General features: G+C 40.5%; 1 protein-coding gene across 1 annotated transcript; it reads left to right on the forward strand.

Annotated features, from left to right (window-relative positions):
- Positions 1–18,159: 18,159 nt before the first annotated feature.
- Positions 18,160–106,600, forward strand: LOC128664315 (uncharacterized). Its single transcript, XM_053719155.1, has 7 exons — positions 18,160–19,024; positions 19,313–19,605; positions 34,389–34,835; positions 40,239–40,311; positions 75,282–76,872; positions 85,530–85,616; positions 106,429–106,600. Exons 1-7 carry the CDS (start codon positions 18,160–18,162, stop codon positions 106,598–106,600), a joined length of 3,528 nt encoding a protein of 1,175 aa, XP_053575130.1.
- Positions 106,601–144,179: the final 37,579 nt, after the last annotated feature.

Here is a 144,179-nt window from a genome sequence, read left to right on the forward strand (position 1 = left end):
GGAGTGATTCATCCTGTTCCATTAGGAGAACAAGGGATGGGTTTTTACTCCAACCTGTTCATAATTCCCAAAAAAGAGGGAACATTCAGACCAATTTTAGATCTTAAGATTCTAAACAAGTTTCTAAGGGTTTCATCGTTCAAAATGGAAACCATTCGAACGATCCTTCCTACCATCCAGGAAGGTCAATTCTTGACCACGGTGGACTTAAAGGATGCGTACCTACGTATTCCTATCCACAAGGAACATTTTCGGTTCCTAAGGTTCGCCTTTCTGGACAAGCATTACCAGTTTGTGGCACTTCCATTCGGATTAGCCACTGCTCCAAGGATTTTCACAAAGGTACTAGGGTCCCTTCTAGCGGTGCTAAGACCAAGGGGCATTGCAGTAGTACCTTACTTGGACGACATCCTGATTCAAGTGTCGTCTCTGTCAAAAGCAGGGGCTCATACGGACATTGTCCTAGCCTTTCTCAGATCTCACAGGTGGAAAGTGAACATAGAAAAGAGTTCTCTGTCCCCGTCAACAAGAGTTCCCTTCTTGGGAACAATAATAGTTTCCTTAGAAATGAAGGTTTTTCTGACAGAGGCCAGAAAATCTAAACTTCTAAGCTCTTGTCAGGTACTTCATTCTGTTCTTCTTCCTTCCATAGCGCAGTGCATGGAAGTAATAGGTTTGATGGTTGCGGCAAGGGACATAGTTCCTTTTGCACGAATTCATCTAAGACCATTACACCTGTGCATGCTCAGACAGTGGAATGGGGATTATACAGACTTGTCTCCGACGATACAAGTAGATCAAATAACCAGAGATTCACTCCGTTGGTGGCTGACCCTGGACAACCTGTCACAGGGAATGAGCTTCCGCAGACCAGAGTAGGTCATTGTCACGACCGACGCCAGTCTGGTGGGCTGGGGCGCGGTCTGGGAACCCCTGAAAGCTCAGGGTCTATGGTCTCGGTAAGAATCTCTTCTCCCGATAAACATTCTGGAACTGAGAGCGATATTCAATGCTCTCAAGGCTTGGCCTTGACTAGCAAAGGCCAAATTCATAAGGTTTCAATCAGACATCATGACGACTGTTACATATATCAACCATCAGGGGGAAACAAGGAGTTCCCTGGCGATGGAGGAGCATCCGGGGGAGTGGGAACTCCATCTGGAAATCTTTGCCCAAATAACTCAATTATGGGGCATTCCAGACATGGTTCTGATGGCCTCTCGTCAGAACTTCAAGGTCCCTTGTTACGGGTCCAAATCCAGGGATCCCAAGGCGACTCTATTGGATACAATAGTAGCACCTTGGATCTTCAACCTAGCTTATGTATTCCCACCGTTTCCTCTCATTCCCAGGCTGGTAGCCAGGATCAATCTGGAGAGGGCTTCGGTGATCTTGATAGTTACTGTGTGGCCACGCAGGACTTGGTATGCAGACCTGGTGAATGTGTCATCGGCTCCACCATGGAAGCTACCTTTGAGACAGGACCTTCTTATTCAGGGTCCATTCGAACATCCGAATCTGGTTTTCCTCCAACTGACTGCTTGGAGTTTGAACGCTTGATTTTGTCAAAGCGTGGGTTTTCAGATTCTGTAATAGATACTCTTATTCAGGCTAGAAAGCCTGTAACTAGAAAAATTTACCATAATATATGGAAAAAATATATCTGTTGGTGTGAATCTAAAGGATTCCCATGGAACAAGATAAAAATTCCTAAGATTCTTTCCTTTCTACAAGAAGGTTTGGAGAAAGGATTTTCTGCAAGTTCTCTGAAGGGACAGATCTCTGCTTTATCTGTTTTACTTCACAAAAGGCTGGCAGCTGTGCCAGACGTTTAAGCGTTTGTTCAGGCTCTGGTTAGAATCAAGCCTGTTTACAGACCTTTGACTCTTCCCTGGAGTCTTAATCTAGTTCTTTCAGTTCTTCATGGGGTTCCGTTTGAACCCTTATATTCCGTAGATATTAAGTTATTATCTTGGAAAGTTTTGTTTTAGGTTGCAATTTCTTCCGCTAGAAGAGTTTCTGAGTTATCTGCTCTGCAGTGTTCTCCGCCCTATCTGGTCCATGCAGATAGGGTGGTTTTACGTACTGAGCCTGGTTTTCTTCCGAAGGTTGTTTCCAACAAAAATATTAACCAGGAGATAGTTGTACCTTCTTTGTGTCCGAATCCAGTTTCATAGAAGGAACGTTTGTTACACAATTTGGACGTTGTCCGTGCTCTAAAATTCTATTTAGAGGCTACTGAAGATTTTAGACAAACATCTTCTTTGTTTGTTGTTTATTCTGGTTAAAGGAGAGGTAAAAAAGCAACTTCTACCTCTCTTTCCTTTTGGTTTAAAAGCATCATCAGATTGGCTTTTGAGACTGCCGGACGGCAGCCTCCTGAAAGTATCACAGCTCACTCCACTAGGGCTGTGGCTTCCACATGGGCCTTCAAGAATGAGGTTCCTGTTGACCAAATTTTTTTAAATTATATACTTTTGCTTCTTCGGAGGCTATTTTTGGGAGAAAGGTTTTGCAAGCCGTGGTGCCTTCCGTTTGGGTGACCTGATTTGCTCCCTCCCTTCATCAGTGTCCTAAAGCTTTGGTATTGGTTCCCACAAGTAAGGATGACGCCGTGGACCGGACACACCTATGTTGGAGAAAACAGAATTTATGCTTACCTGATAAATTACTTTCTCCAACGGTGTGTCCGGTCCACGGCCCGCCCTGGTTTTTTAATCAGGTCTGATGAATTATTTTCTCTAACTACAGTCACCACGTTACCATATGGTTTCTCCTATATATATTTCCTCCTGTCCGTCGGTCGAATGACTGGGGTAGGCGGAGCCTAGGAGGGACTATATGGCCAGCTTTGCTGGGCTCTTTGCCATTTCCTGTTGGGGAGGAGAATATCCCACAAGTAAGGATGACGCCGTGGACCGGACACACCGTTGGAGAAAGTAATTTATCAGGTAAGCATAAATTCTGTTTTCTTGTGAATCTCCTTTTCTGATTTTTCATCAGGATAAGGCGGTTTTGCGGACTTCATCTAAATTTTTACCTAAAGTTGTAAATTCTAACAACATTAGTAGAGAAATTGTTGTCCCTTCCTTGTGTCCTAATCCTAAGAATTATTTGGAGAGATCCTTACATTCTTTGGATGTGGTGAGAGCTTTGAAATATTATGTTGAAGCTACTAAAGATTTCAGGAAGACTTCTAGTCTATTTGTTATATTTTCTGGTCCTAGGAAAGGTCAGAAGGCATCTGCTATTTCCTTGGCTTCTTGGTTAAAGCTTTTGATTCTTCAAGCTTATTTGGAGTCGGGTCAGGCCCCGCCTTGGAGAATTACAGCTCATTCTACTAGATCAGTCTCCACTTTGTGGGTTTTTAAGAATGAAGCTTCAGTTGATCAGATTTGCAAAGCAGCAACTTGGTCCTCTTTGATACATTTACTAAATTCTACCATTTCGATGTATTTGCTTCTTCAGAAGCAGTTTTTGGTAGAAAAGTTCTTCATGCAGCTGTTTCAGTTTGATTCTTCTGCTGATGTTTTAAGTTTTTCTTTTAATTATGAGAATAACTTATATTTTGGGTTGTGGATTATTTTTTCAGCGAGAAATGGCTGTTGTTTATTTTTATCCCTCCCTTTCTAGTGACTCTTGAGTGGAGTTCCACATCTTGGGTATTGATATCGCATACATCACTAGCTCATGGACTCTTGCCAATTACATGAAAGAAAACATAATTTATGTAAGAATTTACCTGATAAATTTATTTCTTTCATATTGGCAAGAGTCCATGAGGCCCACCCCTTTTTTTATATATATATAATTTTTATTGAATATTTTCGTCAGTTACAGAAAAAAGAAATAACATCCATATTATACTGTATGCAGTACCTGTACGGCATCATAACACTATCAGAATGTAGTAACAGAAATGAATCAGGACGAAAGAAAAATATAACAAAAAGAAAGAAAGGATGAACAAGGTGTTGCCATGCCGGTGCAAAATATATAGAGCAGGGTATGGGGGGGGGGGGGGAGGGTGTTAAATGCTACTGTCTGAGTGGATTTATTGTTTCCCAGTAGAATTTAACATCTTGATAATAATTAAGTCTATTATTTTTTAAATAATAATACTCTTCTAATTGTATAAGCTTCTGTGTACAAGCCCTCCAAGAGTCAACTGTAGGAGTTATATTGGTTTTCCAATTTCTAGCCAGTAGCGAAATCTGAAGAAGATGTGTTCTTAGTTTACAAGTATGTTTAGGTGCATCATTAAATAGTACTATCAAAGGGGTGAGTTGGAATGATGTGCCAAATAGGGGGGAAAGTATTTGCTGTAAGGTAGTCCAAAAGGGCTGTAATTTGGGGCAAGACCACCAAATATGCGTCATATCGCCTACAGCACCGCAGCCCCTCCAGCACATGGGGGAAGATTCCGGAAAGATGCACTTCAATCTGGCAGGTGTGAGGTACCATCTAGATATAATTTTATAGTTCATCTCTAGAATTTGGGTTGATGTAGATGATTTGTGAGTGCGAAGATATAATCGGTCCCCGTTCTCTAAAGGAATATCTAAAGCAAGTTCTCTAGCCCAGTTCTGGGTAGACTTGGGTAATTGTGTATACAGGCAGTTGTCTATTATTCTCTTGGAAATTGCTAGCGTTCCCTTTAGAGCATTCCCATGCCTACATAAAGATTCAAAGTGGGTGAGGGGGCGTAGAAGAGATTGTTTGTGTGGGGAAGTAGCTACAAGGTGTCGCAATTGAGAGTATTTGAGTCAGTGTGTGAAGGTACCGTTTAGTATATTTGATAGTTCCCTAGCGGGCTTTGGGGCTCCTAACTTCAGAAACTCGCATACTGGAGAGGATAGTCCCAAGTCAGTAAGTCGGGAGTTCCCAGACAAGGCATGTATGCTCCCTAACAGTTCTGTGTTCTGAAATATCGGGGACAAATATTGTCCCACGTGTGAAAAATGTGTCTATATAAGGGCGAGGACTTTGCTAATTCTGGTCTATAAGATATCGGCAGCCAGCACAGGAGGCCATTTCGAGGAGTCTTAAGTAGATGTGTATCTAGAGATAGCCACGCTTTGTCATGGTGCCCTACGTGCCAGTCCAAAATGTGCTGTAATGTACTTGCTTGATAATATCTCTCTATACACGGAACACCCAGCCCGCCACAATGTTTTGGGCGGTAGAGGGTTCTTTTCGCTACTCTGGGTTTCCTGCCACCCCATATAAAATTACTGAGAGTGGATTGCAGTTGTGTTCTATAGGTGTGCGACAAATTGATTGCGACTGTTTGTAGTACATAAAGAGTGAACCCTCATCTTGGGTGTCTGCATGTAGTGACAGCATGGCCTGAATTGGTTTAAAAAATTATTTCATGGCCTGGTTTGTCGATCTTAGCTCCGTGCTGTATAACGGCTCTGCTCTCGGTCCTCTAACAGGTTCTGATACTGGAGGCATTGTAAAGGTTTTCCCCTCGACAATAATGTAGAATTTGTGAGCATAAGTCCCCTTTTAAAGCTGTTTGCTGCTTTGTACTATACGGAGCTCACTCCAACACGTCTGCCATGTTGGGCTGCTGACTCCGCCACCCCGAGGCCCACCCATTTTTATGGTGGTTATGATTTTTTTTCTATAAAGCACAATTATTTCCAAATTCCTTTGTTGATGCTTTTTACTCCTTTCTTTATCACCCCACTTCTTGGCTATTTATTAAACTGAATTGTGGGTGTGGTGAGGGGTTTATTTATAGGCATTTTGAGGTTTGGGAAACTTTGCCCCTCCTGGTAGGATTGTATATCCCATACGTCACTAGCTCATGGACTCTTGTCAATATGAAAGAAATGAATTTATCAGGTAAATTCTTACATAATTTGTTTTCTGATGAGGTGGATGGCCCTTCTAAGAAAAATAGGGTTTTACAGTTGCCTAAGAAGTCTGAGTCAGTAGACTCAGATTCTTGTTCTGAAGGTGAATTATTAGACGAACAGTATTCAAATTCTGAACAGGAATTTCAATCTTTTCCTATCCTATTTAAACTGGAGAATTTACTAACTTTGTGTGCGTGAGATTCTGGTAAACTTAGGTGTAAAAGAATCTCCAGCATCTGAAACTACTTCAGAGAAACAACTGGATATTTTATTTAAAACCGTTATGAAGCCACTGAGGTTTTCCAAGTTCATGAGTCTCTCTCTCTCTCTCTCTCTCTCTTAGGGCCTATTTATGAAAGGCCTGTCAGACCTGATCCGACATTGTGGATCATGTCTGACAGACCTCACTGAATGCGGAGAGCAATACGCTCGCCGCATTCAGCATTGCACCAGCAGCTCTTGTGAACTGCTGGTGCAACGCCGCCCCCTGCAGATTCACGGCCAATCGGCCACTAGCAGGGGGGTGTCAATCAACCCAATTGTATTCGATCGAGTTGATTTACGGCGATGTCTATCCGCCTCCTCAGAGCAGGCAGACAGGTTATGGAGCAGTGGTCTTTAGACCGCTGCTCCATAACTTGTGTTTCTGGCGAGTCTGAAGGCTCGCCAGAAACAGGGGCCTTCAAGCTCCATACGGAGCTTGATAAATGGGCCCCTTAGACTGTATCTAAGGAATGGGATAAACCAGGGATCCCTTGTGTTCCTTCTCTAAAATTCAAGAAAAAAATGTTCCTTTTGTTTCATGTTTCCAAAAACCCTGTAAAAGCAAAAGTTTTTCTTCAATGTGTCCAATATCTGAAGCACATGGGGGTGATTATGCCAGTCCCAAAAAAGGAATAAGGTCTGGGTTACTATTCAAACCTTTTTATTGTGCCACAAAAGAAAGGTTATTTTCAGACCCATTCTGAACTTTCTCAACATAGGATCCTGTTGCAATCATCATTTGGGCCCATCTGGGGTAACTCAGTTCTAAGTAATAGCAATAATATGCATGCTACACTGTATAATGAAGATAGATAGAAGGACCTGGAACCTGAACTAATAAAATGTTCCCCTGCATTAGGATTGTACACATTCTGCACACACCTTTTTATAGACTGGCTGACTGCACCTGTTGCACCAATGCTAGTTCTGCACCTGATTCTGGATTTAAAATCTCTGACAATATTTTATGAGTCTCTTCCTTAAAAATTGAGACAATTTGCATTGTTCCACCATAGATCTGTAGGATGCGTATCTACACATCCCCATTCACAGATCACTTAAAATTCCTCAGCTTTGACTTTTGGGACAAACATTATCAGTTTGCGGCTCTTCTATTTGTGGTAACGACTCCAATGATCTTTACCAAGGTTCTAGGAGCTCTGTTATCAACCTTAAGAGCCAAAGGGATCTCAGTTGCCCCGTTTCTGGATATTCTAATCCAAGCTCATTCTGACTCTTTAGCTCATAAACATACAGTCAGTAATTCAACTCTTGAGGAGTCATGGATGGAACATCAATTTGTCAATGTTTGCAGTATAAGGGGTTATGGGTTACCTCCTTGAAGGGTTAAATTTCTGCTCTTTCCATTCTGTATCAAAAAGGCTGTCATGGATTCCAGATATTCAGACGTTTTTTCAAGTTGTAGTTAGAATTTGACCATTAATTCCAGCAGTATTTCCTCCATGGAATCTCAATTTGGTTCTGAGAGCTATGCAGGTTCATCCTTTTGAACCTATACACAAGGTTGATGTTCAGCTCTTACTCGCAAGCTATAAGGGGTTTATTACCTGTGTTTGCCATGTTGTGTTATTTTGCTGGTATTACAAGTTGAAAGTAAATGCGATCACTTGAGCACAATTGAAGTTAACATGCTTTGGGTTAGCGTGTCCTCAGAGCACTGGTTAACAATTTCACAAAATAAAAGTGCCACAGAACACATCAAGAATATGTTACAAAGTACAGTTACACTCATAATAACACCATCTAATAAAAATTATTTAAAAAAAATATTGCACAATAAAGTTACAAGGGCTCAAAGATATGAGGTCTCAGGTGTTAGATAACAAAAGCAGGCAAAAGGCTTTAACATAGATACATACATATACTTGTCTAAAGATGTATATGTATGTAAAGATATATGACTATAAATGTGTACATATGTATTTAAGCTTAGGAGAAAAAGGCAATCCATTTAAAAAATGAATAAATAAAAGTAGTTCTTTATTTCTTCCACGTAGATAAAAAAGAGAGCAATGATAGGATACAGCAAACCTGGTACCACACATGCACAGGCGTAGCACTGATGGGCTTACGCATTTTGAATACAAATCCATAGTCACAGTCTGCAATGCTAAACCCCACACTTGTTTAAAAACCTTATCTAAGAACATGATAGGTTAAAACTGAAACCCGCCCTCATGACTGGAACCAACAGTAAGCTCCAAAATATCCATGACAATACAGAGTAGTGTAACGTAATAACTTTGTAAGGTACAAAAGCAACTAAATTACTAATATCTAATACAGTTGCGAAATTACACAATTCAACAATGGAAGGACAAAGTAAGGGATGTTATAGAAACAGAGACAAAATCCAGAGCGTTACACATGAATATACAGCGGTCAAAAAGCTAATAGTAAAACTATACTATCCAAGTCCATATCTGGAGCACAGATATACTGAAGCCCAACACAATTATAAAACAACTGTGTTGCACATTATCATCCTATTTGCGCAAAAGGATACAAACCCATATCTTAGATAAAATGCTAATAAAGGTAATTTGCTGATAATAGAGGTACAGAACTCCGGGAAAGTTAACCTTAATCTGATGATATTTCAATACTGGATGATGCAAAGCTCAGTAAATCATAACAAGGTGAATAAATGAATATAAACTAATTCAATACAATAAAATGGAAATTGTTACCCTCCGCAGTACCCAGCTTAGTTTGATGCTAAATCCTTATGGTATAAAAATAATGACAAAAGTACAATAAATGCCCATGAGAAAATGTAAAAGCATTAAAGAGACCCTAGTGTTAAAACAACATGGGAACAATATAACCACTGAAAATGAACTCTATATTTCATGCTGTACCAAAGCATTACTCCCAGTGGTTCATAACATATTGGGGCCTATTTATTAAAGGTCTGTTGGACATGATCCGACAGTGCGGATCAGATCCGACAGACCTCGCTGAATGGGGAGAGCAATAAGATCTCTGCATTCAGCATTGCACCAGCAGCTCTTTAACTAGGTAGTTAATAAATAGTGAAAAACTATTTAATAAAATAATCTACCTAGTTAAAATAAATACAAACTTACCAGTAAAATAAATATAAAACATAAGATAACTACAATATAACGAATATTTATATTGTAGCTATCTTATATTTTACTTTACAGGTAAGTATTTAGATTTAAAATAGGAATAATGTATCTAGTAATAATAATATTTAATTGTAGTTATTATAATAATTTTAAAGTTATTGGGTGTTAGGGTTAGGGTTACGTTAGGGTTAGGGTTAGACTTAGGGTTAGGTTTAGGGGTTAATAACTTTAGTAAAGTAGCGACGATGTTAGGGACGGCAGATTAGGGGTTAATAACAGTAATCTAGGTAGCGACGATGTTAGTGATGGCAGATTAGGGGTTAATAAGTGTAATGTAGGTGGTGATGATATTAGGGGAAGCAGATTAGGGGTTAATAATTATAGGTAAGTGGCGACTATGTTAGCGACAGCAGATTAGGGGTTAATAATAATAGGTGAGTGGCGGCGATGTTGGGGGTGGCAGATTAGGGGTTAATAACTGTGATGTAGGTGGCGGCGATGTTAGGGGCAACAGATTAGGGGTGTTTAGACTCGGGGTTTATGTTAGGGTGTTAGGTGTAAATGTAGATTCATGTTTCCCCATAGACTTTAATGGTGCTGCGTTACGGAGCTTTACGCTCCGTTTTTGCAGGTGTTAGGCTTTTTTTTAGCCGTCTCTCCCCATTAAATTATATGTTGAAATCGTGCACGAGCACGTAGAAACAGCTCACCACTGACTTAAGCAGCGTTGGTATTGGAGTCGGTATGGAGCACAATTTTGCTCTACACTCACTCTTGCCCTAATAACGCCGGGTTTATGAAAACCTGTAATACCAGCGCTGTAGGTAAGTGAGCGGTGAGAATAATGTGCAAGTAAGCAACGCATCCCTCATAACGCAAAACTCGTAATCTGGGTGATAGTTAGATGTACAATTAATGCAGGCACCAATGTTATACCTTTTGTTGGTCACTGTACTTAGAAAGTTTTTAGCAACCGTCACGTACTCACATGGTTTACATTTGTGGTGCCCGCATTTGTACATACCAGCATGTTTCAGCCATGAACCACTGGGATTCTGTTCAGGTTTCAATAGAGTAGGGGCCAAAAAAGAACCAAGAGTCGGACTCTGTATGAGCATCTCAAACCTTTTTTTTCTAGTAGTTCATTGATTCAATATTGTCATTGATGGACAGTATAGAAAAGTGCTTGCGTACAATTTGGCAAATGAAAGGATACTGTGCACTATGCGCCATAACAAAAGTGACACCATCAAAAGGATTCCTATCTGATGTCCTGGTTTCTAAAAGGCTCTCCCTAGATTTCATACTAACTGCACCTTTAGCTTTCTTAATAGCTTATATGCAATATTTTCTAGCCCTGAGGCGTTTTTTCCAGGTCTCTGGACTGTGTGTGAAAGTCTGAGGGATCCGAACAATTTCTCTTCAGTCTTGTATATTCCGCTTTGGCAATAGCAAAAGGGACATGCTTCGGGTGATAGCTATTGCCAAACATAAGGGAATTTCCTGAGATGGGTTTTCTATAGACTGTGGACTCGATATATATATTTCGGATTCCACTCAAAAGTAAATCTAAGACCAATACTGTTTGTATTGAGATACTCAATGAAGGATAGAACACTATCATCATCGCCTGTCCAAATAAACAGCAAATCATTGATGTACCTCTTATACAAAGAAATGTACTGTCTATAGGGATTACTATCTCCAAAGATGTGGTAAAACTCCCACCAAAGGAGCAAGTTGGCAATTAAGGGAGCAAACTTAGCGCCTTTGGCAGTACCACATCTCTGGAGATAGTAAACCCCCTCAAACAAATTGTGGGTTAATAGGAAACCAACTATCCTGATGACATACATTTCGAAATTGTCTGAATATACAGTAAAGTGGTCAAGGAAAAAACAAATGGCTTCCATCCCTTTATCATGAGGGATGCTGGAATATAAAGACACAGCGTCAACTGTGAGCCATTTTGCATTAGTTGTCCACCTTAACTAATTTACCACATTAAGGACATGTTTTGTACCCCTAAGGTACGAGGGGAGAGACATGACCATGGGCTGAAGAACTAGGTCCATCCATTCTGACAAATTGTCTAACAGTGAATCCACCCCACTAGCAGTAGGGCGTCCTTGTACATTTTCCAAAGACTTATGAGTCTTTGGGAAATGTTGGAACAGATTAGTCTTGGGATGTTCCACAAACAGAAACTCAGCTGTTGCCAAGTCTAAACTCCCCTGTTCCAAACCATCATCCAAAATGTGTTTAAGTTCTGCCTGAAATAGAGGGTTTGAATCTTCCTTTAGGATCATATAGTCCTCTGGTTTCTGGAGCTGTCTCAAACTCTCAGCAACATATTGGGCACGGTCCATTACAACAACCATGCCCCCATTGTCCGCTTTTCTGACAACCACATCTGTGTTATCGTTGAGATCTAAAAGAGCTTTCTTCTCTAAAACTGTAAGGTTTTGTTTGGTCTTAGGTTTACTTTCTTTAAAAGCAACTAGATCTTTCTCAATTCTGTTGTAAAAAGTTTCAATTATATTTAGTCTGAATAGGGTAAAATTTTGATTTCTTCTTTAAACTTGGGCCTCTGCTTTTCTCACTAAACTCATTTAAAGCTTCTAATTGAATCTGCTGTAATGTGATAATATCACAATTGTATTCAAAGCTGGTTGTCAGTTGGGCAAGCAGGGTCCAAAAGATTATCAGAAGTATGAGAAGTGACATAAATAACAGAGGTGTCAGAAAATAATTTTTGAGAGTAATGTACCAATTTATTAATGTCTACAAGAGCCTGAAAGACGCTAAAATCATTGGAGGGAGAAAAACTCAAGCCAAGACTTAAAACTTTGTATTGCTCATTACTAAGACTATGTGATGAATGATTGATTACATTGTCAAAAGTATTTATTTGTATTTTGTTTGAGGTCTCGGCTCCCTCAATTGGTACCTCTCCTGACTGGGGTATATAGTGGTGTGGCTGGTTCCTCCTAGTTCTGGACCCCCCGCCCCCTTGTTGTATGCCGGTCCTGTGGAAAAACCTGATTAAGGGCAGTAAGATCAGTTATGTAATCATTAGAACTGGAAAAAGCCTGTGATGTAGACTCAGTATTGGGGGTATATTTAGGTCTCACTACTTGTGCTCCTATACTAGCGTTATATTGGGGTACTATATTCAGTGTTCCGATCTGGGGAGCCTGGGGACCTGTAGTATTATCTCCTGTGGAGGGTTGTATGACTGCTCTGTATTGTGCATTATCAGTGCATTTCTCATCACTAGAGCAATCTGTGTCACTACCCGAGAAAGTGTCGTTCTTAGATGTATTCACTTTATTCTTATTATTTCTATTCCTGTAACTCTCTCTTCTTTACAGACATATACACACATAAAAACACATACATACATATGTACACACACACACATATATATATATATATATATATATATATACACACACACACGCATACACACACACACACACACACATATATATATATATACACACACACACGCATACACACACACATATATATATATATATATATATACACACACACACACACACACACACATATATATATATATATATATATATATATATATACACACACACACACGCATACACACACATATATATATATATATATATATATATATATAAGTAGAGTAAAGAATGCGCAAAATACCTCTTCAGACCGGTGTAGAGTAAAATCCAAATTTTTATTGATTCATGTTAAAAGAATTGACAAACCGTAGCATGGAGTGTAGGTAAATAAAATCACATCAGTGTAGACAGGAACGTAGCATACATGTTTCGTGCCTGCGCACTTGATCACTGCATAGGTAATTACCTGTGCACACCTCCTTTTTAAAGGGACAAACTCCCTTAATGTCTTAAAGAGACAGTACCTGCATATATATCGGTGTAATATATTATCTATCAGTAAACTAATGGCCTAAATATTAATGAATACATTTAGTCTACTTATTTAATTTTGTTTAATTTAATTTTATTTCTTATATGTATCTCCACTGAATTTATTAATTTAGATCAATAGGGAAAAAAAAAATAAAAAATAATGATTATTAGATTTTAAGGAAAAAACAGAACAGAAATATATACCTCAAAAAGCTGCTATGTGTCATGGAACATTAATATAGGAGTAAACAGAAAAACTATTTATTCAGATAATATTAGGAGAAAAAAAAAATATGTTGATTCATGTAAATGTGTCTAAATCTCTCCTAATGTTGAGGCCATATGGGACGCTAGTTTTAAGAACAAACATCCAATATATTTCTCTCTTGTTTAGTTTGTTCTCTCTACTCCCCCCTCTTTTCCAAACAGGAACGTGATCTATTCCCTGAATGGTAAGTTTTAACTTATCTGAATTATGACATTCCCTACAGTGTCTCGCTACTGGGGTATCAGAATCCGTTTCTTCCAGTGATCTAAGGTGTTGTAAAAATCTATCCTTCAAGGAGCGTTTCGTTTTCCCAGTGTATTGTTTCCCACATTGTTGGCAAGTTAATAAATATACAACGTGTGTACTAGAGCAATTTATAGAATATTTGATATTATGTTCTTGATCTGTGGAATGGGATTTAAATTTAGGTCCCTCTACGACATGACTACATGTCTTACAGATTGGGCGTCTACATTTATAAAAACCTGTCTTTTTAGGTAACCATGTTTGTTTGGATTTTTGTGGGAGATCAGAAGGAGACAAAGTATTCCCCAAAGTTTTACCTCGTCTAGTGACATATTCACACCCTTGATGTAGTATTTGTTTTATTATTGGATCTGTATCCAATATATGTAAAGAATCTTTAATAATCCTACATATTTTGTGATAGTCATTACTGTATGTTGTTATGAATTTCGGTTTATTCATTAGTTTGGTCTTTCTGTTTTGATGTTTATATTTAAGAAGATTATCTCTTGGTGTTAAATCTACCTCATGTTTTATTTTCTTCAAAAGATCTGCCTTATAACCTCGTTCAATTAATCGTGTAGTAATGATTTGTGCCTGTTCTTGATACAATTCCTCAGTAGAACAGTTCCTTTTGGCTCTAATGTATTCCCCTTTTGGGATTCCTTTGATTACATGTCTAGGGTGACATGAGTTGTACTCTAATGTCGTGTTTCCTGATGTCGCTTTCCTATATAGTGTGGTATTTATCTCTCCAGTGACATTGTCACCTGTAATTTCTAAATCCAGAAATGTAATACTCATTGAATTTACTTCTCCTGTGAATGAAATACCACATTCATTGTGATTTAGGAATTTTAGAAACTGTTCTGCCTCTTCATCAGTGCCATCAAAAATAAAAAACAGATCGTCTATGTAACGATAATACTGAATGATCTTATCCTTGAAGGGATTACCATCCGCAAAGACGTGGGACAGCTCCCACCATGCCATAAAAAGATTGGCATAGGAAGGGGCAAATTTTGCCCCCATGGCCGTCCCACGTCTTTGCAGATAGAAATCCCTCCCGAAGATAAAAAAATTATGTGTCAAAAGGTATTCAATACCCATAAGAAGAAAGTGTTTCACTATGGGCTCAAATTTCCCAAAAAGGTCAAACATGTTATCCATAGCCATCATACCCTTTATATGTGAAATAGAAGTGTACAAAGAGGACACATCCACTGCACAAAATTTATAAGTTGCTTTCCATTTTGTTTGTTTTAATTTGTTTAATAAAGCAGTAGTGTCTTGGATGTAGCTGGGTAACTGTTTGACCAAAGGCTGCAAAAATGTGTCAATTAGTTCTGACAGAGGTTCGTTAAGGGAATCTATTCCCGCAATAATGGGACGCCCAGGGGGACTGTCCATGCTTTTATGTATTTTTGGGAACATATGAAATATTGGTGTGACAGGATGTTGTGGAATTAAGTTTTCACTTATTTCTATGTCTACAATATTGTTGTGCTTTAACACTTGTATGATTTTAAATAATTCCTTCCTATAGGATGAAGTAGGATTTTCTTTTAGTTTAATATATACTTCATTGTCAGATAGTTGTCTTATTGCCTCTGTTACATAATCATCGGTGTTAAGCACAACAACATTGCCCCCCTTATCAGATGGCCTTATTGTGATATTGGCATTATTCTCCAATTGCTGTAATGCTAATCTTTCTTTATGCGTTAAATTAAATGAGATATAATGTCGTTTTTTGGTGACTTTTTCATGTAATGTCCTCAACTTATCTTCAACAGTTTTTTGAAATACCTCTATCGCTTTTGTTCTAGTGTGTACCGGGTAAAAATAATTTCTCTTTTTATATTTTGAAAAACTAGGTTTACTTAAACTCTGACTGATAGAGGAATCTATACTGTTATCACATGACATTTGCTGTAGATCCACAACAGTACACCAATCCTGAAAGGACATAGTATTAGTAACAGTATCATCAGGGTTATCATGTGTATTAGTGTCTGAGTCTTGTGCCGTCAAGTCTCTGGTATCAAAGAAATGCTTACGCAATGTGATCTTGCGAACAAATTGATTAACATCAATTATGGTTTCAAATAAATTAAATTGACTTGTCGGCACAAAGCTAAGACCTTTAGACAGTAATCTAAGCTCAGATTCATTAAGAGAGTATTTTGACAAATTGATGACACTATTGTTATGATTCATGCATATTTCTGATCTTTCTGTCCTTGTGATCTTGTTAAGTATGTTGTCTGTGCCTTTTGCTTCTTCTTGGTGCGAGCCTGGTACTGTTTGTGACCTCCTGCTTTTATAGCCTCTGCCCCTTGTCCCTCTGTGGGTTTTTTTCTTGCTGGTTTTCTTGGGGGCACTTCGTTTTTTGACTGTGTAATTATGGCCTCTCTTGTTTCCTCTGGTTCTAGGTCTTGTAGAACTGCTGGAATATCTGGTTCATTGTCTGATGAATCTACTTCGTATTCTGTGTCAGAGAAAGTTACTGTTTTGCCCAATTTTGGATAAGATCTATGTTTCTTTATCCTATTGTAACTCCCAATTTTTTGAGTAGAATTGTCATGTGTCCATTTGTATACCTGATTGGCCTCATAATCTCTCCTGTCTCGCACCATTTTGCGAGACTTGAATAGCCATAATTCTTTCTTAAATTCGTACATATTCGTTTTAAACTGTATATCATAGCTGTTGAATTTTTCATCCCCTTGAACTGCTTTTAGTTTACCTTGTATATCCTTCATTTCTTTGATTAGATCTGTTCTTTGTCTTTCCTTATATTCTATAAGCAAGTTCATGAGTGCAAATGAACACATATCCAATATTCTATTCCATTTATTAATGAAATCCATATCATTGACATTAAAGGAAGGAAATTTCTTAATACGTAATCCCCTAGGGATACGTTTGTCTTTTAGATACATAGAGAATGATTTAATGTCCAACTCTAATTTAATATCCCTTTTTCTGAGGGCATCGATTTCAAAAAATAGGTTGTCAATAGTTAAAATCAAATCATCTAAAGTATCATTTTCTCCCTCCTTAAAGTCACTTAACACATAAGAGTTTTCTTCTGTTTCTTCCATATTGTACACCAATAAGTATGCAGAAAGTACTGTGCTACGGTTATGTCGAATGCAATATAAAGTAATACTCACCTCCTCTTCAGCCGTTTAGTTCGATATCCGTATGAGCGCTATTATTTTCAGTTGGGACAGCTATATATATTTCTCTCGTGGTGTAACTATTTTTCAGTTAACAGCTTGTATGAGTGAACCTTATATTTGTAATCCACTGTTGCATACTTATTGGTGTACAATATGGAAGAAACAGAAGAAAACTCTTATGTGTTAAGTGACTTTTAAGGAGGGAGAAAATGATACTTTAGATGATTTGATTTTAACTATTGACAACCTATTTTTTGAAATCGATGCCCTCAGAAAAAGGGATATTAAATTAGAGTTGGACATTAAATAATTCTCTATGTATCTAAAAGACAAGCGTATCCCTAGGGGATTACGTATTAAGAAATTTCCTTCCTTTAATGTCAATGATATGGATTTCATTAATAAATGGAATAGAATATTGGATATGTGTTCATTTGCACTCATGAACTTGCTTATAGAATATAAGGAAAGACAAAGAACTGATCTAATCAAAGAAATGAAGGATATACAAGGTAAACTAAAAGCAGTTCAAGGGGATGAAAAATTCAACAGCTATGATATACAGTTTAAAACGAATATGTACGAATTTAAGAAAGAATTATGGCTATTCAAGTCTCGCAAAATGGTGCGAGACAGGAGAGATTATGAGGCCAATCAGGTATACAAATGGACACATGACAATTCTACTCAAAAAATTGGGAGTTACAATAGGATAAAGAAACATAGATCTTATCCAAAATTGGGCAAAACAGTAACTTTCTCTGACACAGAATACGAAGTAGATTCATCAGACAATGAACCAGATATTCCAGCAGTTCTACAAGACCTAGAACCAGAGGAAACAAGAGAGGCCATAATTACACAGTCAAAAAACGAAGTGCCCCCAAGAAAACCAGCAAGAAAAAAACCCACAGAGGGACAAGGGGCAGAGGCTATAAAAGCAGGAGGTCACAAACAGTACCAGGCTCGCACCAAGAAGAAGCAAAAGGCACAGACAACATACTTAACAAGATCACAAGGACAGAAAGATCAGAAATATGCATGAATCATAACAATAGTGTCATCAATTTGTCAAAATACTCTCTTAATGAATCTGAGCTTAGATTACTGTCTAAAGGTCTTAGCTTTGTGCCGACAAGTCAATTTAATTTATTTGAAACCATAATTGATGTTAATCAATTTGTTCGCAAGATCACATTGCGTAAGCATTTCTTTGATACCAGAGACTTGACGGCACAAGACTCAGACACTAATGCACATGATAACCCTGATGATACTGTTACTAATAATATGTCCTTTCAGGATTGGTGTACTGTTGTGGATCTACAGCAAATGTCATGTGATAACAGTATAGATTCCTCTATCAGTCAGGGTTTAAGTAAACCTAGTTTTTCAAAATATAAAAAGAGAAATTATTTTTACCCGGTACACACTAGAACAAAAGCGATAGAGGTATTTCAAAAAACTGTTGAAGATAAGTTGAGGACATTACATGAAAAAGTCACCAAAAAACGACATTATATCTCATTTAATTTAACGCATAAAGAAAGATTAGCATTACAGAAATTGGAGAATAATGCCAATATCACAATAAGGCCATCTGATAAGGGGGGCAATGTTGTTGTGCTTAACACCGATGATTATGTAACAGAGGCAATAAGACAACTATCTGACAATGAAGTATATATTAAACTAAAAGAAAATCCTACTTCATCCTATAGGAAGGAATTATTTAAAATCATACAAGTGTTAAAGCACAACAATATTGTAGACATAGAAATAAGTGAAAACTTAATTCCACAACATCCTGTCACACCAATATTTCATATGTTCCCAAAAATACATAAAAGCATGGACAGTCCCCCTGGGCGTCCCATTATTGCGGGAATAGATTCCCTTAACGAACCTCTGTCAAAACTAATTGACACATTTTTGCAGCCTTTGGTCAAACAGTTACCCAGCTACATCCAAGACACTACTGCTTTATTAAACAAATTAAAACAAACAAAATGGAAAGCAACTTATAAATTTTGTGCAGTGGATGTGTCCTCTTTGTACACTTCTATTTCACATATAAAGGGTATGATGGCTATGGATAACATGTTTGACCTTTTTGGGAAATTTGAGCCCATAGTGAAACACTTTCTTCTTATGGGTATTGAATACCTTTTGACACATAATTTTTTTATGTTCGGGAGGGATTTCTATCTGCAAAGACGTGGGACGGCTATGGGGGCAAAATTTGCCCCTTCCTATGCCAATCTTTTTATGGCATGGTGGGAGCTGTCCCACGTCTTTGCGGATGGTAATCCCTTCAAGGATAAGATCATTCAGTATTATCGTTACATAGACGATCTGTTTTTTATTTTTGATGGCACTGATGAAGAGGCAGAACAGTTTCTAAAATTCCTAAATCACAATGAATGTGGTATTTCATTCACAGGAGAAGTAAATTCAATGAGTATTAAATTTCTGGATTTAGAAATTACAGGTGACAATGTCACTGGAGAGATAAATACCACACTATATAGGAAAGCGACATCAGGAAACACGACATTAGAGTACAACTCATGTCACCCTAGACATGTAATCAAAGGAATCCCAAAAGGGGAATACATTAGAGCCAAAAGGAACTGTTCTACTGAGGAATTGTATCAAGAACAGGCACAAATCATTACTACACGATTAATTGAACGAGGTTATAAGGCAGATCTTTTGAAGAAAATAAAACATGAGGTAGATTTAACACCAAGAGATAATCTTCTTAAATATAAACATCAAAACAGAAAGACCAAACTAATGAATAAACCGAAATTCATAACAACATACAGTAATGACTATCACAAAATATGTAGGATTATTAAAGATTCTTTACATATATTGGATACAGATCCAATAATAAAACAAATACTACATCAAGGGTGTGAATATGTCACTAGACGAGGTAAAACTTTGGGGAATACTTTGTCTCCTTCTGATCTCCCACAAAAATCCAAACAAACATGGTTACCTAAAAAGACAGGTTTTTATAAATGTAGACGCCCAATCTGTAAGACATGTAGTCATGTCGTAGAGGGACCTAAATTTAAATCCCATTCCACAGATCAAGAACATAATATCAAATATTCTATAAATTGCTCTAGTACACACGTTGTATATTTATTAACTTGCCAACAATGTGGGAAACAATACACTGGGAAAACGAAACGCTCCTGGAAGGATAGATTTTTACAACACCTTAGATCACTGGAAGAAACGGATTCTGATACCCCAGTAGCGAGACACTGTAGGGAATGTCATAATTCAGATAAGTTAAAACTTACCATTCAGGGAATAGATCACGTTCCTGTTTGGAAAAGAGGGGGGAGTAGAGATAACAAACTAAACAAGAGAGAAATATATTGGATGTTTGTTCTTAAAACTACCGTCCCATATGGCCTCAACATTAGGAGAGATTTAGACACATTTACATGAATCAACATATTTTTTTTTTCTCCTAATATTATCTGAATAAATAGTTTTTCTGTTTACTCCTATATTAATGTTCCATGACACATAGCAGCTTTTTGAGGTATATATTTCTGTTCTGTTTTTTCCTTAAAATCTAATAATCATTATTTTTTTTATTTTTTTCCCTATTGATCTAAATTAATAAATTCAGTGGAGATACATATAAGAAATAAAATTAAATTAAACAAAATTAAATAAGTAGACTAAATTTATTCATTAATATTTAGGCCATTAGTTTACTGATAGATAATATATTACACCAATATATATGCAGGTACTGTCTCTTTAAGACATTAAGGGAGTTTGTCCCTTTAAAAAGGAGGTGTGCACAGGTAATTACCTATGCAGTGATCAAGTGCGCAGGCACGAAACATGTATGCTACGTTCCTGTCTACACTGATGTGATTTTATTTACCTACACTCCGTGCTACGGTTTGTCAATTCTTTTAACATGAATCAATAAAAATTTGGATTTTACTCTACACCGGTCTGAAGAGGTATTTTGCGCATTCTTTACTCTACTTTTGTATTCACTATTATGGTATCCAGCAAATACCTGAGAATGCAGCATCTACACTGACCGGATATACTCACACTCCATTGTGCCGTACCTACTGAGGTCAGAATCTGGAGCGGAAGTACGCATAGACGCCGCGGAACAAGGTGAGAGAGGATCAGTGGCGCTTTCTTTGAAACTTTGTATCTATATATATATATATATATATATATATATATATATATATACACACACACACACACACACATATATTATATATATATATACACACCAGTGTCTTACAGATTGGGCGTCACTTCATTAACAAAACTGATTCCATCAGACATGAAATCAGCTCTCAACACAATTCCATTCTCTCCCCCCCTCAAATACTCTCACTCAACCACAACCCTCATAACCTGAAAATTAGTTCATTCTCCCCTGTTACTGAGGACGAAGTTTCAGCACTTATACTGCGCTCTCACCTCACTACCTGTCCCCTTGACCCTATCCCCTCACAGCTGCTCCCCTCTCTCTCTGCTACCCTTACCCCTATACTAACACACATTTTCAACCTCTCCCTCAGCACTGGTACATTTCCCTCATCAATGAAACATGCACTGGTCACACCTAACCTCAAAAAACCTTTCCTTGATCCTACCTCCCCATCCAACTACCGCCCAATTTCCCTCCTCCCTCTTGCTTCAAAGCTTCTCGAAAAGCTAGTATATGCACGCCTATCCCATTTCCTTACGTTAAACTCCCTTCTTGACCCGCTGCAATCTGGATTTCGTCCCTATCACTCCACAGAGACAGCTATTGTTAAAGTCACCAATGACCTACTTACAGCTAAATCAAAAGGCCACTTCTCTCTGCTTATCCTCCTTGATCTGTCCGCAGCCTTTGACACTGTCGACCACCCTCTTTTGCTCCAAACCCTCCAATCCTTCGGTATCTGTGACACAGCCCTTTCGTGGCTCTCCTCCTACCTGTCAAACCGTACCTTCAGTGTAGCCTTCTCTGGGGCCTCCTCTGCCCCGTCATCACTTTCTGTCGGAGTACCGCAAGGCTCTGTCCTCGGCCCCCTTCTCTTCTCAATCTATACGTCATCACTAGGTTCCCTTATTAAGTCCCACGGTTTCCAATATCATTTGTATGCCGATGACACCCAAATCTACTTCTCTGCACCAGAACTATCTCCTTCCTTGCTAACCCGTATCACTAACTGTCTTTCTCACATCTCTTCCTGGATGTCCTCTCACTACCTCAAGCTAAATCTCTCCAAAACTGAACTCCTCATTTTCCCCCCTTCTTCCAAAATCTCCACCCCCAATATCTCTATAACTGTCGACAACTCCATCATTCAACCTACCCCGCATGCCCGATGTCTCGGGGTCACATTTGACTCAGATCTTTCCTTCACTCCTCACATTCAGTCCTTGGCTACAGCCTGCCGCTTCCACCTTAAAAACATCTCTAAAATTAGACACTTCCTTACACAAGACACAACTAAGATTTTAATCCACTCTCTCATTCTTTCCCGCCTTGATTACTGCAACTCTGTCCTCTCTGGTCTCCCCACCTGCCGCCTAGCTCCTTTACAATCCATAATGAATGCCTCTGCCAGACTCATCTTCCTTACACGTCGCTCTTCATCTGCTGCGCCTCTCTGCCATTCCCTTCACTGGCTTCCTCTTGCCTCTAGGATCAAACACAAAACTCTCACTCTTACATACAAAGCCCTCAACTGCACTGCTCCCCCCTACATCTCAGACCTTGTCTCCAGATACTCTCCCTCCCGTCCCCTTCGCTCTGCTCATGACCTCCTACTCTCCTCCTCTCTTGTCACCTCATCACACTCCCGTTTACAGGACTTCTCCAGACTGGCTCCCATCTTGTGGAACTCTCTGCCTCGCTCCACAAGACTCTCTTCTAGTTTTAAAAGCTTCAAGTGCTCCTTAAAGACTCTACTGTTCAGGGACGCATACAACCTACGCTAACCTTTCCTAATACCAGTTCCTCTCCTCCAATGCAATCCCCTGAACCCTCTTAGCATGTAAGCCTAAAAGTCCAGCTGTTTGTAGATCACCTTCTTAAGAGCTGACTACAACAGTGCAACTCTTGGCAGGGCCCTCTACCCTATAATTGTTTTGTTGTACTCCCCCTTTGTTTATAGCGCTGCGGAATCTGTTGGCGCTCTACAAATAACCGATAATAATAATAATAATAATAATACACACACACACATATATATATATATATATATATATATATATATATATACACACACACACATATATATATATATATATATATATACACACACACACACACACATACATATATATATATATATATATATATATATATACACACACACATACATATATATATATATATACACACACACACACACATATATATATATATATATATATATATATATATATACACACACACATATATATATATATATATATATATATATACACACACACACACATATATATATATATACACACACACACACATATATATATATATATATATACACACACACACACACACACATATATATATATATATATATATATATACATATACATATACACACACACACACACACACACATATATATATATATATATATATATATATATATATATATATATAATATTTAAATGCATTGGAGCCCTTTGGAGTTAAGTAAATGAAAACATGTAAAATCATATTTATTCAATATTCATATTTATTTAACTGTTATAGTGTGTATTTGCTGTAAATATTTCACATTCCAATGTTCTGCACTTATGTATTTATAAATAGATATTCCTATACAGTATATATATATATATCTGTATATATCTATACCTATATATATTATCACTTATATATAGGTATAGATATGCATTGTACCAAAAACCATTAGATATATGTAGAAATATGTATTTATGAATAAATAGAACATAGTCTTGCATGTGAAGAACATTGGAATGTGACATTTTCATATTTTCATGTTGGGTTAGCACACAAGTTTGCGTATGAGTAGGGAGTTTTTCCACCTTTCTAGCTTCATTGACTTTTGTGGAGGAAAAGGTTATCGCGCACAGATACAATCAGAATGATTGCAGTCAGCCACCTAAGAGGTGGCGGACAAGTTAAGGAGCAGTGGTCTTACGTCTGGTGCTTCTTAACTTAAGTTTCCGGGGAGCCGGAAACTACGGGGGGTAGATTGCAGCATCCGCTGCTTGGTAAATAGACCCAAAAAGCTTACTTTTAGCGCAGTTAACGCTCGAGCAGGAGCATTAAATAGCGCTCCACTTGTAATCTGGCCCTTACTGCATCTAACAACTATATATGTTGGTTTATGTGTAGCCAAAGAATTAAAATCAAAATGTCTTTCATAAGAGGTGATGGACGTATTGGGGTCAATTCCAAACTTTCTGAAAATCTCGCTCAATTTAGAAAGAAACAAAAAGTTCATTCATATATATATATTTTTTTTTTTAACTAAAATAATCACAGTTAAGGTTGATAACTTCCACGATATTTAATCTACATTCCCACAGCCACAAATTTAAAACACCACTCAAGGGGGGAGGCGCCGCTGCTGGCTGCCACACTTTCCTCAGGCTCCTGACCTCTTCTGGATTTATCTTAATTTTAACCTTCTTACATTCAAAATTCATCATAATTATTTCAAGGACCAATACCGACTCCACATAACGCACAAATAGACTCATAAAAATTGAACGGATGACATTACTAAAGTGAGATACTCAACAGATGGAAATATACTCCCACCGGACCATCTTATTACCAGAAAGAGATACCTTCAGCTGAACACCACAAACAAGGTACACTTAAACAAAAAAAAAAAAAAAAAAAAAAAAAAAAAAAAAGACTCAACCCATGCACAAATTGGGTTTTGGATTTCATCATCCATTTAGCAATGCTCAGATTTTATTTCTAAACACAAGAAAAACTAATTGATTAAGTCTATTTTACTAAAATATATTGGTTTTAAAACCCCTGCATGCTTTCTTATCTATTATCTACAATGCAGCCTGAAGTTCAAAATCTCACACCTCACTCTGGCCTGAATCCTATAGAGCAGGGCAATGTAACCAGCCCCCACTGCTAACATTCCTACAAATACTAGAAGCTATTTTAACCCCTTCACTGCAGAGGGAATGACTACCCATACGCCCTCACATCTGCACTCCTTAAGACCCCAAAAAGTGGTTGCAGCACTCAGTCCCTCACTAGTGGCTACCCTAAAATCACTCAGCATTTTCAAAGGGACCGACAGGGGCTGTCGTGGAGGAAAATCAAAATTTAAAGTTCTATATCCTGACACTATCACAGCTGCCCCACCACCCTGTCCACCCGCAAGCCCAATTGAAGTGATCCAACCTAAAAGCCACAAAAACCGCACTATCAAATCAAGAAAATCTCTTTGTGTGATCCCTATTAGAAGACACATTGTCTCCAAAGTACAGAGCAAAAACTCAGAATCCCAAGACTGTCCTATCAGATCAATCCTATGCAATGCCAGCTCAATAAAGAACAAAACAGCTATTATTTCCGACCTTATTGAAACATGCGAATTAGCATGCATCACAGAATCATGGTTAGATGAAAATGCAGGGCCTATTCTAGAGGCAGCTATTCAAGACAATTATACAGTGTTCCACCGCCCGAGACAAGATCGCAAGGGAGGTGGAGTTATGATCTGTGCAAAATCATCCTTAAATCCCAGACCAATATCAGTCCACAAAACCCAATCTTTTGAATGTGTAGCTGCCAGCCTCTAAATAGAGAGAGGATTCCGAATACTGCTCATATACAGACCCCCAGGAGATGGGAAGAGATTTCTTCAGGAACTCCCAGACCTTTTGGCTGGCTTAATCCTTGAACACCCCAGGTGGCTTATATTAGGAGACTTCAACACTTGGATTGACAACACCCTATCCCTGCTTGGGCAGGATCTCCTCAGCTTGATGAGTATACTCGGCATTACACAAATCATCACCACTCCCACCCACAGAAAAGGTCATACACCACCCTGTCCACCCGCAAGCCCAATTGAAGTGATCCAACCTAAAAGCCACAAAAACCGCACTATCAAATCAAGAAAATCTCTTTGTGTGATCCCTATTAGAAGACACATTGTCTCCAAAGTACAGAGCAAAAACTCAGAATCCCAAGACTGTCCTATCAGATCAATCCTATGCAATGCCAGATCAATAAAGAACAAAACAGCTATTATTTCCGACCTTATTGAAACATGCGAATTAGCATGCATCACAGAATCATGGTTAGATGAAAATGCAGGGCCTATTCTAGAGGCAGCTATTCCAGACAATTATACAGTGTTCCACCGCCCGAGACAAGATCGCAAGGGAGGTGGATTTATGATCTGTGCAAAATCATCCTTAAATCCCAGACCAATATCAGTCCACAAAACCCAATCTTTTGAATGTGTAGCTGCCAGCCTCTCAATAGAGAGAGGATTCCGAATACTGCTCATATACAGACCCCCAGGAGATGGGAAGAGATTTCTTCAGGAACTCCCAGACCTTTTGGCTGGCTTAATCCTTGAACACCCCAGATGGCTTATATTAGGAGACTTCAACACTTGGATTGACAACACCCTATCCCTGCTTGGGCAGGATCTCCTCAGCTTGATGAGTACACTCGGCTTTACACAAATCATCACCACTCCCACCCACAGAAAAGGTCATACACTTGATCTAGTGTTTCAGTCTGGACTAGAAGTGTCACCAGTAACTGTAAACCCAGTTACCTGGTCAGACCACCACTCCATTCACTTCTCCATTGTATCACAATCAACCAGACACCAGCCTCAGAACCTGGTCAAACACCGCTCATTAAAAGGGGTTACACCACTGGATGTAGCATCACATATGGATCTAAGTGAACTAATGGGCACCTGCGAAGACCCCAGCTCCTTAGTCCGACTCTACAACAAAACCATGAGAGACACCCTAGAAAGCATTGCACCATCTCGCATACGCACTGTCCAAACCCACAACAATGCACCGTGGTTTGATAGCTCCATCAGAGAAATGAAAAGAACAGGACGTAAGCTCGAGAGAAAGTGGCGCAGAACACATGATCCAGAGGATAAAGCCGCTCTTACCAAACATCTAAATAAATATCAATCCAAGATAACTCAGAAAAAATCTTCATTTTTATCACGCGAAATTGCACTCTCACACAATAGACCCAGGCAACTGTTTCGCACAGTAGAAAGGCTCTGCAAACCAGCATGCATGCTTAGCCCCACCAACTTTTCTCAGGATAAATGTGAAGCATTTGCGAACTTCTTCAGAGACAAGATTTCCTCAATCCGAACCGCTATCACAGCAGGCCAAACAGTTACACACCAGAACCACTACAATGGAATGCCAGACTGCTCCAGTTTATGGTCCACTTTTACAAATGTGGATATAAAAGAAGTTAAAAACACCATACAAAAGTTGCACCCTACTACGTGTGACTTAGACCCTGCTCCAACTCAGCTCATATCTGGATGCATTGAAACACTCGCCCCAGTCCTCACAAAAATAGTGCAGTGTTCACTAAAAACAGGAGACTTTCCAGATCCTTTAAAAGAAGATGTGGTAAAACCACTCCTAAAGAAACCTTTATTAGACCCAGACTGCATGACTAATTACATACCAGTATCCAACTTCCCATTTCTGGGGAAAATAATTGAAAAAGTAGTGGCAACTCAACTGGAAGCCCATCTATCACGCCTAAACATATTTGATCCTTTCCAGTCAGGCTTCAGATGCCGCCACAGCACTGAAACAGCGCTAGTCCGAGTGCTAAATGATCTCCTCATGGCAAGAGACAAAGGTGATTACTCCATTCTAATCTTCCTGGATCTCTCAGCTGCATTTGACACCATTGACCATAGGATTCTAATAGAGCGCTTGCAGTACATCTGTGGTCTAAAAGGCACAGTCCTTAACTGGTTTAAATCCTTCCTCGCTGGTAGATCACAGAGAGTAATATCAGGATCAAGCTCATCAGCACCAACAGAACTGGCCTGCGGAGTTCCACAAGGATCTATCCTGTCTCCCATGCTATTCGCAGTTTACTTACTACCACTGAGGGACATCATTAACCGACATGGCCTAAGGTATCATTGTTACGCTGATGACACACAACTCTACTTCTCCTTTGCTCCAGATACTACAAACCCAGCATTCCGCATAAACAGTTGCTTAACAGATCTCATAGAATGGATGAATGCTAGCTGTCTCAAAGTGAACCCGGACAAAACAGAGTTACTCTTGGTGAGGGGACCCTGGGCATCAAAAATATCCCACGATCACCCAACTGGCCTGGAGCTTGGAGGCTCTGAACTCGTTAGTTCAGCAAAGGTACAAAACCTCGGAGTGCTGATTGACGCTGGATTATCTTTTAAACAGCAGATTTCCTCCGTAATAAAATCTGCCTACTTTCATCTGAAAAACATAGCCAGGATACAACACTTAATTCCACCGGATGATATGCCAACATTAATCCATGCATTTGTATCCTCTAGGCTAGATTACTGCAATGCACTTTACTTGGGCCTCCCAAAAAAAGAACTCCATCGCCTTCAGACTGTACAAAATGCAGCAGCAAGACTATTGACCAATCAAAATCGCCCCTGCCACATAAAACCTGTTCTTCACTCCCTGCATTGGCTTCCAATTAAATGGCGAACATATTTTAAAATTGGCCTGCTGACCTTCAAAGCCTTAAACAACCAAGGCCCACAGTACCTGAAAGAGCTCTTGACACCCTACATCCCATCCCGTTCACTTAGGTCAGCCAACAAATCCCTCCTCTCAGTGCCAAGAATAAGGACAAACTCTGCCATGCTGCCCCTACTTTCTGGAACTCTTTACCATGCGCAATCAGAGAGGCACCGTCCTTACAGACTTTTAAAAAAAAAAGCTAAAGACCCACCTCTTCCATCAGTCATTCAGTCCGCTTAGCTGACCTTCAGAAACTCCTAACTTTTATGTCTTATGTTGGTACAGTATATTTGTAAAGTGCTTTGAGTATCACAGGGAGAAAAGCGCTATATAAATCGCAAATTATTATATTATTATTATAATACAGTAGAATTGTATAATTAGCATATGCATAATAAAAAGACAATGCAATAGCATTTACTCTGAGGGGCATATTTATAAAAGTGCGAGCGGACATGATACAATGTAGCGTATCATGTCCGCTGCACATCAATAAATGCCGACAGCATACGCTGTCAGCATTTATCATTGCACAAGCAGTCCATCAGAACTGCTTGTGCAATACCGCTTCCTGCAGATTCACAGCGGGTTGATTTCTTTCCGCTGCTTCAGAGCAGACGGACAAGTTATGTAGCAGCGGTCTTTAGAACGCTGTTTCATAATTTCTGTTTCCGGTGAGCCTGAAGGCTCGCGGGAAACAAGGGGCATCAAGCTCCATTCAGAACTTGAAAATTTGGCCTCTGAATCTCAACTAAGCAGTAGATTTTTTTCTGACAAATGTATTTTTTTCCCCCATTTGCTGTCCCTCTGTATCATGTGACAGCCATCAGCCAATAACAGGCTAGTATATGTGTACCCTATGAGCACGCTTAGTAGGAACTGGTGTCTCAAAGTGTGTATATAAAAAGAGTGTGCAAAATTTGATAATAGAAGTAAATTGGAAAATCTCGTTGAAACCGCTTGCTCTATCTAAATCATGAAAGTATAATTTTGACTTTAGTGTCACTTTAACAGCCAACAACGTTGGTGCTGAGTGGGAGGGAATGTGGGAGGCAGGTGGATTAGGGTGGGAGTGGTGGGATTCCCTTTCATACAGACAAAAGTGTAGGGCAGGAAGAGAGGGCGGGATGGAGCCCTTCATTACAGAAATTGTTTGGATGGTGAACCCTAAGTTACAGAAAAAATCTGATCTTAGTGGGGGAAGGGGAGAACCTGCACTACAGAAAAATAATTATTATTTATTAAATGATAAAAATAAATGATAATGTGTTACTAGAAGGGTGACTGCCAGTAACATATATATTGGGGGGAGAGAGGAGGGTAAGAGAGCTGTTGTAGGGGGATCAGGGAATTGGGAGGGTGAGGAGGGACCCCTACACTACAGAAATAACAAAATATATATTTAAAAAACAAAAAAGAAACCATAACCTGCAGTTTGCCTACCATTACCCAAGATGGTGGTAACCATTTTGTGTGTGTGGGGGGGTGTTTGGGAGGGATCATAGGGTAGGAGGAGTCAGGTGGGAGGATATTCTTTACACTGCAGCTGATATTAACCTTAAATGCTAACTGATTAACCCCTTCACTGCCGGGAATTACAAAAGTGTGGTGAGCAGCTGCAATTAGCCATCTCTAAACAAAGGGGACCCCAAATAAGTTTTTACAACCATTTGCCTTATGGTTGCAGTAGTTGTGTGTAAATAATTTCAATGATAAACCGAAAGCTTGAGGAAAAGTTAATGCTTTTATAAAATATAATCTTTCCAAACTTCACTGTACAGAATAAGGTTTGCTTTTGCTGAATATCTATTACTATCAGAATATGGAGACAAAAGGTTCTAAATATTGTAAATCTCGTTAATTCATAACATTATATGTTGGTACTTTTTTTTTTTTTTTAAACGGCGTAACCATCTTAGTTGAAAATTAACAAGATTAGATGATAACCTGTTAAATCCAAATTGTGAAAACCTGATTGCTGATAGAAATTCAGTTTAAGGAGATGAAAATGCTGTAACTTACATATGTGCAAGATATCACGTATGTGTAATAAACACAAATCTATATGTAAATATATATCCTGCCTACTAGAGTCTACAATTATGATGAATATAGGTTTAATGAATCTAGACCTTATATTCATATCTACGTAGAAAATGTCATCAGTGGATATATCTAATGTGCAAGATAATACTATTATTCTTAATCATCTTGAAATACAAATAAACATGTAAGTAAGATTGGAATCAACTCTATTGTCTTTCGTATATTACTTACAACATATGCAAGTCAGCAATAATACTTATATTAACAATGATAAGAATTTCTCTTAAATTATTTTGTCATTATCAAACATTTTTTTCTTATTTGTTATTTTATTTGATCTATTTGTTTGATTATTTTGCTTTGACTCAATTGTTTTTATAATTTTTTTCAGATGACATAGAAGTGAGGGGTTCAAAAAAACGAGCCTTACGGGTGGCTGTCCTGACAACCTCTGTGTTAATGGTTATAGGATTATTTTTATTAATGCTGCAGAGAACTAAGAGTAAACTAGATGAAGGTAAGAGCACATAACAATGCAATTGAGCTGGTTGTTCGTTCCTGTGAGTGCACTTCTCTTTGTGTGTATATATTTCACACACACACACATATATATATATATATATATATATACAGGTAGCCCTCAGTTTACGCCGGGGTTAGGTTCCAGAAGGAATGGTTGTAAATCGAAACCGTTGTAAATTGAAACCCAGTTTATAATGTAAGTCAATGGGAAGTGAGGGAGATAGGTTCCAGGCCCCTCTCAAAATTGTCATAAGTAACACCTAATACATTATTTTAAAAGCTTTGAAATGAAGACTTTAAATGCTAGATAGCATTATAAACCTAATAAAATAATCACACAACACAGAATATATAATTAAACTAAGTTAAATGAACAAAAACATTTGCTAAACAGCATTATAAACCTAATAAAATAATCACACAACACAGACTTCACTTGCATTTTTCTGCAAACAGTTCTTTCTATGCATTCCAATCTGGACTGAGTTATAGACAGGAAGATCTTGTTCCTTTGAAATCTGCTCGATAGCTCAGGTCTGGTTAAACTGATTAATTTCAGCTTGCTTGGCTTTGCTGCAACACAAGTGGACAGCTCCACCTACTGGCTATTTTAATAAATGAACTGCTTCTCAATGCTTTTCAATAGCAGTCACATGACTGGAAAAAAAGGTTGTTATTCTGAAACGGTGTAAATTGAACCGTTGTAAAATGAGGGCCACCTGTATATATATATATACTGTATATATACACATATATAATGTCATATGGTAGGCCTAGTTATGACGTCAAACCCTAGCTTGTAAATGTTTTGCTTGTGGGACTCAGTTCCTTATTAGCCCACCCGGCTTTGGAAGTGAAAGAAGGGGGGCTCACTTACCACATTTGCACTGCTGACTCCGGGTGAGATCATTCCTAGGGCGGATACATCCCATGTATACGCTATTCATGAAATAGGGGCAGACAATCAACCTTGAGTGCCAGTTCATCATTTAACTGTTGAATTACATCTGATACTTTGCATGCATCTGAAACACTTGGCTCACTGCATGAATGCTTCTCTAACTGTATATTATTCACTGCTTTGGATATCACTGCTTTTTTGCATGGCAAAGCCTCTGAGAGCTATATAGCTAGAAATAGATGTGTGACATTTTTGAATGGATATCAACACTTTGCTAAAATTAAATGAACTGCATTAAATGTTATTAAACCGAGTCTTGACACATACAGAGGGGAGACTTTATTCATAAGCTCATTAGCTTCTTGCTTGCACATAACTGTAAAAACTTCTGGAATCTCCTGTCATGCGGACTGATGTTTTGATTTTAGTCTGACGGGGGATGCCCGGTCTAGGTGGTTGTAACATTTGCAGCTTATATATATATATACTGTATATATATATATATATATCCTATATAATAAAAGGCCAGGTATGTTTGTCAGATGCAGTCATGCGCAGTAGAGACTGTGCAAGGACAAACATACCTGGCCTTTAGGGGCGTGACCGGTGAGAGAGCTGCAATGGGGGCATGACCGGGCGTGATGAGGGGCATGGCCGGATGGGGCGCCGCAATGGGGGGCGTGGTCGGGTGGGCGTGGCCAGACTGAAGTGCCATATCGCTGCCATTACAAGTTTCTGAAAAGCCGCCTTGTGTGTGCAATATGGTGGCAATAAGCTCCATACCGCACAAAATCCAAGGGCTGAGAATATGTGCTCGTACACGCTTTCCCCATAGTCATCAATGGGGAGAGAGTATTAGAAAACCTGCGATTGCAGAATGAAAAGCTCCGTAACGCAACCCCATTGATGACGATGGGGAAAAAAGTTACTTTTAAACCTAACACCCTGACATAAAGCCCAAGTCTAAACACCACAAATCTGCTGCCCTTGACATCGCCACCACTAACAAAAAATATTAACCCCTATTTTGCCGCTCCCTGACATCGCCGCCACTATAATAAAGTTATTAACCCCTATTCCCCAACATCGCCAACACTATAATAAAGCTATTAACCCCTATTCTGACGCTCCCCGACATCACCACCACTAAATAAAGTTATTAACCCCTAAACCACTGGCCTCCCACATCACTGTCACTAAATAAACCTATTAATCCCTAAACTGCCAGCCCCCCACATCACAAAAAACTAAATTAAACTATTAACCCCTAAACCTAACAACCAAATAAAAATTACAATATCCCTATCTTACAATAGATAATAACTTACCTGTAAAATTAAAAAACCTAAGTTTAAACTAACAATTAACCTAACTTAACTATTATAATAAAATTAAAAAAACTACCAATTAAAAAAGCAAAATTACACATTAAAAAAAAACTAACACTACTAAAACATGTAAGTCTAAAATTACAAAAAAAATAAAAAAAATACTAAATTACGAAAAATAACAAACAAAATTATCTAAAATAAAAACAATTACACCTAATCTAATAGCCCTATAAAAATAAAAAAGTCCCCCCCAAATAAAAAACCCTAGAATACAATAAACTACCAATAGCCCTTAAAAGGGCCTTTTGTAGGGCATTGCCCTAAAGAAACCAGCTCTTTTACCTGTAAAAAATACAAAGACCCCCAACAGTAAAACCCACCACCCAACCAACCCCCCAAAATAATAAACCTAACTAACAAAAACCTAAGCTACCCATTGCCCTGAAAAGGGCATTTGTATGGGCATTGCCCTTTAAAGGGCATTTAGCTCTTTTACACTGCCCTTAAAATGGAATTCAGCTCTTTTACATAAAGCCCAAACCCTAATCTAAAAAAAATACCCACCCAAAAAGATTTAAAAAAGAAACTAACACTAACTCCCAAAGATCTGCTCACAGTTTCTGAAGTCCAGATGGCTTCTTCTATCTTCATCCCGGCGGCGTCTTCTATCTTCATCCCGGCGGCCCGGAGTGTCCTCTTCATACGGTCACCGCCATACACTATATCCTCAATTCAAGGGTGCCTTTTCAAAATGGTGTCCCTTGCATTCCTATTGGCTGATTTAATTTTTTTAAAATTCAAATTAGCCAATAGAATGAGAGCTACTATGAATCCCCAGCGAGAAAATAAATTTTACACATTCTCTGAACGCGACTATCTACATTAGGTATCCCTGAAAGCGGCCATTTTCTAGACCACGTAACTATCTGAAGGCAGTGGAGCTGGTAATCATTACTGACTTTCCTATATACAGAGGCAGGGATTCTACAACTCTGAGCATGGAGGTGACTAAGGCTGATGTATTCAAGCTGCTGTCAGAATTTGAACAGTCCATATGCGAGAGAATTGATGGCTTTGTGTCTAAGCTAAGAGACACGCGCATGGAGATGGCCCGACTTGCCACAGGGGCGTCTACCGGGCCCAACGATCAGAGGAAAGAAGTTCAGCCGAGCGAACAAGCAAATGAGGATGAGGTTATCGATGAAGCGCAACATAGTTATTCGGAGTCCACATCACCTGCCTCCGCATACACCGTGGGAGGTGCGGCCGATATCTGGCAAGAGGCCGGCGGATCACTCTCGGTGGCTGCTGTGATCACAGAACTCTCCGAGGATCACATCTCCAGACAGCCAATCTCTCCAGCTCAAATAAGGTTTGGGGTGAGTCTAAATAACACTTGGCTCCCCCTCAAGCAGTTGCCACCAAGGACCACTCAATATCTCCCGCATAAAGCTGGTGGCTGAGGACCGCAGGGAAGAGCGACTCCCCCATAGACCGCCCATTCATGAACAGTCCATTACTGCCAGACTGCACATGCAGGTCTGGACAACTACCCTTCTATGTGACAACTTTTCCCGCATGCAAACGGGATAGGCAGGATACACGGGTGGGAAAGAGACTTTGGGCATGCTAAACCCACCTGGATAGTCTTACATCTTGAGGTCCCCCTGTGCTCTATTGTCCCATACCATACACAACCTGATATTGTACCTTTTCTTTGTACCTGTGTACACAAATGTATATACTCCTATATGGATGAGTTCACATTATGGCCGTTTTAGTAAGCACTGGTACTCCACCTACCAAACCTGATATTGTACTTTTTCCTTGTCCCTGAGTGCACAAATATGAATTCTCTTATCTGGATGAGCTCATAATATGGTCGTTTAACAAGCATATGTACCTAACTTATCTCTTGGCACAGTGTAAAGTATATTTTTATTCTGTTTGTGCTTAAAACTAGTTGTTTAAGAATTTAACTAAGGGAACTTCTGGGATCTACTTTGATTCATATAGTATGCTACTTCTTCTGATTCTTATAATACACCTGCCATGTACTGCTACTGTTTTAACCCTATGTCCCTAGTAGTAAACTTAGTAGACATTGCCCTCACTAGATGGGAGGTTAATATTGTCACTCGCTTTAAAATTATAGCAGTCCCCTTCTGATAATATATGTTGTGCTGTGGAGACCATTTACGCCAAATATAAATTAGGTTACATGGCTTATCCAAGGAAGGGGACTTTATCACCAGCCCTGAATCCCCCCCCCCCCTCACTGTGTGGTAAGGGATAAATGGCTTACCCTCCACACTCCCCATTTGACAGAGTTATGTAGTCTCTGTCCTATTCGTAGAGCCTTTGCTTTGGTTTGTACCCGCATGTGTATAAGAATGGCTCTCCGGATCTTATTATTGAAAGTTCTATTATGACTATTATTCCATGTACTGAAGTCTGCAAACTGTCCATCCCTATACTTTTTGTATACATATCAGTCTCTGTATGCACTTAATGTATGCGATAGATTCGTTGGTAAGATGATTAGGGGTTAGAGGGCCTAAGGTAACCTACATACGTGTTTCCTGCGTTGGGGCGACTGACAATCAATAGAGCCATTGGTTAATCTTAACTATAAGCTGGATATATATTATTACATTTGGGTGAAATATTTTCTCGTTTTTCAGTATAAAGTAACTAAACGTGACTGTGTTTGATTGTATTCCTCTACCTCTTAGTATTCAGACTTATTGGTGAAGCCGTTTCTGCAGATTTATTTTTCTGATATAATGCTTAGTATGAGAATATTTAATGTTGTTATGTTTAAGTTTATCATCTCCTTCAATTTTACTACTAGTTCTCAGGACCTACCCATGGTCCTAGCAGACATATGAAGGAACTTGCAAGTGCAGACCTTGACTGGGCCTGTGCTACTCAAAAACCTTCTGATTAGCAAATTAAATTTATTGGGGTCCATAAGTGGCCTCAGGTGTCTTTGAGGGTAAAAAGAGGGCACTTTTAGGTTTGCTCCCCAATCCCTATGCATTTGAATTATGTTTCAACTTGGGTACACTATGCAACTGTTGTGATAAGGGATCTATCCCTATATATGTTCTTATGTACTTCTTGTGTATATGATTTGTTTTTGCATTTACTGCGCGTCATAAGTTTGCTTGAGCAAACCGTTTGATATCTTTGTAATTGTTTTTTTTTTTCCCCTCAATAAAAAAAAACATATTTAAAAAAAAAAAAAAAGAAAAAAAAAGTAGTTGGGACTCGGGTAAGAGGCAGGCCCCCTTATGCAAGCGCCAAGCCTGGCAGGGTGGGCAAGGAATATCTAGTGGGGGGGGGTAATTGCCCCCCCTGTAGGGATGCCTATGTTCCCACCTTTTTGCTCTTTTACTGTAAAGTTGTTGGTGGTGGCGAAGGGGTGATGTAGCATGGCTGGATTAAGTCTCTCCAGTATCCCTATCTGAAGACCCAAAATATTATAGGAACTAAATATATAGGGGTCAATTTATTATTGTGTGAACAGACATGATATGATGTAGCGTATCATGTCTGCCGCATATTGATAAATGTAGACGGTATACGCTGTCATCATTTGCATTGCACCAGCAGTTCTTGTGAACTGCTGGTGCAATACCGCCCCCTGCAGATTTGGGGCCAATCGGCCGCTAGCAGGGGGTGTCAATCAACCCGATCGTATTCGATCGGGCTGATTGCTGTCCGCCACCTCAGATGTGGCGAATGAGTTAAGGAGCAGCGGTCATAGGACCGGTGCTTCTTAACTTCCACTTCAGGCGGAACTGAAGCGGAGTGGGTTAGAAGCAGCATACTCTGCTTCATAAATCGACCCCATAGAATGGTAGTTAATTATCTAGTTCATCAAATTACTCCTTAGTGCACATTCGTAGAGACACTTGCCCATACTTAGCAAGTCATAAAATGCAATCTGGGCAAATCTAATTTATAAAATAGCCAGTTACTAATGTATGGCATTGCATGTTGTGTGTTTAGTAGCTTTTTCATTCAATATATTGTTATTATTATCATTGTTGCATATAAAGTGTCTTAAAATAAAAATACTTTCTCTCTTTCTAGAAGAAAAAAGGCTCTGCAGTGAAGAGAACTATTTTTCAGGTAAAATAAACTGTGTTAACTTCTATGCATTATAGAAAAATAATTCCATATGTAACCTAAATGAATTTATCATTTTTGTTTGCAGGATTTCACTTAAACCAATAACCTAATTCTACTAAATAACCAAAATCATCAAATGTAGCTATGTTTCATTTAAAATGTGTCACAGAGATAAGGTATGGGTGAAGCATAAGTGGTTGCATATTATTATGCTGACAGATGTGAGAACATAGCTTTGTTCTACAAAATACCACGTCCTGGTAACTATCCAGGCAGATATTTTGTTAAAGGAACACTGAATCCAATTTATTTCCTAAGAGATGAAGAGTCCACGACTTCATCAATTACTAGTGGGTCTATTACTCCTGGCCAGCAGGAGGAGGCAAAGAGCACCACAGCAAAGCTGTTAAGTGTCACTCCCCTATCCATAATCCCTAGTCATTCTCTTTGCCTTTGTCAATGGAGAAAATTAAGTTTTGGTGTCTGAAGGAAATTGGATTTCTTTCGCTTCAAGCAAGATTTTTGGGTCTAGCTGTAGTCCACCTGAATCTCTGCAGTAGAGTAGTGGTGGCTTTAAAGCAGTTAGGAACTTGTGAGGTGGGCCTTGCTGCATTTCCTAACATATTGCTGCCCTAGTATAGAAAGCCAGAGTAGGTTTACTCTGTTCTTTCTTTTTCTACAGGTCTCTGTAAGGAGTATGTGTCCTTTCATGCCTTGAAAGCTGTCTCCCTGCTGGACAGCTAGATTGCAGGTAAGTGCATTTTGTCTTCTGGGTACTGGAGACTTGCACTTAAAGGAATTGTATCTACATATTTCATTGGAACATGTGGTATCCTTTGTAAAGATATTTATGGGCAGGCTGCAGGCACTGATTTATGTGATTTGAGACCTAAGGGTTAATTCTTTATTTTGGTGTTAAAGCATTCCCTTTTTATGTTTATTATGGCTCATGTGTTATGGAAAGGTCCGGTACATACACAAACTAACAGTAGTGTTTTTTTGTTTTTTCAAATTGTCTTAATCCTTTGTTTTTGGGAACAAAGTATGGTATAGTGAGTAACTCTACTGTTTTTTTAACCTGGTATCTCAGGTTTAATTTTTAGTGTGTTAAATTTACAGGTTTAACTTATATTACCCTGTATATCAAAATGTAGATTCTTCTTTATTATCTATATGATTTTTTTTTCATCTAGTAGCACCAATTGTTTCACCTATGCAATTTTGTGCTAATTGTTTAGCTAGAATGCTACAGTGTAAATATAAATGATTGCCCCATGAGTCTGGTGTCTCTCAGGGGCAGGGTCGGGCTGGGTCCAAAAAAAGGTCCGGGTATTTTAGGGCAAAGAGGTCCATTCACCCCCCCCTTGCTCACCATTTCTTATTTAACCGTATAATACTTAACATTTCCAATACACTATAATCACTGTATTTTGTCAATTGAAAAAATATAAAAAAAACACAATAAAATAAAAAAGTGCTATTTTTTCATGAAATACAAGTGCATTGTTAAAAGATTCCATCTGAATCAGCCAAACCTTAATATAGATTTTAAAGAGTATGAAAGCCAAAAGTAAACTTTTACGATTCAGATACAGCATGTCTTTTCAAGACACTTTTTTTTTAAACTAACTTCTATTATCATGTTTACTTTGTTCTTTTGGTATCCTTTGTTAAAAACATATGTACATGTCCTCAACTATCATCTCCTTCAATTTTACTACTAGTTCTCAGGACCTACCCATGGTCCTAGCAGACATATGAAGGAACTTGCAAGTGCAGACCTTGACTGGGCCTGTGCTACTCAAAAACCTTCTGATTAGCAAATTAAATTTATTGGGGTCCATAAGTGGCCTCAGGTGTCTTTGAGGGTAAAAAGAGGGCACTTTTAGGTTTGCTCCCCAATCCCTATGCATTTGAATTATGTTTCAACTTGGGTACACTATGCAACTGTTGTGATAAGGGATCTATCCCTATATATGTTCTTATGTACTTCTTGTGTATATGATTTGTTTTTGCATTTACTGCGCGTCATAAGTTTGCTTGAGCAAACCGTTTGATATCTTTGTAATTGTTTTTTTTTTCCCCTCAATAAAAAAAAACATATTTAAAAAAAAAAAAGTAGTTGGGACTCGGGTAAGAGGCAGGCCCCCTTATGCAAGCGCCAAGCCTGGCAGGGTGGGCAAGGAATATCTAGTGGGGGGGTAATTGCCCCCCCTGTAGGGATGCCTATGTTCCCATCTTTTTGCTCTTTTACTGTAAAGTTGTTGGTGGTGGCGAAGGGGTGATCGGGCTGATTGCTGTCCGCCACCTCAGATGTGGCGAATGAGTTAAGGAGCAGCGGTCATAGGACCGGTGCTTCTTAACTTCCACTTCAGGCGGAACTGAAGCGGAGTGGGTTAGAAGCAGCATACTCTGCTTCATAAATCGACCCCATAGAATGGTAGTTAATTATCTAGTTCATCAAATTACTCCTTAGTGCACATTCGTAGAGACACTTGCCCATACTTAGCAAGTCATAAAATGCAATCTGGGCAAATCTAATTTATAAAATAGCCAGTTACTAATGTATGGCATTGCATGTTGTGTGTTTAGTAGCTTTTTCATTCAATATATTGTTATTATTATCATTGTTGCATATAAAGTGTCTTAAAATAAAAATACTTTCTCTCTTTCTAGAAGAAAAAAGGCTCTGCAGTGAAGAGAACTATTTTTCAGGTAAAATAAACTGTGTTAACTTCTATGCATTATAGAAAAATAATTCCATATGTAACCTAAATGAATTTATCATTTTTGTTTGCAGGATTTCACTTAAACCAATAACCTAATTCTACTAAATAACCAAAATCATCAAATGTAGCTATGTTTCATTTAAAATGTGTCACAGAGATAAGGTATGGGTGAAGCATAAGTGGTTGCATATTATTATGCTGACAGATGTGAGAACATAGCTTTGTTCTACAAAATACCACGTCCTGGTAACTATCCAGGCAGATATTTTGTTAAAGGAACACTGAATCCAATTTATTTCCTAAGAGATGAAGAGTCCACGACTTCATCAATTACTAGTGGGTCTATTACTCCTGGCCAGCAGGAGGAGGCAAAGAGCACCACAGCAAAGCTGTTAAGTGTCACTCCCCTATCCATAATCCCTAGTCATTCTCTTTGCCTTTGTCAATGGAGAAAATTAAGTTTTGGTGTCTGAAGGAAATTGGATTTCTTTCGCTTCAAGCAAGATTTTTGGGTCTAGCTGTAGTCCACCTGAATCTCTGCAGTAGAGTAGTGGTGGCTTTAAAGCAGTTAGGAACTTGTGAGGTGGGCCTTGCTGCATTTCCTAACATATTGCTGCCCTAGTATAGAAAGCCAGAGTAGGTTTACTCTGTTCTTTCTTTTTCTACAGGTCTCTGTAAGGAGTATGTGTCCTTTCATGCCTTGAAAGCTGTCTCCCTGCTGGACAGCTAGATTGCAGGTAAGTGCATTTTGTCTTCTGGGTACTGGAGACTTGCACTTAAAGGAATTGTATCTACATATTTCATTGGAACATGTGGTATCCTTTGTAAAGATATTTATGGGCAGGCTGCAGGCACTGATTTATGTGATTTGAGACCTAAGGGTTAATTCTTTATTTTGGTGTTAAAGCATTCCCTTTTTATGTTTATTATGGCTCATGTGTTATGGAAAGGTCCGGTACATACACAAACTAACAGTAGTGTTTTTTTGTTTTTTCAAATTGTCTTAATCCTTTGTTTTTGGGAACAAAGTATGGTATAGTGAGTAACTCTACTGTTTTTTTAACCTGGTATCTCAAGTTTAATTTTTAGTGTGTTAAATTTACAGGTTTAACTTATATTACCCTGTATATCAAAATGTAGATTCTTCTTTATTATCTATATGATTTTTTTTTCCTCTAGTAGCACCAATTGTTTCACCTATGCAATTTTGTGCTAATTGTTTAGCTAGAATGCTACAGTGTAAATATAAATGATTGCCCCATGAGTCTGGTGTCTCTCAGGGGCAGGGTCGGGCTGGGTCCAAAAAAAGGTCCGGGTATTTTAGGGCAAAGAGGTCCATTCACCCCCCCCTTGCTCACCATTTCTTATTTAACCGTATAATACTTAACATTTCCAATACACTATAATCACTGTATTTTGTCAATTGAAAAAATATAAAAAAAACACAATAAAATAAAAAAGTGCTATTTTTTCATGAAATACAAGTGCATTGTTAAAAGATTCCATCTGAATCAGCCAAACCTTAATATAGATTTTAAAGAGTATGAAAGCCAAAAGTAAACTTTTACGATTCAGATACAGCATGTCTTTTCAAGACACTTTTTTTTTAAACTAACTTCTATTATCATGTTTACTTTGTTCTTTTGGTATCCTTTGTTAAAAACATATGTACATGTCCTCAACAGGAATGCACTACTGGGAGCTAGCTGGTGATAGGTGGTTACACACATGTGTACTTATCATTAACTTACTAGATGTGTTCAGCTAGCTTCCAGTAGTGCAAAGCCAGGCGATGTTTCTGCACCACGTGACACGGCACATGAAATGTCCCGCTTGGCCTACGACTGCAGCTCACTTGTGGCATCATGTGACCCGTGTCATGTGTGTGTACAAATCTGCAGATGGGGTATCCCATACTCTGTCCCACATGAGTGTACAGGTATGTATTATTGTACAGCCGCACACAGCACTGCACACAGCGGTGCAGTGCTGTGTGCGGCTGTGCAATATGTTACTGCAGGGGTCAAGTCCTACATAAAAACGTGTGAAAACTCACCAAGACTTCCACCCCCTCATAAATAAATATTGTTTAATACATACACATACACACACACATATATATACACACACATACACACACACATACATATATACACACATAGACACACACACACATACATATATACACACATAGACACACACACACACATACATATATACACACATAGACACGCACACATATGCACACATACATACATACATATATACACACATAGACACACACATACAACGCACACATATGCACACACACACACACATATACACACATAGACACATGCACACATATGCACACACACACACACACATATATACATACATAGACACACATACATGCACGCACACACATATACACACACATAGACACACATGCACACACACACACACATACATATATACACGCATATGCACACACACACGCACATACATACATATATACACACATAGACACACACAACACATACAATGCACACATATGCACACACATATATACACACATAGACACATGCACACACACATATATATATACACACATAGACATACATGCACACACATACATATATACACACATAGACACACATGCACACATATGCACACACACATACATATATACACACATAGACACACACACACACACACACATATATATATACAAACACAGTCACATGCACATATATATATATATATACATATATATGTGTGTGCATATGTGTGTATATATGTGTGCGTATATATGTATATGTGTGCATATATATGTGTGTGTGTATATATATATATATATATACACACACACATATACATTTATACGCACACATATATACACACATATGCACACACGCACAAACATATATACACACATATGCACAAGCACACATACATATATACACACATACACGCACACCTATAAGCACACATATATATACACACATACACCCACACCTATAAGCACACATATATATACACACATACACACACATGCACACATATGCACACACACACATACATATATACACACATAGATATACACACACACACATACATATATATATATATATATATATATATATATACACATAGAGACACACCTCGTATCTAAGCCTCTGCAGACAGCCTCCTTATCTAAGTGCTTTTGACAGACATGCAGTGTAGTCAATCAGTGACGACTACTAAATAACTTCACAGGAGTGAGCACAATGTTTTCTATGACACACATGAACTAACTGTGAAAAACTTTCAAAATGCGCTGAGCTAAGAGGCGGTTTTCAATGGTTTAGAAATCAGTTTGAGCCTAGCTAGGTTTAGCTTTTCAAAAATACAACCAAGGTAACGAAGCAAATTTGATGATTAAAGTAAATTGGAAAGTTGTTTAAAACTGCATGCCCTATCTGAATCATGAACGTTTAGTTTTGACTTTACTGTCCCTTTAAGTCACCTGGCCACCTGCTGAGTCTGCTCACAGCATCACCGCAGCTCTCCTCACTGGCACTGCTTACTGGATCGGGAATCCTGGATGGACCCAGCTGCAGCATCTCTCCCCTCCGAGGAAGAAAGCACTCAGCGCTGTGCCACTGACACTCTGACAGCCTCTTTGTGTCACGTCGTGGACACAGCACGCAGCATGCTGGCATCAGTGAGTGTAGTGCAGCGGCGTGCTGGGCCCGGGCATGTCATGTCACTCACAGTGCTAGGTTAGCCTCCTCCTTCCTCAGTCAGTCAGTCAGTAGTCACGTGAGACAGTCACCGATGGAAACAGTGCGCCTATGCGATAATACAGCTGATTTGGAATGGGGATTATTATGACTGGCGTCGCTGAACCTGAACTTTAGAATGAGACGAATCAGAATTCAGCAATGTGCAAATTGCATTGCAAAGAACATATGCAATACTAGTAATTATACTATACAAACTTTACCAAACATTTATTAAATATATTTAAAAAATATATATTTTCAGTTCTTTTTTTAAAAAAAATTGTATGCGGTGGCGGTGGTGAGCGAGGCTAAACTATCTTGCGGCCTACCGGGCATTTATCCGGTATGCCCTATGGCCAGTCTGGGCCTGCTCAGGGGGATGCTGTCCAGACAATGCCACAGCTTGTCCCTCAGATGTCCCAAGTCTCAATGGCATCACATACAGAGCCCTGCGGTTCCTCTAAGCCTCCTGACAGAGTTTATTTGTCTGCAGAAATTGCTGCTCAGGTATCTTTAGTGGTATCTGCGGCATTATCTGCTATTTCTATGTTAAGGGGAAATGCAAAAGGAAAATTGAAGATTAAGATTGTAAGGTTTCTGCTCCGCCGTCTGCTACACAGGTTGCTTTCCCTCATAAGTCTGATGAGGAGGATACGTCAGTAGCCTCTTAAGGTGAGATCTCAGTTTCGGACACTATAATTCCTTTATCTGATACTGAAGAAGTATACTTCAGATTTAAGCTTGAACACCTTCTTATACTGTTTTAGGAGGCATTGGCTACTTTGGAAGACTCTGATACTTCTGTTGTAGTCAACCCTAAGAAATCTCACTGATGTCTTTATTAACTCTTTATTAACTCATATATTTATATTGAAATCACTTCAATAGGTAATCAAGTTTTAATGACTGGGATTGGTTTGTTGGCCACCAAGATTTTTTGTAGAGATTAAAAAAAAAAAAAAAAAAAAAAAAAAAAAAAGGATAAATCACAGAAATTCAAATGTACAATATGTAAAACGTGTCGCCATCTTCTTACATTATTAAAAATTAAGCAAATTTGAGCTAAAAGGTGAGATTTCTAGTTTATTGCAATTGAGTAAACTTTGTAATTTAGTAGATTAATTATTTATAATACAAGAACTGTTAAAAAATCATATTCTAGAAGATGATAATATTATGGCCTTTTTTTGAATGGAAACAAATTTCCCGCATTCTTCTTCTTAAATTCTGATGTAAATTCCTCCAACCTGGAAAATTGATTTTTTTTCAAGCAATGGTTGGGACAAAAATGAACAAAAATTATAATTTCCATTTAAAGAGGAGGAGAGTCCACGGCTTCATTCATTACTAGTGGGAATTAAGAACCTGGCCACCAGGAGGAGGCAAAGACTTAAATACCTCCCCCACTCCCCTCACCCCCCCCCCAGTCATTCTTTGCCATAATCATTAAATAAACATGTCTAGTATAACCATCATGCCTATGTACAAATAGTATTTATATTGTTTACCAGTTATGAGGATTAATTTAGATTACAATAAATTAATCTCGCACTTGTAAATTAGTATTTCCCACACTGTATAAAACAGTTTATTCCATATAACTGTACTATAAATTTAAGAGGTTTGAAAAGGCCATTGTTTGTGTAAATTTCAGTTGCATAGTCTCTTTCAATCCTGATATCACGTATTTAGCATCTGAAAACACGTTTTCCGAAGCTTTTCAAGTGAAAACTTGTTCATGGCTGTGGGCTTTTATCAGCCAAATACATTTTGCACTGTGATCACCCAAAAACATGTTTCTTGCATTGGTGGTAATTGAAATCTTATTTTCAGGGGCCATTATTGTAGACATTGGGATTTCGGCTTTAACCACCATTGTTTGGATTTTAACAAAGGTTTCACTGCTTATAATTCAAACTCGGCCTCATTTAGAATAGTTAAGCAATGACTGCCTTTAATGTGTATATGTTGGGTATTCATGAGGTCACGATTGGCCAAGAATAAAGTAAAATTTGCATATCTCATTGGCTTACACATTAATCAATCAACTGACAAGGATAATGCTAATCTTGATTGAATAGTGTAAATTTGAACTCTTTGAGCTTTTCATACCTGCGAAAATTTGAATTTTTTTTTTGTTGAGATCATATTTGTTAATTTTACCAATTCAGATAAATTCAAAGAATAACACAAAGTTAGATTCTTCTGAATCCGAATGTACATGAATAATTCATACCCTACTTCCTTCTTATTATGAGGAGAGTCTACGGCATCATTCCTTACTGTTGAGAAATACTGAACCTGGCCACCAGGAGGAGGCAGAGACACCCCAGCCAAAGTCTTAAATACTCCCCCTACTTCCCTCATATCCCAGTCATTATTTGCCTTTTGTCACAGGAGGTTGGCAGAGAAGTGTCAGTAGATTCGGAGTAGTTCCTTATGAAGGGCATCTACCCTCTCAGTGAGTGCATTGATGGAAGTTAGAGTCTGGAGATGCAGGGAGAGTCTTTCTGCGAACCCATTCAGACTTGTATTAACAGCTCCTAAGCAATCAGTGTTGACGAGTTTCACTGACTGCTTTCATCACTCAAGTCCATTTCAGCTGCAATGCTACAAGACTGTCAAACTTGAGAGGCTATGTTCCTGTTCCACGGCATATATTCCGGTATGATAGTTTCAGTTTTTATATACATATGATAACACAAGAAGACAGGGTCACAGTGGGCTCCTTTTATCTGTGTGGAATCAAGGGTTAATATGTCCGGAGTGGGATTATTGAACAGGGGGGTAATTAATCACATCATTTTATTACTATGATTATGCTGCAACATGTGTGAGATGAGGCTCAGGCAGATGTTGGAATGTACAGGTTTTACTTTCGTTTTGGTAGGCTGCGCAGCCTGGGAAGGCTTGGCGCACTTTTTAATATAGCAGGGGCGGTCCTGCATTGCGCCATGTGACCAGGTGTGGTCACACTGTTTTCCTCTTTCCTGACCGTATGATTTACAGGAGACAAAGAGTTTTTTCTCTGTTGGGCCTGGGTCATGGGAGTTGGTAAGTGCCCCAGCCATTTGGGGTATAAAGGTGCCGTTTTATCTTATTATTAACAGTCTGATTTATAAGCATACGCTATGGAGGTTTCTGATGCATTAGAGGGTACTCCCTCTTTATACCTGTCTATATTGTGAGGAGGGCCCGGTATACCCACCTGCTCAATTATGTTCCACATGCCTTGATAATGTAATTATATAAAAAAATGTTAATATGTTTAGTATCACTGAGTCATCCATCTCTGAGGAATCTCTGGCCCGTGAGGTGCTTACCCTACAGTCATCTCCCAATACACATGCAGCTTCCCGCAGCACTCCTAATCCTCCATCTGGAGTGGCCCTTTTACCGTCAGATTTTGCAGCAGTTGCAGTTACAAACGACAGTGTCTGCGGCCTTTAGTGCTTTACCTCACCATGCTAAATGAAAGGTCAAATATTGCTATCCTTCCCAGGGGTCATCTGTAGCTTGTTGGATTTATCTGATACTAGATTATCCGCTGATGAGAATGCCTCTGATACTTCAGAGGATGCTCTTTCTGGGTCGGAATCTGTTGCCTCTAGGCCTCCAGCTGCGGAGGAACCAGACTTTAGTTTGATTTAGGATTGAAGATTTTTTTCACTTTCTGCTAAAGGAAGTTTTGGCTAATTTAGAGGTCCCAGAGCCTAAATTGTGCGAGGAACCTTTAATTCCTAAATTAGATAAGGTCTACGAGGACAGGGTTGTCCCACAGACTTTCCCCGTTTCCGTAAAGATGGCAAACATTATTAAGAATGAATGGGAAAGACTTGGTTCTTCATTTTACCCTTCTTCCTTTAAGAAATTATTCCCGGTTCAGGACTCTCAATTGGAGTTGTAGGGTTCCATCCCCAAGGTGGATGGCGCTATCTCCATGCTTGCTAAGCGCACTACAATCCCGCTTAAGAATAGTTTATCGTTTAAAGAGCCCATGGATAAGAAGATTGAAACTCTTTTAGAAAGATGTTTCAACATACAGGATATTTATTTCAACTGGCAGCGGAGGTTGCTGGAGCAGCTTCCTACTAGTGCGACTCCTTATCTGAGTTGATCGAGGTGGAGGGTCCCTCTACGTGATCCAGGAAAGAATTAAGGCCTTAAGGGTGACTAGTTCTTTTATTTGTGATGCAAATATGCAAATTATTCCCTTGAACGCTAAGGCTTCAGGATGTTCTGTTCAAGCCCATAGGGCACTCTGGCTGAAGTCCTGGTCTTCGGACATGACTTCGAAGTCAAGACTTCTTTCCCTCCCATTAAAGGGAAAGATTCTATTTGGTCCAGGCCTGGACTCAATTTTCTCCATGGTTACTGGAGGCAAATGTACCTTTTTACTGCACGATAAGAAGAACACGCCTAAAGGACAAGGTCCTAATTTTCGTTCCTTTCTTTCAGATAAATCCCAACGTCAGCAGCCCTCTACAAAGCCTGAGCAATCCAAGGGGACTTGGAAGCTGGCTCAGTTCTGGAATAAATCCAAACAAAACAAAAAGCCCAATGAGACAGTCGGCATGAAGGGGTGGCCCCCGATCCGGCTCTGGATCTTGTAGGGGGCCGACTGTTGCTCTTTTCGGATGCTTGGTTTGGAAATGTGCAAGACCCGTGGGTCTTAGAGGCAATAGTTTATGGATACAGGATAGGTTTCAAGACTCATCCACCCAGGGGCAGATTCCTCTTGTCAAACCTGTCTTCAAGGCCAGAAAAGAGAGAACATTTTCTGGGGTGCGTGAGGGATCTCTCCTCCCTGGGAGTCATTGTTCCAGTACCTCTTGCAGAAAGAGGTCTGGGATACTACTCAAACATTTTTGTGGTCCCAAAGAAGGAAGGAACTTTCCACCAGATTCTGGACCTAAAGTGCTTAAGCATATTGTTATCTCTCCCCTCATTCAAAATGGAGACAATAAGGTCTATCCTTCCCTTAGTTCAGGAAGGGCAGTTCGTGACCACAATAGATCTGAAGGATGCTTACCTTCACATTCCAATACACACAAGGAACACTTCAAGTTCCTAAGGTTTGCATTCCTGGACAAGCACTTTCAGTTTATTGCACTTCCGTTTGGTCTAGCTACTGCTCCAAGAGTCTTTATGAAGATTCTATGGGTTCTGCTTGCAGTGGCCAGAACCAGAGGTATAGCAGTAGTGCCATATTTGGACAATATTCTGGTTCAAGCATCATCCTGTCGTCTGGCAGAGGACCATTTGAAAGATCTTCTATTTCTTCTTCAATCTCATGGATGAAAGATAAACTTAGAAAATAGATCTTTTATTCCCAGTACCCGGGTGGAATTCCTGGGTACTATAATAGACTCCATATCCATGAGGATATTCCTTACAGACCAGAGACAATACAAGCTAACTTCCGCTTGTCTTGCCCTCCAGACCTCTTTCAGGCCATCTGTGGCTCGGTGTATGGTGGTGATTGGCCTCATGGTGTCCAGCATATACATCATTGCTTTTGCCAGATTCCATCTCAGACCACTTCAGCAGTGCATGCTGAGACAGTGAAATGGCAAACATTCGGATCTGTCTCAACAGGTTTCTCTGGACAACTGGTTGAGAGAATCACTCTCTTGGTGGCTCTGTCCAGATCACCTGTCCCAAGGGACATCCTTCTTGAGACCATTAGGGAGATTGTGACTACGGATGCAAGTCTATCAGGATGGGGAGCTGTTTAGGGTGCCAGGAAGGCACAGGGCCTGTGCACTCAAGAGGAATCCCTCCTCCCGATCAACATTTTGGGACTTTGAGCGGTCTTCAATGCTCTGAAGGCTTGACCTCTTCTGGGTTCATCCCAGTTTATCAGATTCCAATCAGACTACATAACTTTGGTGGCTTACATCAACCATCAGGGGGGAACAAGGAGCTCCCTAGCAATGAGGGAAGTATCTCGGATTCTGGAATGGGCGGAGGCCCACAACTGCTCGCTGTCAGCAATCCACATTCTGGGTGTGGACAACTGGGAAACAGATTTCCTCAGCAGAAAATCCTTTCATCCGGGAGAATGGTCTCTCCATCCCTAGGTGTTTGCGGAGATTTGCAACAGATGGGGACGCCGGAGATAGAACTCATGACATCCCGGCTCAATTCCAAGCTACCCAGATATGGGTCAAGGTCCAGTGATCCTTAGGCGGAGCTAACAGTTGCATTAGCATTGCCTTGGAGGTTCAACCTAATTTACATTTTTCCACCGTTACCACTTCTCCCTTGTGTAGTGGCAGGGGAGAACTTCAGTAATACTGATTGCTCCATCATGGCCATGAAGAATGTGGTTCGTGGACCTGATGGGGATGTCCTCATATCCTCCATGGAGGTTACCTTGTCGCAGGTATCTGCTGGAGCAGGGTCCTTTTGTTCATCAAAATCTAGATTCTCTGAAGCTGACTGCGTGGAGATTGAACACTTAGTCTTAGCCAAGAGAGGTTTCTCTGAGAGGGTTATTGGCACTCTCATTCAGGCTCATAAGCCTGTTATTTGTCGCATCTACCATAAGGTATGGAGAGCTTACTTGTTCTTTGTCGCATCTACCATAAGGTATGGAGAGCTTACTTGTTCTGATATGAGGAGCGTGGTTTCACCTGGCATAATGTCAAGGTTGCCAGGATTCTTTCCTTTCTCCAGGAGGATCTGGAGAAGGACCTTTCTACCAGTTCTCTGAGGGGACATATTTTGTCCCTTTCTGTTTTGCTGCACAAGAGGCTTGCAGAGCTTCCTGACGTGCAATCCTTCGTTAAGGCTCTGATCAGGATCAGACCTGTGTTTAGATCTAACGCTCCACCTTGGAGTTTGAATCTTGTTCTTAAGTTTTTGCAAGGGCTCCGTGTGAGCCTATGCATTCGATTGACATTAAATTGTTGTCTTTGAAGGTTCTTTTTCTATTGGCTATTGGGTCAGCACGCCGAGTTTCTGAAATGGCTGCCTTACAATGTGAGCCTCCCTATCTAGTGTTGCACACTGATATGGCTGTCCTACATACCCGCTTGGGTTTTCTTCCTAAGGTTGTGTCTGATCGTAACATCCTTGTGCCCTAATCCTTCTTCTCCGAAGGAACATTTATTTCATAATCTATATGTTGTTCTAGCTAGTTTTATCTTCAAGCTTCTTAGGATTTTAGACAAACTTCTTTCTTGTTTATTATATACTCTGGGAAGCGTAAGGGTCTGAAGGCCTCCTTGACTTCCTTATCTTTTTGGTTGAGGACACTTAGCTTCTACCCGACATCATTCAGTGTTCTCTAGAGCTTAGGTAAAGTTTTCCCAACAGTAACGTATGATGCCGTGGACTCTCCTCATATTAAGAAGGAAAACATAAATTATGCTTACCTGATAATTTAATTTCCTTCTGTATGAGGAGAGTCCACGACTCCTGTCTGTATACTCCGATGGGCAGACCAAAATTTTGTTTTTCTCTTCCGGCACCATTTATACCCTGATATTTATTTTACTGTTCCTTGTTCCCTTGGCAGAATGACTGGGATATGAGGGAAGTAGGGGGAATATTTAAGCCTTTGGGTGGGGTGTCTTTGTTTCCCCCTGGTGACCAGGTTCAGTAGTTCACAACAGTAAGGAATAATGCCATGGACTCTCCTCATACAGAAGGAAATGAAATTATCAGGTTAGCATAATTTATGTTTTTCCTATGTCTGCAGGGCACCAATCCACAACCACATTATGATAAAAGCAATTACATCTGTAGTGTGCTTATACAATTATGGAGTTGCTGTACATTGTAGTGCCCCAGGTTTCTCCTTTTGTGTTCACTTGTCAGTTACTTACCTGACCTCGATCCAGTGACTGGCCAGTGCCAGTGGCTGCTGCTTTCCTTAAGCATGTGCGCTGCAAACTGCCATAATTTAAAGGGGCCATACCTAATTTCAGGAACTTCCACCTAAATGGCCACAGGTGTGGGAGTTCCTATATAAATCACTAAAACCATCACTCTGGGCTGACTTATTGAGTAGTTTATCTTGTACTTACCTGTTCTCAGTTCTCCTTGTATACTGTGTTGCAACAAGCTTGTACTTACCTTGTCCTGACACTACTTACCTGAATGCTGATACACTTACTCACCACCTGCACCTGCTGGGTTTTCCTGTGCCTGCTGAGCCTCCCGTACTTGCTGTACCAGTGTCAGATTATCTGAATCCTGCTGTGCCAGCTGCACCTATCTTGTATCCTGTACACCCTCACCCCCAGTACCTGCTGGACTTTGCTCTTGCTTTACCTCTTGGTACCTAGTGGCTGGACTTATCTCATGGTTCCCAAACTTTGGCCTGACATTGGACTCTGCTCTTGTGTATTCCTTGGTACCTTGTTACTGGATTTATATTCTGGTCCAGTAGCGGACCTACTCAACAGAGGGCCCTGGTGCAAACATTTTTATGTGGTTCTCCAAGGGTAACTCAGTACCAAGTAGAAAAAAATATGTGTTTTTCTCTTTATAATGATTTTGAGGATAGATAGACGGGCTTGAAACCTGCACTTATAAAAGGCTCCCCTGTATTAGGATTGTACACTTTGTGTACATGTCTATGCACATGGCTGGCTGATATGGGTCCCCCACACCTTGGGCCCTGGTGCCACTGCACCTGCTGCATCAATGGTAGTTCTGCAACTGTCTGGTATCTGACCTTTGGACAATTCTCAGTTTCAGATTTTTTAGTTTTATTTACTCCCTTGAATTGACTTTTTGTTTCTTGTGTATCTATTCCTGGACTTGAGTTCTACTCATATAAACCCTAACATAACTGCTGTCATGTTCCCTCCACAGGTTGCTTTATAATATTGCTAAAAAAAAACTGCTCACCATATAGAGCTTAAAGGGACATAATTAGCTTGGTACTCTTGGTATCTTTTGCTGAAAAGAATACCTAGGTAGGCTCATGAGCTGGAAGCTAGCTGCTAATTGGTGGCTGCACATATATATTTATTGTCATTGGCTTACTGATATGTTCATTTGACTCCCAGTAGTGCATTTCTGCAACTTCAATAAAGGATACCAAAATAATTTAAAAAATTGATGATAGAGGTAAATTGGAAAGTTTAAATAAAAATATATGTTCTATCTGAATAATAAAAAAAAAAAATCTGGGGCGCGATCCGATATAGATCGTAGTTTGCGGCGCAAGTGAGGGAACCCCCGCCGCCCGTAGTTTCAGCCTGCAACTCGAGCTATCCAATATACCCCGCCGTCAGATGCTAAAGTGCCGTAAGTCGGATAAACCAGCGATGTCCAGAAATCTGCGTAAGTACAAATTTCTGGAGTCGCCAGTGACTTACGGCACTTTAGAAACTGCCGCCGCCAACAAAACCTGACTAAGTTATAAAATCTCCCGAACTGTCTAACACGCCTCCCAAACATAGCCTGACACGTATACCCCTCTATCCGCTATCCCCCCTCACTCTCCTAATAATAAAAAATGTATTAACCCCTTAACCGCCGCTCCCAGACCCCGCCGCACCTAATAAAGATATTAACCCCTAAACCGCCGCTCCCGGCCCCCCGCCGCCACCTACATTAACTACTCCCTAATGTGAGCCCCTACACCGCCGCCACCTACATTAACTACCCCCTAATGTGAGCCCCTTACACCGCTGCCAGCTGTATTAAACTACCCCCTAATGTGAGCTCCTACCCCGCCGCCAGCTATATTAAACTACCCCCAATGTGAGCTCCTACCCCGCCGCCAGCTATATTAAACTACCCCCAATTTGAGCTCCTACCCCGCTGCCAGCTATATTAAACTACCCCCTAATGTGAGCTCCTACCCCGCCGCCAGCTATATTAAACTACCCCCTAATGTGAGCTCCTACCCCGCCGCCAGCTATATTAAAATTATTAACCCCTAATCTAATCCCCCTACCCCGCCTCCACCTATATTAAATTAATTAACCCCTAATCTAATCCCCCTATACCGCTGCCACCTATATTAAATTAATTAACCCCTAATCTAATCCCCCTATACCACCGCCACCTATATTAAATTAATTAACCCCTAATCTAAATCCCCCTATACCGCCGCCACCTATAATAAATGTATTACCCCCTAATCTAATCCCCCTACACCGCTGCAACCTATATTAAATAGATTAACCCCTAATCTGACCCCCCTACACCGCTGCCACCTATATTAACTATATTAACCCTAATATAATTAGGGTTAATATAGTTAATATAGTTATTATATTATATATATATTAACTATATTAACCCTAATTATATTAGTGTTAATATAGTTAATATAGTTATTATATTATATATATATTAAGTATAATAACCCTATCTAACTCTAACACCCCTAACTAAATTCTTATTAAAATAAATCTAATTAATATTAATAATTAAAATATTCCTATTTAAATCTAAATACTTACCTATAAAATAAACCGTAAGATAGCTACAATGTAATTAATAATTACATTGTAGCTATTTTAGGGTTTATATTTATTTTACAGGTAACTTGGTATTTATTTTAACTAGGTACAATAGCTATTAAATAGTTAATAACTATTTAATAGCTACCTTGTTAAAATAATGAACAATTTACCTGTAAAATAAATCCTAATCTAAGTTACAAATACACCTACACTATCAATAAATTAAACTACAAATATCTAAACTAAAATACAATTAAATACACTAAACTAAATTACAAAAAAAACAAACACTAAATTACAAAAAATAAAAAAAGATTACAAGAATTTTAAGCTAATTACACCTATTCTAAGCCCCCAAATAAAATAACAAAGCCCCCCAAAATAAAAAAATTTTCCCTACCCTAAACTAAATTACAAAAGTTAACAGCTCTATTACGAGCCCTTAAAAGGGCTTTTTGCGGGGCATGCCCCAAAGTATTCAGTTCTTTTGCCTGTAAAAAAAAAACACAATACCACCCCCCAACATTACAACCCACCACCCACATACCCCTACTCTAAACCCATCCAAAGCCCCCTTAAAAAACCTAACACTAAGCCCCAGAAGATCTCCCTACCTTGAGTCGTCTTCACTCGGGCCGAACTCTTCATCCAATCCGGGCGATGTCTTCATCCAAGCGGCAAAGAAGAAGTCTTCCATCCTGTGATGTCTTCATCCAAGTGGCAAAGAAGATGTCTTCCATCCGGCGATGTCTTCATCCAAGCGGCAAAGAAGAAGTCTTCCATCCGGCGATGTCTTCATCAGAGTGGCAAAGAAGTCTTCCATCCGGCGATGTCTTCATCCAAGCGGCAAAGAAGAGGTCCTCCATCGGGGCGAAGTTTTCCTCCAAGCGGCATCTTCAATCTTCTTTCTTCGGACCTCCGACGCGGAACATCCAGCTGGCCCGACGACTGACAGACGAATTAAGTTTCCTTTAAATGACGTCATCCAAGATGGCGTCCCTCGAATTCCGATTGGCTGATAGGATTCTATCAGCCAATTGGAATTAAGATAAGAAAATCTGATTGGCTGATTATATAATATAATAACTATATTAACTATATTAACCCTAATATAATTAGGGTTAATATAGTTATTATAGGTGGCAGCGGTGTAGGGGGTTAATCTATTTAATATAGGTGGAGGCGGTGTAGGGGGATTATTAGGGGGTAATACATTTATTATAGGTTGCGGTGGTATAGGGGGATTTAGATTATAGGCAAAAGAGCTGATTACTTTGTGACAATGCCCCGCCAAAAGCCCTTTTAAGGGCTGCTAAAAGAGCTGATTACTTTGGGGCAAAGCCCTGCAAAAAGCCCTTTTAAGGGCTGGCAATAGAGCTGTTTAGCTGTTTACTTTGGGGCAATTCCATGCAAAAAGCCCTTTTCAGGGCTATTTGTAGGGTAAGACTTAGGTTTAGTGGTAGGGAAAGTTTAGTATTTTAGGGGTTAATTAATTTAATATAGGTGACGGCAGGGTAGGGGGATTAGATTAGGTGTTAATTAATTTAATATAGGTTGCGGCGGTATAGGGGGATTAGATTAGGGGTTAATTAATTTAATATAGCTGGCGGCGGGGTAGGGGGATTAGATTAGGGGTTAATAATTTTAATATAGCTGGCGGCGGGGTAGGAGCTCACATTAGGTGTTAGTTTAATATAGCTGGCGGCAGGGTAGGAGCTCACATTAGGGGGTAGTTTAATATAGCTGGCGGCGGGGTAGGAGCTCACATTAGGGGGTAGTTTAATATAGCTGGCGGCGGGATAGGAGCTCACATTAGGGGGTAGTTTAATATAGCTGGCGGCGGGGTAGGAGCTCACATTAGGGGGTAGTTTAATATAGCTGACGGCGGGGTAGGAGCTCACATTAGGGGGTAGTTTAATATAGCCGGCGGCGGGGTAGGAGCTCACATTAGGTGTTAGTTTAATATAGCTGGCGGCGGGGTAGGAGCTCACATTAGGGGGTAGTTTAATACAGCTGGCGGCGGTGTAAGGGGCTCACATTAGGGGGTAGTTAATGTAGGTGGCGGCGGTGTAGGGGCTCACATTAGGGGGTAGGTAATGTAGATGGCGGCGGTGTAGGGGCTCACATTAGAGGGTTATACATTTAATGTAGGTGGCGGCGGTTTAGGGGTTAAATACTTTATTAGGGATTGCTGCGCGGGATCGCGGTTGACAGGTAGATAGACATTGCGCATGCGTTAGGTGTTAGGTTTTATTTAGCAGTTCACGGTTGACAGGTAGATAGACATTGCGCATGCGTTAGGTGTTAGGTTTTATTTTGCAGGTAGTTTAGGGAATTATGGGGCTCCAATAGACAGCGTAAGGCTTACTACGCCTGCAATTTGTCACAAGGTGAAAATGGAGTAGGATTTCTCCATTTTCGCCACGTAAGTCCTTACGCTGTATATTGGATACCAAACTGCGCTGGTTTGGTATACCTGCCTATGGGCCAAAAAACTACGGCCGAAGGCAGAAATATACAAGCATAACTTCTAGGCTACGCCGTATATGTGATACCAAACCAGCGCAAAATTTGTCGTCGCCGGCTTTTGCGGGCGATGCTGCATATCGGATCGGGCCCCTGGGTTTCATGTGTACTTTCATCCATATAATAGTGTCAGGGTGCCAGGAATCAGACTGAGACGAGAAGTGCAAAAATAATCACACCTTTATTAATAGCAAAAAATAATCAAAAGTCCACAAGTCAAATAACAAGCCAGGAGTCAAAACTAGAGCTGGTAGTCAGACAAGCCGAGTCAGGAGCCAAAGCGAGATGTGATGTGATAAAGTGAAGGCGCCTAAAAATAGTGCACACATATAAAGTGCATACAAATATGTGTATATCTCAGTGTCCTTGATATGCTCTTCAACAAAGGACAAGGAATGTGCGTGAATTAAATTTCACAACAGTGCTGAATATATAAAAAATATATAATATAAAAATATATATACGAAATAGAAAATTATAATATGAATGCAGTATAGCGTAATATACAGTGCCAAAAATATATATATAGTGTAATGTGTCCTTCTGATGGAGAACACAAATACAATGTAGCTCCAGCAGCAAATACTATGATCCTAAGACCAAATAACTATCGATGCAAGTGATATTGTGAGCATACAATAGTAACAAATGATATTTGAGGACACACAATGGTGATATATTGCAATACAGGATACATACAATAATAAAGTACCCGGGTACTAAAGTATATACGAATAGTTCTTATACACAGTTCATGTGATGGAGATTTTCCTCCGGGTGTCCACTATATAGTGGGTATGCGGCAGCTGACACTCCTTCCAAGGCTGATGGCACCAGCGACGATCTACAGATAGAAGGGAGACAAAAGGAGGCGCCACAATAGTGTGAGATCGTAGGTTAAAGGGACCCCCACAAAACGATACAGGATCACTTACTAGATTTAAAGCACTTGAGAAGTGCCACAGGTGCAGGCTGAACTATTCAAAGCTGTCCAGCGAGCTTATCCTCACGGTCCAAAGGCCAAAGGGTTAACTTCAGATTCTCCCACACGTACTGGGATCAAAGATGAGCCAAAAAATAGTTGTGGATTTCCACTCAGGGAAAAAAATCCAGCTCAAATAGGGCTAAGAGTTAGTGCGAAAGTCAGAACGACTTATAAAAGCAATAATAAAACAAGCGTGATGACAGATAGGTAAAAATATAACCAAAAAGTTTATTCAAACCTAATAAACTACGCGTTTCCCGGTCACAACAACCGTTTCATCAGGTGTAAAAAGCTAACAGTCATCACCCTGTTGATGACTGTTAGCTTTTTACACCTGATGAAACGGTTGTTGTGACCGGGAAACGCGTAGTGTATTAGGTTTAAATAAACTTTTTTGGTTATATTTTTACCTATCTGTCATCACGCTTGTTTTATTATTGCTTTTATAAGTCGTTCTGACTTTCGCACTAACTCTTAGCCCTATTTGAGCTGGATTTTTTTCCCTGAGTGGAAATCCACAACTATTTTTTGGCTCATCTTTGATCCCAGTACGTGTGGGGGAATCTGAAGTTAACCCTTTGGCCTTTGGACCGTGAGGATAAGCTCGCTGGACAGCTTTGAATAGTTCAGCCTGCACCTGTGGCACTTCTCAAGTGCTTTAAATCTAGTAAGTGATCCTGTATCGTTTTGTGGGGGTCCCTTTAACCTACGATCTCACACTATTGTGGCGCCTCCTTTTGTCTCCCTTCTATCTGTAGGAGCCAAAGCGAGTAGTCAGACGAGCCGGAATCAGGAACAAGGAGAACAGCAGAGTCAGGAACAAGCCAGGGATCAGGAACCAGGAGGGACGTCAGACATCCAGGTAATACACAGGAGCTCTCACAAACAGGTATGAGACAACGCAAGGGCAAAGCATACTGAACAAAGGCCCTTTAAATAATAAGTGATGACATCACAATTCTGAGACTGCATCCTGTCTCACGTGGATGATGTAAACCAGTCTGGCCATAAAAGGAAGTACAGGAAGTGAGCAGCATCTCCCAGAATGCACCAAAGTCAGCAAGAGAGGTGAGTAAAATGGCTTCCAGCAGCACATGGCAAACAAGTCAGGAAAAAACCCTGACAGTACCCTCCCCTCAACGACCCCTCCCCCGTAGGAAGACAAAAGGCTTATTGGGGAAACGGGCATGGAAGGTACGGAGGAGGTCGGGAGCATGAACATCAGAGGAGGGAACCCATGAACGCTCCTCTGGACCGTAGCCCCTCCAATTAACCAAATACTGTACGCGGCCCCTGGACATACGAGAGTCAATAATGCTGCTGACCTCATACTCCTCATGGTTGTCAACAATGATAGGACGGGGACGAGGCAACACAGTGGTAAACCGTATTACAAACCAATAATTTCAAGAAGGAGACATGAAAAACATTGGAGATGTGCATTGCAGGAGGAAGGTCAAGAGCGTAGGCCACAGGATTGACCCGTCGGAGTATTCGAAAAGGACCAACATAACGGGGAGCCAGTTTATTGGAAGGCACACGAAGGTTCAAGTTGCGGGAGGACAGCCAAACTCTCTCACCAACCTGGTAGGAAGGTGCAGGCAGACGCCTATGATCAGCCTGGAACTTTTGGCGCTGCATAGAACGATGAAGGCAGCAGCAAATACTATGATCCTAAGACCAAATAACTATCGATGCAAGTGATATTGTGAGCATACAATAGTAACAAATGATATTTGAGGACACACAATGGTGATATATTGCAATACAGGATACATACAATAATAAAGTACCCGGGTACTAAAGTATATACGAATAGTTCTTATACACAGTTCATGTGATGGAGATTTTCCTCCGGGTGTCCACTATATAGTGGGTATGCGGCAGCTGACACTCCTTCCAAGGCTGATGGCACCAGCGACGATCTACAGATAGAAGGGAGACAAAAGGAGGCGCCACAATAGTGTGAGATCGTAGGTTAAAGGGACCGCCACAAAACGATACAGGATCACTTACTAGATTTAAAGCACTTGAGAAGTGCCACAGGTGCAGGCTGAACTATTCAAAGCTGTCCAGCGAGCTTATCCTCACGGTCCAAAGGCCAAAGGGTTAACTTCAGATTCCCCCACACGTACTGGGATCAAAGATGAGCCAAAAAATAGTTGTGGATTTCCACTCAGGGAAAAAAATCCAGCTCAAATAGGGCTAAGAGTTAGTGCGAAAGTCAGAACGACTTATAAAAGCAATAATAAAACAAGCGTGATGACAGATAGGTAAAAATATAACCAAAAAGTTTATTCAAACCTAATACACTACGCGTTTCCCGGTAACAACAACCGTTTCATCAGGTGTAAAAAGCTAACAGTCATCACCCTGTTGATGACTGTTAGCTTTTTACACCTGATGAAACGGTTGTTGTGACCGGGAAACGCGTAGTGTATTAGGTTTAAATAAACTTTTTTGGTTATATTTTTACCTATCTGTCATCACGCTTGTTTTATTATTGCTTTTATAAGTCGTTCTGACTTTCGCACTAACTCTTAGCCCTATTTGAGCTGGATTTTTTTCCCTGAGTGGAAATCCACAACTATTTTTTGGCTCATCTTTGATCCCAGTACGTGTGGGGGAATCTGAAGTTAACCCTTTGGCCTTTGGACCGTGAGGATAAGCTCGCTGGACAGCTTTGAATAGTTCAGCCTGCACCTGTGGCACTTCTCAAGTGCTTTAAATCTAGTAAGTGATCCTGTATCGTTTTGTGGGGGTCCCTTTAACCTACGATCTCACACTATTGTGGCGCCTCCTTTTGTCTCCCTTCTATCTGTAGGAGCCAAAGCGAGTAGTCAGACGAGCCGGAATCAGGAACAAGGAGAACAGCAGAGTCAGGAACAAGCCAGGGATCAGGAACCAGGAGGGACGTCAGACATCCAGGTAATACACAGGAGCTCTCACAAACAGGTATGAGACAACGCAAGGGCAAAGCATACTGAACAAAGGCCCTTTAAATAATAAGTGATGACATCACAATTCTGAGACTGCATCCTGTCTCACGTGGATGATGTAAACCAGTCTGGCCATAAAAGGAAGTACAGGAAGTGAGCAGCATCTCCCAGAATGCACCAAAGTCAGCAAGAGAGGTGAGTAAAATGGCTTCCAGCAGCACATGGCAAACAAGTCAGGAAAAAACCCTGACAGTACCCTCCCCTCAACGACCCCTCCCCCGTAGGAAGACAAAAGGCTTATTGGGGAAACGGGCATGGAAGGTACGGAGGAGGTCGGGAGCATGAACATCAGAGGAGGGAACCCATGAACGCTCCTCTGGACCGTAGCCCCTCCAATTAACCAAATACTGTACGCGGCCCCTGGACATACGAGAGTCAATAATGCTGCTGACCTCATACTCCTCATGGTTGTCAACAATGATAGGACGGGGACGAGGCAACACAGTGGTAAACCGTATTACAAACCAATAATTTCAAGAAGGAGACATGAAAAACATTGGAGATGTGCATTGCAGGAGGAAGGTCAAGAGCGTAGGCCACAGGATTGACCCGTCGGAGTATTCGAAAAGGACCAACATAACGGGGAGCCAGTTTATTGGAAGGCACACGAAGGTTCAAGTTGCGGGAGGACAGCCAAACTCTCTCACCAACCTGGTAGGAAGGTGCAGGCAGACGCCTATGATCAGCCTGGAACTTTTGGCGCTGCATAGAACGATGAAGGCAATCCTGAATCTGCACCCACGTGGAACGGAGTTGCCGGAGATGCTCCTCCAAAGCCGGAATACCCTGAGACATGAATGAATCGGGCAACAAGGATGGTTGAAACCCATAATTCGCCATGAACGGGGATAACTTGGAGGAAGCATTAATAGCACTATTACGAGCAAACTCTGCCCAAGGTAACAGTTCAGACCAATTATTGTGGTGATCTGAGACATAGCAACGGAGGAACTGTTGCAGAGCTTGATTAGACTGTTCCGCAGCCCCATTGGATTGAGGGTGATATGCAGAGGAGAAGGAGATATGGATCCCCATTTGAGCACAAAAGGAACGCCAAAATCTGGAGACAAACTGGCTACCCCAGTCCGACACTATCTCCTTGGTTAACCCATGTAAATGGAAGACCTCACGGGCAAAAATTGAAGCAAGCTCCTGAGCAGTAGGCAACTTCTTCAAGGGAATGCAATGTGACATTTTAGAAAAACGGTCAACCACCATAAGGATAACAGTATTGCCATTGGAAACAGGGAGCTCGACAATGAAGTCCATGGAAAGATGTTTCCAAGGACACTCACCATTAGCAATAGGTTGAAGAAGACCCACAGGAAGTCGTCGAGGAGTTTTATTCTGTGCACAAACTGAGCAGGAGGCAACATATGCAGCAACATCAGACCTGGCCACCAGAATTGTCGAGTGACAGACCAAATAATTTGGTTCTTGCCTGGGTGACCTGCAGCTTTAGGATAGTGGTAAATGTGCAAAAGTTTAGTTTGAAGATTCTCAGGAACAAAACACTTACCACTAGGTTTCTCAGGAGGTGCATTGGTTTGTGCAGCCAGGATCTCCTCCCCCAAGGGAGAAGTCAAATTAGTACGTATGGTAGCCAAAATATGGTCAGGAAGTATAACTGTAGTAGGTATAGACTCCTCCTTGAACAGAGGTGAAAATTGTCGAGAGAGGGCATCAGCCCTAACATTCTTACTACCAGGCAGGTAATTAAACATAATTAAACCGAGACAAAAATAGCGCCCATCTGGCCTGTCAGGGCGACAAACGTTTTGCTTCTTAGATAAGTTAAATTCTTGTGGTCAGTAAGAATGAGCACTGGCACGCTAGTACCCTCGAGAAGATGCCTCCATTCTTTGAGGGCCAAAATTATGGCCAGTAATTCCCTGTCGCCAATTTCATAATTGCACTCCGCTGGAGACAATTTCTTAGAGAAGAAACCACACAGATGCAAGGAACAGTCAGGTGTAGGACGTTGAGACAAGAGAGCACCTACTCCAGTCTCAGACGCATCGACTTCAAAAACAAAAGGCAGGACAGGGTTAGGATGAGCCAGAACTGGAGCAGCAGCAAAGGCAGTCTTAAGACTATCAAAGGCCTTAATGGCAGTAGGTGACCAATGGAGTGGATCATTCTCTTTACGGGTCATGTCTGTGATAGGTTTGACCAAGGAAGAAAAGTTTTTAATAAACTTTCTATAGTAATTGGCGAACCCCAAAAAATGTTGAATAGACCGAAGACCAACTGGGCGAGGCCACTGCAGAACTGCAGATAACTCCATGGGTAACCCTGCAACGGAGATAACATAACCTAGGAAGGTTACTTGAGTCTGATGGAACTCACATTTCTCAAGTTTACAAAACAGGCAGTTCTCACGTAGTCTCTGAAGAACCCGTGTAACATCAGAACAATGAGCCTCAAGTGTGGGTGAGTGTATGAGGATGTCGTCTAAGTACACCACAACACACTGTTGCAACATATCTCGTAGGACATCATTAATAAATTCCTGTAAAACAGCAGGAGCATTACATAGGCCAAAGGGCATTACAAGATACTCATAATGCCCGCTACTGGTGTTAAATGCTGTTTTCCATTCGTGGCCCTCCTTGATCCTAACGAGATTGTACGCTCCTCTCAAATCAAGCTTAGTAAAGACCGTAGCTGCCTTGAGGTGGTCAAAGAGTTCCGTAATGAGCGGAATAGGGTAAGCATTCTTAATGGTAAGATGATTAAGACCCCTATAATCGATGCATGGTCTTAACTCGCCACCCTTTTTCTTCACAAAGAAGAAGCCAGCCCCTGCAGGAGAGCAGGATTTGCAGATGATCCCCCGCGACAGAGCATCGGAAACATACTCCTCCATAGCACAATTCTCTGCAACAGACAGAGGGTAAACCCGGCCCTGAGGAGGAATGGCTCTGGGTTGCAGGTCTATGGCACAATCGTAAGACCGGTGAGGAGGCAACGTACCGGCACGCACCTTGTCAAAAACGTCTAGGAACTCTCGGTACTCCTCTGGCAATTGAGATACTGAAGAAGTGCACAAGACTTTAACTGGTTTCTGAAGACAAGTGGAAATACATTGCGGAGACCACAACAAAATTTCGGACCTGCGACAGTCGAGACTGGGATTGTGCTTTTGGAGCCAGGGATAACCCAGAACAACCGGAAAATGCGGAGAGTTTATCACCTGGAACTGGAGGGTTTCAAAATGGAGAGCCCCAACAGCCATGGACAACGGAGAGGTTTCGTGAGTAACAAGTGCGGGCTGAAGGGGCCTGCCATCAATGGCCTCAATAGCAAGTGGAACGGACCGAGGCAAAACAGGAATGGAGTGCTTCGATACAAAAGCACTGTCAATGAAATAGCCCGCAGCACCGGAGTCAACAAGAGCCTGGGTTACTATGGAGGAGTCCACCCAGGAAAGGACAACCGTAACCAAAGGTTTCTCCTTTAGCGGTTCTGCTGACAAGGATAAACCACCCAAGGTCTGCCCCCGACAGGACCTTAGGTGTGAACGTTTCCCGGCTGTGTAGGACAAGACTTCAAAAGGTGGCCCTGTAACCCACAATAGAGGCAGAGCCCCTCCCTCGTCCTAAAGGCCCTCTCCGCCGCGGAGAGATGTGTAAATCCCAACTGCATCGGCTCAGCAGTACCTGGTGACTCAGGACCAGGAGGCATGGGAGGAGAGGGAGGCATGGGTGGGAACGAACAAGTAGGAGACAACGGTACAGGAGGCTTCCGCAAGCGCTCCTTGAAAGAAGGCCTCTCACTTAGTCTGATGTCAATTAGGATAAAAAAAGACACCAATGCCTCGAGATCTTCTGGTAAATCTCTGACAGCAACTTCGTCTTTAATCGCATCAGAGAGCCCATGAAAGAAGGCGGCAACAAGGGCGTCATTGTTCCAACCTACCTCTGCTGCAAGCGTACGGAACTCAATAGCATACTGAGCAACATATCTTGTACCTTGCTGAATGGACATGAGTCGTTTAGCAGCAGAGAAGGAGAGAGCTGGAACATCAAATACCCTTCGAAAAGAGGCCACAAATTCAGGGTAATTTGAAATCACAGGTTTATTAGTCTCCCACAAGGGATTAGCCCAGGCAAGAGCTGTGTCAGAGAGTAACGAGATGAGAAATCCCACCTTAGCTCTGTCAGAGGGAAACGCCTGAGGTAACATCTCAAAGTAAATGCCCACCTGGTTCAAAAACCCTCTGCACTGATTAGTATCGCCTCCATACCGCTGAGGTAGAGGTGCAGAACCGGACATGCTCCTGGTAGGCATAGGTGCAGCAGTGGAAACAGGAGCAGCCATAACTTGCGGGACACTTTGGTCCAAATGTGCAGTGCGAGTCAGCAGAGTTTGCAGGGCTAGTGCAAATTGATCCAAGCGGTGATCCTGTTCATCCATCCTGGAAATTATGGCAGGTAAATGTGGATTATTAGCACCATCAGGATTCATGGCCCTTGCGTAATGTCAGGGTGCCAGGAATCAGACTGAGACGAGAAGTGCAAAAATAATCACACCTTTATTAATAGCAAAAAATAATAAAAAGTCCACAAGTCAAATAACAAGCCAGGAGTCAGACTACTACTACTAGAGCTGGTAGTCAGACAAGCCGAGTCAGGAGCCAAAGCGAGTAGTCAGACGAGCCAGAATCAGGAACAAGGAGAACAGCAGAGTCAGAAACAAGCCAAGGATCAGGAACCAGGAAGGACGTCAGACAGCCCGGTAATACACAGGAGCTCTCACAAACAGGTCTGAGACAATGCAAGGGCAAAGCATACTGAACAAAGGCCCTTTAAATAATAAGTGATGACATCACAATTCTGAGACTGCATCCTGTCTCACATGGATGATGTAAACCAGTCTGGCCATAAAAGGAAGTACAGGAAGTGAGCAGCATCTCCCAGAATGCACCAAAGTCAGCAAGAGAGGTGAGTAAAATGGCTGCCAGCAGCACATGGCAAACAAGTCAGGAAAAAACCCTGACAAATAGTTAAGAAATCCTCACTCCCAGAGCTACAAAATTAAGGTGAGTATGTTTCAGCACTTTTATTAAAAATTACAAATTGTGGGGGAGGAGCCTATAGCTGAAGCAAGCAAGATGCATCTGCGGGAAGCTTCAGGCTCTAATCTAATTTTTTGGGGCTTATCTCAATTACTATCGACTATACTAGTGTATATACACCAAATTCCCCTGAGAGGATTGGAGGAATCTGGGGGCTTCCAGAAAGTTTGCAGAGATCCTATGTTCCATAGTTGAACTGTGCAGAGATCGCCATATACTGTAAGGCTGTAATCTGCGTTGTTAGGGCTGCTGTACAATACCCCGCCCCCCCCCCCCCCCAGGTAACTGGGTTAAGGAGCAGATAGTTAATGCTTCTTTATGTTACACACTTTTGTGTGGTGTCATATATTACAATCAAGATATTTTACTTCCCCTTCAGAAGTCTAACTACTGCCATGGAGATGGCTGCCTATATCCTAGCTGAAATAAATACCTTACTAGATGGCTATCAAGCTTCACATGTGAAGACTTTAGAGGACACATTTACCTATTTGAAGAAAACTTTCTAGGCTCAATCCCACATTGCAGAGCAGTCTAGAAAATAGCAATAAGAAGTTGATTCCCCACAAGCCTGTGAGGTTAGGATTGTTGGATCCTTATCATGTCCAGAAACATTCTTACAAAACCCATGTTCTTCTCAGGATCCCACAGTTAGATAACTATGCTGATCAATGCTCTTCAGTGTCTGTTACCCCTGTGATCCTAATGATGCCTTTTGAGTGTGGGATGCATAGTGCATTGGTGGAGATTGCAATGTCTTCATGGCCTTTTCGTGCCACAGAGTGCCAAGTTTAAACCTTAACAGGGGCTTCTGGGATGGGCCGCCCCACTTCGGCACTATTAGGATTCATAGCTGATTTTAAGCTGCCACTCAGGTCTGAATCTATTAATACCTCTATGGACTCACTATGCAGAACTAGCACCGCGTCATTGCAAACTAGCGTGGGGTAATTTCTGAATTTTAGTGACTGGATGTAATAAAGATGCTTGAGTTCATTTGTTGCCTTAGATTTTGGTCCTGGTCTAACTACCACCAGTGACTCTATTATGACGGCCAGATCTGAAGCAATTCAGTGAGTTAACTGTTTATTTCATTTTGTCTTTATGGTGAGACACTTCTAAATAAAAAGCTTGAAGTGAAGGTTTATTTGTATACATGTCTGCGTTGCTCAAAACCCATGAATGGTACTGCTGTGGGGACTCAAAGTGGTATTCTCCTACCTGAGATCTACAGCACTTTACAGATGTTATAGCTATACATGTACTATGGGTGATCTATTTCTGTATTATATTCTAACAGACGTGCTGACCTACTAACCTGTAGTTGTGAACCAGAGTCATAAACCTGCATAATGATTATGTTTTTCCTATATTATAAAGATGCAGTTTATATGTTTTTTAAGGACGCTGACACCCAATATTGGTTGGAAAGGCGACATCTCCACATTTATTTATAAAACATATAAACATTGTTACCATAAATATTTAAATAACTGTAAACAAAATACCAACATAGCCCAGGTGGTGCTTGCCCACTACATATACCTAAATTGAGCTAATTCCTCAAAAATATTCAACTTCCACTGGACATTCAGGAGGTACACCCTATTTTCAACATCAGCTAATACCACCCATCAAGCACCCCCCGTCCCAAACTGCTGCAACAACTCCCTAAAACTAGGAAGGGAGGGAATCAGCTTCTCACACTTTAATTTCCAAAGAGGTCTCACTTCCTGTCTTCCCCTCCATTTATAACCTCCTACTCCCACTCCCTCTAACCTTCCTCTTGCTACTGCCTCATGAGGGTCAAAAGCCCTCCCCTATGCATTCTCATGGTCTGGGCTAACTTTAACTTTACCAGATCATATCTGTCTCAAGGAAAACCCTATCTTTCTGGCTATGATTTTAAAGCATTAAAACACTTGTATTTCATTCCAGTTTGTGGAAGTCAATATATGTGAACCCATAACATTTTCTTAGGTAAAAATATGAACCCTTTTTAGTTTGGGAAATTGGTTTTGTTTTCTATGAAGACATCAGCTCTAAATGTTCCCCTGATCCCTATTGTCCTGTTATGTGTTAGAGATTCTCTTATATGTATATCATGTCACACTAATGTTTGAGTAGATGCTTAGATATGGATAAGACCCATCCTCTACCTTGTAGTCTATGATTTTTGTTTTATATGCTTATATACTCATATATCTTTAGGCTACTACAGTACGTAATTGTGTCATATAAAACACCGGCCCATACAGCCATCTCTGTTTGGTAATCTGAATTAAGCAGTGTTAATGACGCTATAGCTGCATCTGGTCTCTCCCTAACTAGTGGATCTCTGTAAAAGCCACATTGAATAATTATTTCCCTTCAAGTCCCTGGTTTACTACTTCTACGAATAACCGGACTCCTTTCTCTCTCATCTGACAAACGCTACTACCGGATTCAACTACTTTTGTTCTGTCCTTACACTAGCCAGCTCCTTCCAACAAGCAAGTTCCTTTTTGTGGTCAAACACAGCCGCATTGGCTGGTGTCAGATATAAAGCAGCCTCTAATCAGGATCCCCTTCAGACACATCTCCTGGTTTCTGCCACTTAAAGGGACAGTCTAGGCCAAAATAAACTTTCATGATTCAGATAGAGCATGTAATTTTAAACAATTTTCCAATTTACTTTTATCACCAATTTTGCTTTGTTCTCTTGGTATTCTTAGTTGAAAGCTTAACCTAGGAGGTTCATATGCTAATTTCTTAGACCTTGAAGGCCACCTCTTTTCAGAATGCATTTTAACAGTTTTTCACCACTAGAGGGTGTTAGTTCACATATTTCATATAGATAACACTGTGCTCGTGCACGTGAAGTTATCTGGGAGCAGACACTGATTGGCTAAACTGCAAGTCTGTCAAAAGAACTAAAATAAAGGGGCTGTTTGCAGAGGCTTAGATACAGGATAATCACAGAGGTTAAAAATATATTATTATAACTGTGTTGGTTATGCAATACTGGGGAATGGGTAATAAAGGGATTATCTATCTTTTAAAACAATAAAAATTCTGGTGTAGACGGTCCCTTTAACTTTCATTTCCCCTATTTGATTTATATTCAGATGTACATTGATTAACTTATAGAAACAGGGAATTGAATATATCCCAGCATGATATGAATTAATCCTACTACCTAATATTCCTGTTGACCAGTATGAGTTGTAGTGACTTATAAGTTTGTTAGTTAGATGTCTTATTTGTAAGAAGGCAAAAAAATATTTTTTGTGTAATTGAAATTGAGATGCAATATTTTGGAAGGAGTTAACCTTCAAATTTGATGTTAATAATTATTTTATATATATTAGGCCTTTACTCTTCCAGTTTCTAAAAGTCACATACAAGGTTCCTGGTGAAAATCCAGGATTTCCTAGGATCGTTAAGAATTCAGTACAGAATGGATTAATATTTATTTCCGTTCAATATTTTTGCCAGGGTAGAACAATATTTTTAAAAGTTAAAAAGTTACTGACATTATTTGGAAGCTTTGTCTTGGGACAATGTAAAATGGCTTTTAATGTGAAAGGGGCTATCAACTTAATCTCACATTGTAAAAAATGTGACCTATTCTTGTTCTGTTATCCAATCTATTGCAATTTTTAATAATGCTGTTAAATTATAATATTGAATATTAGGGAAGGCTAAACCTCCAGCTTCATTAGATTGCATCAGTTTACTTAATGAGATCTGTGCTTTCTTCCCATTCCAGATACATTTGGAGCATATTTGATTAAACCTAATTACAACTATTTGATTGCCCTTTTAAGGGCAATGCACACTCAAATGCCCCTTTAGGGGCAATGGGTAGATTAGATTTTTTTATAGTTAGGTCTTTTTTTTTATTTTGGGGGTTTTTACTGTTAGGGGGTAACTTGTATATTTTAAGTAAAAGAGCTGATCACTTTTGGGCAATGCCCTACAAAAGGCCCTTTTAAGGGCTATTGTTAGTTTAGTGTTAGCTAAGTTTTTTTTTTATTTTGGGGTGGCTTTTTTCTTTTTATTGGGGTATTAGATTAGGTTTCATTTTTTTATTTTGGATAATTTCATTTATTTTTTTCTGCAATCTTACATTTTTTTATTTTTATGTAATCTTAGGGTTTTTTATTTTCATGTAAATATAGGATTTTTTATTTTGTGTAATTTTAACATATTTTTAAGGTAGTTGTGATGACCAGGGTTAATCAACCCTGCGCCAGTCACTTGTTTGGCCCAGAAAGGGTTAACTGTCACTGTCTACTTTCACTAATCTGTCACAATCCAACCACTCCAGGCAAGCCTGTGACAGGGTGCAAGGGTTAACAACACTCCAGGCAAGCCTGTGACAGGGTGCAAGGGTTAACAACACTCTCTAGTCTGTACTAGACTTAGAAAAATAAAAAACTAATCTAAAACTATCTATAAACTGCTGCCACCCTTTAGGATTTATTTATGGGAAATCTTAAGGAAAAACCCCAGACTAACAACTTAACTCCCAAAATACAATTTAGCAAAAAATATCCTAAAAGTATTAATACTACCAGTCTCTTTCAGTAACGTGGTTCAAATATTAGACAAAGGCAAAAACTTAATAATTGAATGATTTATTATGCAAAAAATTAATACAATGCATTATTAATAAAAAGATGTTAACAAATAGAATTATACACAAAACAGTTTTAAAATAAAAAGGAGAAATAACAGAAACCTTACACTTTACTAGCTTTGGTATCTGCCCCAGGGAGATGGGTCAGAAAGATGGTCACTCACGCTGCTGCAGCCTCCCAAGTACAATGAACAACTTTAAATGTTAAAACAAAAAATGTTTACCTCTTTCCATGAGATCAGATTGCTTGAGCCAACCTTCTTACAGGGGTCTAGGGAAATATCCGCCCCTCTCTTTTACGACCGGTCATAAAGCTCAGCACCTTTGGCTGAAATCATAGAACACTTTACAACTTCTGATACGCATATTCAGCGCATTCACCTAAATAAGCAACTTCCCAGGGACATCCTGAGAATTAGTTTGGTACCAAATATCATATGGGTGTCATATGTCCCTCATCTAGTGTCATAACATGGTTAAAAGCATATCTTTAATTGTACTAGTGTCCTCTTATTGAACTTATTATCAAAGGAAAATCACACACACAGCACATAAACACAGCAACACATTTCTTCTTGAAAAACAAATGTTTTTAGCTCACAGGCTAAATAATATTAACCCCTTAGCATCTAAATCATGAGGTATTCATTGCACCTCCCTTAAATAAGAGATGCAAAGGGATGTGTTACACCAGCCACTCCAGCTGCGTATCAAAGGGGACACTCCCCCTGGTGTGAAAGACCATCTGCGTTACCATGCATACTGCCCTTTTTATGTTGTATGGTAAACTCATGTTGTTGTAGAGCTAGGCTCCACCTGTGGAGTTTACCATTTGAGCCAGCTGCCCTATGTAACCAGTGTAAGGGGTTGTGGTCAGTAATCACTATACACTGGCGTCCATACAGATAATGCTGTAGCTTTTGCAAGGCCCAAACTATAGCAAGGCACTCTTTCTCCACAGTTGCATATGCCACTTCTCATGGAAGTAATTTCCTGCTGAGGTACACAATTGGGTGCTCCTCAACTTCCTTATCCACCTGACTCAGAACAGCCCCTAGAAGTAGGGGTGGTGTGTAGTGGACAGCGCCAAAAAATTATGGAGGTACTGGCTCAACTTCTTAAAGGTCCAGCCACCAACTTCATTAAAATACCTTTATTTTCTGGGTCCCAATATACAACGTTTCAAGCCTGCATTAGGCTCTTAGTCATGTACATCTTAATTATACAGGTTCCTGCTTTTTATACCTTCACCTGTTAATTATTCACCTGCTATTCATTAACCCATTCTATAGAAAACACAACTATTGCAATTGCAACAGTGACATCTTGTGGTTGTAACATGTAGTACATCAATGCTTTATCCATGATGTCTTTATATGTTTTCCAATAGAATAGGTGGACAACATCTGTATACCATTAAAACATAAAAACCTATATACAATATAAAAGAGGAGCATAAAATCCAAACATCTACAATGCCAAAACAGTCTGCAGAGTACATTTGCACCAGTGTCCTCTCACTTCCTCTCTGCAGGTCACAATATTAGTCAGCTTAGATTCCTAGTCATAGACCAGGTAATGAAACCAAGGGGGGGGGGGGGTGATAGAGAGCATCTCCTAAAAATTAGGGAGATGTTCTGGATTTATAAACTAGATTGCCTAATCCCCAAGGGTCTTAACAAAGATTTTGACTGGAGTCTGTTTTATTAATCGTTTTTGATATTACATATGGATAGGTCAGGAGAATACATTTGTTCATATATATACATAAAGAACTCTGGATAGCAGGTTGTTTTACTATGTGAGAGTAAAGAAAGAAGAAAAAAAGTTTTCTCTTTAAAGCAGGGCTCTCTTAATAATATACATTCTGTTTAAAAACAAATTCTTTAATTATGTAAATGTACTCTGATGATGTCTTTTTTTGTTTTCAATAGAATAGGTGGACAGCATCTGTATACCATTAAAACATAAAACATAAAAACCTATATACAATATAAAAGAAGAGCATAAAATCTAAACATCTACAATGCCAAAACAGTCTGCAGAGTACATTTACATAATTAAAGAATTTGTTTTTAAACAGAATGTATATTATTAAGAGAGCCCTGCTTTAAAGAGAAAACTTTTTTTCTTCTTTCTTTACTCTCACATAGTAAAACAACCTGCTATCCAGAGTTCTTTATGTATATATATGAACAAATGTATTCTCCTGACCTATCCATATGTAATATCAAAAACGATTAATAAAACAGACTCCAGTCAAAATCTTTGTTAAGACCCTTGGGGATTAGGCAATCTAGTTTATAAATCCAGAACATCTCCCTAATTTTTAGGAGATGCTCTCTATCACCCCCCCCCCCTCCTTGGTTTCATTATCTGGTCTATGACTAGGAATCTAAGCTGACTAATATTGTGACCTGCAGAGAGGAAGTGAGAGGACACTGGTGCAAATGTACTCTGCAGACTGTTTTGGCATTGTAGATGTTTGAATTTTATGCTCCTCTTTTATATTGTATATAGGTTTTTATGTTTTAATGGTATACAGATGTTGTCCACCTATTCTATTGGAAAACATAAAAAGACATCATGGATAAAGAATTGATGTACTATATGTTACAACCACAAGATGTCACTGTTGCAATTGCAATAGTTGAGTTTTCTATAGAATGGGTTAATGAATAGCAGGTGAATAATTAACAGGTGAAGGTATAAAAAGCAGGAACCTGTATAATTAAGATGTACATGACTAAGAGCCTAATGCAGGCTTGAAACGTTGTATATTGGGACCCAGAATAAGAAAATAAAGGTCTTTTAATGAAGTTGGTGGCTGGAGTTTTTTGAAATTTGTGGATGCTACAGAGACTTGGCAAGTCTGTTACTCCGTGCCCCACTAAAGAAGACAAAGGTGTGCTGTTTCCATCATTTGAATTGATCAACTTCTAAAAGGAACGGCCGCCCAATACGGTCGTTCTTGGTCAAAGTAGAGTTGGAGAATATAGAAGGAGCGCCTTCTATATCCTTCTATAATCCCCAACTCTACTCAGAACAGCCCCTAGCCCATAGTTAGAAGCATCCTTTTGCACTATGAATCTCCTGTTGAAGTTAGAGGCCTATAGCACAGGGGAATCAGTAACTGCAATTTTCAATGAAGTTACTGCTGGAGGAAGCTTGGGGAGGAGAGAGGACTGGGCGGGAGCGAGCGAGACTGCTATGCTACGGGGGAAAAAAGTGTCAGTGAGTGGGAAGGAGGGGGAGGTGTGTGAATGAGGAAGAGGGGAATCCTATGTGAGATCCGATGTGGGAAAGGGATTTAGGAGGAGGGGTAGGTGTAATGAGGGGGGCAGCTAAACTACAGAAAAAAAATATAAAAAAACAAAACAAAAAACAACTTATAAATATTGCAAACTGGGTACTGACAGACACCTGCCAGTACCTAAAATGGCCACTAATAGGTAGAGGGGAGGGTTAGAGAGCTGTTTGGGGGGGATCAGGGAGGTTGGGCGGTAAGGGGGGAACCTACACTGCAGAAAATATATATAATAAAAACAAATATTTAAAAAAAAAAGCCTTTTATTTTCATACTGGCAGACTTTTATGGGGTGGGGGAGGGAAGAGAGCAATTTGAGAGGGATTAGGGAAGGAACGGGGATGGGATGTGTCAGGTGGGATTGTAAAAATTAACCCTACAAGCAACCTATTTAATCTCTTCACTGCTGGGCATAATACAAACGTGGTATGCAGCTGCATTTAGCGGCCTTCTAATTACCAAAAAGCAATGCTAAAGCCACAAATATGTCTGCTATTTCTGAACAAAGGGGATCCCAGAGAAGCATTTACAACCATTTGTGTCATGATTGCACAAGCTGTTTGTAAATAATTTCAGTGAGAATCCTAAAGTTTGTGAAAAATGTAACATTTTTTTTTTAATTTGATCGCATTTGGCGGTGAAATGGTGGCATGAAATATACCAAAATGGGCCTAGATCAATACTTTGGGTTGTCTACTAAATATATATATATAGTTTTGATAGGTAAATATAAAAAAAAGACTAATTGGGGTAGATTTATCATAGTGCGAGCAGACATGATAAGATGTATATGCTGTTGGCATTTATCATTGCACCAGCAGTTCTTTTGATGGTGCAATGCTGCCCCCTGCAGATTTGCGGCCAATCGGCCACTAGCAGGGGGTGTCAATTTACCCAACCGTATTTGATAGGGTTGATTTCTGCATACGCTGTCGGAATTTATCATTACACCAGCCGCTAGCAGGGGGTGTCAATAAACCCGATCATACGTGAACGGGCTGATTGCAGACAAGAGCAGCGGTCTTAGGACCGCTGCTTCTTAACGTCCGCTTCAGTCAGAACTGAAGCAGAGTGGGTCGGAAGCAGCATTCGCTGCTTCATATATCGACCCCCATGTGTTTAGCATCAATAATCTACAGTTGATCACTGCTAATGAGTGACTATTTACTTCTTGCTATTCATTACAGAATGCTTTAATATTAAACTAAAAAGTTAATATATTATTTATGTCTTTTCATTTTGTTTTCCAGTAGTCATTGCCAAGGAGAAAAATATCATTTGGAATGGAATGAATTTGCCAAATGACCACTACGTAGCAAGACGACTGCGTATTGCAAAAGGAAGTAACTTCTGTATAAGTGGCAGTAAACAAAAATACTGTTTTGATGAGCAGAATACAATAAAATCAGAAGAGCTGTTTACCCCTAGGAATAAAAACCTGAGATCACACAGAATGCTTCTTGTGGGAGGTGCTGGGGTAGGAAAGACTTGTCTGTGCAAATGGCTTCTAAAGAAATGGGCAAGTGGAGGAGAACTCTCATATACATGTGTTTTGTATTTATCCCTTAAGCAGTGTGACAAGAAACAAATCAGTGTGAAAGATCTGTTAGATCAGAAGTGTAAGGCAGCATCTGCAATTCTACAAAATAACCCACGTGATTTGCTGCTTATACTGGATGATATTGATGGTCTGTACTGTGATGAGGATAAAACGTCAGACTCAGCTGATGACATCAATACATCATTGGAGTTAAAGTCACTGGTGACAAAAATTATCACCAAACGTTTTCTCCCTGACACAGATGTGCTGATTGTGTCCTGTGTGGAGTCAATGAGTAAACTACAAAAACATTGTTCATTGTCATTTATCATACAAGACTTCAGTGATGAAGAGACTATGAACTACTGTAACACAATCGCAGCAAAACACAAGGAAGCAGAATATATAATTGAAAAGATAAAACAAACTGAACTGTCATATTTCACAAAAATGCCTCTTCAAATGTGCATTGTAATTAATTTCCTGAATAGCCAATACAGTAAAAAAAATAATTTAAATACATTTTACACTGCCAGTGGAGTGTTAATATATCAGTTGCAACAATGTTTAAAAAAGATTAAAAAAAAACAATTTACTGAAGTTGAATTAAAAAAAATATCTGAATTATGTTTTGATAACCTTATTAGAAGTGAGAAAATCAAAGGGAATTTATATGAAAATGTTCTCATTAAAACCTGGCATAGCAACATGTCCATTTCCGATCGGTGCAATAAATGCATTGAGTACCAGCATGAATTATTAAGGGACATGTTAGCTGCTGTACACTGCTCCTGGGAAATCCAATCAGGAGAGGATGTTAAAGAGTTTCTGAACACCTGGATATGTGGGTACGGTGCTAATGGGAATACAATCAACAAACTCTTACAGCCTCTTGTGGATGAACACCATGCAAGGTTCAATAACTTCACCAGGTTCCTCATGGGACTTTTGCATTACCCTGATTATGACAGTCTGGTCAATAACTGCCCTATGATGAAGAACAATATCAGAGAGAGTCTTGTGGACTGGTTCAGATCTAAAATTAATTTGGAAAACCAGGATCTGCTTAAACTCTTCCACTGCTTATTTGAGCTTCATGATGAGCAAGTTACAAGCACAGTATCAGATAGGTTAAAAACTATAAACTTGTGCAACATCCCACTGAGTGCCTTAGACATACAAGCCCTGAAGTACTGCTTGGAAAACTCCATCTTGGAGGAAACTGACCTGCGACTGTGTGGGCTGAGAGATGAAGATGTAGCTCAATTACAAAACATAATGAAGAACACCAAATGTATCAGGTAAGTTAGGAATAACTCTGTAAACTATTAGTGTAGAATAATTATATACATTTAGACGCCTACAACAGTGATGCTTTTTATTAGTGAGGTATATATAGACAGATATCAGCAACATTTGACAGTGCAGTGGATTGGCTTCCCAGGGGTGTGGACACACTCTAGACATCCGAGACACATAAAGTTATGGCTCTGGATAGTTATATGTCTAGAAACACCTCAAATCTTTTTTGTCCATTGTTCAGGGCTGTTAAAATAGAAAACTAAAAATTAATGCAATAATAAAAAATAAAACAAATGGTAGACAATTTTATATACTTGTTATATAGTTATTTAATTTAATGCATTTAAGTAAACTAATGTAACTGATAGAACTTGTCCCCTCAAACAATAAACCCTACTAGTGTCTTGGTTCTAGAACTTAAGGTCGCCACAGTGCTAACGCTATATTGCTAAGAGTGGTACGGTCGTCATTTCATTTCAGTCCATCAGATGAACTATGTTTAAAGATTGTATAGCCACTGGGATGATTTTCGATTACTAAGCATACAGATGATCATATTTAGTTTGTATACAAGTCTCAAAGTATAACAGTGCAATTTTAACAGTATTTTTGTTTTAATTCAATTTAACATTGCATTGTAATGTGAACTGAACATGCACAACTTTAACATTAAAATTTTTCTAAAGTGTTGAAAATGAGTTTTCAACTTGCTGAAGTTGTTGAATTTGAATTTGAAAAATATAGCTTTTGGGAAAAGCCCTTTAACCCCTTTGTCGACCGAGGACGTGCCAGGCACGTCTATCAGGTAATCTGAGCGCTGGAAGCGGTGTTGAGGCATCCTGCAATATTGTTCCTGACTGCCGGGCCCTGTTTTGACCTCTCCCAAGGAGCAATCACTTCCGGTTTTGCTCCACATTGAGCCGAGCAGTCAAGCAGAGCATCGGAAGCCATCGGCCAAGCTTCTGATTCTCTGACTGTGTGCTGAGTGCCTCGGCGGGTCGAGGCACTCAGTAAGTTATATTTTTAAATAAAAAAAATAAAAAAACATTTTTTATATAAAAAGCCCCATATAACCCCCCCCCCATGTAGCATCAAAGTTGGCACTGCCCAGTGCATCATGGGGCTTCTGGGGGTCTCCCTAGCCTGCCTCATCATAGGGCTAGGGTCATCCAATCTAAGTTTGTCCCTATAATTAAATTTATAATAATAAAAAATACAATTTGTCTGATCATGTCAATATTTGTAAATATTGCCTCTGACCAGTGTGGATCTCCCTCCCTCTCCTCACTTTTTTTTAGTGAGAGAGAGAGAGAGAGAGAGATCTGTGTTTAGGGAGAGATATTTATCTAGTAGAATATTTGTTAAAAATTGTGAGACCCAAAGGTTCTTTTTAGAGCCATTAACCCCTAGCTTGCCAGTGATCACTATAAATCATTGGCTCTTGCACAGCAGCCCTTTTTTGCTCTGTGCATTTTTTTAGGGGTTCATTAGGGGTTTTTAGTATTTTTTTGTGAGACCCAAAGGCTCTTTTCAGAGCCATTCAGCTAGTATTAGTTCATTTAAATTTAAATTGTGTGTTCATTTTTTTTAGTAATTTCTTTTGTGTGACAGATCACTAAATAAATCATGTCACAGTGGAAATATAGTGGTGAGGAGGGGTATTCCATCCTTGCATCAGAGTCAGGCACTTCTATGACCGTAATTGTGACCCTGCCAGGTGCTTAGCTACATCACTAGATACAGTGTCAAACTGATAATGAAGTATCTGTGGCTGCTAGCCCCCCCTGCCAGAAGGAGACGTGTTGCTCCAGCTGGCATTGCAGCTGAGGAGTGGGTAGCGCCTCATCGCCAGAGACCAGATATCCCACCCGTCACTGCAAATCCTGGCATCAATGTGGATGTCACAGGATTTAACCCCCAACACTTTATAGTGGTATTTCTGGACGATGATATATTGGGGAACATTGTCGCCCAAACTAATGTATATGCCCATCAGTTCCGTGCTGCAAAGCCTGACTCTTTTTTGGCAAAGCAGCAATGGGCCTCATCAATATGCCAGAATTAAAAAAATTCTGGGCATTGACTATGTTGATGGACATCATAAAGAAACCCTCCATCCGCTCCTACTGGAGCAGTAGCCCCATCTGTTCTACCCCCATTTTCTCCCAGTGTATGTCAAGGAAGAGGTATGAAATTATTCTACATGTCATGCACTTCAGCTGCAACAGCCTCCTTTTGTTCAAGCTACTGTATTGTTTTAATTCAGTAGCTTGTGGTACAATTAGAAAGAACTGCACAGGTGCAACTTGTACGCACCCGGCTACAAAGGTGGGAGACCTCAGCTCTGGGCCAAGAGGAGCTGTTGGCAGTTAAGTACAGAGACAAGAAGGATGTGTACCTTCTTTCTACCATCCACAACAAGAGGACTGTGGAGGTCTCTGTTCGTGGCAGAGCTGAGAGCACAAGGAAGACAGTGTGCATCAAGGCTTATAACCTGCATATTGGTGGGGTTGATCTGGAAGATCAGCTGCTGCAGCCCTACCTAATTATGCGGAAGACAAGGGCCTGATACATAAAGGTTGCAATTTACTTAATGCAGATTGCAACCCACAATGCTTTTTTGTTGTTCAAAAAAGCAAACCCCGAAATGAAACTGACTGTTTTACAGTTTCAGCTCCAGTTCATTGCAAGATTTTGTACCAAGATGCACCGGCTCCCCAGGCAGATATGGGAGAGAGCAACAAAGCAGAATCCTCAAAAAAAATGCAGAGTCTATACCAAGAGGGGGCAGGACACCACCTTTTACTGCCCTGATTGCCCTGGACAGCCTGGATTCTGCATTGGGGACCACTTCAAGCGGTATCACACAATGGTCCAATTTTATTTATTTTTTACATTTGCCATTGTGTTTGTTTGTTTTTGGTGGGGGTGTTATGGTCACGTTTACTGTTACTAAGTTTTTTTGTTTGTTTGTTTTTTACTTTTACTGTGCCAGATTTTTACATTTCACTGTTCTATTTTTTATAAGTTCTAAAATTGGTGCTGTATTTTACCAAAATCCCTGTCAAACCTATGCATGGGGGGCATGGGTGTAATCAGGGGGTCTTGCAGAAAACAACCTGTGTGTGTAAAAATTAAAAATTACCACCACATACTTTCTCCAATTTTGTTGGCTAAAAGAGTTGCATCAAGAGCATCAAAACACTCCATATACAATACATTGGGGTGTCAACTTTTCAAATATATGCACGTTCATGGCAATCAAATACATTGGGTTATTTAAAAAGGCCCCCAAAAAGAAGTTTGGCATTGCACCCCCCAAACAAGCCAGCAAACCTATGCATAGGTGGTATCACTATACTCAGGAGATGTTGCTGAACACATATTGGGGTGTTCTTTGGCAGTAACACATAACAGGAACCGAGAATGCCATGCCTAAAGTATGTGTGTGAAAAATAACACAAAAAAAAAATACTAGCTAAAAGTTTGACAAAGACTGGTGGTTGAATAAGTACATGTTAAGTGTTAAGCTTTTAAAATACCCTAGGGTGTCTACTTTTCAAAAATATGTGGTTTGATGGTTGTAAATTACATTGGCAGGCTTCAAAAATGTCCCAAATAGGAATGCACCCCCTAAAAAACAGAATTTATGCTTACCTGATAAATTACTTTCTCCAACGGTGTGTCCGGTCCACGGCGTCATCCTTACTTGTGGGATATTCTCTTCCCCAACAGGAAATGGCAAAGAGCCCAGCAAAGCTGGTCACATGATCCCTCCTAGGCTCCGCCTACCCCAGTCATTCGACCGACGTAAAGGAGGAATATGCATAGGAGAAATCATATGATATCGTGGTGACTGTAGTTAGAGAAAATAATTCATCAGACCTGATTAAAAAACCAGGGCGGGCCGTGGACCGGACACACCGTTGGAGAAAGTAATTTATCAGGTAAGCATAAATTCTGTTTTCTCCAACATAGGTGTGTCCGGTCCACGGCGTCATCCTTACTTGTGGGAACCAATACCAAAGCTTTAGGACACGGATGATGGGAGGGAGCAAATCAGGTCACCTAGATGGAAGGCACCACGGCTTGCAAAACCTTTCTCCGAAGAAGCAAAAGTATCAAATTTGTAAAATTTGGTAAAAGTGTGCAGTGAAGACCAAGTCGCTGCCTTACATATCTGATCAACAGAAGCCTCGTTCTTGAAGGCCCATGTGGAAGCCACAGCCCTAGTGGAGTGAGCTGTGATTCTTTCAGGAGGCTGCCGTCCGGCAGTCTCATAAGCCAATCGGATGATGCTTTTAAGCCAAAAAGAGAGAGAGGTAGAAGTTGCTTTTTGACCTCTCCTTTTACCAGAATAAACAACAAACAAAGAAGATGTTTGTCTGAAATCCTTTGTAGCCTCTAAATAGAATTTTAGAGCACGAACTACATCCAAATTGTGCAACAAACGTTCCTTCTTTGAAACTGGATTCGGACACAAAGAAGGCACAACTATCTCCTGGTTAATATTTTTGTTAGAAACAACTTTCGGAAGAAAACCAGGTTTAGTACGCAAAACCACCTTATCTGCATGGAACACCAGATAAGGAGGAGAGCACTGCAGAGCAGATAACTCTGAAACTCTTCTAGCAGAAGAAATTGCAACCAAAAACAAAACTTTCCAAGATAGTAACTTAATATCTACGGAATGTAAGGGTTCAAACGGAACCCCTTGAAGAACTGAAAGAACTAAATTGAGACTCCAAGGAGGAGTCAAAGGTTTGTAAACAGGCTTGATTCTAACCAGAGCCTGAACAAAAGCTTGAACATCTGGCACAGCCGCCAGCTTTTTGTGAAGTAAAACAGATAAATCAGAAATCTGTCCCTTCAAAGAACTTGCAGATAATCCTTTCTCCAAACCCTCTTGTAGAAAGGATAGAATCTTAGGAATTTTTATCTTGTTCCATGGGAATCCTTTAGATTCACACCAACAGATATATTTTTTCCATATTTTATGGTAAATTTTCCTAGTTACAGGCTTTCTAGCCTGAATAAGAGTATCAATGACAGAATCTGAAAACCCACGCTTTGATAAAATCAAGCGTTCAATCTCCAAGCAGTCAGCTGGAGTGAAGCCAGATTCGGATGTTCGAATGGACCTTGAACAAGAAGGTCCTGTCTCAAAGGTAGCTTCCATGGTGGAGCCGATGACATATTCACCAGGTCTGCATACCAAGTTCTGCGTGGCCACGCAGGAGCTATCAAGATCACCAAAGCCCTCTCCTGATTGATCCTGGCTACCAGCCTGGGAATGAGAGGAAACGGTGGGAATACATAAGCTAGGTTGAAGGTCCAAGGTGCTACTAGTGCATCTACTAGAGTCGCCTTGGGATCCCTGGATCTGGACCCGTAGCAAGGAACCTTGAAGTTCTGACGAGACGCCATCAGATCCATGTCTGGAATGCCCCATAATTGAGTTATTTGGGCAAAGATTTCCGGATGGAGTTCCCACTCCCCCGGATGGAAAGTCTGACGACTCAGAAAATCCGCTTCCCAATTTTCCACTCCTGGGATGTGGATTGCAGACAAGTGGCAGGAGTGATTCTCCGCCCATTGGATTATTTTGGTCACTTCTTCCATCGCCAGGGAACTCCTTGTTCCCCCCTGATGGTTGATATATGCAACAGTCGTCATGTTTTCTGATTGAAACCTTATGAATTTGGCCTTTGCTAGTTGAGGCCAAGCTTTGAGAGCATTGAATATCGCTCTCAGTTCCAGAATGTTTATCGGGAGAAGAGATTCTTCCCGAGACCATAGACCCTGAGCTTTCAGGGGTTCCCAGACCGCGCCCCAGCCCACCAGACTGGCGTCGGTCGTGACAATGACCCACTCTGGTCTGCGGAAGCTCATTCCCTGTGACAGGTTGTCCAGGGTCAGCCACCAACGGAGTGAATGCCTGTCTTTTTATTTGGTTTGAAGACAATTGAGACCTGTGGAACCTTCCCCTTGGGGGCAGTTCCTTGAATTCCAGGAGGTAACCTTGAGAAACTATTTCCAGCGCCCAAGGATCCTGAACATCTCTTGCCCAAGCCTGAGCAAAGAGAGAGAGTCTGCCCCCCACCAGATCCGGTCCCGGATCGGGGGCCAACACTTCATGCTGTTTTAGTAGCAGTGGCAGGTTTCTTGGCCTGCTTACCCTTGTTCCAGCCTTGCATCGGTCTCCAGGCTGGTTTGGTTTGAGAACTATTACCCTCTTGCTTAGGGGGTGTAGAATTTGAGGCTGGTCCGTTTCTGCGAAAGGGACGAAAATTTGGCTTATTTTTAGCCTTAAAAGACCTATCCTGAGGAAGGGCGTGGCCCTTTCCCCCAGTGATGTCTGAAATAATCTCTTTCAAGTCAGGGCCAAACAGCGTTTTACCCTTGAAAGGGATGTTAAGCAATTTGTTCTTGGAGGACACATCTGCTGACCAAGACTTTAGCCAAAGCATCTAGCTAATTGCAAAGTGGCGTCTAAGATAAAAGAGTTAGCCAATTTAAGTGCTTTAACTCTGTCCATAACCTCCTCATACGAAGATTCTTTATTGAGCGACTTTTCTAGTTCTTCGAACCAGAAACACGCTGCTGTAGTGACAGGAACAATGCATGAAATTGGTTGTAGAAGGTAACCTTGCTGAACAAACATCTTTTTAAGCAAACCCTCTAATTTTTTATCCATAGGATCTTTGAAAGCACAACTATCTTCTATAGGGATAGTAGTGCGTTTGTTTAGAGTAGAAACCGCCCCCTCGACCTTGGGGACTGTCTGCCATAAGTCCTTTCTGGGGTCGACCATAGGAAATAATTTCTTAAATATAGGGGGAGGAACAAAAGGTATGCCGGGCCTTTCCCATTCCTTATTTACAATGTCCGCCACCCGCTTGGGTATAGGAAAAGCATCGGGGGGCACCGGGACCTCTAGGAACTTGTCCATTTTACATAATTTCTCTGGAATGACCAAATTGTCACAATCATCCAGAGTAGATAACACCTCCTTAAGCAGAGCTCGGAGATGTTCTAACTTAAATTTAAATGTAATAACATCAGGTTCAGCTTGTTGAGAAATTTTTCCTGAATCTGAAATTTCTCCCTCAGACAAAACCTCCCTCCTGGCCCCTTCAGATTGGTGTGAGGGTATATCAGAACCATTATCATCAGCGTCCTCATGCTCTTCAGTATCTAAAACAGAGCAATTGCGCTTTCTCTGATAAGTGGGCATTTTGGACAAAATGTTTTTAATAGAATTATCCATTACAGCCGTTAATTGTTGCATAGTAAGAAGTATTGGCGCACTAGATGTACTAGGGACCTCTTGTGTGGGCAAGACTGGTGTAGACACAGAAGGGGATGATGCAGTACCATGCTTACTCCCCTCACTTGAGGAATCATCTTGGGCAACATCATTATCAGTGGCATCATTGTCCCTACTTTGTTTGGACACTATGTCACATTCATCACATATATTTAAATGGGGAGGAACCTTGGCTTTCAAACATACAGAACATCGTCTATCTGATGGTTCAGACATGTTAACAGGCATAAACTTGATAACAAAGCCCAAAAAAATGTTTTAAAATAAAACCGTTACTGTCACTTTAAATTTTAAACTGAACACACTTTATTACTGAATATGTGAAAAAGTATGAAGGAATTGTTCAAAATTCACCAAAATTTCACCACAGTGTCTTAAAGCCTTAAAAGTATTGCACACCAAACTTTAACTCTTAAAATAACGGAACCGGAGCCGTTTTTACATTTAATCCCTATACAGTCCCTGGTATCTGCTTTGCTGAGACCCAACCAAGCCCAGAGGGGAATACGATACCAAATGACGCCTTCAATAAGCTTTTTCAGTGGTTCTTAGCTCCTCACACATGCATCTGCATGCCTTGCAAGTCTTGTTAGAAATGTGTCATACCTCAAGCAGCAAAGTCTGCCCACTGTTTCCCCCAACTGAAGTTACTTCATCTCAACAGTCCTGTGTGGAAACAGCCATCGATTTTAGTAACGGTTGCTAAAATCATCTTCCTCTTACAAACAGAAATCTTCATCTCTTTTCTGTTTCAGAGTAAATAGTACATACCAGCACTATTTTAAAATAACAAACTCTTGATTGAAGAATAAAAACTACATTTAAACACCAAAAAACTCTAAGCCATCTCCGTGGAGATGTTGCCTGTGCAACGGCAAAGAGAATGACTGGGGTAGGCGGAGCCTAGGAGGGATCATGTGACCAGCTTTGCTGGGCTCTTTGCCATTTCCTGTTGGGGAAGAGAATATCCCACAAGTAAGGATGACGCCGTGGACCGGACACACCTATGTTGGAGAAATAAGGCCTTTTAGCCCCCAGAGACCCCAACACACCTATACATGGGTGGTATCACTGTACTCAGGAGATGTTGCTGAACACATATTGGGATGTTCTTTGGCAGAAACCGACTGACTAGGATAGTCGTGTTGAATTTTCTCCATGAAAGGTGTAGGGGCTAAACAAATTTGAAAACCAATATGTAACTGAGTTATTTTGAGCTTCACAAATAGACTGGAATGGGTTTGAGTTAGAAAACCCCACAATAAATCATCTGAAATCTGTGCCTTGTTTTTTTCATATGTTTGCTAAAGAACACATCTTTTATAGGATCGGTGGCAACCATCTGACGGAAATATCTGGACTTATACTGAGCAAAGTCCTGATGGATTCAAACTGTGTCATTGAAAAGTTAGCGTAAGTAGTATAGCTAAAACAGTTGTGTTGTATTTCTATGTTAAACAAAAGGTTCTGACCTAGATTACAAGTGGAGTGCACCCTTGATATCAACATTGAAATAAATGTTTAAAAGTGTTTTAATGTGATATGGTAATAGGTATACAACAAAGTGTTTGAATGGGAAGGGCTCAAATGTGTATACAGTATGGGCTAGGTCTACGGAAACAAAAGATGCAGCAGGCATAAGACCGCTGCTCCTTAACTAGTCTGCCACATCTTAGGTGGCGGAAAGCAATCATCCTGATCAGATGCAATGGGGATGATTGACACCCCTGCAAGCGGCCGATTGGCCACGAATGTGCAGGGGGCGGGGTTGCACAAGCATTTCACAAGAAATGCTTATGCAATGATAAATGCTGACAGTGTATCCTGTCGTCATTTAGCAATGTCGGGTGGACATGATCTGCTGTAGCGGATCTTGTCCGTTCGACTTTTAATAAATCTACCCCTTTGTGTGTATGTATATGCGTATGTTAGGGCTGGGCAATATGGGGAAAAAATGAATATTGCGATTTTGCCATGAAATATCGTGATTGCGTATTAATCGCAATTTCAAAAAACAAAACTGTTAAACATACATTTCTCAATAAAAAATGCATTAAACAGTACAGCATCTTATTAATAAATAAATGTGTGCTCACAATAAGTTTCTTGCTCCCAACTTGGACCATATGGAGACCGCCAGATCACCGCCACACCAAGGCCTCTTGTTTCCGCTGCTCCTGCCACTACATTGCGCCACTCATCTCAACATTTCCAAATTGGAAAGAGGGACACCCCAACACAATCCCCCCAGGCAAAAGTATTATGTATTGGGCAGGAGCAGGGATGGGAAATTGCTTAAATACATAAAAATGTCAACATAATGCTAGTCTAGTAGTGTTAGCTGTAGCCCCATATAATATTGAGAATATAGATTGGCAGTAAAGAATGACTTACTTTATCATTAAATAGATACTTGTGGAGACTTGTATACCCAATGGTGAGCTGCCTGCTGCTCTATGATGTAAACTTTACTGTTGCTAATAATATATGTAAGTGAAGAAATCACAAACAAATGGTAGATTGGTGATTGGAGATTACTCTGATATGCAGGAGTTACACATGAATAGCGGGTAAAATAACTCAGTGGGAAAAACAGACAAAGTAATAATTTAGCCAAACAAAATAGCATTGCAGAAGTCAGCTACGATATTGAGGGATTCTCAAAGAATTTCAGAAACTTAATGTGTGCACCTGATATGAAGGGGTAATTATTACTTACAAGTGCTGACTGCTGAACATAAATCAGCCAGAAGGTTTCATAGAGGCAATTTGTATGAATAATATTAATACGGTGCTAGCAAACTTGAATATAACAGTGTGCAGAACATTGAACATAAAATTAGTCAGCACAAACTAAGTCCAGCTTAACCCTACCTTGAAAGTGTCTTAATTACAGTTAGAGATTTGAACAGAGGACAGCGGCCTATTTAGGTTTTGCGCTGCCCTAGGCACTCAAATTTCCCACCCAGCAAGTTTTAGGCCTGTTTTGACAATAATATTTTTTTGGTCATGATGTAACATTACTTTTTTTTTATTTGAGACACAAAAGAGGGTAAATTCCTTACCTGGAGGGAGTCGAAAGAAACACTAATAAAAATGTATTTAAAAAAATAGTGATAAAAAGGCAGGAGGAAAGTGCCTTAGACTCAAAAGCGGAAAAAAGACCACTGACAAAAGATAACTACCAATCCCTCAGAGGTGGGAAAAATGGAATCCAATCTAATGATAGTAAAACTGGGATACAAGAGAGCCTGTGACAATAAGATGGGGATAGACTTTGCTCCTATTACAGCAAAATGGGACGATGATAAGAGAGCTTCCTTTTCTTCTGTTAAGTGTGATCAGTCCACGGGTCATCATTACTTCTGGGATATTACTCCTCCCCAACAGGAAGTGCAAGAGGATTCACCCAGCAGAGCTGCATATAGCTCCTCCCCTCTACGTCACCCCCAGTCATTCTCTTGCACCCAACGACTAGATAGGATGTGTGAGAGGACTATGGTAATTTTATTTAGTTTTATTTCTTCAATCAAAAGTTTGTTATTTTTTAATAGCACCGGAGTGTGTTATTCCTTCTCTGGTAGAGTTTGAAGAAGAGAGAGTTTTTACTATGATTTTAGCCGGAGTTGTTAAGATCATATTGCTGTTTCTCGGCCATCTGAGGAGAGGTAAACTTCAGATCAGGGGACAGCGGGCAGTTTAATCTGCAAAGAGGTATGTAGCAGTTTTTATTTTCTGACAATGGAATTGATGAGAAAATCCTGCCATACCGACATAATATCATGTATGTATATTTTACATTGTGTATTTAAGACTTTAGCCTAATTGCAAAGCAACAGGCTTTTTAATAACTCTTAATTTATGTTAAACGTTTTTGCTGGAATGTAAAATCGTTTTCATTTTCTGAGGTACTGGGTGAATAAAATGTTTGGGCACTATTTTTCCACTTGGCAGTTGCTTAATCTAATTATGACAGTTGCTGATCTCTCTCACTGTTGTGTGTGAGGGGGAGGGACCTTTTTTTGGCGCTTTTGCTACGCATCAAAAATTTCAGTCAGAAGCTCATTGTTTTTTCCTGCATGTTCCGGTTTATCTCTACAGAACTCAGGGGTCTTCAAAGCTTGTTTGAGGGAAGTAATCTAACAGAGCTGTGAGATTGTAGTTGACTGTGATAAAAAACGTTTATTCTTTAACTTTTTTATGCCATCAGGGTTAGTTATTCTTTGCTAATGGGAACAAGCCTTTGCTAAATTGTGTTTGTTTTACAAAGTTTATTGATTTCAACTGTTATATATCTTTCAGTGCTTCTTAAGCACTGTACGTTTTTTCATTGTATTTTACTTGATTAATATTTCCAAGTTGCAAGTTTATTGCTAGTGTGTTAAACATGTCTGATTCAGAGGATGAGACCTGTACTATTTGTGCTAACGCCAAAGTGGAGCCCAATAGAAATCTATGTACTAACTGTATTGATGCTACTTTAAATAAAAGTCAATCTGTACAAATTGAACAAATTTCACCAAACAACGAGGGGAGAGTTATGCCGACTAACTCGCCTCACGTGACAGTACCTGCATCTCCCGCTCGGGAGGTGCGCGATATGGTGGCGCCCAGTACATCTGGGCGGCCATTACAAATAACATTACAAGATATGGCTACTGTTATGACTGAGGTTTTGGCTAAATTACCAGAACTAAGAGGCAAGCGTGATCACTCTGGGGTGAGAACAGAGTGCGCTGATAATGCTAGGGCCATGTCAGATACTGCGTCACAACTTGCAGAACATGAGGACGGAGAGCTTCATTCTGCGGCTGACGTTTCTGATCCAAACAGATTGGATTCAGATATTTCAAATTTTAAATTTAAGCTGGAAAACCTCTGTGTATTACTAGGGGAGGTGTTAGCGGCCCTGAATGATTGTAACACAGTTGCAATACCAGAGAAATTGTGTAGGTTGGATAAATATTTTGCTGTACCAACAAGTACTGACGTTTTTCCTATACCTAAGAGACTAACTGAAATTATTACTAAGGAGTGGGATAGACCCGGTGTGCCGTTCTCACCCCCTCCGATATTTAGAAAGATGTTTCCAATAGACACCACCACACGGGACTTATGGCAAACGGTCCCTAAGGTGGAGGGAGCAGTTTCTACTTTAGCTAAGCGTACCACTATCCCGGTAGAGGATAGCTGTGCCTTTTCAGACCCAATGGATAAAAAGTTAGAGGGTTACCTTAAGAAAATGTTTGTTCAACAAGGTTTTATATTGCAACCCCTTGCATGCATTGCGCCGATCTCGGCTGCAGCAGCATTCTGGATTGAGTCTCTAGAAGAGAACCTTAGTTCAGCTACGCTGGACGACATTTCGGACAGGCTTAGAATACTTAAGCTAGCTAATTCATTTATTTCGGAAGCCGTAGTACATTTAACTAAACTTACGGCTAAGAATTCCGGATTCGCCATCCAGGCGCGCAGAGCACTGTGGCTAAAATCCTGATCAGCTGATGTAACTTCTAAGTCCAAATTACTTAATATACCTTTCAAGGGGCAGACCTTATTTGGGCCCGGTTTGAAAGAAATTATCGCTGACATTACAGGAGGTAAGGGCCACGCCCTACCTCAAGACAAAGCCAAACCTAAGGCTAGACAGTCTAATTTTCGTTCCTTTCGGAATTTCAAAGCAGGAGCAGCATCAACTTCCACTGCTCCAAAACAAGAAGGATCTGGTGCTCGCTACAGACAAGGCTGGAGACCTAACCAGTCCTGGAACAAGGGCAAGCAGGCCAGGAAACCTGCTGCTGCCCCTAAAACAGCATGAATTGAGGGCCCCCGATCCGGCATCGGATCTAGTGGGGGGCAGACTTTCTCTCTTCGCCCAGGCTTGGGCAAGAGATGTCCAGGATCCCTGGGCGCTAGAGATAATATCTCAGGGATACCTTCTGGACTTCAAATACTCTCCTCCAAGAGAGAGATTTCATCTGTCAAGGTTGTCAACAAACCAAACAAAGAAAGAAGCGTTTCTACGCTGCATACAAGAACTATTGTTAATGGGAGTAATCCATCCAGTTCCACGGTCGGAACATGGACAAGGGTTTTACTCAAATCTGTTTGTGGTTCCCAAAAAAGAGGGAACTTTCAGACCAATCCTGGATTTAAAGATCCTAAACAAATTCCTAGGAGTTCCATCTTTCAAAATGGAGACTATTCGAACAATTTTACCCATGATCCAATAAGGTCAGTACATGACCACAGTGGATTTAAAGGATGCTTATCTTCACATACCGATTCACAAAGATCATTACCGGTATCTAAGGTTTGCCTTTCTAGACAGGCATTACCAGTTTGTAGCTCTTCCATTCGGATTGGCTACAGCTCCAAGAATCTTCACAAAGGTTCTAGGTGCTCTTCTGGCGGTACTAAGACCGCGGGGAATTTCGGTAGCCCCGTACCTAGACGACATTCTGATACAAGCTTCAAGCTTTCAAACTGCCAAGTCTCATACAGAGTTAGTACTGGCTTTTCTAAGGTCACATGGATGGAAGGTGAACGAAAAGAAAAGTTCACTCGTTCCACTCACAAGAGTTCCCTTCCTGGGGACTCTTATAGATTCTGTAGAAATGAAGATTTACCTGACAGAGGACAGGTTAACAAGACTTCAAAGTGCTTGCCGCACCCTTCATTCCATTCAACACCCGTCAGTGGCTCAATGCATGGAGGTGATCGGCTTAATGGTAGCGGCAATGGACATAGTGCCATTTGCTCGCTTACACCTCAGACCACTGCAACTATGCATGCTAAGTCAGTGGAATGGGGATTACTCAGACTTGTCCCCTTCTCTGAATCTGGATCAAGAGACCAGAAATTCTCTTCTATGGTGGCTTTCTCGGCCACATCTGTCCAGGGGGATGCCATTCAGCAGACCAGACTGGACAATTGTAACAACAGACGCCAGCCTTCTAGGTTGGGGTGCCGTCTGGAATTCTCTGAAGGCTCAGGGACAATGGAGTCAGGAGGAGAGTCTCCTGCCAATAAACATTCTGGAATTGAGAGCAGTTCTCAATGCCCTCCTGGCTTGGCCCCAGTTGACAACTCGGGGGTTCATCAGGTTTCAGTCGGACAACATCACGACTGTAGCTTACATCAACCATCAGGGAGGGACAAGAAGCTCCCTAGCAATGATGGAAGTATCAAAGATAATTCGCTGGGCAGAGTCTCACTCTTGCCACCTGTCAGCAATCCACATCCCGGGAGTGGAGAACTGGGAGGCGGATTTCTTAAGTCGTCAGACTTTTCATCCGGGGGAGTGGGAACTTCATCCGGAGGTCTTTGCCCAAATACTTCGACGTTGGGGCAAACCAGAGATAGATCTCATGGCGTCTCGACAGAACGCCAAGCTTCCTCGTTACGGGTCCAGATCCAGGGATCCAGGAGCAGTCCTAATAGATGCCCTGACAGCACCTTGGGACTTCAGGATGGCTTATGTGTTTCCACCCTTCCCGATGCTTCCTCGATTGATTGCCAGAATCAAACAGGAGAGAGCTTCAGTGATTCTAATAGCACCTGCATGGCCACGCAGGACTTGGTATGCAGACCTGGTGGACATGTCATCCTGTCCACCTTGGTCTCTACCTCTGAGACAGGACCTCCTGATACAGGGTCCTTTCAAACATCAAAATCTAACTTCTCTGAAGCTGACTGCTTGGAAATTGAACGTTTGATTTTATCAAGACGTGGGTTTTCTGAGTCAGTTATTGACACCTTAATACAGGCTAGGAAGCCTGTTACCAGAAAGATTTACCATAAAATATGGCGTAAATACCTATATTGGTGTGAATCCAAAGGTTACTCTTGGAGTAAGGTTAGGATTCCTAGGATATTGTCTTTTCTACAAGAAGGTTTAGAAAAGGGTTTATCTGCTAGTTCATTAAAGGGACAGATCTCAGCTCTGTCTATTCTGTTACACAAACGTCTGTCAGAAGCGCCAGACGTTCAGGCTTTTTGTCAGGCTTTGGCGAGGATTAAGCCTGTGTTTAAAACTGTTGCTCCGCCATGGAGTTTAAACCTTGTTCTTAACGTTTTACAGGGCGTTCCGTTTGAACCCCTCCATTCCATTGATATAAAGTTGTTATCTTGGAAAGTTCTATTTTTAATGGCTATTTCCTCGGCTCGAAGAGTCTCTGAGTTATCAGCCTTACATTGTGATTCTCCTTATTTGATTTTTCATTCGGATAAGGTAGTTCTGCGTACTAAACCTGGGTTCTTACCTAAGGTAGTCACTAACAGGAATATCAATCAAGAGATTGTTGTTCCTTCTTTGTGTCCAAATCCTTCTTCGAAGAAGGAACGTCTACTACACAATCTGGTCGTAGTTCGTGCCCTAAAATTTTACTTACAGGCAACTAAGGAATTTCGACAAACGTCTTCTCTGTTTGTCATGTACTCTGGTCAGAGAAGAGGTCAAAAGGCTTCTGCTACCTCTCTTTCCTTTTGGCTTCGTAGTATAATACGTTTAGCTTATGAGACTGCTGGACAGCAGCCTCCTGAAAGAATTACAGCCCATTCTACTAGAGCTGTGGCTTCCACTTGGGCCTTCAAGAATGAGGCCTCTGTTGAACAGATTTGCAAGGCTGCAACTTGGTCTTCGCTCCATACTTTTTCCAAATTTTCCAAATTTGACACTTTTGCTTCCTCGGAGGCTTTTTTTGGGAGAAAGGTTCTTCAGGCAGTGGTTCCTTCTGTATAAAGAGCCTGCCTATCCCTCCCGTCATCCGTGTACTTTTGCTTTGGTATTGGTATCCCAGAAGTAATGATGACCCGTGGACTGATCACACTTAACAGAAGAAAACATAATTTATGCTTACCTGATAAATTCCTTTCTTCTGTAGTGTGATCAGTCCACGGCCCGCCCTGTTTTTATGGCAGGTAATTATTTTTTAAATTATACTCCAGTCACCACTACACCCTTGGTTTCCCCTTTCTCGTTGGTCCTTGGTCGAATGACTGGGGGTGACGTAGAGGGGAGGAGCTATATGCAGCTCTGCTGGGTGAATCCTCTTGCACTTCCTGTTGGGGAGGAGTAATATCCCAGAAGTAATGATGACCCGTGGACTGATCACACTACAGAAGAAAGGAATTTATCAGGTAAGCATAAATTATGTTTTTTTGACAGGTTAGTGAAAATGGTCGTATCTACTATGACAGGAAAGAAAGAAAAGGAGTTCACACTTCTGTGACAGGGAAGGAGAGAATGCCTCCTTCTTAACATAAAAAAAGAGAAAGGGGATCTTTCTACAATAATACCAAGGGGGAAATAGGCTGCAACAATGTTGCCAACAAGCAAAATATGGGGCCCAACCTTGACAGGCAGCAGAAGGAGACTCTCATATGGCATAGAGGGAAAAAGGGGTCTCACACAATTGAGTGGGGAAGCCGCTTCACCTAAACAGCGAGAAATTTAATTAAAGAAAATGTTGTGCTGTCTTACCCCAGATGTCTGGCTCCACCATGTTTCATGCTGCCATTCCTAGGTCTGATTCACCACATCCAGCTGCACATGCAGGCACTTCGGGCATGCCATATTGATACTCCAATACCCGCTAAAGGAGCAAGGTATGCTAGCTGCTGAATGACAACGCCTCATCTTGTGACTTTCGAGGATCGGAGGACACATGACCATCCTCCATATTAGTGGTGGAACGATCAAGAGTTTTTTCCTCCATACCCACATATGCAAAATACAGGACACTCCAGATTACACAAGAGCATCCCTAACTCGTTTGTAGTGTGCAGAATGATTCACATTGCAAGTATTATTAAAGCTTAAAGCTCAGCAAAATAACTACGATCACTAGAGACCTGCCTACCAGCTGACTGATACCCATCAAGTGCCCCCAAATCTGCCGCCCTAGCCGATTCCTCTTCAGTCAGATATCAGGATAAGCACTTCAGGTTTTTAAAAGGTGTGTATATATATATATATATATATATATATATATATACTAGTCCTAAAGCCTGTGTACACGGGCCATTTTTTTCAGTACAGCAGTTCCACCCTTTGCTCTCCCTCTATCCCTCCTCTCTTTTGCTCTCTCTCTCCCCCCTCTCTTTTGCTCTCTCTCTCCCCTCTCTTTTGCTCTCTCTCCCCCCCCTCTCTTCTGCTCTCTCTCCCCCCTCTATTTTGCTCTTTCCCCCTCTTTTGCTCACTCTCCCCCCCTCTTTTGCTCACTCTCCCCACTCTTTTGCTCTCCCCCCTCTTTTGCTCTCTCTCCCCTTTCTTTTGCTCTCTCTTTTCCCCTCTCTTTTGCTCTCTCTCCCCTCTCTTTTGCGTTCCCCCCTCTCTTTTGAGCTCTCTCACCTCTCTTTTGCTCTCTCCCTCTCTTTTGGTCTATCTCCCCCTTTCTTTTGCTCTTCCACCCCCTCTCTTTTGCTGTCTCTCTCCCTCTCTTTAGCTCTCTCTATCCCCCGTCTTTTGATCTCTCTATGCCCCCTCTTTTGAGCTCTATCACGTCCTCACGGCCCCGCCCAGCACCCACCCACATCACACCCGCGCCCGCAAACCTCCCTGTCGGCCCCGTCCCGTCCTGTCACACTCGGTCAGCCCCAGATTCCAGGGTCAGTCTCAGTCTGTTGTATTTCTAAATAGATAGAATATATGTCTATACCTCTATATAAGTATATATATATATCTCAAACCATTGCACTCCCTTGCTTTGCAAATCCGCAGGTGCTCAGTCCATAGAAATAGACACACTGTATAGTAAACCAGGCACTCTTGCTTAATTTGAATAAATTCTTTATTATCCGGTACAATCCGGTATTCCTGTTTCGGTCCTCACATTGGAACTTTGTCAAGGGTACAAATCTGACAAAACAGTACACAGGTAATCACAAAAAGTTCTACTTACATATTTACGTCACACATGGAAACACAGAGCAAATCATCAAACAGGAAGTGATGTCATACCTGATCTGGGTCCGGCTATCACATACTACCCCTTCATTAACCAAAGACTTTAAGGCTCCCAGGCCAAACAACAAGCCAATCAGAGCAGCAAGGCGTAACTATCGCCCTGACAACCAGCAAGCAGAAAAAAGTGAACACTACCTGCAGCAAAATAAAAATATACTTGCAACTAAAAAAATTAAAAAATGAAAACATTATTTTTTTTACCAAAAGATAAATCTAGAGCCGGATCAGAGAGTGACAGACACTTACAAATCTATTACAAAAGTCTAAACCTAAACATAATATAAATGGAAGTGGCACAAGCATTGAAAAAATTATTTACTCAGTATTATGCTCCTAAGCATACATATTTAATCTCACTTCAAATACAGCAAAACGTAGTGAAAAAGTGGATCTCTTTCTCTCAGAGAGAAAACATGATAATTTTACTTGTTTATTTAACCCCCACGGGGCCATTGTTTGTAGGCAATATATCCACTCCACCTCCCTACAGAGTAACTGTTTTTTAGTGTCGCCCCCTCTTGGATGGCATTTAATCTGATCTATGGGCATACACCTCAGGTCAGCCACACCATGGTTAGCTTCCAAAAAATGTAAGGCAACCGGGTGGTCACTTTTTGAATTTTTTAAGGCCTGTCTGATTGTAGATTTATGATTTGCAATTCTGTCCATTAGGGGGCGCTCCGTTTCACCAACATACCTTTACCAACAGGTCCTTAAGGTTTCTGCCCCTTTTGAAACCCACAAGTGGGCGTTGACCTAACTTTTTATTGACTAATGGGTCACTCTGTAGTAGGTGCCAATTCTTGTGAATTGCCTTTTTCATATTTAAAGACTGTAGATTGTATCTAGGTGAGAAAACACATGAGGGAAGTCCATCATTGGTAGAGCAGATCAGTGCAAGACTGATATTAGTGTACACCTGTATAGCACTCACATTCCTGCGTATGTGTTAGAAGTGATAGATAATCTGAGACTGGCAGGGTGGAGTACTAGAGAAGATAAATTAAAATTAAACCTTTAATAGAAATCATTAAAATAATATATACACAAACAAACAAGACATTTAAAATTAGTATCTACTACTAGAGTCCGATTCACTATTTATAACACTATCTCTGGTGTGACGGGGATGGTGAGTAAGCTGCGTTGTGGGTATAGACAGATTACCAGTAAAAGGTTATTATATCAAAGGTACCTAGATATAAGATTGCCATTAAGGGTGGCTCCTGTTGTTTATATGGTAGGGATACCAGGCTTGTGCTAGACTGGTCGCTTTCTTGCCAATGTTATGACTTGTGATTTTTATAATTCATTTGGTTAAAATAACCATTCTTTGAGGTTGGCAATATTACTGAGTCAAAAACTCTTATTGGGTACAGGACTTGCCTTGATATTGTGTGAATATTCAAATTTCTTGCCTCTTGCAGTATTACATTTCTTATAACATTAGTATATTTGTTTGCATTTCAATTATAACGTGCCTGTCACAATCCTGTATATATATTGAATGGGTAGATTACCATTCTAGATAAATCGTTATAGTGGATATGGTGTTTCTTCTAATGTTTTACTGACTCACAGCTTCTATGCTTATATTCTATGGCACTGCTGATATTAGAAAGTAACGTTTATATTTGAAATTTCCACGTTCAAATTCTATAGTTATGTTCTATAGTTTATAGTAATTATTAAAATGTTATAAACCTGGTATCAATATAGATCGTTTACCTTTTTGGGATGCATATAACAACAATCTGTCTCCTTGAGACTGCTAAATTTATATGAATTAGAGCTCTAGTTGAATACTCAACAAATTTTTTGAGTTTCATGGGAAATATATTTGCTGTTACTAACTGTTTGAGGGTTCTAATAAGTCATGGAACTTATTCAATCGTTATATGTGTAAACACAATTAAGCATATATTCCAGTTTTTTAATTTCAACAGTACTCGAATTCTCTTTTGCGATATTACTATAGTATAAGGTCTTTACTGGAAATTATTAGTTAAATGCTTTTAGGTATCCCTATAGTTGTATATACATATTCTCTTATAACATTAATTCAGGGGTTTTTTAAAACATAAATTGTTTAGATTTTCTCTATAGATATTACTGCAGTATTGAATTTATACTGGTAATTATTTGTCTGCCCCTTTTAGATATTGTAGCTTGGATCTTGTCAGTAAGGTTCTTACTTGAGTTATATTTGTTTTGCAATTACCAGCCTATACCGTCACAGGACTGGGTAATGTTTGGAGGGTATCAGCCTATAACTTTTGATTGCTCTTAAGGTTATATAAATTAGATTACCGGCCTATACCTTTATAAAACAGATAAAGTTATTGTTACCGGTCTACACCTTACATTGGCTGGTTACTTTCACCTGTTCAAGGTTGTTTCGGTTTTGTATAAAGTTACAGGCTTGTACTTTAGTATGCTATTGGATGCTCTCGTTACCGGCCTATACCTTTATATAAAGCTACTGGATTATACCTTAAATGCGCTATCAGATGCTTTGGTTACCGGCCTATACCTTAGTGTAAAGTTACTGGCTTATACCTTAATACGCTATTGGATGCTATCGTTACCGGCCTATACCTTTGTATAGCAATGCTGGCTTATACCTTAATACGCTATTAGATGCTATCGTTACCGGCCTATACCTTGCATCAATGGAGTGCTGTAACGTATTCTAGGTTGTTCCACATAACTTGCTGCGCTCAAAAATACTGGCAGTATGTGTAATTGTTAAGTTACTCCTAAATTGTATTAGCGGGTTAGTTGTTTGCAATACCGGTCTATACCTTGGACTGTCTTAGGTAATGGCAGTTATAACCCTGTATATTTTAAGGTAGCTGATAGCGCTATCTTAATTTCTATACAAGCTTACCGGCCTATACCTTTTTTTTAAAAAATAAGTATGAGCTTACTCAGCCCGTCCACAATAGTATGAAAACATTATACTCAATTATGCATGTGGAAGAGGCAAGATGCCATAACTATGCATTGGCTGGTTATAAATAATGAAATAAAGATACTTCCACAACAGACATTAATCTAATAGTGGATAAGTTAAAATAACATAAAGCAACAATCCCCTTATGTATGGACTTATGTATATAACTGCCAATCTGGTAATTTTTGACCAACAGGTCCTTAAGGTTTCTGCCCCTTTTGAAACCCACAAGTGGGCGTTGACCTAACTTTTTATTGACTAATGGGTCACTCTGTAGTAGGTGCCAATTCTTGTGAATTGCCTTTTTCATATTTAAAGACTGTAGATTGTATCTAGGTGAGAAAACACATGAGGGAAGTCCATCATTGGGATTAGTGCCACAGGGTTCTTGTGTAATAATAACTTTAGCCCTATTGAGACACGCCTGCTGGTACCCTCTAGCCAAAAATGTATCCATCATTTCTCTTTCTCTTAATTCTCTTACTACAGGGTCTGAAACAATTATTTTAACTTTTCTCCTGCACCACTTTGAAAACATAGTAGGTCAACCAAAAGGGGCGGCAGCAAACACAAGACTAAGAACTGCCAACAGAAGGGGGAACAAAAGGTAGTATACAATTTAAGTAGGCATATTTTAACCAAAGCTGAGGAGTTCTTATTGGCTAAAGCTTTATTCCAGCCTATAAACCTAGTGCCTTAGAGATAGATATTGAATTATATAAAATGCAGAGGTTAATTAGTATCAAAGAAAAATTTGGGCATACCTTACATAATTTAAGTCCTAAATTTAAGTTGAAAAGTACTATGGATTTCATCAGTACTAACCCCAGTGTTGTCACATTTGGTTAAACAGAGTGCTAAAGATTTTGATAAAATATGTTATTTGAATTTAAGCAAAGATGAAGCAAGGCCCTTCGTGACCTACAGAATAATACTGACATTGTAATTAGGGGGGCAGACAAGGGAGGAGGGATTATGGTTCTTGATTATGACAAATATAGGAATGAGGTGTAATCACAATTACAGGATATAAATGTTTATGAGAAATTGTTGGTTGACCCCACATTAACTATTCAGAAAGAGGCGTGCAAACTCATTGGTGAGGGGTTAAATGTAGGATACTTTGATGAAGACACAGCATCATTTCTTACACAAAAACATCCTATTAGACCTATCCTTTACTGTATTCTGAAAGTACATAAGGATCCTGTTAATCCCCCAGGTCGGCCCATCATCTCTAGGCTAGGGGTTCAATAATGCAGCCTCTAGCTCAATATATAGACCATTATATTCAGCCCTGTGGATACTGTTGTAAAGGATACTGGTCATTTTTTGAGACTGTTAAATGAGGTATCTTTAGACACTTTTCAGGATATTATATTAGTTACGCTAGATGTGTCTAGCTTATATACCAATATCCCCATTGAAGAGGGAATTAAGATAGTGGTTGATTTGGTTACCTTAAGTGAGAAATATGATGGACCTGATGTTATCTATATGCAGAAACTACTAAGATTTATTGTTAACAACAATTATTTTAAATTTGAGAAAGATTATTATATGCAACTAATGGGAACCGCAATGGGTTCAAATGTAGCGCCTTCATTCGCTAATATGTTTATGTATGATTATGAGAAGAGACTCATCCTGAGTGATCCACTATATTCACAGTTCATTGGGATGTACTGTAGGTACATTGATGATTTGTTCCTAATATGGACAGGAGATATGCAGAGTCTGACTGACTTTATTAATAAGCTGAATAAGATTGATTCAAAGATTTGCTTCACTATGGCCTAGATTTGGAGTTTGGCGGTAAAAGGGCTGTTAACGCTCCGCGGGCTTTTTTCTGGCCGCACCATAAAATTAACTCTGGTATCGAGAGTTCAAACAAATGCTGCGTTAGGCTCCAAAAAAGGAGCGTAGAGCATTTTGACCGCAAATGCAACTCTCGATACCAGAGTTGCTTACGGACGCGGCCAGCCTCAAAAACGTGCTCGTGCACGATTCTCCCATAGGAAACAATGGGACTGTTTGAGCTGAAAAAAAAACCTAACACCTGCAAAAAAGCAGCGTTCAGCTCCTAACGCAGCCCCATTGTTTCCTATGGGTAAACACTTCCTACGTCTGCACCTAACACTCTAACATGTACCCCGAGTCTAAACACCCCTAACCTTACACTTATTAACCCCTAATCTGCCGCCCCCGCTATCGCTGACCCCTGCATTTTTTTTTTAACCCCTAATCTGCCGCTCCGTAAACCGCCGCAACCTACGTTATCCCTATGTACCCCTAATCTGCTGCCCCTAACACCGCCGACCCCTATATTATATTTATTAACCCCTAATCTGCCCCCCACAACGTCGCCGACACCTGCCTACACTTATTAACCCCTAATCTGCCGAGCGGACCTGAGCGCTACTATAATAAAGTTATTAACCCCTAATCCGCCTCACTAACCCTATCATAAATAGTATTAACCCCTAATCTGCCCTCCCTAACATCGCCGACACCTAACTTCAATTATTAACCCCTAATCTGACGACCGGAGCTCACCGCTATTCTAATAAATGGATTAACCCCTAAAGCTAAGTCTAACCCTAACACTAACACCCCCCTAACTTAAATATAATTTACATCTAACGAAATAAATTAACTCTTATTAAATAAATGATTCCTATTTAAAGCTAAATACTTACCTGTAAAATAAATCCTAATATAGCTACAATATAAATTATAATTATATTATAGCTATTTTAGGATTAATATTTATTTTACAGGCAACTTTGTAATTATTTTAACCAGGTACAATAGCTATTAAATAGTTACCTAGTTAAAATAATAACAAATTTACCTGTAAAATAAATCCTAACCTAAGATATAATTAAACCTAACACTACCCTATCAATAAATTAATTAAATAAAATACCTACAATTACCTACAATTAACCTAACACTACACTATCAATAAATTAATTAAACACAATTCCTACAAATAAATACAATTAAATAAACTAGCTAAAGTACAAAAAATAAAAAAGAACTAAGTTACAAAAAATAAAAAAATATTTACAAACATAAGAAAAATATTACAACAATTTTAAACTAATTACACCTACTCTAAGCCCCCTAATAAAATAACAAAGCCCCCCAAAATAAAAAATTCCCTACCCTATTCTAAATTAAAAAAGTTACAAGCTCTTTTACCTTACCAGCCCTGAACAGGGCCCTTTGCGGGGCATGCCCCAAGAATTTCAGCTCTTTTGCCTGTAAAAGAATAAATACAATACCCCCCCCCCCAACATTACAACCCACCACCCACATACCCCTAATCTAACCCAAACCCCCCTTAAATAAACCTAACACTAAGCCCCTGAAGATCTTCCTACCTTGTCTTCACCATCCAGGTATCACCGATCCGTCCTGGCTCCAACATCTTCATCCAACCCAAGCGGGGGTTGGCGATCCATCATCCGGTGCTGAAGAGGTCCAGAAGAGGCTCCAAAGTCTTCCTCCTATCCGGCAAGAAGAGGACATCCGGACCGGCAAACATCTTCTCCAAGCGGCATCTTCGATCTTCTTCCATCCGGTGCGGAGCGGGTCCATCTTGAAGCAGGCGACGCGGATCCATCCTCTTCTTCCGTTGTCTCCCGACTAATGACGGTTCCTTTAAGGGACGTCATCCAAGATGGCGTCCCTCGAATTCCGATTGGCTGATAGGATTCTATCAGCCAATCGGAATTAAGGTAGGAATTTTCTGATTGGCTGATGGAATCAGCCAATCAGAATCAAGTTCAATCCGATTGGCTGATCCAATCAGCCAATCAGATTGAGCTCGCATTCTATTGGCTGTTCCGATCAGCCAATAGAATGCGAGCTCAATCTGATTGGCTGATTGGATCAGCCAATCGGATTGAACTTGATTCTGATTGGCTGATTCCATCAGCCAATCAGAAAATTCCTACCTTAATTCCGATTGGCTGATAGAATCCTATCAGCCAATCGGAATTCGAGGGACGCCATCTTGGATGACGTCCCTTAAAGGAACCGTCATTAGTCGGGAGACAACGGAAGAAGAGGATGGATCCGCGTCGCCTGCTTCAAGATGGACCCGCTCCGCACCGGATGGAAGAAGATCGAAGATGCCGCTTGGAGAAGATGTTTGCCGGTCCGGATGTCCTCTTCTTGCCGGATAGGAGGAAGACTTTGGAGCCTTTTCTGGACCTCTTCAGCACCGGATGATGGATCGCCAACCCCCGCTTGGGTTGGATGAAGATGTTGGAGCCAGGACGGATCGGTGAACCTGGTATGGTGAAGACAAGGTAGGAAGATCTTCAGGGGCTTAGTGTTAGGTTTATTTAAGGGGGGTTTGGGTTAGATTAGGGGTATGTGGGTGGTGGGTTGTAATGTTGGGGGGGGGGGTATTGTATTTATTATTTTACAGGCAAAAGAGCTGAAATTCTTGGGGCATGCCCCGCAAAGGGCCCTGTTCAGGGCTGGTAAGGTAAAAGAGCTTGTAACTTTTTTAATTTAGAATAGGGTAGGGAATTTTTTATTTTGGGGGGCTTTGTTATTTTATTAGGGGGCTTAGAGTAGGTGTAATTAGTTTAAAATTGTTGTAATATTTTTCTTATGTTTGTAAATATTTTTTTATTTTTTGTAACTTAGTTCTTTTTTATTTTTTGTACTTTAGCTAGTTTATTTAATTGTATTTATTTGTAGCAATTGTGTTTAATTAATTTATTGATAGTGTAGTGTTAGGTTAATTGTAGGTAATTGTAGGTGGTTTATTTAATTATTTTATTGATAGGGTAGTGTTAGGTTTAATTATATCTTAGGTTAGGATTTATTTTACAGGTAAATTTGTTATTATTTTAACTAGGTAACTATTAAATAGTTCTTAACTATTTAATAGCTATTGTACCTGGTTAAAATAATTACAAAGTTGCCTGTAAAATAAATATTAATCCTAAAATAGCTATAATATAATTATAATTTATATTGTAGCTATATTAGGATTTATTTTACAGGTAAGTATTTAGCTTTAAATAGGAATAATTTATTTAATAAGAGTTAATTAATTTCGTTAGATTAAAATTATATTTAACTTAGGGGGGTGTTAGTGTTAGGGTTAGACTTAGCTTTAGGGGTTAATCAATTTATTAGAATAGCGGTGAGCTCCGCTCGGAAGATTAGGGGTTAATAATTGAAGTTAGGTGTCGGCGATGTTAGGGAGGGCAGATTAGGGGGTTAATACTATTTATTATAGGGTTAGTGAGGCGGGTTAGGGGTTAATAACTTTATTATAGTAGCGCTCAGGTCCGCTCGGCAGATTAGGGGTTAATAAGTGTAGGCAGGTGTCGGCGACGTTGAGGGGGGCAGATTGGGGGTTAATAAAAATAATATAGGGGTCGGCGGTGTTAGGGGTAGCAGATTAGGGGTACATAGGGATAACGTAGGTGGCGGCGCTTTGCGGTCGGAAGATTAGGGGTTAATTATTTTAAGTAGCTGGCGGCGACGTTGTGGGGGGCAGGTTAGGGGTTAATAAATGTAATACAGGGGTCGGCGGGGTTAGGGGCAGCAGATTAGGGGTACATAAGTATAACGTAGGTGGCGGTCGGCAGATTAGGGGTTAAAAATTTTAATCGAGTGGCGGCGATGTGGGGGGAGCTCGGTTTAGGGGTACATAGGTAGTTTATGGGTGTTAGTGTACTTTAGGGTACAGTAGTTAAGAGCTTTATGAACCGGCGTTAGCCAGAAAGCTCTTAACTCCTGCTATTTTCAGGCGGCTGGAATTTTGTCGTTAGAGCTCTAACGCTCACTTCAGAAACGACTCTAAATACCGGCGTTAGAAAGATCCCATTAAAACGATAGGATACGCAAATGGCGTAGGGGGATCTGCGGTATGGAAAAGTCGCGGCTGAAAAGTGAGCGTTAGACCCTTTAATCACTGACTCCAAATACCAGCGGGCGGCCAAAACCAGCGTTAGGAGCCTCTAACGCTGGTTTTGACGGCTACCGCCGAACTCCAAATCTAGGCCTATGAATAAAAGTTATTCTCATCTAAATTACTTAGATGTTATGATTATCAAACAGAATGACAGCTTAGTCGCATACTTATATTCTAAGGAGACAGATAGAAACACTCTGTTACTGGCATCCAGTTTCCATCCCAGGGGACTAGTTAACAGTATGCCTATTAGCCAGCTACATAGGGTTAAAATAATTGTTTCAGACCCTGTAGTAAGAGAATTAAGAGACAGAGAAATGATGGATACATTTTTGGCTAGAGGGTACCAGCAGGCGTGTCTCAATAGGGCTAAGGTTATTATTACACAAGAACCCTGTGGCACTAATCCCAATGATGGACCTCCCTCATGTGTTTTCTCACCTAGATACAATCTACAGTCTTTAAATATGAAAAAGGCAATTCACAAGAAATGGCACCTACTACAGAGTGACCCATTACTCAATAAAAAGTTAGGTCAACGCCCACTTGTGGGTTTCAAAAGCGGCAGAAACCTTAAGGACCTGTTGGTCAAGAGTGACCGGATTGGCAGTTATATACATAAGTACTGGGATACTAAAGTTGGTTGAAATAGGTCTGACGTATGTGTCACTTGCAATAGTTTGTTTTTAGGGGAATCATTTGGACACCCACGTACTGGGAAGATGATGCACTTAAAGCACATGTTAACTTGTTCATCTGAAATGGTTGTATATATAATTAAGTGCTCATGTGGGTTATGGTATGTTGGTAAAACGGAGCACCCCCTAAAGGACAGATTTACAAATCATAAATCTACAATCAGACAGGCCTTAAAAAATAAAAAAGTGACCACCCGGTTGCCTTACATTTTTTGGAAGCTAACCATGGTGTGGCTGACCTGAGGTGTATGCCCATAGATCAGATTAAATGCCATCCAAGATGGGGCGACACTAAAAAACAGTTACTCTGTAGGGAGGTGGAGTGGATATATCGCCTACAAACAATGGCCCCGTGGGGGTTAAATAAACAAGTAAAATTATCATGTTTTCTCTCTGAGAGAAAGAGATCCACTGTTACACTACATTTTGCTGTATTTGAAGTGAGATTAAATATGTATGCTTAGGAGCATAATACTGAGTAAATAATTTTTTCAATGCTTGTGCCACTTCCATTTATATTATGTTAAGGTTTAGACTTTTGTAATGGATTTTTCCTCCGTAAGTGTCTGTCACTCTCTGATCCGGCTCTAGATACATCTTTTGGTAAAAATAATGTTTTCATTTTTTAATTTTTTTAGTTGCAAGTATATTTTTATTTTGCTGCAGGTAGGGTTCACTTTTTTCTGCTTGCTGGTTGTCAGGGCGATAGTTATGCCTTGCTGCTCTGATTGGCTTGTTGTTTGGCCTGGGAGCCTTAAAGTCTTTGGTTAATGAAGGGGTAGTATGTGATAGCCGGACCCGGATCAGGTATGACATCACTTCCTGTTTGATGATTTGTTCTGTGTTTCCATGTGTGACGTAAATATGTAAGTAGAACTTCATGTGATTACCTGTGTACTGTTTTGACAGATTTGTACCCTTGACAAAGTTCCAATGTGAGGACCGAAACGTTGGGAATACCGGATAATAAAGAATTTATTCGAATAAAGCAAGAGTGCCTGGTCTACTATACAGTGTGTCTATATATATATTGTCTGATGAAGGGGAGCTGTCAAGCTGAAACATGACATAAATAAAAGCAGTTTTTTGCTATATTCAAGACCAGTGAGTGCTGTCTTCTATCTCCTATATCCTAACCTGCATTCAGCACCCTGGCACCAGGAAACCTGTTTGTGAGAGTGCACCTTTCTCTCTCTCTCTATCTCTCTCTCTTTCTCTCTCTATATATATATATATAAATAATATATTTATATATATATATATACTGTATATATATATATGAGAATATATATCTATGCTTCACGTGCAGAGAAAAATGTTAACACTAAAACAGTGAGAACTTTTACTAGAAGCATTTTTACCAACATATGTATATTGCAAATGTGTTTCTATTCAAATTGGAATTCATCTATTTGCATTTAAATGTTTACCAGAATGTCCATTTAAGTGTATGCACTACACAATAAACCAGCATTTTGTGTGTTCCATTATAAGTAAGGTCTTTTGGAACAATACTTCAGGTAGTGGGGTTACACTTTAGTTGACAGCAGTGATCATTTCAAATACATTATTTTGTTTTGACTGTTGTGGATATTTTTATAACATTTCTAATCCAACAGCATTTGAGTAAAATGAATCTCTGTTTCCTACAGATTGGGGAACAATACGTTGGGGACATCTGGAGTAGAAGCCCTATTGGAAGCTTTGGAACACAACACGACCCTGCAACATTTGTATCTATATTTCAATGGAATTGGGGGAAATAGCATCAAACAAATGTTGATGAGTTTGGAAAAGAACAATACACTGAAGGAACTAGTGTAAGTTAGGTTTAACTTTGCATTATACAGACCATATATTATAGGGAACCTAAATGTCAAATTGGGTAATTAATAGGAATATAACAAAAGTGATGTATTTATCAGACACATGATGACAGGTATATACTGTGCTTTATGCTGGTGATCTGTAAATACAGCTATGATGTAATGAACCACAAAAATGCATCACTAACTATATTTATTGAAGTGAAATGAAATAGCATTATTACAGTCTCTAATGTGTTATAGCGTTATTTTCTTCATAAATGGAAAGAGTCCACAGCTGCATTCATTACTTGTGGGAAATAAGAACCTGGCCACCAGGAGGAGGCAAAGACACCCCAGCCAAAGGCTTAAATACTCCTCCCACTCCCTCATCCCCAAGTCATTCCATGCCTTTCCTCCCTGGAGGTTGGCAGTGAAGCGTCAGAAGTTTTCTTTTTTTAAAAAGTACTTTTATTTTATTTTAAAATAAAGTGTGTCTCTTATGGAGGGCACTACTCTTTGCAATGGGACGGGAATTGTTAGTAGTCCTGTCAGTCTCTCAGTGAGGGCCTGGGCGAATGTTGGAGTCCGGAGATGCAGTGGGAGTTCTCTCTGCAACACCATCCCGACTAATATCAACAGCTCCTTTAGCACTTGCCGAATCTCGCTTCGCTACCTGCTGTCTTCTCTCAAGTCCATGGCGGAGGCGATGCTACTATTCATCACACTTGAAGGGCCGTGTTCCTGTTCCACGGTGTAGATTCCGGTAAGATCGTTTCATTTACCTTTTATGATTGCACAGTAACGCATTTGCTGGTGAACTTACAGGTATAATTCAGGGTCTCAGTGGGACTCCTTTAGTATCTTGGAATCAAGGTTAATATCTCCTGAGGGGGATTATTGAACAGGGGGGGGGGTTTAATCATGTTTTTGTTATGTGATTCAACCTGCTTATGTGTAATGTTTTTCTGGGTCTTCGCTTGGAACATATATGCCTTTCAAAGTGACGCAACCTTACGGTTGGGCGTGCTTTTTTTGGACTGTACGGTTCACCTTGTGACCGGGTGTTTTACATCTGGGGCTCCCATTTCCGCATTCCTGTTTGTGTGGTGTCTGAGTAATTAGTCCGCTGCTGTCTGGTTCTCAGGAGGTGGTGAGTGCCCCAGCCATTGTGGGTGTCAGGTGCCATTTAATTTGTTTGTATAGTCCACTTTTGGGTATCCAGCTATGGAGGATACTGATTTTGAATCTGTTCAACTTTCTGGTTTAGATTCTTCGTCCTGTGACGAGTGTGAATCGGACTCTTGGACCCAGGTCCATCAGTTATGTTCCTCAGGCCGTCCTAGAGCGCCTTGTTCCTCGGGCTCGGGGATTCAAGGGAATGCTGAGCCTTCCGCCTCGGGGGGCCCTGTCCTCTGGGAGGCGAGTTCCCTACTGCTCCCTTCGAGTACTACACATGCGAGTAACCCAGGTTATGTCTTTCCCTCCTCGGAAGGGAGTATGTTTCCCCTGGAGGTGGTGGCACGATTTCGCTTCTACATACTTTTGGCGCTGGCTTGCCTACAAAGTCCGGATGTTTATTCACGATTGTGTTCGTGCACGATTGTCCCATGTCTCTCTGCCTTGGGAGGACATATGCAGCTCCCTGCGGGAGTAATTTTTCCAGAGTGCTGTGATTTTCGTTACAGGCCGGCTCGCCTTAGTGTCTTACTCAGACACGTTTTCGAGTTGCTGGGGGACCCTATCCTTCTTGGCTATGGGACTCAGCTCTTTCTTCGAATGACACAACCTTGTTAGACATGGGGGGGATGGCGTGATCTCCTCTAAGTCTTGTTATTGAGATCCTTCCCAGTTTGTTGAAGAACAGGTTTTCTGTTAGGCTGGTCCTTGTTTTAAATATCAAGTGTTATATTGTAGACACTTTGATTTTTATATTTGCCATTAAATTGTGGTTTTATTACTTCATCCTGAGAGTCTGAGCTTATTTCGGTCCTGTTGGACAAAGGAGTTACCAGCAATCTGGCAGTAACAGTGAGCTGGGACACTGTGAGATCCCAGTCTGCCTGATTTAGCACAACTGTGCTGCTTCATTTGTGAGTACCATTTCAACTACTACATTACCTGTTTGCTCATACTATATCACACTAGGAGGCGCCTTTGTTTTTGTGATTTATTTCACAGAGAATATTTGTATCCAGATCCTGTTTAACTGGCAAAGCAGCAGACTCCAACATTGGGTGTGATTTACAGATCATCTGCTTCCTTTTGGGATTACCATCATACAGAGATTGACTTTTATAATTATTGAAGAAAAGTGTGGTTGTCTTGATTATTATACTTTTGTGTTTTTTTGGACTTTTTTGTTTATTATTCCTTTTTTTTGTAAATATTATTTTACAGATATTTATTTAATTTTTTGTAATATTTTATTTTAGAATATTTTTTAATTATCTTTTACATTCAAAAAATAATATATATATATATATATATATATTTATTTAGATTTAGATTTTGGGAATGACCCTTCCCTTTTTTTAAATTTTTTACCCTTTTGGGTTCCTTTGTGCCCCACTAGAGTCAACACAGTGCTAGTGTGTTGCAGATTGTTTTCAGCTTTTTGGTCCTGCGGGCTTTCTGTTCATTTTTTCGGCATTAACCTTTGGGTTGCCTGTTGTTTTATTTTTATCCGGTAGGATGATTTTTGTTTTTCTTATAATAGTTCTTGTGGGAACTTTTTTCTGGGATCGATGCTCGTTGTTTTGCTTCTAAGGAAGTTGTTTGAGTGTTATTTTCTTCCTCTCTCTGAGAGTAGAATTAATCTGCTTGGCAATTGTAACCCTGTTGCGGGCTGGCCCTGCTTGGATTCAGTTCTTCTGTCACGCGACTTTTTCAGACACGTGGCGTTTATCGGCCTTGCTGGTCTGGTGGGGGCGCCGATTTCTCACAATAATTTTTGTATTATTTTGCTTCTAGTTAAGCATTTACCAGGACTCTTGAGTCCAAGTGGTTCTTGGGAGTGTTTCAGTCTTTTTATAGCCATCTCTCGGGTGACTGGGTCAGTGAAATTGCTGCGTCACTCTCAGTTGTTCCCGCTTTTTGGGAGCTGAAGTATTCCTTCCATGTGGTGTGAAGGATAGAAAGCCCTAGTGCCTTCCGCTGGTCAGGGTGGTTTTTGCCTTTTGGAGGCTTTGGGATTTGTCCTTCTAGGATTTGTTCCATTGGGGGTCTCTGTTTTTGTGACCTTTTTTGGACTATATCTGTTTCTCCTTGGGGACAGGTCACCTTCGGGGATCTGGATTCCCTTCAGGAGTTGTTTTGTTCCTCTTAAGGACATCTGACAGTGTAGTCTTGCGACTCCGTTTCGGGGATCTTCCTGGTGTTGGAAATGATCTATTTCTGTCTAGGTTCTAGAGGTCCTAATGACCTTCCTTATGCGGTTTAGAGATTGCTACTCAAGTGGCACCCACAACCATGTGTTTCTGCCCTCTGGTTTCTCCCTGTGAAGTGTAGAGTCCTGCAGTTGTTCTGTGGGTGGCTTGTCATCACTGTCCGCTTATTTCTGGGGTTCGTGACTAGCTAGAAGGCTAGATCAGAATGCTATACTCTGAAGGTGCTCGGCATTGTGGTAACCCTACGGGTTATAGTTTCAATCCACGGTGAGGCGAGCTCAATCTTCCTTCCTTTGGGTAGTTTTACGATGTGGCGCTTGATTCCCTGAAAGGGGGATTATCCACATTGTTCAAGCACATTCGTGTTCATGTCGCTTGTTCACCTGTTTACTCTAGCATCTTTATACGTCCTTGGGAGTCCTTTGCTACTTTTAGAGCATTGGTCCTCTGTGAGGGGGGCCTCTTCCCTTTGATTGGGACTTGCAGAGCTTTTTGCTCTTGTTCCTGGGGGGTCTGTCGGATTCACATACGAGGGATTCCTGTTCCTGGAAGATCGTTTAGTTTAAACTTTTGTGGGACCCAGGTTGCTTATCCTGATTCTTCCGGTTGTTGAGGAGTTGTTATCTGCTTCTTCCTTTGGACCCTGCTGTGGAACGTTACCGGTTGTAAGATCCTAGGACTGGCCTGGGAGTTCCAGTGTTCCGGGTTACTTGGACTTCATCCTTTTTCTGGTTGTTTCTTTTGGCCAGCCTTTCTAAGAGCTGGGGTTCTTGGGGCTTGTCTGGTGTGGTAGATGCGGTTCCCTGGGGTCAGCCACCTCTTGTCCCTTTGGTACATTTTAGTTTAATTTAAAACAAAAATTATTGTTTTTTCCTTTTTTTCTTTTTTACATAAATAAGGTTTTTTTTATGATATTGAGAATATGATTCATTTTCAGTATATATACATCCTGATATGTCATGAATTTAAATATGTTAATAATTCGATTATAGAAAGTGGTTTGTTGTATTCATTAAGTTTAAGAGTGTCACTTTAAATAGCAGTCTCCTAGCACATAACCTACTATTGACATATAACAGTGCTTTTTAGAATTTGATTGGTTAAATATAAGAGGGTGTGTTTTCTCTGCCTCTTTAAATTGCGCTGTATTATGGGCAATAGTTCATGGTGGTCACTGATGAAGTATAACATATGAAACGCGTTTGACCTGCCTCATTGCCTGTTTGTAACTCTATTTGCCTGGTTTGAATACAGAGAATACAGACGATTTATCTCTACCTTTTTTGAGCCTCTGCATCTTTATTTTGTCTCCTGTCTGATATCTGCCAATACCGTGTGCAGTGGATGTTGCTACACACACCTCTTGTCCCTTGTCTGTGGCAATTCCTGCCTAACAGCGGGACGGTTGCAGTTGCACAGTTTTATTTCTGGTGCCTGATAGGCGCGCTGGCCCAGTTGTTGTTTTTTAAAGAGGGACTCTTACGTAATCACCAGTGGAGCAACCTTGTTTCTCCCGGTTTCTTCCATGAAATTCCTCTCATTTCAGAGGTGTAGTCCTTTGTGGGAGCTCTCCGGTGTTTGGGAGGTTGAACCGGATGTTTTTCTTCAGTTCGTACATTGGTCGACTTCTTCAGTTGTCTTTCCTAACTGGGCTTTTGGCCCTACATTGAGACTTTAGTTGGTTGGCTCACAAGTTTTCTTTGGATCTTGTGCCTTCTCGAGTGTCTCTAGATTGAAGTAGCTGTGTCTACTCTTCCGCCTTTTGAGGGTCAGTCTCAGGTTACCTTGTTCCCCTACTTCAGATCTGCTGTTGCTAGGGCTAGTCTGGCTGGGGGAACGATCTGAAATCTGTTGTTTGTCCGCAGGTCTTTAGGAGGCCAGTGGACTTTTGGATAGTTTGGCGCCTTGGATTGCCTGGTGTGTGCCCTCTGTCTGGGAGGGTGGGCAATTTGGTATTTGCCTTTTTGGCAGTTTTCTCTTTTGGACGTCTCAGATTTTTTACAGAGGACGGTGAGTTTCTGGACTCAGGCATTTTTTCTCGGGTTTCCTACCGTATCTTAATTACTCAGAGTTCTGCTGTCGAGGACTTGGTTTTCAGCTGTCCTTTTCGATGCTTCTGTACAATGTTTAGGAGATGTTTCCTCTCCTTGCTGTTGCCTAGTGTTTCCTTGTGGTTCTTCCTGGGCTGGGCATCATTTACTTTAGTTCTCGGGATCCTTAAGGGTTCCGGGGTATTGGCATCTCTTCTTTGTTTACAGGAGATTGTTCCTTTAGAGGATATTTATACCTTTTGGGTATCCTGTTGGCTCCCCTTATCCTCTTTTTTTTGGGGGGGGATTTGGGTGTTTGTACTAGTACAAGGAGTGTGGGACTGCCTACGGGGCGACGGTCCTTTTGGAGGAGTGTTAGTTCAGTGAGTCTGCTTGAGATCTCTGGTTGGGCTTTCGGACTGTCTGTGAGTCTGTGTCCTTGGGGTCCTTTTTTCACTCTAATTTTTCTGCCCAGCTCTGACGAAGCGGGGTTGAGATGGGTGGTGTTTTTCTGGTTTGGTGCCCTCAGAATAGGCCGCCTATTGTACCCTCCCGTTTTGGCATTCATTGTCCTCTATAGCTTGGGTATGGTTTTCCCAAAAGTATTGGATGCAGCTGTGGACTCTTTCCATTTATGAAGAAAAACTTAAATTATGCTTACATGATCATTTTCTTTTCTTCAGATGGAAAGAGTCCACAGCTCCCCACCCTTCTTTTATGTGGGGCGTCTTATTCTTTATTCTTCTGACACCCTGATATTTCTTCTACTGTTCCTTGCTCCTCAGCAAAATGACTGGGGATGAGGGAAGTGGGAGGAATATTTAAGCCTTTGGCTGGTGTGTCTTTGCCTCCTCCTGGTGATCAGGTTCTTATTTCCCAAAAGTAATGAATGCAGCTGTGGACTCTTTTCTTCTGAAGAAAAGAAAATTATCAGGTAAACATAATTTAAATTATTGTTGCAATATTGTTTGCATATTGCTAAGCATTAGGCTTAAACACATAGCTAAAATCAGCTCTAGGGTGGTAATACACTACTGGGAGCTAGCTGAACAGATCATGTAAGTGAATGACAAGAGGCATATGTGCATAATCACCGATCACTTGCCATGTTCAGCTCTGGAGCAGAAGTAGATTGTCATTGCTAAGCTGACTTTAAGTATCAATTTGTTTAACACAGGGATCAAGTACAATCTATCGGCATTTTGTTCCTGAAATGGATTTTCCTCTCAAATTGATTGTTGAGTTTCTCGACTGAGCACAATACAAAATAGATGGTTTGTTAAAAGCCGCAGTTGTGAACACTTTTTTTAACAGAAAAGTTCACAAAAAGGCCTATTCATGTGTTAACTATGTTTTCTAAATAGAAGCTGAGCAGTCACACAAAACTGACAGATACAATATCCCATTCATACTCTTAAGTGTACAGTAAAGTGCTTCTGAAATAAACCCATTGCTTAATGTGGAAGGGGATTACTACATGTTTAAGATTACCTATTGTAATCCGAATCCATCCTCACCACTAATTAACCATCTTGTTGGCCTTATTGTTTAACCCCTATATTGTCACTTTTAATATTTGACAAGTTTTGTGTTTTACAATATTTATTTTAATTGTATATGAAAGCACTGTTTCTGGTTTGGCCTGATCTTATATAAAATCTAAATACTGGGTATTAAAAGTACTTAATCAGTAAATCGGAAACCTGCTGTACTGCAACATTGTATCTGCACGCAAAATATTCAGATAAAATAGTGCCTGTGAGCGGGTTTTTATAGTGACCCATCCTCAGCTGATAGATTGTGATCAACTCCATAGTGACTGCTATAATAACTTGTTCTTACATATTAGTGCATTTTCTTTTAGCATTTGTATGTCCTTTTACAAATATACAGTTCAGGACTGGACTGGCCATCTGGGACACAATGTAAATTCACACTAGGCCCACAAGTTTAAATAACCAATAACAAGCACAGGGGGGTTGCACAGTTAGCAGGTCTTCTAATTCCTCTCATTGAAGTTGTAGCAGTTAAAAAATGTGCCCTCCTCTGATCTCAGTCGGTAACGGTCAGTCATGTGATTGATTACTGAGTACAGCGCAATAGGGAGGGGGAACTACAGGAAGATAAAGATCTGTATTACTGTGATATGTAAAGCAGGGGAAAAAACATTTTTTCAGCTGCAGGTTTTAACTTCTTTTTAAACAAGGATTACCCAGCCGATACAACATGTTGCTAGCACAATTTCTCCCAGGCTACAAAACATTTTTCACTTTAAAGGGACAGTCTACACCAGAATTGTTATTGTTTAAAAAGATAGATAATACCTTTATTACCCATTCCCTATTTTTGCACAACCAACACAGTTATATAAATACACTTTTTACCTCTGTGATTACCTTGTATCTAAGCCTCTGCAAACTGCCTCTTTATTTCAGTTCTTTTGACAGACATCCATTTTAGCCAATCAGAAATGGCTCACCTGAACATTTTTTTTAATATATATTATTGTTGTATCGTTGTACCACTTATATTGATTGACATTTTTACTGATCATTTTAGTATATATTAACCATATTGTTGGTCAGCATGCACATTTTGGTTGGGTCTTTTAGCGCCTCCTATAGGAGCTGGCAGTATAGAGGTGCTCTTTGCACATAAGCTATCACAGCTAGACTCCAGTTTGTCATTTCTTCTATAAGGTACGACGAGTCCACGGATTCATCCTTTACTTGTGGGATATTATCCTCCTGCTAACAGGAAGTGGCAAAGAGCACCACAGCAGAGCTGTCTATATAGCTCCTCCCTTAGCTCCACCCCCCAGTCATTCTCTTTGCCTACTCTAAGTACTAGGAAGGGTAAAGTGAAAGAGGTGATAAAATATTAGTTTTTACTTTCTTCAGGAGGCTCTCCTCCCGATAAATATTCTAGAACTGAGAGCAATATTCAACGTGCTTCAGGCGTGGCCTCAGCTGGCTTCGGCCAGATTCATAAGATTCCAGTCGGACAATATCACGACTGTAGCATATATCAATCATCAGGGGGGAACAAAGAGTTCTCTAGCGATGATAGAGGTTACCAAAATAATTCGATGGGCAGAGACTCACTCTTGCCATCTATCAGCAATCTATATCCCAGGAGTGGAGAACTGGGAAGCGGATTTTCTAAGTCGTCAGACTTTTCATCCAGGGGAGTGGGAACTCCATCCGGAGGTGTTTGCACAATTGATTCAGCAATGGGGCACACCAGAATTGGATCTGATGGCGTCTCCACCAAACTTCCTTGTTACGGGTCCAGGTCAAGGGATCCTCAGGCAGTACTGATAGATGCTCTAGCAGTACCCTGGTCGTTCAACCTGGCTTATGTGTTTCCACCATTTCCTCTCCTTCCTCGTTTGATTGCCAGAATCAAACAGGAGAGAGCTTCTGTGATTTTGATAGCACCTGCGTGGACACCCAGGACTTGGTATGCAGACCTGGTGGACATGTCATCTCTTCCACCATGGACTCTGCAACTGAGACAGGACCTTCTGATTCAAGGTCCGTTCCAGCATCCAAATCTAGTTTCTCTGCGGCTGACTGCTTGGAGATTGAACGCCTGATTTTATCCAAGCGGGGTTTCTCTGAGTCGGTCATAGATACCTTGATTCAGGCTTGAAAGCCTGTCACTAGGAAAATTTATCATAAGATATGGCGTAAATATCTTTATTGGTGCAAATCCAAAGGCTACTCATGCAGTAAGATCAGGATTCCTAGGATTTTGTCCTTTCTCCAAGAAGCATTGGAGAAGGGGCTATCAGCTAGTTCCTTAAAGGGACAGATATCTGCTTTATCAATTCTACTGCACAAGCGTCTGGCAGATGTTCCAGACGTTCAGTCATTCTGTCAGGCTTTAGTTAGAATCAAGCCTGTGTTTAAACCTGTTGCTCCGCCATAGAGTTTGAATTTAGTTCTTAAAGTTCTTCAATGGGTTCCGTTTGAACCTATGCATTCCATAGATATTAAGCTTCTATCTTGGAAAGTTCTGTTTTTAGTTGCTATCTCTTCGGCTCAAAGAGTTTCTGAACTATCTGCATTGCAATGCGACTCGCCTTATCTTGTTTTCCATGCTGATAAGGTGGTTTTGCGTACCAAACCTGGGTTCCTTCCTAAGGTTGTTACTAATAGGAATATCAATTAGGAAATTGCTGTTCCTTCTCTGTGTCCTAATCTTTCCTCTAAGAAGGAGCGTCTGTTGCACAACTTGGACGTGGTTCGTGCTTTGTAGTTTTACTTGCAAGCAACCAAAGATTTCCGTCAAACATCTTCTTTGTTTGTTGTTTATTCTGGAAAACGTAGAGGTCAAAAGTCTACGGCTACCTCTCTTTCTTTTTGGCTGAAAAGCATCATCCGTTTGGCATACGAGACTGCTGGACAGCAGCCTCCTGAAAGGATTACAGCTCACTCTACTAGAGCGGTGGCTTCCACATGGGCTTTTAAAAATGATGCTTCTGTTGAACAGATTTGTAAGGCTGCGACTTGGTCTTCTCTTCATACCTTTTCCAAATTTGATACTTTTGCTTCTTCGGAGGCTATTTTTGGGAGAAAAGTTCTTCAAGCAGTGGTGCCTTCTGTTTAACCATCTGTCTTGTCCCTCCAGTTCATCCGTGTCCTGTAGCTTTGGTATTGTATCCCACAAGTAAAGGATGAATCCGTGGACTCGTCGTACCTTATAGAAGAAAAGTAAAGTTATGCTTACCTGATAAATTAATTTCTTCTATGGTACGACGAGTCCACGGCCCGCCCTGTCATTTTAAGACAGATTATATTTTTTTATTTTAAGCTTCAGTCACCTCTGCACCTTTTAGTTTCTCCTTTTTCTTCCTGTACCTTCGGTTGAATGACAGGGAGGGGGGGGGGGGGGGCGGTGGCGCGAAGGGAGGAGCTATATAGACAGCTCTGCTGTGGTGCTCTTTGCCACTTCCTGTTAGCAGGAGGATAATATCCCACAAGTAAAGGATGAATCCGTGGACTCGTCGTACCATAGAAGAAATTAATTTATCAGGTAAGCATAAATTTACTTTTCCCATTATGTATCAGTATGGCCCTTCCTCTATCCTTCTTGATAAATGGAATCTGTGTGGGACATTGGGCTGCCAGTGGGTCTCCTGAAGAAACACCAAATCTGGATTGTGGAACTTGAGAGTGCGGGCTAGCTGGCTATGCTTAAAGGGGGAGTTGAGGCCTTTAGTGTTATGGGTAAGGATTCTAAGCTTAATCGTTCTCGTATCTTGTTCTAGAGTGTCAAGTCGGGAAGAAGGGGGGGTCTAGCTGGAGCCATGATGATTAGAACTGTTTCGATATGTTTGCTCGATACGAATAACTAAAGGAACTCAATGTTAGCGTGTGACGTCACTCAATAGTAGCCAATCAGGTCTTAGGCATAATCGGCCAATTTGGTTGGTCCGATATGCAACTAAGCTAGATACGGGTACTAGGAGAGCAGGGAACTAAATTACACACAATAAATAAAAAGGAGAAATCTCAGTTGATAATGTGAAATAATCTACTGGAAAGGAAATAATATAAAACAAACATTATACCTGATGGAATAAGAAATAGATACAAAAATAAAGTAGATAGATAAAAAAAGGATGACAATGTGAAAGCGTTATGATCCTTAAATCATATCGATGATATGGACGGCCAATGAAGGGGCCGATATAAGGGGGCACGTTGGAAAATGACATCTGATTATCCTAACAAAATATAGTGTGTGCACTAGTGAAATAAGGAACTGTAATAAAAGCAATATGCTGAATGGAAAGAAAATAAGTGATGTATAATGAACACGCAAAAAAGATATGGATATTACAAAAAATGGGAGTGTCTTAAATCACTGTTGTGAATGTAGTGTAAGAAAAACAGTAGTATACACTACCAAAAAAACAGAACTGGGACATCCAAATGTCAAAAATGACAACTATAATATTAATTAAGGGATGTAAATAAACATGAGAAACTAAATAGGATTAAAGTGGTAGTCTATATTGGGATATAATGATAGTACTAATAATAAAGTAACGGTAAGACATAATAGTGATGATGAAATGTGACTATGAAATGATAATCAGGGTAATAACAAATATAAATATAGTAAAAAAAAAAAAAACATAATTTATGCTTACCTGATAAATTTATTTCTCTTGTAGTGTATCCAGTCCACGGATCATCCATTACTTATGGGATATTAACTCCTCCCCAACAGGAAGTGCAAGAGGATTCACCCAGCAGAGCTGCTATATAGCTCCTCCCCTAACTGCCATTACCAGTCATTCGACCGAAAACATGCAGAGAAAGGAAACCATAGGGTGCAGTGGTGACTGTAGTTTAATGGAAAAATTACCTGCCTTAAAGTGACAGGGCGGGCTGTGGACTGGATACACTACAAGAGAAATAAATTTATCAGGTAAGCATAAATTATGTTTTCTCTTGTTAAGTGTATCCAGTCCACGGATCACCCATTACTTATGGGATACCAATACCAAAGCTAAAGTACACGGATGACGGGAGGGACAGGCAGGCTCTTTATACGGAAGGAACCACTGCCTGAAGAACCTTTCTCCCAAAAACAGCCTCCGAAGAAGCAAAAGTGTCAAATTTGTAAAATTTGGAAAAAGTATGAAGAGAAGACCAAGTTGCAGCCTTGCAAATCTGTTCAACAGAAGCCTCATTCTTAAAGGCCCAAGTGGAAGCCACAACTCTAGTAGAATGTGCTGTAATTCTTTCAGGAGGCTGCTGTCCAGCAGTCTCATAGGCTAACCGTATTATGCTACGAAGCCAAAAGGAGAGAGAGGTAGCCGAAGCTTTTTGACCTCTCCTCTGACCAGAATAAACGACAAACAGGGAAGACGTTTGTCGAAAATCCTTAGTTGCCTGTAGATAAAATTTCAGGGCACGGACTACATCTAGATTGTGTAGCAGACGTTCCTTTTTCGAAGAAGGATTAGGACCCCAAGATGGAACCACAATCTCTTGATTGATATTCCTGTTAGTGACCACCTTAGGTAGGAACCCAGGTTTAGTACGCAGAACTACCTTGTCTGAATGAAAAATCAGATAAGGAGAATCACAATGTAAGGCAGATAACTCAGAGACTCTTCGAGCCGAGGAAATCGCCATTAAAAACAGAACTTTCCAAGATAACAACTTGATATCAATGGAATGAAGGGGTTCAAACGGAACCCCCTGTAAAACATTAAGAACTAAGTTCAAACTCCATGTGGAGCAACAGTTTTAAACACAGGCTTGATCCTAGCTAAGCCTGACAAAAAGCTTGAACGTCCGGGAACTTCTGACAGACGTTTGTTGTAAAGGAATGGACAGAGCTGAAATCTGTCCCTTTAAGGAACTAGCGGATAAACCCTTTTCTAAACCTTCTTGTAGAAAAGACAATATCCTCGGAATCCTAACCTTACTCCATGAGTAACTCTTGGATTCGCACCAATATAAGTATTTGCGCCATATCTTATGGTAAATCTTTCTGGTAACAGGCTTCCTAGCCTGTATTAAGGTATCAATAACTGACTCAGAAAAACCACGTTTTGATAAAATCAAGCGTTCAATTTCCAAGCAGTCAGCTTCAGAGAAATTAGATTTTGATGTTTGAAGGGACCCTGGATCAGAAGGTCCTGTTTCAGAGGTAGCGGACCAAGGTGGACAGGATGACATGTCCACTAGATCTGCATACCAAGTCCTGCGTGGCCATGCAGGCGCTATTAGAATCACTGATGCTCTCTCCTGTTTGATTCTGGCAATCAATCGAGGAAGCATCGGGAAGGGTGGAAACACATAAGCCATCCCGAAGTTCCAAGGTGCTGTCAAAGCATCTATCAGAACCGCTCCCGGATCCCTGGATCTGGACCCGTAACGAGGAAGCTTGGCGTTCTGTCGAGACGCCATGAGATCTATCTCTGGTTTGCCCCAACGTCGAAGTATTTGGGCAAAGACCTCCGGATGAAGTTCCCACTCCCCCGGATGAAAAGTCTGACGACTTAAGAAATCTGCCTCCCAGTTCTCCACTCCCGGGATGTGGATTGCTGACAGGTGGCAAGAGTGAGACTCTGCCCAGCGAATTATTTTTGATACTTCCATCATTGCTAGGGAGCTTCTTGTCCCTCCCTGATGGTTGATGTAAGCTACAGTCGTGATGTTGTCCGACTGAAACCTGATGAACCCCCGAGTTGTTAACTGGGGCCAAGCCAGAAGGGCATTGAGAACTGCTCTCAATTCCAGAATGTTTATTGGTAGGAGACTCTCCTCCTGATTCCATTGTCCCTGAGCCTTCAGAGAATTCCAGACAGCGCCCCAACCTAGTAGGCTGGCGTCTGTTGTTACAATTGTCCAGTCCGGCCTGCTGAATGGCATCCCCCTGGACAGATGTGGCCGAGAAAGCCACCATAGAAGAGAATTTCTGGTCTCTTGATCCAGATTCAGAGTAGGGGACCAAGTCTGAGTAATCCCCATTCCACTGACTTAGCATGCACAATTGCAGCGGTCTGAGATGTAGGCGTGCAAAGGGTACTATGTCCATTGCTGCTCACCATTAAGCCGATCACCTCCATGCATTGAGCTACTGACGGGTGTTGAATGGAATGAAGGACACGGCATGCATTTTGAAGCTTTGTTAACCTGTCCTTCTGTCAGGTAAATCTTCATTTCTACAGAATCTATAAGAGTCCCCAAGAAGGGAACTCTTGTGAGTGGAAAGAGAGAACTCTTCTTTTCGTTCACCTTCCATCCATGCGACCTAGAAATGCCAGTACAAACTCTGTATGAGACTTGGCAGTTTGAAAGCTTGAAGCTTGTATCAGAATGTCGTCTAGGTACGGAGCTACCGCAATTCCTCGCGGTCTTAGTACGCCAGAAGAGCACCCAGGAACCTTTGTGAAGATTCTCGGAGCCGTAGCCAATCCGAATGGAAGAGCTACAAACTGGTAATGCCTGTCTAGAAAGGCAAACCTTAGATACCGGTAATGATCTTTGTGAATCGGTATGTGAAGGTAAGCATCCTTTAAATCCACTGTGGTCATGTACTGACCCTTTTGGATCATGGGTAAAATTGTCCGAATAGTCTCCATTTTGAACGATGAACTCTTAGGAATTTGTTTTAGGATCTTTAAATCCAGGATTGGCCTGAAAGTCCCTCTTTTTTGGGAACCACAAACAGATTTGAGGTAAAACCCTTGTCCCTGTTCCGACCCGTGGAACTGGATGGATTACTCCCATTAATAAAAGCTCTTGGTACGCAGCGTAGAAACGCCTCTTTCTTTATTTGGTTTGTTGACAACCTTGACAGATGAAATCTCTCTCTTGGGGGAGAGTATTTGAAGTCCAGAAGGTATCCCTGAGATATTATCTCTAGCGCCCAGGGATCCTGGACATCTCTTGCCCAAGCCTGGGCGAAGAGAGAAAGTCTGCCCCCCCACTAGATCCGTTCCCGGATCGGGGGCCCTCAATTCATGCTGTTTTACGGGCACCAGCAGGTTTCCTTGGGCCTGCTTGCCCTTTGTTCCAGGACTGGTTAGGTCTCCAGCCTTGTCCTGTAGCGAGCAATAGATCCTTCTTGTTTTGGAGCAGAGGAAGTTGATGCTCGCTCCTGCTTTGAAATTCCGAAAGGAACGAAAATTAGATTGTCTAGCCTTCAGGGTTTGGCTCTGTCTTGAGGCAGGGCATGGCCTTTACCCTCCTGTAATGTCAGCGATAATTTCTTTCAATCCGGGCCCGAATAAGGTCTGCCCTTTGAAAGGTATATTAAGAAATTTAGACTTAGAAGTAACGTCAGCTGACAGGATTTTAGCCACAGAGCTCTGCGCGCCTGAATGGCGAATCCGGAATTCTTAGCCGTAAGCTTAGTTAAATGTACTACGCATCTGAAATAAATGAGTTAGCTAACTTAAGAGCTTTAAGCCTGTGTGTAATCTCATCTAATGGAGCTGATTCAAGTGTCCCTTCCAGAGACTCAAACCAAAATGCTGCTGCAGCCGTGACAGGCGCAATGCATGTAAGGGGTTGCAATATAAAACCTTGTTGAACAAACATTTTCTTAAGGTAACCCTCTAACTTTTTATCCATTGGATCTGAAAAGGCACAGCTATCCTCCACCGGGATAGTGGTACGCTTAGCTAAAGTAGAAACTGCTCCCTCCACCTTAGGGATCGTTTGCCATAAGTCCCGTGTGGTGGTGTCTATTGGAAACATCTTTCTAAATATCGGAGGGGGTGAGAACGGCACACCGGGTCTATCCCACTCCTTAGTAACAATTTCAGTAAGTCTCTTAGGTATAGGAAAAACGTCAGTACTCTACGGTACCGCAAAATATTTATCCAACCTACACATTTTTTCTGGTATTGCAACTGTGTTACAATCATTCAGAGCCGCTAACACCTCCCCTAGTAATACACGGAGGTTTTCCAGCTTAAATTTAAAATTTGAAATATCTGAATCCAATCTGTTTGGATCAGAACCGTCAGCCGCAGAATGAAGCTCTCCGTCCTCATGTTCTGCAAGTTGTGACGCAGTATCTGACATGGCCCTAACATTATCAGCGCACTCTGTTCTCACCCCAGAGTGATCACGCTTACCTCTTAGTTCTGGTAATTTAGCCAAAACTTCAGTCATAACAGTAGCCATATCCTGTAATGTGATTTGTAATGGCCGCCCAGATGTACTCGGCGCCACAATATCACGCACCCCCCGAGCGGGAGATGCAGGTACTGACACGTGAGGCGAGTTAGTCGGCATAACTCTCCCCTCGTTGTTTGGTGAAATGTGTTCAATTTGTACAGATTGACTTTTATTAAAGTAGCATCAATACAGTTAGTACATAAATTTCTATTGGGCTCCACTTTGGCATTAGCACATATAGCACAGATGTCTTCCTCTGAATCAGACATGTTTAACACACTAGCAAATAAACTAGCAACTTGGAAATACTTTTCAAGTAATTTACTATAATATGAAAACGTACTGTGCCTATAAGAAGCACAGAAAGAGTTATGACAGTTGAAAGTTAATAAACTGAAAGGTTATAGCATCAAATCTTTGTAAAAAACACAATTTTAGCAAAGGCTTGTTCCCATTAGCGAAGGATAACTAACCCTGATAGCAGAAAAAAAGGTTACAGAAATAAACGTTTTTTATCACAGTCAACTACAATCTCACAGCTCTGCTGTGAATGATTACCTCCCTCAAAACAAGTTTTGAAGACCCCTGAGTTCTGTAGAGATGAACCGGATCATGCAGGAAATACAATGAGCTTCTGACTGAATTTTTTTAACCTCCCCCTCACACACAACAGTGAGAGAGATCAGTAAACTGTCATAAATTAAATAAAACAACTGCCAAGTGGAAAAAATAATGCCCAAAACATTTTATTCACCCAGTACCTCAGAAAATGAAACGATTTTACATGCCAGCAAAAAACGTTTAACATAAATTAAGTGTTATTAAAGAGCCTGTTGCCAGTCCCTGCAAATTAGGCTAAAGTCTTATGCACACAGTATAATTCCAGTGAAGTGCCATTCCCCAGAATACTGAAGTGTAAAATATACATACATGACAGCCTGATACCAGATGCTGCTACTGCATTTAAGGCTGAGTTTACATTATATCGGTATGGCAGAATTTTCTCATCAATTCCATTGTCAGAAAATAATAAGCTGCTACATACCTCTTTGCAGATTAATCTGCCCGCTGTCCCCTGATCTGAAGTTTACCTCTCCTCAGATGGCCGAGAAACAGCAATATGATCTTAACTACGCCGGCTAAAATCATAGTAAAAACTCAGGTAGATTCTTCTTCAAATTCTACCAGAGAAGGAATAACACACTCCGGTGCTATTATAAAATAACAAACTTTTGATTGAAGGTATAAAACTAAATATAATCACCATAGTCCTCTCACACATCCTATCTAGTCGTTGGGTGCAAGAGAATGACTAGTAATGGCAGTTAGGGGAGGAGCTATATAGCAGCTCTGCTGGGTGAATCCTCTTGCACTTCCTGTTGGGGAGGAGTTAATATCCCACAAGTAATGGATGATCCGTGGACTGGATACACTTAACAAGAGAAATTGGATGTCATACAAAGTGTGTGGATATCTGATGATGAGTGATTAAGGATATTACTTAAAATATATAAAATCCAATTAGAGCTAGGTGTAGGGGATGGATTTGGGTCTACTAATATAGCAAATGAATATAGTGTGAACTACCCCCCTATGTCCTAAGTGAATAAAGAGTACATAAATGTGTCAAATGCACAATAAGATAATCTATAGTGATATAGTGACAATGAGGCTGAAGAGAATCCAGATTACAACGTAATAAAATTAAAAACTGTAATATACCAATACTAGAATAATGGATATATAAAAATGATAATAATAATGCCCTAAAATATAAAAAAGGGGACAGTATGAAACCTCTAGGAACCTTAAGGACTGGATGGTGATGAACCTGAAAACTAGAATACACCTAAAATATAATATGTATACTAATGGCTACTGATAATAACATAAAGGAGAGATAGACTGATCTCAAACAAAAGCTGCTGAATCTATTACTTCATTGAGGCCCAGTGGAAATAAGGTGTTAAATTTATAAATCCAAAAGGTTTCTCTTTGTCTGAGCTTAGAACACCTATTGAACTGGTAACTGGGGGGAATGCTTTCCAAGGGTGTAATTGTAATGTTACATGTCCCCGGATTATGTTCATAACAAATGTGTCTAGATACACTGTGTTTTAGGGACTTGGATGTAACATTTCTTAGGTGTTCGCTCCATCTGACTCTTACCTTTCTGCACGTTCTACCAATATACTGCATCCCACATTCACATGTGAGTGCATAAACCACATAACTAGAGTCACAAGACATTTTTTTTGGATGGCAAAACACTCACCAGTGTTGTGAGATGTTAAACTTACTGATACGTACATATAGCATTTTTTCTTTCCACATCTAAATCTACCTCTTCTATTGGGCATTGATGAAATTGAAACATTGGACTTTGTGTTAGTCTTCCAGCCTCTCCTAGACATAACCACTCGGTGATAGTTTTTGTTTAAATGTGGGTGTTCTCCTGTAAACTAATTTGGGTTGATATGGGAGTATTTTCTTAGAACCGGATCCTTAAGTAAAATAGGCCAGTGTTTCCTAAGTATTTTAGCAACTGCTTTATGATTAGAATTATATTGAGTAACAAAAAGGGGTTGTCTATTCAAATCTGTAATACTGACCTCCTGGTTGGTCTTAGAAGAGGTCAATAGATGCTTTCTATCAAGACCTCTTGCTCTATCACATCCTTTATTAACCAGTTCTAAATGATAACCTTTCTCCAAAAATCTTGATTTGAGGATCTCAGACTGCTTAATTCTGGAGATAGATATTGATATATTCAGAGAGTTTATCAGTGATGCTATTCGTACCAGCTATAATGGGTCTACCTGGGGGTACTTTATCATTTTTATGTAGTTTTGGGAGATGATAGTAATATGTTATATTGGGGTGGTCAGGGGTAAGGTAACATCTATCTTTTTTAGATAAAATGCCTTCAGTGAAACCTTGCTCTAAAATCATCTTGAGAGATTTAGAGAATTCAATGGTAGGGTAATAAGTAAGTTTAATGTAATAGTCTGTGTCCCCTAAGATTCGTTGTGCTTCATTAATACTGTATAATCTACGTAATTTTGTAGCACAATTCCTCCACCTTTGTCTGCCTGGTGGATGACTAGGTTCTGGTCATCCATTAAACTTTTTAGTGCTCTTGCTTCATTTGGCCAAATTTTCTTTTTACCTAAAATGTGGTGGGCATTTGATTCCCCATCTTTCAAAACAAGTTGTTGATATAAATCAATATAGGAAACGTCCTCTTTAGGGGGATTAAAGGTGGAAAACATAATTTATGCTTACCTGATAAATTTATTTCTCTTGTAGTGTTTCCAGTCCACGGATCATCCATTACTTGTGGGATATTAACTCCTCCCCAACAGGAAGTGCAAGAGGATTCACCCAGCAGAGCTGCTATATAGCTCCTCCCCTAACTGCCATTACCAGTCATTCGACCGAAAACAAGCAGAGAAAGGAAAACCATAGGGTGCAGTGGTGACTGTAGTTTAATGGAAAAATTACCTGCCTTAAAGTGACAGGGCGGGCCGTGGACTGGATACACTACAAGAGAAATAAATTTATCAGGTAAGCATAAATTATGTTTTCTCTTGTTAAGTGTATCCAGTCCACGGATCATCCATTACTTGTGGGATACCAATACCAAAGCTAAAGTACACGGATGACGGGAGGGACAGGCAGGCTCTTTATACGGAAGGAACCACTGCCTGAAGAACCTTTCTCCCAAAAACAGCCTCCGAAGAAGCAAAAGTGTCAAATTTGTAAAATTTGGAAAAAGTATGAAGAGAAGACCAAGTTGCAGCCTTGCAAATCTGTTCAACAGAAGCCTCATTCTTAAAGGCCCAAGTGGAAGCCACAGCTCTAGTAGAATGTGCTGTAATTCTTTCAGGAGGCTGCTGTCCAGCAGTCTCATAGGCTAACCGTATTATGCTACGAAGCCAAAAGGAGAGAGAGGTAGCCGAAGCTTTTTGACCTCTCCTCTGACCAGAATAAACGACAAACAGGGAAGACGTTTGTCTAAAATCCTTAGTTGCCTGTAGATAAAATTTCAGGGCACGGACTACATCTAGATTGTGTAGCAGACGTTCCTTTTTCGAAGAAGGATTAGGACACAAAGATGGAACCACAATCTCTTGATTGATATTCCTGTTAGTGACCACCTTAGGTAGGAACCCAGGTTTAGTACGCAGAACTACCTTGTCTGAATGAAAAATCAGATAAGGAGAATCACAATGTAAGGCAGATAACTCAGAGACTCTTCGAGCCGAGGAAATCGCCATTAAAAACAGAACTTTCCAAGATAACAGCTTGATATCAATGGAATGAAGGGGTTCAAACGGAACCCCCTGTAAAACATTAATAACTAAGTTCAAACTCCATGGTGGAGCAACAGTTTTAAACACAGGCTTGATCCTAGCTAAAGCCTGACAAAAAGCTTGAACGTCCGGAACTTCTGACAGACGTTTGTGTAAAAGAATGGACAGAGCTGAAATCTGTCCCTTTAAGGAACTAGCGGATAAACCCTTTTCTAAACCTTCTTGTAGAAAAGACAATATCCTCGGAATCCTAACCTTACTCCATGAGTAACTCTTGGATTCGCACCAATATAAGTATTTGCGCCATATCTTATGGTAAATCTTTCTGGTAACAGGCTTCCTAGCCTGTATTAAGGTATCAATAACTGACTCAGAAAAACCACGTTTTGATAAAATCAAGCGTTCAATTTCCAAGCAGTCAGCTTCAGAGAAATTAGATTTTGATGTTTGAAGGGACCCTGGATCAGAAGGTCCTGTTTCAGAGGTAGCGACCAAGGTGGACAGGATGACATGTCCACTAGATCTGCATACCAAGTCCTGCGTGGCCATGCAGGCGCTATTAGAATCACTGATGCTCTCTCCTGTTTGATTCTGGCAATCAATCGAGGAAGCATCGGGAAGGGTGGAAACACATAAGCCATCCCGAAGGTCCAAGGTGCTGTCAAAGCATCTATCAGAACCGCTCCCGGATCCCTGGATCTGGACCCGTAACGAGGAAGCTTGGCGTTCTGTCGAGACGCCATGAGATCTATCTCTGGTTTGCCCCAACGTCGAAGTATTTGGGCAAAGACCTCCGGATGAAGTTCCCACTCCCCCGGATGAAAAGTCTGACGACTTAAGAAATCCGCCTCCCAGTTCTCCACTCCCGGGATGTGGATTGCTGACAGGTGGCAAGAGTGAGACTCTGCCCAGCGAATTATCTTTGATACTTCCATCATTGCTAGGGAGCTTCTTGTCCCTCCCTGATGGTTGATGTAAGCTACAGTCGTGATGTTGTCCGACTGAAACCTGATGAACCCCCGAGTTGTTAACTGGGGCCAAGCCAGAAGGGCATTGAGAACTGCTCTCAATTCCAGAATGTTTATTGGTAGGAGACTCTCCTCCTGATTCCATTGTCCCTGAGCCTTCAGAGAATTCCAGACAGCGCCCCAACCTAGTAGGCTGGCGTCTGTTGTTACAATTGTCCAGTCCGGCCTGCTGAATGGCATCCCCCTGGACAGATGTGGCCGAGAAAGCCACCATAGAAGAGAATTTCTGGTCTCTTGATCCAGATTCAGAGTAGGGGACAAGTCTGAGTAATCCCCATTCCACTGACTTAGCATGCACAATTGCAGCGGTCTGAGATGTAGGCGTGCAAAGGGTACTATGTCCATTGCTGCTACCATTAAGCCGATCACCTCCATGCATTGAGCTACTGACGGGTGTTGAATGGAATGAAGGACACGGCATGCATTTTGAAGCTTTGTTAACCTGTCTTCTGTCAGGTAAATCTTCATTTCTACAGAATCTATAAGAGTCCCCAAGAAGGGAACTCTTGTGAGTGGAAAGAGAGAACTCTTCTTTTCGTTCACCTTCCATCCATGCGACCTTAGAAATGCCAGTACTAACTCTGTATGAGACTTGGCAGTTTGAAAGCTTGAAGCTTGTATCAGAATGTCGTCTAGGTACGGAGCTACCGCAATTCCTCGCGGTCTTAGTACCGCCAGAAGAGCACCCAGAACCTTTGTGAAGATTCTCGGAGCTGTAGCCAATCCGAATGGAAGAGCTACAAACTGGTAATGCCTGTCTAGAAAGGCAAACCTTAGATACCGGTAATGATCTTTGTGAATCGGTATGTGAAGGTAAGCATCCTTTAAATCCACTGTGGTCATGTACTGACCCTTTTGGATCATGGGTAAAATTGTCCGAATAGTCTCCATTTTGAACGATGGAACTCTTAGGAATTTGTTTAGGATCTTTAAATCCAGGATTGGCCTGAAAGTTCCCTCTTTTTTGGGAACCACAAACAGATTTGAGTAAAACCCTTGTCCCTGTTCCGACCGTGGAACTGGATGGATTACTCCCATTAATAAAAGCTCTTGTACGCAGCGTAGAAACGCCTCTTTCTTTATTTGGTTTGTTGACAACCTTGACAGATGAAATCTCTCTCTTGGGGGAGAGTATTTGAAGTCCAGAAGGTATCCCTGAGATATTATCTCTAGCGCCCAGGGATCCTGGACATCTCTTGCCCAAGCCTGGGCGAAGAGAGAAAGTCTGCCCCCCACTAGATCCGTTCCCGGATCGGGGGCCCTCAATTCATGCTGTTTTAGGGGCACCAGCAGGTTTCCTGGCCTGCTTGCCCTTGTTCCAGGACTGGTTAGGTCTCCAGCCTTGTCTGTAGCGAGCAACAGATCCTTCTTGTTTTGGAGCAGAGGAAGTTGATGCTGCTCCTGCTTTGAAATTCCGAAAGGAACGAAAATTAGATTGTCTAGCCTTAGGTTTGGCTCTGTCTTGAGGCAGGGCATGGCCTTTACCTCCTGTAATGTCAGCGATAATTTCTTTCAATCCGGGCCCGAATAAGGTCTGCCCTTTGAAAGGTATATTAAGAAATTTAGACTTAGAAGTAACGTCAGCTGACCAGGATTTTAGCCACAGTGCTCTGCGCGCCTGAATGGCGAATCCGGAATTCTTAGCCGTAAGCTTAGTTAAATGTACTACGGCATCTGAAATAAATGAGTTAGCTAACTTAAGAGCTTTAAGCCTGTGTGTAATCTCATCTAATGGAGCTGATTCAAGTGTCCCTTCCAGAGACTCAAACCAAAATGCTGCTGCAGCCGTGACAGGCGCAATGCATGCAAGGGGTTGCAATATAAAACCTTGTTGAACAAACATTTTCTTAAGGTAACCCTCTAACTTTTTATCCATTGGATCTGAAAAGGCACAGCTATCCTCCACCGGGATAGTGGTACGCTTAGCTAAAGTAGAAACTGCTCCCTCCACCTTAGGGATCGTTTGCCATAAGTCCCGTGTGGTGGTGTCTATTGGAAACATCTTTCTAAATATCGGAGGGGGTGAGAACGGCACACCGGGTCTATCCCACTCCTTAGTAACAATTTCAGTAAGTCTCTTAGGTATAGGAAAAACGTCAGTACTCGACGGTACCGCAAAATATTTATCCAACCTACACATTTTTTCTGGTATTGCAACTGTGTTACAATCATTCAGAGCCGCTAACACCTCCCCTAGTAATACACGGAGGTTTTCCAGCTTAAATTTAAAATTTGAAATATCTGAATCCAATCTGTTTGGATCAGAACCGTCAGCCGCAGAATGAAGCTCTCCGTCCTCATGTTCTGCAAGTTGTGACGCAGTATCTGACATGGCCCTAACATTATCAGCGCACTCTGTTCTCACCCCAGAGTGATCACGCTTACCTCTTAGTTCTGGTAATTTAGCCAAAACTTCAGTCATAACAGTAGCCATATCCTGTAATGTGATTTGTAATGGCCGCCCAGATGTACTCGGCGCCACAATATCACGCACCCCCCGAGCGGGAGATGCAGGTACTGACACGTGAGGCGAGTTAGTCGGCATAACTCTCCCCTCGTTGTTTGGTGAAATGTGTTCAATTTGTACAGATTGACTTTTATTTAAAGTAGCATCAATACAGTTAGTACATAAATTTCTATTGGGCTCCACTTTGGCATTAGCACATATAGCACAGATGTCTTCCTCTGAATCAGACATGTTTAACACACTAGCAAATAAACTAGCAACTTGGAAATACTTTTCAAGTAATTTACTATAATATGAAAACGTACTGTGCCTATAAGAAGCACAGAAAGAGTTATGACAGTTGAAAGTTAATAAACTGAAAGGTTATAGCATCAAATCTTTGTAAAAAACACAATTTTAGCAAAGGCTTGTTCCCATTAGCGAAGGATAACTAACCCTGATAGCAGAAAAAAAAGTTACAGAAATAAACGTTTTTTATCACAGTCAACTACAATCTCACAGCTCTGCTGTGAATGATTACCTCCCTCAAAACAAGTTTTGAAGACCCCTGAGTACTGTAGAGATGAACCGGATCATGCAGGAAATACAATGAGCTTCTGACTGAATTTTTTGACCTCCCCCTCACACACAACAGTGAGAGAGATCAGTAAACTGTCATAAATTAAATAAAACAACTGCCAAGTGGAAAAAATAATGCCCAAAACATTTTATTCACCCAGTACCTCAGAAAATGAAACGATTTTACATGCCAGCAAAAAACGTTTAACATAAATTAAGTGTTATTAAAGAGCCTGTTGCCAGTCCCTGCAAATTAGGCTAAAGTCTTATGCACACAGTATAATTCCAGTGAAGTGCCATTCCCCAGAATACTGAAGTGTAAAATATACATACATGACAGCCTGATACCAGTTGCTGCTACTGCATTTAAGGCTGAGTTTACATTATATCGGTATGGCAGAATTTTCTCATCAATTCCATTGTCAGAAAATAATAAGCTGCTACATACCTCTTTGCAGATTAATCTGCCCGCTGTCCCCTGATCTGAAGTTTACCTCTCCTCAGATGGCCGAGAAACAGCAATATGATCTTAACTACGCCGGCTAAAATCATAGTAAAAACTCAGGTAGATTCTTCTTCAAATTCTACCAGAGAAGGAATAACACACTCCGGTGCTATTATAAAATAACAAACTTTTGATTGAAGGTATAAAACTAAATATAATCACCATAGTCCTCTCACACATCTATCTAGTCGTTGGGTGCAAGCAGAATGACTGGTAATGGCAGTTAGGGGAGGAGCTATATAGCAGCTCTGCTGGGTGAATCCTCTTGCACTTCCTGTTGGGGAGGAGTTAATATCCCACAAGTAATGGATGATCCGTGGACTGGATACACTTAACAAGAGAAATAGGAGCCAGTGAGGTATGTATAACCTTGTCCAAATAGATCTTCAGCCTAACTGGGAGGGGTCACAAAACAAAACAGGGGTGGGAGTTTCTGATTACTTGATTGTTTAGTAATATGAGAGTGCCCTTAATATTTTTGTGCTTAAGAGCTTTCAGAGCAAAATACTCTCAAGAGAAGATTTGAGGTATATTTGTTCAAATCAACAAATAAGTAGAAAAAGAATTGTGGGTATTCGGGGGTGCAATAAGATAAGCCTCTTCCTAATACTCTTACTTTCATCGTTAGTAAAGTATGTGGGAGGAGAGATTGAAAATTCCACTTTTCAATTTTTGTAATTTTTCTTTTTGGTGGGTTTTCCCTCTCCCTCTCCTTCCCCGTTTGGGTAAGGTCTTTTCTTTTGATTTGTGGTTGGTTGGCTAGGTCTTCTCCACAAAGGGAGCTAAATTTGGGGTCCCTAAAAAACCCTCATTAGAAGTAGATCAGATCTCTCTCTTGGTAAATTACCTTGTTCTCTATCTGGCCCAGGGTTTATGACTTGGTATCTGTTCTGAATAGGAAACAGAATTTATGCTTACCTGACAAATTACTTTCTCCAACGGTGTGTCCGGTCCACGGCGTCATCCTTACTTGTGGGATATTCTCTTCCCCAACAGGAAATGGCAAAGAGTCCCAGCAAAGCTGGTCACATGGTCCCTCCTAGGCTCCGCCCACCCCAGTCATTCGACCGACGGACAGGAGGAATATATATAGGAGAAACCATATGGTACCGTGGTGACTGTAGTTAGAGAAAATAATTCATCAGACCTGATTAAAAAACCAGGGCGGGCCGTTGGAGAAAGTAATTTATCAGGTAAGCATAAATTCTGTTTTCTCCAACATTGGTGTGTCCGGTCCACGGCGTCATCCTTACTTGTGGGAACCAATACCAAAGCTTTAGGACACGGATGAAGGGAGGGAGCAAATCAGGTCACCTAAACGGAAGGCACCACAGCTTGCAAAACCTTTCTCCCAAAAATAGCTTCCGAAGAAGCAAAAGTATCAAATTTGTAAAATTTGGCAAAAGTGTGCAGTGAAGACCAAGTCGCTGCCTTACATATCTGGTCAACAGAAGCCTCGTTCTTGAAGGCCCATGTGGAAGCCACAGCCCTAGTGGAGTGAGCTGTGATTCTTTCAGGAGGCTGCCGTCCGGCAGTCTCATAAGCCAATCGGATAATGCTTTTAAGCCAAAAGGAAAGAGAGGTAGAAGTCGCTTTTTGACCTCTCCTTTTACCAGATTAAACAACAAACAAGGAAGATGTTTGTCTGAAATCTTTAGTAGCCTCTAAATAGAACTTTATAGCACGGACAATGTCCAAATTGTGTAACAAACGTTCCTTCTTGAAACTCGGATTCGGACACAAAGAAGGTACAAACTATCTCCTGGTTAATATTTTTGTTAGAAACAACTTTAGAAGAAAACCAGGCTTAGTACGCAAAAACCACCTTATCTGCATGGAACACCATGATAAGGAGGAGAACACTACAGAGCAGATAACTCTGAACTCTATCTGAGCAGAAGAAATTGCAACCAAAAACAAAACTTTCCAAGATAGTAACTTAATATCTATGGAATGTAAGGGTTCAAACGGAACCCCTTGAAGAAACTGAAAGAACTAGATTTAGACTCAGGGAGGAGTCAAAGGTCTGTAAACAGGCTTGATCCTAACCAGAGCCTGAACAAATGCTTGAACATCTGCACAGCTGCCAGTCTTTTGTGTAGTAAGACAGATAAAGCAGAGATCTGTCCCTTTAGAGAACTTGCCAGATAATCCTTTCTCCAAACCTTCTTGAAGAAAGGAGAGAATCTTAGGAATTTTTATCTTATTCCATGGGAATCCTTTGGATTCACACCAACAGATATATTTTTTCCATATTTTATGGTAAATTTTTCTAGTTACAGGTTTTCTGGCCTGAACCAGAGTATCTATCACCAAATCTGAAAACCCACGCTTTGATAGAATCAAGCGTTCAATCTCCAAGCCGTCAGTTGGAGGGAGACCAGATTTGGGTGTTCGAATGGACCTTGAACAAGAAAGTCCTGTCTCAAAGGTAGCTTCCATGGTGGAGCCGATGACATATTCACCAGGTCTGCATACCAAGTCCTGCGTGGCCACGCAGGAGCTATCAAGATCACCGAGGCCCTCTCCTGATTGATCCTGGCTACCAGCCTGGGAATGAGAGGAAACGGTGGGAATACGTAAGCTAGGTTGAAAGTCCAAGGTGCTACTAGTGCATCTACTAGAGTCGCCTTGGGATCCCTGGATCTGGACCCGTAGCAAGGAACGTTGAAGTTCTGACGAGACGCCATCAGATCCATGTCTGGAATGCCCCATAATTGAGTTATTTGGGCAAAGATTTCCGGATGGAGTTCCCACTCCCCCGGATGAAATGTCTGACGACTCAGAAAATCCGCTTCCCAATTTTCCACTCCTGGGATGTGGATCGCAGACAAGTGGCAGGAGTGATCCTCCGCCCATTGAATTATTTTGGTCACTTCTTTCATCGCCAGGGAACTCTTTGTTCCCCCTTGATGATTGATATAAGCAACAGTCGTCATGTTGTCTGATTGGAACCTTATGAATTTGGCCTTTGCTAGTTGAGGCCAAGCTCTGAGAGCATTGAATATCGCTCTCAGTTCCAGAATGTTTATCGGGAGAAGAGACTCTTCCCGAGACCATAGACCCTGAGCTTTCAGGGATTCCCAGACCGCACCCCAGCCCACTAGACTGGCGTCGGTCGTGACAATGACCCACTCTGGCCTGCGGAAGCTCATTCCCTGGGACAGATGGTCCAGGGTCAGCCACCAACGGAGTGAATCTCTGGTCTTTTGATCTACTTGAATCATTGGAGACAAGTCTGTATAATCCCCATTCCACTGTTTGAGCATGCACAGTTGTAATGGTCTTAGATGAATTCGTGCAAAAGGAACTATGTCCATTGTTGCAACCATCAATCCTATTACTTCCATGCACTGCGCTATGGAAGGACGAGGAACAGAATGAAGCACTTGACAAGAGCTTAGAAGTTTTGATTTTCTGACCTCTGTCAGAAAAATCCTCATTTCTAAGGAATCTATTATTGTTCCCAAGAAGGGAACTCTTGTTGACGGGGACAGAGAACTCTTTTCTTTGTTCACCTTCCATCCGTGAGATGTGAGAAAGGCTAGAACGATGTCCGTATGAGCCTTTGCCTTTGACAGGGACGACGCTTGTATTAGAATGTCGTCCAAGTAAGGTACTACTGCAATGCCCCTTGGTCTTAGAGCCGCTAGAAGGGACCCTAGCACCTTTGTGAAAATCCTTGGAGCAGTGGCTAATCCGAATGGAAGAGCCACAAACTGGTAATGTTTGTCCAGAAAAGCGAACCTTAGGAACTGATGATGTTCCTTGTGGATAGGGATATGTAGGTACGCATCCTTTAGATCCACGGTAGTCATAAATTGACTTTCCTGGATGGTGGGTAGAATCGTTCGAATAGTTTCCATTTTGAACGATGGTACCCTGAGAAATTTGTTTAGGATCTTCAAATCCAAAATTGGTCTGAACGTTCCCTCTTTTTTGGGAACTACGAACAGATTGGAATAAAATCCCATTCCTTGTTCCTTTATTGGAACTGGGTGTATCACTCCCATCTTTAACAGGTCTTCTACACAATGTAAGAATGCCTGTCTCTTTATTTGGTTTGAGGATAAGTGAGACTTGTGGAACCTTCCCCTTGGGGGTAGTTCCTTGAATTCCAGGAGATAACCTTCAGAAACTATTTCTAGCGCCCAAGGATCCTGAACATCTCTTGCCCAAGCCTGAGCAAAGAGAGAGAGTCTGCCCCCCGCCAGATCCGGTCCCGGATCGGGGGCTACTCCTTCATGCTGTTTTGTTAGCAGTGGCAGGCTTCTTGGCCTGCTTACCCTTGTTCCAGCCTTGCATTGGTTTCCAGGCTGGTTTGGGTTGTGAGGCATTACCCTCTTGCTTAGAGGATGCAGAATTAGAGGCTGGTCCATTTCTGCGAAAGGGATGAAAATTAGGTTTATTTTTAGCCTTAAAAGACCTATCCTGTGGAAGGGCGTGGCCCTTTCCCCCAGTGATGTCTGAAATAATCTCTTTCAAATCAGGTCCAAATAAAGTTTTACCTTTGAAAGGAATGTTAAGCAATTTTGTCTTGGATGACACATCCGCTGACCAAGACTTTAGCCAAAGCGCTCTGCGCGCCACGATAGCAAACCCTGAATTTTTCGCCGCTAATTTTGCTAATTGCAAAGCGGCATCTAAAATAAAAGAGTTAGCCAATTTAAGTGCGTGAACTCTGTCCATAACCTCCTCATATGGAGTTTCTCTACTGAGCGACTTTTCTAGTTCCTCGAACCAGAACCACGCTGCCGTAGTGACAGGAACAATGCATGAAATTGGTTGTAGAAGGTAGCCTTGCTGTACAAAAATCTTTTTAAGCAAACCTTCCAATTTTTTATCCATAGGATCTTTGAAAGCACAACTATCTTCGATAGGAATAGTAGTGCGTTTGTTTAGAGTAGAAACTGCCCCCTCGACCTTGGGGACTGTCTGCCATAAGTCCTTTCTGGGGTCGACCATAGGAAATAATTTCTTAAATATAGGGGGAGGAACAAAAGGTATGCCGGGCTTTTCCCACTCTTTATTTACTATGTCCGCCACCCGCTTGGGTATAGGAAAAGCGTCGGGGGGCACCGGAACCTCTAGGAACCTGTCCATCTTGCATAATTTCTCTGGAATGACCAAATTGTCACAATCATCCAGAGTAGATAACACCTCCTTAAGCAGTGCGCGGAGATGTTCTAATTTAAATTTAAATGTCACAACATCAGGTTCAGCTTGATGAGAAATTTTTCCTGAATCTGAAATTTCTCCCTCAGACAAAACCTCCCTCATGGCCCCTTCAGATTGGTGTGAGGGTATGACAGAACAATTATCATCAGCGTCCTCTTGCTCTTCAGTGTTTAAAACAGAGCAATCGCGCTTTCTCTGATAAGTAGGCATTTTGGATAAAAGATTTGCTATGGAGTTATCCATTACAGCCGTTAATTGTTGCATGGTAATAAGTATTGGCGCACTAGATGTACTAGGGGCCTCCTGCATGGGCAAAACTGGTGTAGACACAGTAGGAGATGATGTAGTATCATGTTTACTCCCCTCATTTGAGGAATCATCTTGGGCAATATCATTATTTGTGGCAGTACTGTCCTTACTTTGTTTGGACGCTATGGCACAATTATCACATAAATTTAAATGGGGAGACACATTGGCTTTCATACATATAGAACATAGCTTATCTGAAGGTACAGACATGTTAAACAGGCTTAAACTTGTCAACAAAGCACAAAAAAACGTTTTAAAATAAAACCGTTACTGTCACTTTAAATTTCAAACAGAAAACACTTTATTACTGAATATGTGAAAAAGTATGAAGGAATTGTTCAAAAATTACCAACATTTCACCACAGTGTCTTAAAGCCTTAAAAGTATTGCACACCAAATTTCAGAGCTTTAACCCTTAAAATAACGGAACCGGAGCCGTTTTTCAATTTAACCCCTATACAGTTCCAGATATAGTCTTTGCTAAGACCCAACCAAGCCCTGAGGGGAATACGATACCAAATGACGCCTTCTAAAAGCTTTTTCAGAGATTCTTAGATCCTCACACATGCATCTGCATGCCCTGCTCTCAAAAAACAACTGCGCATTAATGGCGCGAAAATGAGGCTTAGTCTATGACTAGAAAGGCCCCCTGACTGAAAAAGGTGTCCAATACAGTGCCTGCCGTTTTATAAACGTTCCCCAAGATTATAAATGCCAATTGTTAGCCTAAATCTGAATAATATGCACAAATAAAGCAATCGATTTAGCCCATAAAAATGTCTACCAGTTTTTTAGCCCATAATAAGCCCTTTATTCTGTTTGTTTTTGACTAAGAAAATGGCTTACCGGTTCCCCATGAGGGGAAATGACAGCCTTCCAGCATTACACAGTCTTGTTAGAAATATGGCTAGTCATACCTTAAGCAGAAAAGTCTGCTAACTGTTTCCCCCAACTGAAGTTACTTCATCTCAACAGTTCTATGTGGAAACAGCAATCGATTTTAGTTACTGTCTGCTAAAATCATCTTCCTCTTACAAACAGAAATCTTCATCCTTTTCTGTTTCAGAGTTAATAGTACATACCAGCACTATTTTAAAATAACAAACACTTGATAGAAGAATAAAAACTACACTTAAACACCAAAAAACTCTTAACCATCTCCGTGGAGATGTTGCCTGTGCAACGGCAAAGAGAATGACTGGGGTGGGCGGAGCCTAGGAGGGACCATGTGACCAGCTTTGCTGGGACTCTTTGCCATTTCCTGTTGGGGAAGAGAATATCCCACAAGTAAGGATGACGCCGTGGACCGGACACACCAATGTTGGAGAAATAAAGTTAGGATTGTTATTATTATGGTGATAAGGAGCCCTCCTATAATCCCTATCTGTAAAATTAGGTCTATTCCAAGGTCCTCTACCCTGATTAGCACCATTTTGATAATGTGTCTCACGTTGGAGATTAGAACTGTTATGATTATGATTTTTATGGTTAGTGTTAGTGGTGTTACCCTTATTGTTAGTATTATGAAACTTCTTATTTTTATGGTTATGTACAACAGTCCATTCATTCACCTTTTTTTGGTTTTGCTCTATTAAAGGTGTAAACTTCACCTTTATTATAATCTTCCTCATCTCTCTTTAGTTTCATGTTCTTGTGGTTTATGATCTCTGTCTGGTATTCATCAATAGTTTTGATGGTCTGAGTATTGAGTTTCTGATAATCAGGATGTTCTCTGAATATTTCCAACTCCTTTTGTATGGAGTCCATTTCCAACCCAATATCATCCACCAATTTCTGTCTATGAGATATGAGGAGATCAATTAGATGAAAAGAACACTCATCCAAAACACTATACCATTTGGCTAACAGTTCAGGATTATTTTTAAATGAACAGTTTTTAAATAATCTTAAACCTCTAGGAATCTGTTTCTTTTCTTTGTATTTCTTGAGACAATCTAAATCCCACCAATGTCTATTCTCATTCTTTAAAAGATCTTCTAGTTTAGAGAATAGACTCTCTATGCTAGCATTGGTAGCAGGGTCTATAATAGTTCCTCCATTACTATCACCCTGATTATGGCTAAGCCTTCTCAATGTTCTTTCAGAGGAGGATAACATGTTGGTATAAATATGTGTTGAAAAATAGAATTAAGAATGACAAATGGCAAAGGATTGAAGGGTAATAAAAAAGCTGATCTCCTATCGAACAAATAAAGTTATATAAGAAATGACAAACTGGAGTCTAGCTGTGATAGCTTATGTGTAAAGAGCACCTCTATACTGTCAGCTCCTATAGGAGGTGCTGAAAAGACCCAGCCAACATATACTATAATGATCAGTAAAAATGTCAATCAATATAAGTGGTACAACGATACAACAATAATATATATTAAAAAATTTGTATATTGTGACCAAAGTCTATAGAATCCCAAAAAGTACCAGAACAATTAGTCCTTAAAGGTGTACACAGTATCGTATGACCTAATCTTAACATAGTAACATAGTAGATGAGGTTGAAAAAAGACGAAGTCCATTGAGTTTCAACCTATACAAATCTAAAATATATACAAAAAGCTCCAGTTAAGTTTAAATAATCCCACTAAAAGGTGACCCATTTAATACTAGCAATCATATCTATGAATTTAGTTTATAGACAGAAATGTATCCAAATAATTTTTAAATGTATCTAGGGTATTGGCAATCAACTCCCTCCTTTGGTAATGAGTTCCACACTTTTATTGCTCTTACAGTGAAAAAATGTTTCGTTGCAGGAGATTAAATCTCCTTTCCTCCACTTAAATGTGACCTCTGGTCACAAACAATTTTCTTGGAATAAACAGAGCTTCTGCCATATCTGTATATGGGCCTTGAATATATTTATATAAAGTAATCATGTCACCTCTTAAGCGCCTTTTTTCTAAGAAAACAGACCCCAGTTTGCTAGCCTCTCCTCATAGGTATAAATTCTCCAATCCCCTTATTAGCTTTGTGGCCCCTTCTCTGAACTTTTTCTAGTTCTGCAATATCTTTTTTTGCGAATTGGTCCCAGAACTGCACTCCATACTCAAGGTGAGGTCTTACCAGGGCTTTATATAGTGACAGAATTATGCTTTCCTCCCTTGAGTCAATGCTCTTTTAATACATGCTAGTATCTTATAGCCTTTGAGCCTGCCTGCCCTGCCATTGTGCACCCATCTTTAGCTTGTTATCTAATTACTACCCCCCAAATTCCTTTCCTCCTGTGTTTGGCTAATCTTGATGTCGATAGGTATCTTCAGGAGACAGTAGATGATATAGGCAGCCTCTGACTTCACCACATACCATGGTTAGAACTCTGCAGCAAAAATACAATAGAGAAAGAGGAGACACATGTGTAGATCAATCTTATTTATGGTAATCTGGTTACAAGGAGATACAGGGTACTCGCAAGTGAAAAGGCACTCTCTTTTGTGCCAATAGAGGCAGGGCTGGATTTTAAGCAGCAAACCAGCTGGCTGTACTCGGACAGAATCCTTCCAATTGCCAGGCCACCTAGAGAATACAGGTATAGGAACACTGGAACAACAGGTGGACTGTAGGTGGTGGATGATGGGAGGGCAGAAGGGCCCTTAAGGTAGCTTATGAGAAGTATAAATAACACTGTCTGCCAGGAGTAATACTTAAAAGAAATTTATTAAAAGGTATAAAACAATACTCAAATTAAAAAAACTACTCTTGCTAGGATGCATTAAAATTTCACAGTGAGAAAATCATATGTGACGCGTTTTCTCGAGGAGTAAACCCGTTTCATCAGGCATAAATCTTGCAATCTCACAATGCCCTTTAAATGGGCTACAGATACCAAACAATTGGAAGGACTCCTCCCCTTCCCATTACAATATTAAACAATAGGAACCCATCCTTCTCCTAACACACCCATTGTCACTATGAATAGTCCTAATGTCATTTTTTACGTTTGGATGTCCCAGTTCTATTTTTTTGGTAGTGTATACTACTGTTTTTCTTACACTACATTCACAACAGTGATTTAAGACACTCCCATTTTTTTGTAATACCCATATCTTTTTTGCGTGTGCATTATACATCACTTATTTTCTTTCCATTCAGCATATTGCTTTTATTACAGTTCCTTGTTTCACTAGTGCACACACTATATTTTGTTAGACCAATCAGATGTCATTTTCCAACATGCCCCCTTATATCGGCCCCTTCATTGGCCGTCCATATCATCAATATGATTTGAGGATCATAACATTTTCACATTGTCATCCTTTTTTTATCTATCTACTATATTTTTTAATCCATTTCTTATTCCATCGGGTATAATGTTTGTTTTATATTATTTCTTTTCCAGTAGATTATTTCACATTATTATCCAATATTTCTCCTTTTTATTTATTGCGTGTAATTTAGTTCCCTGCTCTCCTAGTACCCGTATCTAGCTTAGTTGCATATCGGACCAACCAGAGGTTATTCAGCAACCGTGCCCCCATTTTTCAGTTACCTGATTGGCCGATTATGCCTAATACCTGATTGGCTACTATGGTGTGACGTCACACGCTAACATCGAGTTCCTTTAGTTATTAGCACGAGCAAACATATGGTTCTAATCATAATGAAATGTGAGTCATTTTTACATTTACATTGGTTCACCTTGGCCCTAGCATTTTGATCCCTTTTATTATGCGCAATGTGTGTATATATAAAAATTTTGATATCTACACCCAATACTATCAGCCACTCTGATGAGGATGAGATAAAATACATTTATTTGTATACATTTGAGTCATATATTGATTAAACCTAATCATGATATCGATCCTAATCATGATATCGATCCAGATTTATATATACATTTAATACGTCATTACTACTACTAGGGCACTTTGAAATATTTTATTTCAGACCATCTAGTTTTCATTATATAGGATTCTTGTTTTGTATTGTATTGTTATTATATGTATATATACATGGCTAGGACTATTCATAGTGACAATGGGTGTGTTTGGAGAAGATGGGTTCCTATTGATCAATATTGTTATGGGAAGGGGAGGAGTCCTTCCAATTGTTTGGTAGCTAAGCCCTATTTAAAGGGCATTGTGAGATTTCAAGATTTATGCCTGATGAAACAGGTTTACTCCCGAGAAACGTGTCACATTTATTTTTCTCACTGTGAGATTTTAATGCACCTAGCAGGACTTATTTTTTTAATTTGGGTATTGTTTTATACCTTTTAATAAATTTCTTTTAAGTACTACTCCCAGCAGACGGTGCTATTTATACTCTCATAAGCTACCTTAAGGGCCCTGGCCGTTGGAAGATTCTGTCCGAGTACAGCCAGCTGGTTTGCTGCTTAAAAACCAGCCTGCCTCTTTTGGCACAAGAGAGTGCCTTTTCACTTGTGAGTACCCTGTATCTCCTTGTAACCGGATTACCATAGATAAGATTGATCGACACATTTGATACATAATAGGGTAGCCTTCACACAAATTCAGGTGATTAGAGACCCCCAAGCCAGGTATACTATCCTGGGTGGCAAACTTGATCATGTCCTACACACTCTAGTTTCCATATACTTGCCTAACTCCCGCCAGCCCGTATACCTCAGAAAAATCCTACAGTTAGTAGACCGGTACAGACAGGGTAGAGTTCTTCTGGCAGGGGACTGTAACATGACTTGGGATACTACACTAGACCATAAAACAATGACCCCAGGCAGGAAAAAAACTAATTCTAGCCTTCTTTCTGCACATTTTAGGGCCATTATGTCACAATACGGATACTTTGACATCTGGAGATCCTTGCACACACATAATAAGGATTACACCCACTACTCTCACTCACATAAAACATATTCCAGGCTAGATCATATATTTTGCTTAGCGGAGACCCTAGACTCGGTATCCCGCGCTAATATTTCCTTTTGCTCTTGGTCTGATCACGACTTAGTTCTAGCTGACTTGTAAGCTATGGATGGCCCTCAGGCTAGAACCACATGGTGTTTACCATGCCATATCCTATTGGATATTCCCTTTAGGGAGGAATTGAGACATGACATAATTGAACTCATTTAACAAAATGATAATGCACAGACCACAGATGACATCCTCTGGGGAACTATTAAAGCAGTAGTTAGAGGTTACATTATTCGCAAGCTGGCCCGCTTAAAAAAGCTTACTGGACTTACTCTGGCCCAGGCACATAATCAACTTAGAACTTTAGAGACTGGTAACCACACTGACATCTCAGATGAAACATCCGCTCAAATTTCTACCATTCAGGCACACATTAAACAGCTAGAATTGTGTCGAACCCAACATAATCTTCCAAAACTTAAACAAATATTTTATCATAAAGGCAACAAGGCTGACACTATGTTAGCTAATAAGCTGCGCCATCGAAATAGCATATCGCGTATTCACCATATCCAACACAACAACAAAACGCTCAGGCTACCTTCATTGATAGGTGAATGTTTTGCAGATTATTACTCAAAACTATATAACATTGAGACGGAGGAAACTATCCACCCTGCCCCGACACATGCTATTAGACAATTCCTTAACTCACTGAATCTCCTGACACTCACGCCTGAACAGCAGGACTCACTCCCTCACTGCCCCTTTCACTTTACTGGATCTGAAACAAATCATCAAGCATTTAAAACCCTTTAAGGCCCCTGGGCTGGATGGATTCCCTGCCCAATTTTATAAGACTTACACCCAGGAATTGTCCCCCCCCCTATTTCTTAGGTTCTGTAGCCTAGCCAGAAAGGAGGGGAGCTTTAGAAAAGAGTTCTTGGAAGCTACTATTTTCACGATCCCTAAACCAAATAAGGACCCTTCCTTATATGTTCCAACTACAGGCCAATTTCCTTGATTAATATGGATTTCAAAATCTATTCCAAACTTCTGGCCAACCGTATTTGTAAACTCTCTTACCTAGCTTGATTAAGTTGGGTTTATTTACAATAGAGAGGGACTGGACAATACTAGACGACTTATTAATGTCACATGTGAATCAATGAGAATGAATAAGCCCTTTTTGGTCATCTCTCTGGATGCCGAGAAGGCCTTTGACCATGTCAGATGGGCCTACCTTTGGGAAACCCTCAAAGCTTTTAAATTTCCTTCCGCAATCTGTCACGCCATTCAAGC

Source organism: Bombina bombina, chromosome 6 (genome assembly GCF_027579735.1).
Source record: "Bombina bombina isolate aBomBom1 chromosome 6, aBomBom1.pri, whole genome shotgun sequence".
Taxonomy (NCBI): domain Eukaryota; kingdom Metazoa; phylum Chordata; class Amphibia; order Anura; family Bombinatoridae; genus Bombina; species Bombina bombina.

Coding starts and splice junctions, on each gene's coding strand:
- LOC128664315 (XM_053719155.1), top strand. CDS start 18,160: ATGTCCTTTCAGGATTGGTGTACTGTTGTGGATCTACAGCAAATGTCA. Junction 19,025..19,312: donor GAAACACTTTCTTCTTATGG/GTATTGAATACC, acceptor TTTCATTCACAG/GAGAAGTAAATTCAATGAGT. Junction 19,606..34,388: donor TGAAGAAAATAAAACATGAG/GTAGATTTAACA, acceptor AACTATCTGAAG/GCAGTGGAGCTGGTAATCAT.